Consider the following 104,131-nt stretch of genomic DNA (forward strand, 5'->3'; position numbering starts at 1 on the left):
CCTAGGGTCTGAAAGATGACATTGCATGGGCGGGAGGGAAGGAAGTGCATATGCATGAATGTGCCAGGGGAATGGTGAGTACCACAGAGTAATAGAAAGATGTGTGGAAGAATGATGAAGGAAGCAAGACAGAATTCTGTAGGCCTACGGGGTGGGAGTTGCGGGGAGGAAGGTTAGAGAAATGAAATGATATGACCAGAGCTTCTTGTGGTAAGTGGGAGGAGAGACTAGAAGATGACTGTTGAAGTGAAAAGTAGCGAAATATTAACAAGCCCAGTAGTGGCAGAGGGAAAGAAGAAAGAGTTGGTAACAGATCATAAGTAAAAGACAAAGGAGAGGGTGATGATTAGCAGTTGTTCCTGCTCTGTTATTTGTTATATAAATGTACCGTAATCATTCTACCTGCATTGGTTTATGAGCTATGTGAGTGCAGGGAGGGAAAGGTGTAGGGGAAGAGGAATCACCTTCCCATGTTGTTAATAACAATGCCCCCTATCTGCAGGGCACCACAGTGGACTAACGATAAAATAGCTGGCTGGCCAGGAAAAGTGGCAGTGAAAAAAGAGTGCTGCTGAGTGGCGGAATGATTTGTGTGGAGAATAGGTTTACAAGGGTGAAAGAACAGAAGAGGCAGATAAGCAAGCATTGCAATAGTCTAGGAAAGAAAGGGTGAGACCAAAACTTAATAGTAAAAATGAGGAGGCAAGTGCAAGCTGGAGAGGTCAAATCCACCAGACATTGCAAGCTACGTGAGTATAAGAGGACACACAGGAAATCTCCCCATTGCAATTCTGCTTCTGCATTACTGGATGCTTTCAAAAACACATCCCCATAGAGCTTTCTGCAATGATGGAAATATTTTATAGTTTGAGCTGTCCAACATAATAGACACTAGTTAACGTGTGGCTTATGAGCATTTCAAATGTGGCTAGTACGACTAAGGAAATGAATTTTGAATGTTTAAATTTTAGTTTCAATTAAACTTAAGTAGCCACAAATGGCTGATGTCTACCAAACTGGGTAACAGTATAAAATATTCTCTTTTACTGGTCAAATTCAATTACTTCATCTCAGTATTTGTCCTGCTTTAAGGTGCTGAAGCTTTTAAAACTTTTTTTCTACACCTCTCTTTTAATTCTCTTTATACAATCTGATCACTTACTTTCAGAATTTTCCACTAGCTTCTCTTGCTCTGTCCATAATTAAATATAGGCAATCCCTCAGATTTTGTGTTTGACTCTTTTCTGTTATTCTAGTCTCTTCCTGTCTGCCCTCCCCAGAGTTATAAAGAGATTTGTGAATCATTCCCTAATCTTTATCTTCAGCCCTGGCTTCTGTTAAAAGAAAAACTTTGGCCAAATTAAATTTAAAGGAGTTTAATTGAGCAATGAACTTTTGATTCGTAAATCAGGCAGCCCCCAGAATCACAGCAGATTTGGAGAGACTCCAGCACAGCCATGTGGTGGAACATTTATAGACAAAAAAAAAAGGAAATGATGTACAGAAATCAGAAGTGAGGTACAGAAACAGCTGTTATTGGTTACAGGTTGGCGTTTGCCTTATTTGAACACTGTTCAAACAGTTGGCTACATTTGATTGGCCAAAACTCAATGATTGGCACAGGTGTGGGCTATGGTCGGTTTAATTCTCCACTTGTTCACGATGTACAGAAAAACCTTTAGGCTGAACTTAAATATGTAAGGAGGCAGCTTTAGGCTAAACTTGATTAACACTTCCCTGTAGAAACCAGAGTGGTTTCTAAAGAATATGGGGGCATTGGAGTATGACCTGAAATCAAAACTACAAAACAGCATTTATTTTGTTGAGATTTACATGATAATTAATAAAACACCAAACAGAGATTACCTGTTAAGTGATTATTCATTTATCTTCTGCTGCTGAGTTACAAGCCTACATTTCCCATTACCTGCTGTCCATCCCTGTCTCAATATCTCTAGAAAAAGGTGAATACATATACAATTTTGTGTGCCATCCTTTGTATACAGACCCTTATCTTTTCTTGGAATATTGCATAGACCATTTCATCTAAGGAAGATGATTCCCCAAAAGATTTTCAGGTACACTGAGACCTTGTTTTATTTATTATGTAACCACAATGTCTTCCATAGTCTTGTAATACTAGAAATTTAATAAATGTTGAGCAGAAAAGGAATTTTTATTTGAAGATATAATTCATCTTCACCTGTGCCAAACACTTTACATGGTGATCTATAATAATTTTTCAAAAGTATGAAATGCTGACCTGTTTCCTTAGTAAAACCTTAGTCTCAACTTCATGAGAGGTGAGTCCTCTTTGTGACTAGTACTGGGGTCAGCAAGATTTTACTATAAAGGACCAGATAATAAATATTTTCAGCTTTGTGGCCAAATATTCTTTGTTTTTATTTTTTTATTTTTATTTTTTGAGATGGAGTCGCACTCTGTCGCCCAGGCTGGAGTGCAGTGGCACAATCTCAGCTCACTTCAACCTCTGCCCCCTGGATTCAAGCGATTGTCCTGCCTCAGCCTCCTGAGTAGATGGGATTACAGGCACGCGCCACCATGCCCAGCTAATTTTTCGTTTTTTGTTTTTTATTTTTTTATTTTTTTTGGGACGGAGTCTCGCTCTCTCTCCAGGCTGGAGTGCAGTGGCGCAATCTCGGCTCGCTGCAAGCTCCGTCTACCGGGTTCACACCATTCTCCTTCCTCGACCTCCAGAGTAGCTGGGACTACAGGCACACGCCACCACGCCCGGCTAATTTTTTGTATTTTTAATGGAGACAGGGTTTCACCATGTTGGCCAGACTGGTCTTGAACTCCTCACCTCAAGTGATCCACCCACCTTGGCCTTCCAAAGTGCTGGGATTACAGGCGTGAGCCACCGTAGCCAGCCTGTTTTTAACAATCCTTTAAAAAAAAGAACCTTTCTCAGCTCCCCAGCTTATGCTGGGAGGATTTGGCCAGTGGGCTATAGTTTTCCACCCTCTGGACCCTCCCTGAATTGAGAGCACCATCTCAAAGTAAAGGTAAGATCAGCCCATCAATTAAGACATTTATTATGAATTATAATAGACTATAAATGAAATATAAGTGAATTTAATCAGATTAACCAACACTGCATTTTAAAGCATTGAAAAATAAAGTTCCAGAAATTAAGGCTAAGAGTAACATATTGAAAGGGAATAACTTCCCTTGTCCCCCTCACAGGGCGTGCAGTGGGGGAGTGATTCGCTTCTTTGGTGCCCTGCCGCTCCAACCTCTAGGGGAGCGTGCAGACGGGCAGGCTGTGGGGCTCTGACCCCATGGCAGTGTCTAGGGGTGAATGTTCACACCTACTGAAGCCCCAGTGGGCGTGTGTTACAGGGTGTTCTTATAGCTTAGCTGGCCTTTAGTTGGCTTGTGTTAGTCAGCTCAATTAGACCCCCTTCCTTATCACGTGGACGGAGGGCTTTCTGTATCCCAGGGTTTCTTGCCTTGGTGTACCAGAAGAATCAGATCACACTGGGCTTGGAGAATGAGTGCAAGGTTTTATTGAGTGGAAGTAGCTCTCAACAGATGGGGGAGCCAGAGGGAGATGGTTTTCCCCTGGAGTTGGGCGCTCAGTGTCTCAGGCTCTCCTCCAACCGCCGTGGCCAAACTCTGCGTAGTTCTGCCCGTTGAAGGCCTGCCGACCTGCCTGTGTCTGCTGCCTGTGTCTGTTGTGCCTTTCCACCGGCATGCTCCCCTGGACGTCTTCTGGAAGTCCAGCTGCTTGTGTGTCTGCCTGCTGGGGTCTCGGGGTTTTTATAGACACAGGATGGCATGCCAGGGTGGTCTTGGGAAATGCAACATTTGGATGCGAAGGCAGGAGTGCATTTCCTGGGCACAGGCCTAGGGGTGGAGCCCTCGCCAGGGACCTGCCCTTCTCCTCCCAGCATTTCCCTGCCTCCCTTCCGTATTAATGTCATTTAGAATTGCTTTTAGTTGCCAGTAACAGAAAACTGGGCTGATTGCTTAAACAAATAGTTATCTTTCCTCAAATGACAAGCCAGCCAGACAAGGCAATCACTGGTACTGTTTCTGCTGCTGAAAAATGCTTTCTGTTCTTCTGCTCTGCCATCCTTGATGTATTGACTTGTTATCCTCATTCCTGATGTCTCCTGATTGCAAAGTAGCTGCTACAGCTCCAGACATCTTGTCCCCATACTGGCATCTCTAATTGGAAAAAAACAAACAAAAAAAATGTTTCTCAGTCTTTTCATCCAGGAAATACAGCTCCAATGGACTTCTCCCTTTTTTTTTTTTTTAAGCACACAGGAGTTTCATACTATAGTAGGCAGGATAATGGGCCCCCATAAACATTCACACTCTAATCCCTGGAATTTATGAATATATGGGTGTAGTTAGGTTTGCAGACTTTAAAATAGATTATCCTAGATTTGCCAAGGGCCCAGTCTAATCACACAATTCCTTAAAGGCAAAGCATTTACTCTAGCTATTCCAGCTAGAGAAGTCAGAGTGGTTCCAAGTGTGGATTCCAACACTAGACGGCTCTGAGATGTAAGGGTCTATGTGCAAGGACACAGAGCGAGGCCTCTAATGAGCTAGGGGCCATCCCATCTGATAACCAACAAGGAAATGAGGACTTCATCCTGCACACACAAGGAACTGCCTTCTGCCAACAACCTGAGTAAGTTTGGAAGCAGATCCTTCCAAGGGTATCTTGATAAGAGCCCAGCCAGTTGGCTTCTTGGGATTTTGTCTTTATGAAGTTCAGAGCAGAGAAGTCAACCGAACCAACCCAAACTTACAACCTACACAACTGTGAAATAATAAATTTGTGTTGCTGTGAACTGCTAAACTTGTGGTAATTTGTTACAGCAGCAGTAGAAAACCGCTACACATGCTTACCCCCATATCAAACAGTAGCTAATGGAAGTAGAATTACCTTGACTGCTATAAGGCCAATCATGATTCACTCTGTGGGGCTTGGATGAAGTGTGTCCTCCCTGAGATCAAGAGACCTTGACAGACTATGGGCAGGGAATGAGGGGAATAGGTTTCTATTAGCAAGAAAAAGGGGAGACATTCATTGGGTAGACCACTAACAGTGTGTTCCATAAGGGATGGAGCACTTATTTTTGGCCAGATTATCACATTACGAGCTCTCCCCAAACCTATGAGAAAAGGATGCTAAAAGAATGGCCACTCTTCAATTAGCCAGGCATGGTGGCATGCACCTATAGTCCTAGCTACTCAAGAGGCTAACATGGGAGGATCACTTGAGCCCAAGAATTCAAGGTGAAAGTGAGCTATGATTGCACCACTGAACTCCAGCCTGGGCGACAGAGTAATGAGCACTCTCATCAGCTAATAAAGCATGCAAAACTAGAATTCTTACAGCTATTGTATTCTACTTCAAGAGTCTTCAATCAGAAAAAAATTGAAAATGGCCCCAACAGTCCTTGAAAATTGTTACGTTTTTACTGTAGTTCCAAACTGTGATACTATTTAACTGTAGTTTCAAACTCAATTCCGATGGTTATGAGGTTTCTAACCTCCCCCTTCTCCCTACAGCCCCTTTCCCCACCATCTGTTTCTGGCTACTTTCTAGTTTTTCTTCCACTTGTCCCCTGTGGCAACTGTACTAGTTTTGCTTGTTTTTCTATTTATGGTTTTTTTTTTTTAAAAAAGTTCTATTTCTCAGTCTTTCCTCTCATTTACTCTTCTGCTACTTATTTTATCCCTCCTGGAAAAATGACAAATTTGTATCAAGTTTTCTTTCCAAACTTGTGTCTTCTCTGCTGCTTCCCCGGTTGCTGGCTTCTTGAAACTTCAGCAAGAATGCATTATGTAAAACCATTTGATGTTCACTGTGACATTTCAGGACTGAATACATTATTCATGCTATGGTGATAAAAATTCAATGAAAAGTTTACAGTTTTATAAGTCATATGGTGAAAGTATTCCCTGTACAGTCATTAGAGGCAAAAAGTAACCAAGAAAAAAAACAGAAGAGAATGAAAAGGGTCAGCCTTTAATTTATAATACAAAACATAAAACTCAGCTTAGAGAATTCATTTATTATTATTATTATTATTATTTTTTGGACATTTGCAAAGTATACGATTTTAGCTGTGACGCATTAACCTCCCCCAAATGGTCTATTTATTCTTGAGGCTAAAGGCCTGCTTACTTTGCAGAATAATTTTCTTTTCTACACAGATTTTTTAAATAGATGAGAATAAAGAACTAGCAGGCAATTCAGAGTGCAGGAAAATCTTTGGGGTGGCTAGAGGTGTGGGATTTGTGGATTTTAAAAGGTTATGACAATCTTTTAAAAATGTTTCCCTTAAATGTACAAGAAAAAAGTATATTTTAAGAATGTATAAACATTTCATTTAAAAATGTCTTGCCACATTGATGGCTTCATTCTATCATTAATTTCTCAAAGACCCAAAGATACTTGCCCAGAGAGGGCAAACTTCATTATTAACTATATCTGTGATCGCTTCTAATTTGGGGAGTAGACTTCCTGTCAGATCTGATTAGATGGTCTTAGCTGTTAGGTTGGGACTGAGATCTCATATAGGAGCATTAGTTTTGCTATTTTCTGTTGGTTATTTGTGCTTGAATTATTGTCTTTATTCATCTTCACTGTAGGGAATTCAGAGTTTTCTAACCCACTTGTCCATTTTGCAAAAAATAGTTTTTGGGTTATATAATCCAAAAATCCATTTACCAGGCACCACAAAAAATAATGTCTTGCTTAAATCAAAAGAGGGAGAATGCCAGAGGCAGCTCCCCTGCCTGTGAGCTGTCACTCCTCTCCTTTTCTAGAGCACCTCTCATAAAGTCTGTGACATGTAACATCAGACATTCACACCTAATGAAGCTTCCAGGATATTAAATGTCAATAGAGATTAATTTGTTTTAGATAAATATATAAATGGAATTTCTAGAATATTCTTCTAAATCCCACAAGCCATACACACTTCACTTTAGAGGCCACTGCATTAGGGCATGTTTCTCAAAGGCTGGTTCTTAGACTACTTGCATCAGAATCCCTGAAGTGCTTGATTAAGTGGTCTCCAACCCCACTAGACGTAATGAGTCAACTTAAAGCAAATATAAATTTTAATTCTCTGAACCCCACCCTCATGAATGGGACTAGTACACTTATAAAGGAGAGAAAGAAGTGTGTTTGTTCCTTCTGTCCTTCTGCCATGCAAAGATATAGCAAGAAGATGCCATCTGTGAGGAAGAGATCTTTACCAGATGTTTCTGCCCTGATCTTGGACTTCCCAGTCTCCAGAACTGTTTCAAATACATTTCTGTTGCTTAGACTAGGTAATTTATAAGGCACTTTGTTATAATAGCAGGAATGGACTAGGAAATGTATCATATTGAGAAAAGCTTTGAAAAAATTATTTGAAACAAAAAGTTTAGTGAAGTTGAATGTTTGACCAGGGAATACAGGTGGTCCATGATCTCATATTAACAAATGTTTTTCATGCCTGTCATCATTATTTGGGGCTTGTGAGTTTCTGACTTATTTCTTATGTTATCCCTCACATTACACATTCCTCCATAGTTTTAAATGGTCTTTCAGGCCAATGAATATAAATAAATATTATGAGGTGAGGTGGTTAGCAGTGACTTCACATTAATTGGTTTTAATCTAACCCAAGGAAATTGGGGTGGGGCGCGGTGAGGTGGTTAGACAAGCCTTGGCAAAGAATTCAGGAAACAAAAAATTAGGCACCAAATTGTTAAAGAAAAAATCTAGGACCCAAAGAAAATACAAATTCTTTTCAGTATATCAGGCACCTTTGACCAGGAGGTGGCAGCAGTGGAAGCAAGAACTTCTAGAAACAAAGTATCTTGAGGCAAATACCAACACTACTGAAACCACCTTTGCAAAATTATAACTGAAGAAATGATGACAGTGAAAGAAATCAGACCTAACCGTCTCTGTCTTGCTTCTAACCTTTAAGCCGTCCTTGTTCATTCCTGGGCACAGGCCAAACTAACTTTGAGAAGGAATTCAGTTCATGGTTTGACTCTGAAACAAAATTGGTAACAGCCCTTTCCCAAAAACACCCTCTTCTTGCCTGGGGACCAGTCTGCCTTTGCTGGACTAACTTAGTTACAAGATTGGAAATTACAGTTTAGGGGTCATACAATCTCTGGTTCCAAGAATCTGAATCTCCCCAAATTGCTCCTGGGGTTAACACCACTATTATAAAACCTAAGATCAGTGCTTCAGATATTTTGCAGACCATGCACTCAATGGATAAGCTGACACCATCCAGACTGGTAATCTGGCTCAACCAGTTCTGCCATCACACACAGGAGCAGAAGACAGCAAGAAAAACTCACTTCAGCCCCCTATGATTCTATCTCCACCTTGATCAATTAGCACTCCTCTCTTCCCAAGCCCTTACCCACCAAATTATCTTTAAAAACTCTGATCCCTGAATGCTCAGGGAGACTGATTTGAGTAGTAATAAAACTCTGGTCTCCGGCACAGCCGGCTCTGGTGAATTACTCTTTCTCCATTGCAATTCCCCCGTCTTGATAGATCAGCTCTGCTTAGGCAGAGGGAAAGGTGAACCCACTGGGCAGTTACACTGTCTCAAAAGCTCCTGAATCACCGAAGGTTTCTGGCTGATAAGGAGGCCTTTAGAGGGTGCCACTTCCCTGAAGTGATGCCAGGCTCCTCCCATTCAGCATCCAAAAGAGGAGTCCAAGTACTAAAATCAAAGGTTAGGAATTTTAAGTAGATGTTACTAAGCCATAGTAACAAAGAATCTCTCAAAAGTCAGCCCAGTTGATAACAAAAAAAAAAATCAACAAGAATTAACAGAGACACTGAACCACCATAATAACAATTGAAAGATGAACTAGGATTTAAGCCACAAGTCACAGAACAGAAAAAAAAACAAATCTGACTGGAAACCAAAGTTGTTGATACAATGGCTAGTGCCAGTGGTCTAGGCTGGGCTTCTGGTTCACCAGTTACTAAGGCAGTGGTGGGAAGCAGACCAGCAGGCCTCCTGGGAGGACGAAGGTTTGGGCTAGGAGGTGTTTGGACAATGGAAAACCATCAGGTATTTGGAGGGCAGTCCGCTTTCCTGGGCTATAGGAAGGTGTCTGTAAGAGTAGTTAAAATCTAATGGTATTGTTCGCAAATGTCTCCTTCCTTGCCAATTAGCTGTTTAAGTAAATGGTAATGAGGACTGAAACAGGGGTGTCAATTAGGCCCATGAATGATCTTCCCAGTATCTTCAAGAGGTGGGAAAGACTTCATCACCACAAGAGGGAGAGATACTGCAGTAAGAAGTTCACTACTAATACAATGCCTTACACTCTTGGTTGTGATTTTTTTTTTTTTTTTTTAAAGCATGCCTTGATCTCAAGACTATCTAGAACTGCCTGTAGTTCCTCTAGACAAATCTACACCAGGGATGGTGGTTGGAGCCCTAAGTACCTAGGAACAGTGAAAGTGGAAAAATGAGGTCAAACTGTATTCATGAAGAAAAAGCTGAGAACTTTGTTTGCTTTTCTAAACAAAAACACTTAGATTTCAGAGATCCATTTGCATTTCCTGAGGGGCAATGTGCTCCAGAAGCATTACTTCTATTAGCCATACTTTTGGGGTTTCATAAGCAGGGTTAACACCAAAATGTATTGGGTTGTCCATCTAGGCCAGAGTCCAGGATGAAGTGAGACTCAGTCATCCTTCTTTTAAGTTATGGGAGATGGTGGTCAGCATGAGATACACAGCAGTGCCTCAGGGCAGCCCTGCTAGGTCCAGACAGTCCTCTTTTATATCAGGATCCAAGCTCATACTCTCCTGTTTGGGTCAGGTTTGGAACAAATGCTTAGCAGAGATGGTCCTGAGGTAGAGGATGATAGGCAAGCAATACCAGAGTACTCCCGTTCTATTTTTTATACAAATGAGACAAGAAAGCCTCCAAGGAAGTCTGATATATGGCAATTCCTGAAGGATTTGGGTTCCAGACTTTGATCACCTAGAAGGCCCTAAAGCCATGGAATACATGATGAGAAAACCTTTTGCTCTCAAAACACTGAAGTAGGGACTGGTCTCCAAACTGAAAGCCATAGAAGTAACAGCCTTCAAAGGACATAGAAAAGCCACAGTCCATGGAAGTGACAGGCTTCAAAGGAAGGCCCAACTCTCAGGTGTACCAGGTTAGAGTTGTGCTATGCCAAACCAAATAAGAAATACTAAGAGAGGTGTGCACATTCAAGAAGCAAGTGCCTACAGGCAAATTTCCCATGCAGACCTGGAGACTGAAGTTCCAAAACTCCAATCAGTATATCGAAGAGATATCTGCACTCCCATGTTTGTTGCAGCACCATTTACAATAGCCAAGATTTGGAAGCAACCTAAGTGTCCATCAAGACATAAATGAACAAAGAAAATGTGGTACATATACACAATGGAGTACTATGCAGCCATAAAAAAGAATGAGATCCTGTCATTTGCAACAATATAGATGGAACTGGAGGTCATTATATTAAGTGAAATAAGTCAGGCACAGACAGACAAACATCACCTGTTCTCACTTATTTGTGGGAGCTAAAAATTAAAACAATTGAATTCATGGAGTTAGAGAGTAGAGGGAAGGGTAGTAGGGAGCAGGTGGTTAATGGGTACAAAAAATAGAAAGAATAAATAAGACCTAGTATTTGCTAGCACAACAGGGTGACTACAGTAAAAAAAAATTTTGTTTATTTTAAAATAAAAGAGTATATAATTGGATTGTTTGAAACATAAAGGATAAATGTTTGAGGTGATAGGTACCTTATTTACCATGATGTGATTATTTCTCATTTCATGCTTCTGTCAAAATATCCTATGTAACCCATAAATACATACACTTACTATGTACCCACAAAAATTAAAAATAAAAAAAAAAATTCTCCCACCTCAGCCTCCCAAGTAACTGGGACTATAGGTGGGCATCACCATGCCCAGCTAATCTTTTATTTTTTTGTAGAAACAAGGTCTCCCTGTGTTGCCCAGGCTGGCCTCAAACTCTACTCAAGAGATCCTCCCACCTCAGCCTTCCATAGTGCTGAGATTATAGTAATGAGTTCTGGCGCCCAGCTGGGCTCTTTTAACCATTTAACTTTTACGTTATTATTCAGTTTTCCCTAATTAGGCTAGAAATTCTTTTTTTTTTTTTTTGAGATGGAGTCTTGCTCTGTCGCCCAGGCTGGGGTGCAGTGGTGTGATCTCAGCTCACTGCAACCTCCGCCTCCCAGGTTCAAGCAATTCCTCTGCCTCAGTTTCCCAAGTAGCTGGGATTACAGGCACGTGCCACCACACCCAGCTAATTTTTGTATTTTTAGTAGAGACTGGGTTCCACCATATCGGTCAGGCTGGTCTCAAACTCCTGACCTCATCACCTGCCTGCCTCAGCCTCCCAAAGGGATGGGATTACAGGTGTGAGCCACTGCAGCCGGCTAGAAATTCTTTGAAAGCCACTGTTGACCTTTGTATCCTACGCTGTAGCATCCAGGACCCAGTGCTGCATGCAGGTGGTGCTCAATATGTATTTGTTGATTTATTCTGTGTGCTGGTTTAAAAGCAGAGTCATAGGACAGAGCACACTGCATGGAGTGTGAAGTCCTGTCACCTTCCCACATCTCAATTGCTTCTCTGTAAAATGGGGTAGCTGGATGAAACCATTGATTTTCAAACTGTGCTCCTTTGAGCCTTATTAGGGCTTCTTAGAGATGCCTCAGTAGCCACCAAGCACAGGGGAATGGGGCTCTGGTCTACCCCAAATTTATTGAGTGGATCTGCTTTTGTCAGTTTAACATTTTGGGGTTCACAGTAGAAAGTCATTTATAAGGATTCAGTTGCTAAAATTTTGTTTTTTGTTTTTTGTTTTTTGTTTTTTTGAGAGGAGTCTTGTGCTGTTGCCCAGGCTGGAGTACAGTGGCGTGATCTCAGCTCACTGCAAGCTCTGCCTCCTGGGTTCACGCCATTCTCCTGCCTCAGCCTCCGGAGTAGCTGGGACTACAGGCACCCACCACCACGCCCAGCTAATTTTTGTATTTTTAGTAGAGACAGGGTTTCACTGTGTTAGCCAGGATGGTCTTGATCTCCTGACCTCGTGATCCGCCTGCCTCGGCCTCCCAAAGTGCTGGGATTACAGGCGTGAGCCACCGTGCCTGGCCTAAAATTTTAAAATCTTACCTGAATTGATTATTTCAAAGGTCCCTTTGACTGTAAGTTTGATTTTGTTGTTTCATTGACATTTAAATGATAGTTGTCTTATCTGGTATTGGTCCATCCCATCTAAGAACTGTGCTTCCCAATACCCTCACCCTCCTCTGGGGACATCTCCCACTTTTGCATGGATGTTGTTTGTGTCTAACTGCATTCCTCTTTGGTGCTCCTAATCTTAGTCATCTCAAATGTGTAACCTCCTCCCTTCCCTCCAACCTTCATGTGAACTTAATTGGTGTCCTAATTGTTGGGAGAGCCACCTGGGACACCTCCCTTCCTTCACTCAGCTTGAATGCATTCCTGGTTCTTTCCGCATTTGCTCTCCAGTGCATTCTTACCTTGTGCTTCTTAGTATTTCTCTTTTGCCTGGCATAGTATTTGGCTCCCCCAACCCAAACTCCAGCCCTGGCCCATGATCACTAAAAAGGATTCCCATGAACACTAAAAAAATGTTGTGGGTGATGTCTATAGACTAACAGCCTAACTAATGGAGAAGAAAAAAGGACAAAAAAAGAAAAGATAAAAGGAGACAAGGAAGGCAAGAGGAATGAAGGAAGGTGTGTGTTTCTTGGCATGGGTGATATGCACTCTTCCTCACTCCTTCTCCAAAGTATATCCCAATTTCCGCTATGTGTGAGGCTGCTTATGACTAATAATCTAGTAAAGGACAAAAACAGAATAAAACTTGCACTCTCCATTCCTTCTCATCAAGTAGCAGCCAACTGGTATGATTTTGCGAGATCATATCACACGAATTTTAAGTGTGGGCTCTCAGTTAGATTGCCTGGAATCTTGCAGCCACTGTCATTGCTAGCTTTGTGACCTTGACCTTGTTATGCCTCAGGTTCTTCATCTGTAGGAAAAGCAGGGGCTAATAATATTTTAAGGTCATTATGAGGATGAAATTAGATAATATGGGTACAGTGTTCTGAGTAAGACCTGGCACAAAGTAAGGCACTATACATGTTGGCTGCTATTCTACAAAAAAAAAAAAAAAAAAAAAAAAAAAAGGTTTAAGTCTCTTCCTCCATCCTTGAGCACAACATCGTGTTCCCTTGCAAATGAACTGACCCAGTCCCGTTTGGCCTTACCATGCCTGTCACAGCCTAATAAATATTGATGGTAAAGGATGGCAAGCTTTGGGGCACTCGATGCTCTTGCTTCTCTCGTGGAGAGCCTATTAAATGCTCTGACTATTGTGCTAGTAATACACTAATTTCAGTTAGTCAAAGAAAGGAACTAACCACATCATAGTCTATTCACAACAGGCCTGTTTAGAAGATTCAGCCTGGGGCAACATATATGTTTTATCATTTTATTGCAAGAATATAATAAAATTGGAAACAAATGAACTTCAATTGCTGCTTTTACTTGGCTCGTCCGTTGTGTGGTTCTTAATCAACGATGTGCATTAGAATCACCTGGGGAAGTTTTCAAACATCATACAGGTATGGGCCCCATTCCCCAAGGATTCTGATTCACAAGGCCTAGGTGATGTTCTGGCATGTTTATTTGGAAAACATTTACCCAAGGGATTCTGAGACAGAACTCCTGTTCCAAGTATTTCTGGCCCCTTTCTTCCCATTCAGCAAAAACCAGCTTCAACTAGAATGTAAAGACCATCTACAGGTTTGACAGCATCCACATAATGAGGTGTGCTAGAAATCTTCTACCAAATTCTCCACTCACAGAAGAAAATATCTTTAGTTCATGTCACTAATATTCCATGGAATTATGAATTATGTTTCATTAAGATTGAGCTACTAGCCGCTCTTCAGTGAGTTTTTCTGCCATTTTTATGAGAACAACAACAATAACAAAAGCCTTTGCGGGTAATTTTGCAACTTCTCTCACTTGAAGCTGACTCTGCACGGGGATGTTGAGAGTGTGATGGCATTGCTGTTGCAATTTCTATTTTTCTCTTGGGTGTTTGTCCTCCTACTTTCTTATTTTAGGATACCTGTCTACTTTCACATATGAGAGACTCGAGTAACTCAGAACTTTGATTAGAGATAAGGGTGAAATAGAGAACAGGAAAAATATAATTGAATTCTATTTAACTAAAGCACAATTCTTATTTTCATAAAAGGATAGACATTATAAGAAAAAAAGGCAAATTTGTTCACCTACTGGTGCCTCCTGAGCCTCCAAATTTCTCCCCATTGTCACTGGCTGCTTCTCTGCCTTTAAAAATTATTGATAATTCTACTATCTACAGTAGTCCCCTTCTACACTGGCACTAAAGAAATACCAGGTAAAGTGATCTGCCAAGTAAAAGAGGGACTTTAAAAGGGGACTTTATTTCTCTGTACATTCAACACAATCTCTCATCTCCTATATTGCCAAGACCATAGAAAACAATAAAGTCAGAGGCTTGTGGGGGCCCCCTATGTCATTTTCATTGAGTTAATATGTATAGTGCTTAGGATAGTGCCTGGCACACAGAGCATGTATGTTAGTTGTTTTTATCCCTTTTTATTACCTTCAGTTAATTTTATTATTATATTTGGGCTACAACCAATTTTTAGGACCAGAACATGTGGATTCTCTCTAGATATGTGTCTATTTTTTTTTTTTTTTTTTTTTTTTTTTAGTCGGAGTCTGGCTCTGTCGCCCAGGCTGAAGTGCAGTGGCGCAATCTCGGCTCACTGCAAGCTCCGCCTCCTGGGTTCACGCCATTCTCTTGCCTCAGCCTCTCCGAGTAGCTGGGACTACAGGCGCCCGCCACCACGCGCGGCTAATTTTTTTGTATTTTTAGTAGAGACAGGGTTTCACAGTGGTCTCAATCTCCTGACCTCGTGATCCACCCGCCTCAGCCTCCCAAAGTGCTGGGGTTACAAGCATGAGCCACTGCGCCCTGCCTGATATGTGTCTTATTTATAGTAGGCACTCAAGAAATCTTATTGAATTGAAGTAAAGGAAGTTAATCCTGGTGAATTCTGGCCAGGCACACTGGCTCACGCCTGTAATCCCAGCACTTTGGGAGGCCGAGGCGGGAGGATCACGAGGTCAGGAGATCGAGATCATCCTGGCTGACATAGTGAAACCCCGTCTCTACTAAAAATACAAAAAATTAGCTGGGCGTGGTGGTGGGTGCCTGTAGTCCCAGCTACTCGGGAGGCTGAGGCAGGAGAATGGCATGAACCCGGGAGGCGGAGCTTGCAGTGAGCCGTGAGCCAAGATCGCGCCACTGCACTCCAGCCTGGGCGACAGAGCGAGACTCCATCTCAAAAAAAAAAAAAAAAAATCCTGGTGAATTCATAAATAACATTTTCGAGTTTCAGAGATGCTCCATAGAAGAAACGCCCTTTCGAGAGTAACAAAGGAAAGAACAGGTGCTCTAAGCACAGCTGTTATGTGGAATTCCAAGAGCTGAAAAGTCAAAACTTTCATGGGCACATCGCTCCAGGCTGCTCTATATTGTGACTGGTACACTTCAATACATGATGCCATGAAATGTAAAGCCACAGACTTTTATGTGACCTACATACCTGTACTGCGTGAGTAACAGGGCACTGTCATGATGTGTCACTGAGCTAAGAGTAGGCATACTCCTTGGTGGAATATTTTTATTGTGTGTAGGAAATTCTGGGACGTACTAAAGAAAAATGGATCATAAACACTCCTTCCAATGGGCTCCCGTCAGAAAGCTGTTCATATCTCTAGTCCACCATGTACTCCTTTGCATTGTTTATCTGCTTCCATCACTTTCTTCTACTACCAAGCTGTGAGCTTCTTGAAGGCAGTCTCCACATTATTTATCTTCGTATCTCCAGTGCTCACCAGAACCTAGCACACAGCACTCAACAAGTGCTAAATGAAGACAGGATGTCACAGTAATCTTCATCTTTTTCAGTTTCCATAGTAAATAAGCATGAGAAATGTCTCCATGTATATTTTGTATATTATATTTTACAAACCAAAAATTGAGATCTATCATCTGAAACACAATCTGACAATGAGAGAAAATATTTGAAATCTAGATGATCTCAGAAAATTCTGAACAGATGAATGCCCTATCCATGTGTGAGTTACATTATTCATTTATTCTTCCCTTTCTCTCTCCATCTATCCAGCCATTCACTCACCTATCTGTCCCTCATCATCCATCCATTCATCCATGACTTTATTAAAGGACACCACCAACTCACATTTTCAAAAATATGAAGGAAATTTGTTGCTTTAGACTTATGAAAATAACTGCAAAGTGGCAACATTACCTTTCTTTGCTTTAGTACAGAATTTGTTGCTAACAGCTCATATAATACAGGATTTTATTCAAATTTGTAAAAATATTTTGAAATTTTTTCAAAATGTAAACAAAAGGAAATTAACACATTTTATTACTTTTAAAAATCTTTCTCCCACAAGCTGGCAGATTCTAGAAAAAGAGGGTTGGCCACAGTGGCTCAGGCCTGTAATCCCAGCACTTTGGGAGGGCAAGGTGGGTGGATCATTTGAGGTCAGGAGTTCAAGACCAGCTTGGACAACATGGCAAAACCCCATCTCTACTAAAAACTGCAAAAATTAGCTAGGCATGGTGGTGCATGCCTGTAATCCCAGCTACTTGGGAGGCTGAGGCACAAGAATCGCTTGAACCCAGGAGGCAGAAGTTTCAGTGAGCCGAGATCGTACCATTGCACTCCAGCCTGGGTGACAAAGTGACAGAATTCTTCAGTTTTGAAATAAAAATAAACTTCTGTTCCATAGGCACAAATAAGCCTTAGTGTTTATGTTTATTGTGAGGTAAATAGTAGAAAGATTAAGTCAAATTGTACAATCCTCATGTGAGGTGTAAATGTGGAATTTTTCATTAGAAAATATTTTGGAATAAAACAACCTCACAAATTTGCCATACATACCAGAATAAGAAACTGGTTAAAATGTTGTAATGCCAAATAACTATTGTTAGAATGTATTAGTTGTGTCCTTTCAATAGTTTAATGTGACCAAGCCATCTGTTTGAAATGTAATTTTGCCTGAGATTTTGTCTCTAGTTTTTTAATTCTTCTAAACTAAATGTCCAGCAGAATTCTCTGAAATAACTAGGGCCTGATTCAAAGTTTTCACTATATCCACATTGTTTGCCAAGTACTTACTGTCTGTGGACAGGTTTACCATGACAAAGAACATAACATGCAAAAACAGACCATTATTTTAATGAAGATTGTATGTGAAATCAGAATTATTTAGGCTATCTGGATATCTATTCATGAAAATAAAGAACAGCTTTAAGATTTTTTATTACTGATTACTGACCCTCTTCTACACCCTCCCCTTTTTCCCCCAAGTGGATAGATATTTTTTTCTCAGTGATGATATTCACCCCTTTTTTTAGGGTGGAGATTTCTCCCCCCAGTGGATTAGAAAGAAGAAGCATGGCTATTTCTTTGCCATGCTGGCAACAGCCTTCTTAGCTGTATCCTCCAAGTCAATGCCGTAAGTAATGGGGAGTTAGTTAGATGCTATTGAGCATATTTTAAGGCTCTGGACATTGAATCCTTCAAACTTGACCACCAGAGGGGCCATGAGTTCTAGTTCTCCGAAGTGTTTGATGATGCCATTGGCAATGATAGCAGAATTCACTATCACACCTAAAACAATGTTGAGGGTGATTTCAAACTCAGGATCAGCAATGAGCAATTTAAATGTTGAGTACACCTGAGCTTCCTCTACGCTACTGCCGATATCTAAGAAGTTGGCTGGGCTTTGATCATTAAGGGTAATAATGTCTCAGAGAGCCATGTATAGCCCAGCATCACTTAGTAAGGATTCCCATCTAGTTTTAATTTAAGGTCATATCTGGTTACTTCATTTTCAATAGACACATTTTTAATTTGTTGGTCATGCCAAATACGTTTTTTGTGGGCATTCTGCATTGTCCTCAAGGTTTATCATGACATCAAAATAGACAACCTATCATTCCAGAGTTTCACCAAAGGGTTTCACTTCAAGCTAAGTAGCATATTTTTCAGGAAGCAGTAAAACCTGATTTTACTGCTGGTTAAGCCTGATTTTTGTAGACCTGTAGAAGCCTAAATTTTTTCCCATTTACTAAACTTGACTGTTCTCTATGCCCTCAAAATGTAAATTTCCTCCTTAAAAATAAATTCTGGTAAGAAGCTGCCACCTATGACTGTTAACGCCCCTCCTGGAGGTTGCCATCAGTAAAGGCCATTGCAGGATTAGCCCATTAAAACTTCCAAGTGGGAACATCACACCCAGTGCCAGTTACAAAATATTCTAACTTTTACCCTGTTTTGTGACATCGGTTTCTTGCTCTTAGGTACCTGCAGGATCAGCCATCTTTTAGATATTAATTCAACTCCCCTGGATTTCTCTGAAAGGAGTGGGGGCCTCAGCACCAGCATTCACAAAAGTTTTTGACCTGCACTGTCATAGGAGAATGACACTTTAAACAAAAACCAGGCACAGAGGAGTCTGACTAGGTAACTGAGATGAGAGAAGAAGGGACCTTTTTTCTTCATTTTATTGAGATAGGTCTCACTATGTTGCCCAAGCTGGTCTCAAATTCCTGGGCTTAAATGATACCCCCACCTCAGCCTTCCAAGTAACTGGGACTATAGGAACCAGCCACAATGCCCAGTGAGAAAGGGACTTCATACAGATTTAATTCTATATTGGAAACCAACCTTGAGAAAAGCCCACATTTTGTGGTGGGGGGGTGGGGGGGTGGGGGGGCAGGGGGGTGTATGCTTGTGTTCAGATATGAGTTCCTGAAAATCATAGTGTCTTATCCAGCTTTGTATCCCCAGTATCTAGTATAGTGCCTTATATATATAAGTGCTTAATAAATGGTTATTACATGAATTACAGTTTGGATGAGTCCTTGTGTCACCAGAAACCCTCTCGAGATCACATTTAGAGGACTGCCACAGCAGCATCTCTGAGAGTCTTAGTTTGTTTAGTTTAAAGCATTCTCTAACATGAGGATTAACACTCATATAATCTCAGTCACAATTTTATCACTATAGATATTAATGAACATGGTGAGTCCAGCTGCTGCTTTGGTTTTACGTCCAGAATACCATAAGCCTATAAAATCCATTCCATTGGAAAGCAGAGTGGCCTTACGTTAATTTCTAAACTTTACATAACAATTAGGCAAAATTAGACAAGACTTCATGCTTTTTAAGTCCAGAGATTTCCTTTCTAGTTCTATTATGAAGCCAATACATCGAAGAATACTTTCCTCCCACAGTGCTTAAGACAAGTGCTAGATTACAAATAAATAATATTTGGGCCATTACAAATAAATAAATAAATGGGCCATGACTTCCACCCCACCCACAAAATGATCCAGGCAGGATATTCCTACGTGCTTGTCCATTGCTCAATCTACCCTTTGCTAAAGGAAGACATTTCTAGGTGAGGACATTTACAGTCAAATAAATTCCAAATGATAATGTTCAGTAAGAGATCTTCTGAGCAAGGAAGTATATCCACCTCTCTGGAAAAGACTCAAATTCTGTGTCACTTGTAATGGGCCAGTGTGGAGTCTAAGCCGATGATAAAGCATCTCCTAGCTTTTCCCCTTCCTCTTCAGCTCTCCGGCTATAACTCTGGGGAGGCTGTAGAGGCACAACATTCTCCTCTCTGGATTCTTCACTCATGACCTGTAAATGCTACATCACATGATCTCAGTTTCTTCAAATACCCTCTTTGTTGACTGCATGTTGATCTGCTCAATAGGTATTTTTATCCCAAAATAATGCAGGACCCAGAAGTGGAGAAATCTGTGGACTTGTGGTGGAAGAGAAATTATAAAAAGAAAAACTGAGCCAAATCCTGGTGAAGCAATTCTAGGTTTAGCAGGAAAACCAATTAGAAAAGAACTATAGTCTAAGGAGGCACATCGAGTTAAGAACCTGCTTACATTCATTCATTCCTTTCACACTTTTCCTTGAGGATCTATTACATATTGGTCATCTGCTAAGTTCTGTAATACAAAGATGAATGAGACCCTCCACTTGAATTGCTCACATTAAACAGTGGCAAGATTGTCCCTAATTGCTATGGAATACATGTGTACAAATATGCTTTGAAGAAGTCAGTTCTAAGTGATACCAAGGCTGCCTCACACTTAGACAGTAAGAGAATTAGAGAGAAAAGCTTGTCATTCAACACTAGGTAGATTCAAACAGAAGATGTATGACAGAGAATAACTATTGACATAAATAGAGGCCAAAGATGGTGAAAAGGTGAGAGGTTGGGAGTGGTGTGCAAGATCCTGGAAGAGACTTTTGGGATGCAGGAGACCTGGGGGATCCAGGTTGATTCTGGACATTTTAGAAATGCCATTCCTAAAGGTTAAAGGATATAATTTGTTGTGGAGATTAAACTCTCTGGCCCTCCCCCACCATTTTCCATTCATCACATGGGATTGCAGCTACCTACCTACCTTGAGTGGTTTGAGTTTAGGAAAGTTTTAGCTGAGGGAATCAACTGAAAGGAGTAAAAGTCACTGGTTCAGCAACAAACTGGCAGAGATCCATGTCCATGTCATTTTTTGGCCTAGAGCCAATATTAATATTTTTATTGATGTTTTTTGGAAGGATGAGTCAAGACTCTATTGCGTAATTTGATGGATAACACAAAGACAAAAATTAACAGAATTACTAGACTTCTGTCCTTAGTGATTATTTACAGTTTAGGTGTTTATATTCTGTCTTTTTCAACTAGACTATAAGTTCCATGAGGGCAGGAACCTTGTCTTGTTTGTTCTTATTTTCCTAACATGTAGAATGGTGCCTGCACATAACAGTTGCTCAGTAAATAGTTTTACATTGCTTGAACCACAGTGATAGGCTGTGATGAATGCTGGGATAGCAGTATGCACTGGTGCTATGAGAGCACAGCATTCACTCTGCCTTGAGGTTCAGGGTAGGCTTCAGAGAGAAGGTGACATTTGAGCTTGAAGAGTGAGTAGCACTTCATGAAATAGAATGAGAGAGAATGATATTTCAGAAAGCGTGGAACACCATGAATAAAGCAATGTGTTATGAAAAAAATAGTATGTTTGGGGGATAACAAAAAGTTTATCTTTTGAACGCTGATACTTAAATAGTCAACAGTATGCATGGGAAGTAAATTTCCTTCCATACAGGCATACCTTACTTCATGCAATAGTTGTGAAACAAGGACCACAGAGACATGCAAGTAAATTACTTTTAAAAGACTATGGAGTGAAATTCTTTTGTCAGGTGGATTAATCTATCCCTAATGAATCTCTCCCGAGAAGCTTTTCCCTCCAAAGGTCTATCTTTTTCCAAGACGTTTATTCAGGGAGGTATCCTTCATATCTCCCTGAAAAGAAAGAAAAGTAAATAGTGGCTAATGCTTTTAACAATGATAAAAAAAATCAGAGAGGTCAAGGCTTTAAGGTCATTTAATGTGAAGAGGAAATAAGATAAATGTTCAGCATTTAAGGATTATCACTAACCCAACTTTTTATAAAGACGGAATAGTGGGGACGGAACCTTCAGAGACTTTTATTCAGGGAACATCCACTGCGGGGACAGGCAGATGCTTTGGTATCCGGGCTGCTGTGCGCCGCCAGCTGCCCAAGTAATCCTCACAACAGCCCACAGAGGTAGGCATTACCACCCTTTGTTTTACAGGTGAGGAAACAGAGGCGCAGGACGGCCAGGTAACCGGCTTGGAGTGATGAATGAAACTAAAATAAGCGCCGACCTCTAAGCTCATTTGGTCTTTCCCCGACCCCATGCGGCCTCATTAAAGAGACTTTTTGGATTAGCTGTGGAGAAAACGTTCTTCATCAAACATGAAATGCAATCCTGAAAGCACAGGTCTCTCTCTCTCTCTCTCTCTCTCTCTCTCTGTGTGTGTGTGTGTGTGTGTGTGTGTGTGTGTGTGTATGAAGTGGCTTCTGGGGCCCCAGGAAGCAATGTTCCCCCAAATAGCCCCAGACCAGGGTGTCTATAATTCATTCTGTTATAATTAACCCCGGGGTTACGGTATTGTTTCTAAAGCCCTTGTTGAAATGCAGATATGGACCTGGCAGGATTGACACGATCTCTCAATTACACCTAATTAAAGAGCTGGCTCTTTGACAATCTGACCCGACTGGGCTAGGAGTGGGAAAGGCGGGGGCTGCCGGTGGGGGTGAGGGGTAGGCTTCTGCAGGCCCGGGAAGGCAGGTGAGGGGTGGGGATCAGGATTGGGAGAGTCACTGGGTGCACGGTGAGATGGGGGAGGTTGGAGCTAAACTAAAACAAAGTTTGACTTCTGGACAATTATCCGGGGAACACACCTTGCCCGGGACTGTCTGGGAATCCCATTGACAGGTCATCTCAGGTTCACCATCTTCCTGTCGTGGGATCCTCCAGCGAGTCCACCCGGGAGCAATTAAACTGGGCCACACCAGCCACCTCCCACAGCAGCGGGGTCCGCAGATTTAACCCTTTCCCCCCAGACTCCGGCACTGGGGGCCGCGCTGCCTCCCCCAGCACCGCGCCCGCGCCCCCGGCTCCCGGACTGGGCATGCTCAGTAGCCGCCCGCTTCGTGCTCCCAGGGAAGCCTCTGCACGCCCTCCCCCGCTGCTCTCGGTCGCCTCCCCGCCGCCAGCCGCCCCGGGTGCATCCCGGCTTGCTCCGCTCCACGCGACCCAGATTCCTGCCCCGCCCCCGCCCCTTCCGCGCTCGCAGCCAGTGCGGCAGCCGCTGCCGCCCCTGTCCAGCTTCGGCGCCCGGGACCGAGCGCGTCGATCGCCGCCGCGGAGCGCGTAGCCGAAGCGCCTGGGGAAGGCAGAGATGAAGACCACGCCGCCGCGCGCCGGGAGCTGCTGAGCCTGCTGCCGCCAGAGTCCAGGTGATTGGAGACCCCAGAGGAGCCTAGGGACTAGGGGCGAATGCCCTTGGGGAGGAGAGAGGTGCGACGAGGACGCGAGACATCACGCGAGCTGCGCTGTGCCTGGGAGGCAGCAGAAATGCTAAGCATCGGGGGCAGAGAGGGAACGTGAATGAAAATGCACTCTACCTCGGTGCAGGGGCTCCAGGGTCACCCAGGACTGTGATTTCCCTTTCTATTCTGTCCTCCCAATTAACACCCGAGAGGCTGCAGGTCGGCGCGAGAGGCTGTTTGCATCTCGGCCCGGGCGTAGGTCGCCTAGCGACCTAACGCCGAGGGCTCGGGGAAGGGATCCCAGGCAAAGCCAAAATGGAAGGCGGGACAAGGGCGGCCTGGCTGGGGCGAGGGGCTGGTCTGGGTCCCTGGGAACCCCTTGCCTTGTGGGCTTCGGTCTCCAGGGAGGAGCAAGGCAGCCGGGCTGCGGGGCCGCCGGACTGTGGGGTCCTCCGCGCAGCGAGCTGGGAGGAGCGGTCGGCTGGGTTGTTGCGCTGCGCCTCCTCCAACTGCTGGGCAACTCCGCACTTCAATATTAGAGCATCTCTTTCCTGGGCAGGTAGAATTGGACAGCCGAGTGGGGAGTGACAGCTGACAGCTGACAGCTGACGGGACTGTTAAAAGCAGAGCAGTGGAGTGTGGTGGTGGGGTGAGCTGTTGTGGGTGCTTTTTTTTTTTTTTCCAAGTGTGGGTGCGGGCTGTTCTGACTCAGTGTTTCTCTCAACCTCTAAGCGGCGAGTCCGGTAACACAGCTTATGAATATTTCAGGAACGACCTCACGGGCTCACTTGCTTCAGATCAAGTTTAATGAATATGTTTGTCAGCCTTTCTGCTCTGCACAGTGCCCTGAGCTTTCCACATTTCATCCCTTTCCCCCACCAACTAGGAAAAAGACGCTGCTAACCGCCAGTGGGCCGTAGATTTGTACTATCAATTGAGTCTGTCATTTGGAGAGATCAGTTTTGGGCAGGCATCCAGGCATTGTTCTGCATCTCTGCAATGTATACGTGTTGTGCCCGTAGCTTGACAACCGTCCTTAACTGGTGCTGCCAATATGGTGGAAAGCAGGTAGTATGCTTGTATTGGGATAAATGTCTTAATTCATTAACCTATTATGACAACACGTAGTTACACCAGACTTAGTCATTCCCTCCCCCAAAAGTTTTCTCTGAGGTCAGTTTAGTTGGTATTTTGCCAAAGGCACACTCTTGTATCTACATTGGGAGGTATTTCTCTCATCTTAATCTTTTTCATAGGAAGAAGAAATAAATGTCTTCTCTGTAAGACATCACTGTCAAGAACACTGAAAGAAGAACCCATTAACGTAGGGAACGTTGAGGACTGGAACAGGCTGTAGGGCAGTTTTCCTATACTTTGGGTTATAACTTCCATTGCATCACCACCATTTACCAGTAAACCAGCACACACAGCAATCAGTACTCGAAATGGTCCTCTTTTGCAGAAAAAGCCTGCTTTTCTCCCAGCTTTGGTGAGATAGATACGTAATCTTCATAAGGACCTATAAGGAATTCCTCTGTGGAACAAAATTTTAAGCCTCCAGTACAAGATGCTGAAAGAAGCAACTCTTTAATCTTGCCAGGCCATACACAGTGAAGCTGAAGTGCTTCAATTTACAGATGTTTTAGATTTAGGGAAGGCTTTTCCAACAAAGACCTACTGCAGTTACATCACAGGCTCCACCTCCGCCTGCCAGGCTGCTTCTGCAAGCCTGTTAGTGAGGATACTATGTATTGCTATGCTTGATTAATGAAGAAAATAAATCTCCAAATCAAAGATTTATTTATTTCTCTTTTTGCATTCTGCTGATTTAATTGAAAATATGAAAATTTCAAAAATTAATACTTGCAGCCAGGACTTAACTGAGGCTCTATAACTCTATAAATGTTAGCTTTCCAAGAGATCATAAGTAAAATTACAGCATTCTTTGTAAAATCTTTGATAAACTGTATTATAAGAAAAATTCTATGAAATTGACAAAATAAGTGAAAATGTCATATAATAAATTAAGCAGCATTTCTTAAAGCATGTTACTGAGATGTTGAGAAAGAAACCCAGTTGCATTAACAGACATGAAATCTGGATGATTGAGAAGTTTGCGGAGCTTGCATACAAATCCCCAGGTGCCTTAAAGGAAGTGTTCTCCGAGTCCTCTGAGAATTTTTAACAAAGCACTGTTAGGGTTTCCAGATTTAGCAAATAAAAATGTGGGCTGCCCAGTTAAATTTGAATTTCAGATTAACAGTGAATTATTGTTTTTACCTATGTCCCATGTAATATTTGGTACGAACTTATACTACAAAATATTAGTAGTTGTTTATCCTAAATTCAGTTTTGACTGGGCAGCCTGTATTTTTCTGGCAACCCTAGTTACTGGAAATGTTTCATTCCTCCTTTTTGGGTCATTTACGGGTTGAAAAAATAAAGTGGAGCAGAAATCATATGCTGTTCTGCAGACAATCTGGGACAAGCTCAGTTCTGGTTCAAGCTTTTGAAAATAACTCATGCTTAGAAGTGAACAGTTTCACTTCAACACATATTGGTTGGGTATCTCTGCTTGCTAGGCTTAGTGGAAGGTGCCAAGGATGCAAAGATGACAAGGGGAAATGGGGCAGGGGGAGGGATCTGCATCATAAGTTCTGGGACTTGCTGTGCCAGTAGTGTGTGTTTATGGTGGTGGTGGAGGGGCGTGTCTACTGTAGGAGCCTAGGAGAGGCACTGAATTATGCTGGGCAGCTGTAGTCAGGGAGTGAGATGCCTAGCAGTTTTGACAGGGCTGGCCTTGAATAAGAGAGCGAGATCTTATCCTGGGCGAAAATTAGAAAAAAAAAATCTCTGTGTTAATAGTAGAGTGGTGCTGGAAGTTGAAGGATTTGATCTGATAGCCTCAGTGAGAGGACAGAGTGGCCTGCTGAGAATGAGGGAAGAGAGGGGGATTCTGAAAGAAAGATTTTAAATAGTTGCCAATGGGAATGGAAGAGAGAGCTGAAAAGGGACAAGTGCAGGAATTGGCAAATGGTACTTCGGTGAACGGACCTCAGTGCATTTAAAATAGCAATTGATCTGCTCTTGACTCATGCCCTAAGTGCTAGTTTACTATTCTGTTACCATCCTGGTCTCCTCAGGTAAAAAGTTGTCATCACACAATACTGGAATATATCATTTAAATGTTTTACTACATTTATATAAAAGTAGATAATTAAATATAATATTCGAGATGCCGATCAATAGTCAGTTGCTTCTTGGCACAAATTTCTGAAATAAGATAAGCAGATGTCTTGGTTTTAGCAAATCTGTTGCTTCAAGTAGGAAAAGAAATTAAATTGAGATCATTTCTGATTTGATCCAGCTATCTTTAAAAAACTAGATTCTGATGATGGAAAGAGTGTACATTTTACAGATATAGCACTACGTGAAAATGGCTATATGCTTGTAGTACCGCAGAGGGCCTAGTCAGAATGTTCCAAATGCAGTTAATTCCAAAAAACTAGCACACCACATACATGTGTGTCTTTGAAGACCCAGAAGCTACTTTCATTATTGAATAACATGGTAAATTTCCAGGGAAGTTGATGATCAAACCACTGCAGTCCATGTAGAGAACAGTTCCTCATTTCTTGAAGATTCCAATTTGCAAACTCCGGCAACTGATAATAGAATGTCGTTCTAGATTGCCCTTCTGTCAACAAATCTGTTTTTTTTTTTTTTTTTTGGACCCATCCTTCAGAAGAGCCTCATGTGTTTGAGTGTCCATATGTGTGGTTAAATTTCCACTTCAAATTTTATAATAAGGTCTTAAAATTATAAAAATTACCCTATACTAAAACTTAGAACTAAGTAGCTCATTAGGGTGTTTCTTCTCAAATGATTATCCTTTCAACAGAGCAGAAAACAGTTCTACTTCAGGTTTTTCTACTGTTCCTCTTTGCAATGTTTGCCAAACACATTCTGCCCTGTAATTCTGATGGTATATGAGAAAAAAAATATGACCAAGAATGTATTGATGTTGCTAAAATTTCAAGGCAATTAGACCATAGGTTTTGTTTTCAGCAAGGGTTCGCATGAACATGGCTTATTAAAGAAAGGCTTACTGCAGTAATCCTCAATGACAGTTTATGTGGAATATCACCCAGAGAGAACCTTAACTGAAATTGTGTGCCCAATTTACATTTTATATTCTAAGTCCTCAGTGGATACTCTGAATTTAAAGATTCTGAAGACAGTATGTTCTTTCCTCCTGGGAGCTTTTAACCTTCCAACTCACTTATGCTGACCATAAGCAAGTCATGTTTCATATCAGTTTCTATGCTGTAAAATGGAAGATATACACATTAAAAAAAATATTGTGCCAACCCTAATCTCAGTATCTATAAAATAAACTCTAAGTGTTGCTGTGGTTCCAAGGGATGAATAACTTTATTCTCAATGAAAGTAGATGATTTGTACAATGTCTGGGTACTCTATATGATATTTAAGATGCCATTAAAATAATTCACAATTTGATTTTTTTGCTTTTTTGGTGCGAAGCAAAATAATTGTGGCAAATGCCTAAGGAGAGCTCATTAAGCCTCTTTTAAAAATCAGTCTCATGCAAGCCAATAACTGCAGATTCAAAAGTCTTTACATAACTTTTAAATGTTTCCATTTTAATTATTGGGATTAGGACTTGGGTAATTAGAATGCTGGTTATAAGAGCTCATTTCAGCTGTTATAACTCTCCTTTCTATTTTTTTTTTTTTGTGTACAGGTAGTTGGTGAAAGGCTACCATATGTTTTGAAGTTTTCATTCATGATGAAACTAACAATTTATTTATCTCAGCTGTTTTTTGGCTTAACAGATATCATCAGTGACATCAGAAACTCTGTTCCCTAGATCTTTTTTACTTTACTAGTTGGCATTATAAATATTTAAAATGTGAGTCAATCTTTGGAATGAATTTACTGTACATTTCTTACTTTTTCCTTTAAAAGAATAGGAATATTCCGCTCTTCAGAATTTGGAAGACAGATTTTCTGAAGATTCCATATTCCATAAACACTGACATGTTAATTTCAGATTTCCTTTGCTTTATAATCCACTTAAATGGGCAAAAACTTAAATAATTGCTTTTAGTTGAGAAATTCAATTGTACATTCTTTTAAAATGGTAAACATTTATCAAAGCTATTTAAATTAAAATGCCTATTATGTACATCATTAGTCATAATTTTAAAAAGCCTTTATTAAAATACTTTACATAGAATTTTGACTTTCATATTCTGTCTCATGGATAATGTATATGTAGCCCAATATGTGAATCCAATATATTAAAATCAAGGCTTATGAAACAGATGGGTTGAGTTATAGTTTTTGCTTCACTAGAGAGTTTTATGCTATACCAAAAATTTCCTCTACTATTCCTTTAAACTGTAGATAACCTGGAGTATTTAAAATAGAGGCAGAATTATCAAATTTTTATATGTACACAATCCCTCTAGTACACATTTATCAACTAGAATATTGAGTAATCTTTATGGGCGAGAGGCAGAAATGAGGTCTGGAATGTAATGTTGTAGCTGGGTTGATCAGCTACATCCAAAGAATGTTCATAGGTATGGAAGCCAACATAGAAGCTGGTTTCTGTTGGTCTACCTTATAGCTCTTTATTTGACCATGACATTTCTACAATTTTATCAAGGACTCAGATGTACATAGATCATAATGGAAAGCTCAAAGCAATAGAGAATTTGGATGACAATCCGGATTAAATTTGAAATCTCTTAGCCCAGAGCAAGCACTGGAACTAAGATTATATTTTAAAAGGATGGATGTGAAGTTCATTTAGGTTGTAAAATCACTTGCTAAGGACATAGTGTAGAAGTCCTAGTTTACCAACGGTTTGGTTTTCAAAAAATAGTTTTAGTTCACTTGAGCATTAGCAAACAGTACAGAAGAAATTAATGCTATACTTTGGTTGGATTCACAGATAAATAGAGCCCAGATCTAAGAAGGTCAGAAACAAAAAATATAACATACTGTACTGAAAGTGATGCATTTTGGGCCACCTATCAGAGAGAGAGCATGCTTTTATTGGGTAGGACATTGATTCTGATGACCTTAAAAACATCTCCTAAATCTTATCCTGCAGTTTAAATTGAGCTCCCAGGCACTTATCCACGAATCTGCCAATGTCTAATTCAGCTTAGTAGCATGTATGTGATAGATAACTATTGTACATCATTTCTTTGACTTATAATGAATGTATGATCTTATTCTTTTCCATGTGTTAGTTATTCCCTAGGTAATTAATCAATCTAACTAAAAATAGGTGCATCTGCTCTGTAACTAGCACCAGGTTAAATTAAACAGCCTGTATCCAGGTATTCTTTAATTATCTAAGATCGTACTTGAAATTCTAGTTCAAAATGATGATATGTATTTTGAGTAGCCATAAAATAGGCTTGTGTCCAAGTCCTAAAAATAAAATTGCACAGCACACCTAATCAAATTAGACAACGATGGAAGATGAACATGTGTTTGTTCTGAGTGTACTCTACGCGTACTCTGTCATTACTCTGCATTGTGTTTTGACTTTTCAAAGTATTTGTTTATAGCATACAGTGGACAACTATCATTCTTTTTCAACAATGCCATCTGAATCTCTTTTCCATGTTGAGGGTTGTATTAGTGAAGGTTCTCCAGAAAAAAGGAGATATATTTATATTAAGAGACTTATTGTGAGGAATTGGCTTACTTGACTATGGAGGCTGAGAAGTCCTACGATCTGCTGTCTGCAAATTAGAGACCCAGGAAAGCTGGTGGTGTAATTCCAGTCCAAGGGCAAGAAAAGACTAATGCCCCAGCTTAGCAAGCAAGCAGGAGGCAAAAGCAGGTGAATTCTTCTTTCTTCTGCCTTTTTGTTCTATTCAGGCCCTCGATGGATTGACAATGCCCACCCACACTGGGAAGGGGAAATGACTTACTGAGGACACCAATTCAAATGCTTATCTCATTCAGAAACACCCTCATAGGTGCACCCAGAAATAATGTTTAATCTGGGCACTCTTTGACCAGTCAAGTAGACACAGAGAATTCACCATCACAGAGCCCACTCCCCACTCTAGGAGCTGAAAGTGCCAGATGCTTCCTTTCCCCAAACCTCCTTGCACCTGGGCCTGCGCCCATGATCCAAACTCTGCCCCAGTGGCAGATTTTCCAGTCGGCAGTGCCCCTTGACCAGTGCTGGAGCGTCAGTGGGGCCACTCCAGTCTGTGCCTGGTGGTGGCAGTAGAGGTGTCTTTACTGGGCCAGTTCTGTGTCAGCATTTCAAGTGTTATTTTTGGCTACATAGCCTCCATACCCAGTTCTCTAGCCCACCTGGAGATGTTGTGAGTTGCCTTCAGAACAAATTCCATTTCTGCCTAAGTTGGCAGAGCTAGATTGTGTTTCTTGCAGTGATAAACAGGGTGCAAGTCCATTTTTACGTGGGACCTATTGAGCACACAGCACTGAGAAAGGCACAAAAGGAAATGCTTTTTCATTCTCTGAGTATTTATGGAATAAGGCATCTTGCTTGGCATTGGCCAGAAGGAAAGACATACAAAGCTGGTATTTTCGAACTAGTGCTATGAGGACAAGTAGGAGGAGGTGGGGATACTACTGGCCAACTTAAAGGGAGCGTAGATGTAATTCCATGGCTATGCTAATTTTAAAAATTGATTTAGTACAGAGATGAAGTGTTGGGATAAGAAAGGATACTTTTCAGGAAAATAAATACTGCATTTCATCCATTCCAAGAGAAAAGTTTTTTCCTTCATTTTAACATTTATGAAATTAGGAAGCATTGTTAGAGTGTGCCATGTTTTAATTGTTACTTTTTTCTGCTCAACTCGTCTACCATATTTTACTGAATCTAAGACGTCATTGTCATATACTATTTTATACCTCTAAGGAAAAAGCCCAATAAATAATTATTTTAAAGATGCTTCTGCCAGGTACAGTGGCTCACACCTGTAATCCCTGCACTTTGGGAGGCTGAGGCAGGTGGATCACTTGAGGCCAGGAGTTCAAGACCTGCCTGGTCAACATGGTGAAACCTGATCTCTACTAAAAATATAAAAATTAGCCTGGTATGGTGGCATGTGCCTGTAATCCCAGCTACTCGGGAGGCTGAGGTGAGAGAATCACTTGAACCCAGGAGGCAGAGGTTGCAATGAGCCAAGATTGTGGCACTGCACTCCAGCCAGGGCGACAGAGCGAGACCTGTCTCCAAAAAAAGAAAAGAAAAGAAAAGAAAAAAAAAGAAAAAAAAAGACTATGTCCTAACAGCATACTGGGGCCTCTCCAGACTAGAGGATTCAAAGAGACCCTAAGAGAACTAAGTCAGTTATGGAAATGATATGGGTTAGATACCAAATTCCTTTTCATTGTTGTTTCATAGTCTTCCAAAGCTATTAAGGAGCAATAGATTTACCTCTAACTTTTGTTATAAACCAATTCAGGTGCTAATTATTATAGCCTTGCTTGGCTATAAAAAAATACCTAGCATACTTGTGATGATTCTCAATTATGTGGATGGCACCTTTTTTTGATACCTTATTTTTAAATTTTATATACATCCAGAAGTACATAGGATAGTGTGAATCCCAGTAATTAAAAATCATCAAATCATGACCAATGCTGTTTGATCTCTAACCCTACCCTCTATCCATCCATATTATTTTGAAGCAAATCCCAGATACCATATGATTTCATTTATAAATACTTCAGTATGTATCTCTAAAAGAAAATGACTTTTCAAAAATATACCCCTGGAAAAAAATCTATAACTTGTAGCATCTTTTTTTTAGTAAATAATTTTTTTAATTTAATTTAAGTTTTAAGCTACTTTTGTCTTTGAAGGTTTTTTAAAAAACAGTAACAACAACAAATTAGGTCCACTTCAATGTCCACTGATGTCTTTTTTATGAAATTTGTATGTTGCTAACACATCATTTCACAGTTCTGCAACAATATCTCTTCCGATTTTTCATCCTGCAGCTTTCTTTTGAATATACGCTGTAGCTGAGGATTTGTGTAAAAAATATTCTTGCCATTTCCAATGCGGTGTTCAGAAAAGCCATATCTGACTCTTAATTATTTTTGGTCCTAAACGAAGGATTCATAATACCGTATCAAATGATTTGGACATTCTGTTAGCTAATGAGCATACATCACGTTGAACCATATCAACATTTGTTTACTCAAGCTCTTCCACATTACTATTAAATATTTCCCACACATCTTCATCTAATGTCAAAACCAACACACACATCTGTAATGTGTGGCCTGATGGATACTGTCCTAGAATGGCTTAGGTTTTGGGAATTCCTCCACTTGTTGGAGGCAATGCTCTGGTTCCTCAAGCCTTAGTTTCTTCTTCTTCCTTTTTTTTTTTAAGTGTGGTTTAAGTCAAGGTTTAACGGCACTGGAACTCAAGACGTGACTGGTGCCTCCACATGGGCTGAAATCACAGCCCCATGGAATCTTCTTAAAATCTAAGTTTTTGTGTATATCAAAGGAACATTTACACATCATTTAAAACATTGTATTGCTACAAGACTTTTAATGGAAAAACTCATTCCCTAATCCATCTCTACTCTAGATTTGTCTTTCTCAGGAATACCATTTTAATTCTTTTAACTGTTTATACTGCTGTTTCTCAGTATATTAAAAGTATCAGATCTATTGATTTTCCACTACAGAAGTGAAAAATTTAACATTCATATCTAATCCCTCTCTCATACACATATGTTTCTCCTTTTTTAATTCTCCCCAAATCACTGTTTTTGATTTAATATTCAATGTTTATTTTGACAATGTAAATTTTATTTATAGCTTGTTATTTTTTTTGCACAACTTTTTGTTTTCTCAAGAATTAGTAATTCTAATTTTGTTTTTCTTATTTTCTATTAATGTCTATTAATCTTTTTTTTTCTTTTTTTGAGACAGAGTCTCACTCTGTCACGCAGGCTGGAGTGCAGTGGTGTGTTCTTGGCTTAGTGCAACCTCTGTCTCCTAAATTCAAGCAATTCTCCTGCCTCAGCCTCCTGAGTAGCTGGGATTACAGGCGTGCGCCACCATGCCTGGCTAATTTTTGTATTTTTAATATAGACGGGGTTTCGCCACATTGCCCAATCTAGTCTTGAACTCCTGGGCTGAAGCGATCCACCTGCCTCGGCCTCCCAAACTGCTGGGATTACAGATGTGAGCCATCAAGCCCAGCCTATTAATCTTATTTTCTATTAATTTTCTTATTATCTATTAATGCATATCCCAAATTTATCCCCAAACCAACAGAGTTGTGAATATTTTCTGTATACATTCATACATGCCAAAAAATCTGTCAGTTCCAGTTTTTATTTTGAAGACATCTTTCCTTAAGCTCTAATGCACTCTTAACTGGTTAGATTGTTGTTAAAGACCTTACATTCACATCATTCTAAGAAATCCTTTCACCTTTCTCCAGTATGGGATTTTCTGATTCCTGGGTCCAATGTCTTTCTCATTCTCCATCTTCATTTTGGTGGAATGCTTTCTTCGGAAGCCTCCAGAAAAGGCATACTTGAAAGATACATAGAAGGTCTTGTATGTCTGAAATTGTCTTCATTTTCTCCTCATGCTAAATATTTTGGCTAAGTGTAGAAATCTAGATTAGAAAGAATTTTTTCTTGGAATATTTCTTTTTGCTTCTGTGTTCCTGTTGACAAAATGAATGCTCCTGAAGACTTGGTGCTTTCTATGTGAACTGTTTGTTTTTGTTCCCCCTCTGGAAACTTGTTTTGTGAAGTTTCATCATAATATGCTTCGGTGAGGATCTTTTGTTATTCAAGGAGCTGGGTACCCTGTGGGTCTTTTTGATCTGGAGACTCATGTTCTTCAGCTCTTGGAGAGTTTCCTGTATTATTTCTTCGATAATTTCTTCACCAACATTCTTGCTTTTCTTTCTCTCTAGAATGTCTGTTACTTGGATGTTGAACCTTTTTCTCACCATTTTTCATCTTTCTGTTAAATTCTTCTGGCAGATTCCCTCAAATTTGATAGATATTTTCAACTTTGTCTTTCATTTCAGACACTTTTATAAAATTTCCAAGAACATTTTCTAATTATCTTAAAGTTCCCTTTTATTGATTCCTGTTCCTATTTAATGAGTATAATATTTTTCTTTTATCTGTGAAAATTATGATGTTTTAATAGTTTTCTTCTCTTTGCATTGTTTCTTTTTCTTTCAGATTCCCTTTTTTTCCTCTTTCTTTGCTTTGGGTCTCTGTAATTCATGTCAGAAACATCCCTTAATTGTCTGATAATCCTTGGCTATCTGTTCATATTTAAGATTGAGGCACTAAAATGCTCTCTGTGCATAGGTGGGGCTTGTTGACCATCTGTTTCACAGTAGCCCAGTTGGGGGCTAATGCTTCTTTGGGGGAGAGCTATATGTGTCTCTGGTTAGTTTCCTGAGAGATAACTCCTCTAATATCCTACCTGAGGAGTATTATGCTGCCTGCCTCTGTTCTGGGAGTTGAGCGGGAGAAGAAGGATGGCAGGGATCTCACATTTACCAAGTAGATTTTCATGCAACCTCCTTGTATTTAATATGTCAACTCAATCTCATTTTCCTCCATCACCAAGTTCAGAGCCTCTCTAGCTCAACCTCTTTACAAGTAAATTTCATCTCTGCTGATAGAATGGAGAGGGGTTATGCCTAATTTCAAAAGATGGAGAAAGAGACATAGGTCCTAACTACTCCTATGAAAACTTTCAACCAGGCTGAGCACAGTGGCTCACGCCTGTGATCCCAACACTTTGGGAGGCCAAGGTGGGCACATCACTTGGGCTCAGGAGTTCAAGACCAGCCTGGCCAACATGGCAAAACCACATCTCTACTAAAAATACAAAAAATAGCTGGGCGTAGTGACGCATACCTGCAGTCCCAGCTACTAGGGAGGCTGAGGTGGGAGGATCGCCTAAACCCAGGTGGTGGAGGTTGCAGTGAGCCAAGATCATGCCACTGCACTCCAGCCTGGGTGATAGAGCGAGACCCTGTATTTAAAAAACAAAACCACCACCACCAACAACAAAAAAACCTTTCAACCAAGCCTCTATTTTGGGCTTCTTACACTCCCACTTTTAGAGGAACTGGGCACCTTTAACTCCTGAACATGGCTGAGATTCTCACTCAGGAGTTTGAGACCAGCCTGGCCAACATGGCGAAAACCTGTCTCTACTAAAAATACAAAAATTAGCTGAGCATGGTAGCACATGCCTCGTGATCCCAGCTACTCGGGAGGCTGAGGCAGGAGAATCGCTTGAACCTGGGAGGCAGAGGCTGCAGTGAACCAAGATTGTACCACTGCACTCCAGCCTGGGTGACAAAGCTAGACCTTGTCTAGAAAAAAAAAAAAGGAATTTAAGATTTAAAAAAAAAACACAGTGTTAAATACATCAGCAATGATGATTGTGAGATAGCTGGAAAACCAGGAGAACATGAGATCACAGAAGCCACAAAAAGGGCCTTTTAAGAAGCAGCTTCGCATGTGTTAGAAGCTGAATGAGACAGGACAGGAAAATGGAGCTTGGAGTAGAGCATACAACTTGGAGTAGAGCCTTCAACCAAGCACGTACTTACTCACCCACCCTTTGTGTCGAGGTAAGGAGTGCTAATCACTCCAGAAATTGTTTATGATCCGAGCTGTCTTTGTGTTTTCTTTGTGTTAAAAGAAAGTTATCTTACAATGTATGTATGGATACATACACTGGAGGGATTGTGATAGGGCAAGGGAACCAGGGCTCAGAGACTGGAGTAAGAGCGTTGGGAGGCTCTCCAGTGAGGCTAAGAAGGATATGAGTTGCTCTATCAACAACATATAACATATTCTGGAATTACTTAACCTGGCTTAACCTGAATAAAAATGTCAGAGTCAGGAAATGAGAGTCCTATAGTGTGATTTGCTGCAGGTCATTAGTACTCATTGTCACCAACCGATAAATTCTTATGCAGAAGCATCACAGCCCAGAATCTGAAAGTAAGTAGGCTTCAGTCTTACTATGTTATATTGTTTCTAAGATACTTCCCCCTCCCCACATCACTAAAATTAGATGCATTGTAGTTTAATTAGCAGCATTTTGTTTTTCCTTAAGGGCACATAAAATAATGGTGAATTCTACCATTGATGGCACTGATGAAATACCATTGGAAAGAATAAAATAATATTCACTCAGCAAACATCTGTCAAGCCATGCATAATCATAGCTCTAAAGTGTGTTAAAAACTACTTTTTTGCTTTACCATATGAATTGTTGCAGACGCCCAGTCTAAATGGTCGAATTCCTTTAAGTGAATGCTATTACCTGTTCTGCACAGTCAGGGTTAGCATTGCCCTAAGAGCAGAGTACCCTGCTTGCCTCCAAGCTGCTGGAAATGCCCCAATTTGCTTGAACTTTCCTGTCAAATGTTTCTAGATAAATGCTTTCACTATGTTCTGATTGTATGAAAGCAAAAATTTTGCCAAAAGCATCAGATTATAGTGGCAAAATTATGTCCATTTAATTTTTATACAAACTTAAGTTTATTATTTTATCATGGTTTTATTGAGAAATTTAATTTTAAAACTAAAATATAACATTGAGAATTTACAAAATTCAGATGATTTTTGGGGCAAAACAGATATATATATGTATTTTGAAATCTCCTTATTCTTTTGTAGCTGAGAGATGAATTTTCTTTTTTTTTTTTTCTTTTTGAGACAGGATCTCCCTCCAGTGTCCCAGGCTAGAGTGCAGTGGCGCGATCTTGACCAGCTGCATCCTTGACATCCTGGGCTCAGGTGATTCTCCCACCTCAGCCTCCCTAGTAGCTGGGACTACAGGCACATGCCACCATGCCTGGCTAAGTTTTTGTACTTTTAGTAGAGATGGGTTTTCACCATGTTGCCCAGGCTGGTCTTGAATTCCTGACCTCAAGTGATCCGCCCACCTTGTCCTTCAAAAGTGCTGGGATTATGGGCATGAGCCAGGGCGCCCAGCCTTGAGAGATGAATTTCATCAATCCTGCATCCTCCCACTTTGCTGCCTCCATGAAAACGGTGCATAAGATGTAGGCAACCACAGTGAAATTCAGAAAGACACTGACTTTGAAACAGATCATAAATACATTTGCAGGCAGCCCTGAATTCTGTGGCTGGCATGGACCTCCCTTGCTATAAATCATAAAAATTAACTCTGGATGAGTGTTTTATTCATGAAGGGGAAAAAACCTTCTTTGTTGTCATTTTAATGAGTGTCAGCAGTGTTTTTCAGGCTAGTCACTGGGGGAGGAAAGGAAAATTCTGGAATGTGGCCTCAGGGAGATCTTTATGCACAAGCATTGTACCTCTAATATGAGATGCAGCATAGCCTGTGTGAAATGTAAATGGATAATTTGAAAGATTTTTCATTTGTACGTGATGGTAATTTTTCATGTCGCTTCTTTCTCTCCTCATGTGCATAGCTGTATAAAGTCAAAAATTGCATTTTATTAGTGCTTCAGATGCTCAAAAATAACCTTAGAAAATTTTATTTTTCTTTTCTTTCCTTCTCTTCCTTTCCTTGCCCATTCCTTCTCTTCTCTCTCATTTTGTTTCATGTAGTCTTACTGAATTATATCCTTTGAAATCCATGAGTCCCTCACCTGTCTAGGTCTTCCTTGCATAGGCCTAGTGCCTCTTAGGCTCTAACGACATATGAAGCAGGATGCAAACGTAGCCATTATCTCAATATGCTAATTCAAACCTAAGGGAATCTGATACTTGGCCCATCTGATTTCAGAAGACTGACCCCTTGTGTTTGTGGGTTGGCTCAGCGAGAGCCCAGCTCCTCACATGGCAGGTGGCTTACCATCTACTCATCTACAAACCATCTGTGCTCTTGCCTGATGTTCCCTCAGAGACGTGCTTCTGCTAGGAGGGCAGGCTTATTTTGGAGAACTTTTTCTGATTTCTTGAAAACCATTCACAGACATGCATATGTGCAGAACATAATAAAGAATTACTGGGAGCTGTGACAGGAATTAATTACATCTTAAAACTACATTGGCGGCAGGGCATGGTGGCTCATGCCTGTAATCCCAGCATTTTGGGAGGCCAAAGCGGGTGGATTGCTTGAGGTCAGGAGTTCAAGACCAGCCTGGCCAACATGGTGAAACCGCGTCTCTACTAAAAATACAAAAATTAGCCGGGCATGGTGGCATGCGCCTGTAATCCCAGCTACTTGGGAGGCTGAGGCAGGAAAATTGCTTGAACCCAGGAGGTGGAGATTGCACTGCTGCACTCCAGCCTGGGTGATAAAGCAAGACTCTGTCTCAAAAAAAAAAAAACCTACATTGGTTTCAGTTACCTGTTAGTTTTGGCCTTTTTCCACTTTTTCAGTTGCCTTTCTAACAAAGAGAGTAAATTTCAAGTGCCTCACCACAAAAAATGTGAAGTAATGAGATGATAGATATGTTAATTAGCTTGATTTAATCTCTCCACTTTCTATATATATATATACACATATGAATCATAGTGTGATACAATTATGATTTGTCAATTAAAAATCATATAAATACAGAATAGTGTCCTTTCTCCTCCATTTTACCTCACCCAGACATAGCCATCACTGAAGAAGGGGTGGAAAAAGAGAAGCCTGTATCTGTTTCTGTTTGATTCCAAAATCTCCACTTGACAGGCTGATTGAGGGATGTCACTATTTTGATTTCATCAGACTCTAGAAGGGCCGCATGTACATACTGTCAGACCATTCAAGAGAGAAACTAAAATTTTTCACATAAAGAGAATTTACTAGTAGTTTTTAATTGTCATTGAAACTTTCTCAATTACTTTTAGAAAAGCTTTAAAGTGACACAGTATAATAAAGAAATAGGGCAGGCCAGGTGCAGTGGCTGATGCCTATAATCCCAGCACTTTGGGAGGGTGAGGCAGGCAGATCACTTCAGCTCAGGAGTTCAAGACCAGCCTGGGCAACATTGTGAGACCCCTGTTTCTACAAAAAATACAAAAATTAGCCAGGCATGGTGGCATGCACTTGTAGTCCCAGCTACTTGGGAGCCTGGGGTGGGAAGATTGCTTGACCCTGGGGGATCCAGGCCGCAGTGAGCTGTGATTGTACCACTGCACTCCAGCCTGGGCGACAGAGTGAGACCCTGTCTCAAAAAAAAACAAAAACAAAAATAAACAAAAAAGATATAGGACAAATGGTATTGAACCAACCTAGCTACAGGCTTCCTTCTGATACCCAGATCAGCTTTGGATCAATCTTATTTTTAGGAGAGAAAACTACAAACATTATTATTTATGAGGCTATGGTTCTGCATGTCGTTGTTTTCTTTCTTCTTTCACCTGAAATGAGAATAGCCCAAGCTGAGGAAATTAATCAGTGGCAAATAATTTAGATATTACTGATCTTGAATGTATCATTGGCAAAGTCAAATTGTGTGTGAACTCCCGGCCCCCCCACAACCTTATTGTTAAATGGAATGTTTTTTGTTTGTTTTGTTTTGTTTTGTTTTTCATTACTGCCAAAAAAAAAAAAAAACTTTGCCTAAACTTTCTTTTTTTTAACTAAATCTAGGAGAGTGGAACATGGAACATGTTTTCATATTCTAGTTATTACTAATTACAGTAATTGTGTTTTGAGGGTGACCCTTGTGATTGATTTTTTTCTCCTACTGGTGTTATGGCATGAAAAGAAAACAAGAAGAAGCAATTAGGGAAACCTAAAGGACCAGGGAACTTCTTCTGCTTTCCGATGAATTCAAGAACTCATTCAAGTTAGTATGTATCTCCTAGGTGATTTGAAATATTTTACCAGCCACTAGATATATTTTATGTATCGTAAAAAAAAACATATTTTCACCTATAAAAGGAAAGGTGTGATATATTATAAAGACTAAAGCATGCAGAGGTAGACTGAAATGAAGAAAAAAGCTGAAGACTGGAGACCGAAATCGCCACATAAATTAGAGTGTAGAGTGGAAGCTTGAATTCATCGGATTTTCTAAACCCAGGGTTTAGAAAACCTTGATTTACATTTTGGGTGGAGGATATTTTTACTTTTAGTTATTTCAGAATTATACTGCCAACAGTTTTTATTGCCTTGGAAATGAAGCCTCAATAAAGAATAATATAAAACTCGTGTATTTTCGCTCTGTTGTATAATTTCTTCCCATAAAATTTTCTGGTTTAGAAACTTCTAGATCTGTAATACATTTGCTTCAGGAAAGGAAAGAGGTTAGTTTTCAGTGGCAGGGTAACTGTTTTTATTTGGGAGTCCTCCAGATGGCTCCCAGAGGAACACTGTTATTCAGATGTGTATGTACATCCTGGCTTTGATTATCCCCAGCTTTGCAGTTCAGTTTGAAATGAATACACTATGTATTCTCTTTATTCTCATGTCAATCCAGAAGTTTACCTTTGGTTTCCAGAGGAAGCACAGGAAAGTGATTAATAGCACTACCTTGGGAGCCAAGCTGAAAGGGTTTGAATCTCCGCCACATCCTAGCTGTGTGACCTTGGAAGGTTCCTTACCCTCTCTGTGTTTTGATTTCCTCAGCTGCAAAATGGAGATAATTGTTATTGCTCACTTCATAAGATGACAGTTAAGATTAAATGAGTTAATACGAGTAAAGCTTATAGCATATTGCCTGGCACATAATAAGCACTTTGTGAATATTAGCTATTATCATTAATTTTATAAAACTTTAAGCTAAGACTTAATTTTTAAAATTAAATTTTGTTTATAAATGTGCTTTCTACAACTTTTTATTAAACTGGGGTAATCTCAAATTAGGAAGATTATAAAAATGAAATAGTATTTACTTTGTAGATTACCTTTTATTTATGTATAAACATAAATTTATGTATGAGTCAAACATTTATGTATGAGTCCACCAGCCTTTTGGTTGTTACAAGGGATAAACTTAGAATGTGAAGAGCTACACAGAAAGTAGCTTTCTTTGTCTCATCTAGGGATTTCAAGATTTTAAAGAAAGGAGTTCCGTCCCTTCTAGTTGAGTCTCTAATTCATTCCCTGGGGTGCTTAATAGAGAGATCGACTTCTAAGAGTTAGGGTTACCCCGTAGCACTTTACAAAGAGCCTCAGGGGGCTTCTTGCTCAAAGGAAGTAAGGCTGGTTTCTTGATGCCAGGCGAGAGGATGAGTTTTCAGAAGTAGCAGACCACACTCATTACTGCCCCTTTTCTCTCAGCTGGAAAAGAAAAAAAAGACAAGAGGCAGATAACCTCATAGCTTAGCACTGAAGTATCAACTGATCTCTAGGGGCGTTTGATATGACAAGCACCATCATTTGATCCTTCCCTTTGGATGAGTTCAGGGCAATGTCCCTGTATACACTGAGAGAAATTACTACAAATCAGGGGAACAGGTTAGTAAACCCAGGATTACAATCATATTCTTTATTTTAGTTAAAAATAAATCTACAGATTTGTTTTCTTCCAGTTGGAAGATTTGCAGTTTGTTTTATTAGTACTATGATTGAATAATGCTGATAAAAAAGTACTTTTCTAAAAGAGTACAAGTTCATTTTGACAAGTATATATTAAGCAAGTAGTGTGTCAGGCATTGTACCCATCCATGGGTGTCCTAGAAAAGCATACAGTCCAGAGCAGAAAGAGACATGAAACAGATCATTTTGGAACAATATTAGCAATTTATTAGTAACACAGAGCAGGTAATTCTAATGTCCCCCTTGAAAAACACCTCTAGAGAGGACGTCTTTGGGAAGGTTCAGCACAGAGAGTGATTTTTATGTTCATCTTGATTTTTGTGAAGCAGGTGGCATTAAAGTTTATGTATGAACGAAAAGGGCGAATTTTTCTATATGTAACTAATAACCGAGTAAAGCTGAATTAAACAAATAAAATGTCAATATCTGGGCCAGGCCTGGTGGTAAAGTGATCACAGTACTTTGGGAGGCCAAGGTGGGCAGATCACTTGAGGCCAGGAGTTCGAGACCAGCCTGACTAACATGTCAAAACCCCATCTGTACTAAAACTACAAAAATTAGCTGTGTGTGGATGTATGCCTGTAATCCGAGCTACTCAGGAGGCTGAGACACAAGAATTGCTTGAACCCGGGAGGCGGAGGTTGTAGTGAGGCAAGATTGTGCCACTACACTCCAGCCTGAGTGACAAGGTGAGATCCTATCTAAAAAAAAAATGTAAATATCTGTATTTTTCAATTAATGAAACAGATATAAACCAGGCTTACATGTAACCATATTGAAGTCAATAGGCTGATGTGTAAAAATACAGGAGAAGTGTATCATGGCTGCCTCGTTAGAACGCAATGCAGATGAAGAGTGAACCTAAATTCTCCCGATCCTGAAAGGGTTCCCTATTCCATAAATGATGCTGGGATAGCATGCTAGCCATATGCAGAAGAATGGAATTGGAACCCAACCTATCACTATCTACAAAAATTAACTCAAGATGGATTAAAGATTTAAATGTAAAACCTCAAACTATAAGAATCCAAAAAAAAAAAAAAAAAAGAAAACCTAGGAACACCATTCTGGATATCAGCCTTGGGAAAGAATTTATGACTAAGTCTTCAAAAGCAATTGCAACAAAAAACAAAAATTGATATGTGGGACTTAATTAAACTAAAGAGCTTCTACACAGCAAAAGAAACTATCAACAGAGTAAACAGACAACTGACAGAATGGGAGAAAATGTTCACAAACTATACATCTGACAAGGGTCTAAAACCGGACTTAATTAAACTAAAGAACTTCTACATGGCAAAAGAAATTATTGACAAAGTAAACAGACAACAGACAGAATGGGAGAAAATAGTCACGAACTATACATCTGCAAGGATCTAAAACCAGAATCTATAAGGAACTTGAACAATTCGACATCCAAAAAACAAATCACCTCATTAAAAAGTGGGCAAGGCTGGGTGCGGTGGCTCATGCCTGTAATCCCAGCACTTTGGGAGGCCAAGGCAGGCGGATCACAAACTCAGGAGGTCGAGACCATCCTGGCTAACACGGTGAAACCTCATCTCTACTAAAAATATTAAAAAAAAAAATTAGCCGGTCGTGGTGGCAGGTGCCTGTAGTCCCAGCTACTCTGGAGGCTGAGGCAGGAGAATGGCGTGAACCTGGGAAGTGGAGCTTGCAGTGAGCCTAGATCAAGCCACTGCACTCCATCTTGGGTGACAGAGCGAGACTCCATCTCAAAAAAAAAAAAGTGGGCAAAAGACATGGACAGACACTTCTCAACAGAAGACATACAAGCAGCCAACAAACATGAAGAAAATGCAAATCAAAACTACAATGAGACACCATCTCACATTAGCAAGAATGGCTATTATTAAGAAGTCCAAAAACAGCAGATGCTGGCAAGGTTGGCAGAAAAGGGAATGTTATACACTGCTGGTGGGAACGTAAATTAGTTCAGCCACTATGGAAAGCAGTTTAGCAATATCTCAAAGACCTTAAAATGATCTACCATTTGACCCAGCAACCCCATTGTTGGGTATATATCCAAAAGAAAATAAATCATTCGACTAAAAAGATAAACGCATATGTTCATCATAGCATACGTTCACAATAATAAAGACATGAGATCAACTAAGGAGCCCATTAACAGTGAACTGGATAAAGAATATGTGTTATGTATATACCATAGAATACTACATAGCCATAAAATGGAATACAATCATGTCCTTTGAAGCAACATGGATGCAGCTGGATGCCATTATCCTAAGAAAATTAACACAGAAAACAAAGTACCAGATATTCTGACTTACAGGTGGAAGCTAAACATTGGGTACTTATGGACATAAAAATGGCAACAATAGACACTGGGGACTACTAGAGTTGGGAGGGAGGAGGGAAGCAAGGTTAAAAAACTAACTATTGGATACTATGCTCACTACCTGGGTGTCAGGATCGATTGTTCCTAAACCTCAGCATCATGCAACATATGCATATAACAAACCTGCAAACATACTCCCTGAATTTAAAATAAAAATTGAAATTATTTTGAAAAAATTCTCCCCATGCTTAGGTCCTGCCCAACCACTTGAGAAATGCTGGTTTGGCTATACCAGAGGCTTAGTAGAAAGAAATAGATGAGCTCAGTACCACTCATGGAAAAATAATTCAAAGGGCATTTCTTGTCAATAGTGGGCTCAGAATATCACACACACAACAATGATTTGCTAAACACAGATTGTCTAACAGTAAATAGAACATTAATAAATGGGTCTCCTTTAAAACAAAATTATTTGACTTTAAAAATGAACAGTAAGCAGCGCCTATGTGAAGTTAGCTAATCTGAGAAGGCCCACTTCTGGTTCCATGGATGATGGCAGTTGAGCAGATGCCAAAAAAGGATTGGTACAGCATCCTGGGGGCAGACCCATCTGCAAATATATCAGACCTAAAACAAAAATATCAAAAACTCATATTAATGTATGAGTACAGATGTACAAAGTACAGATGTACCAGCAGGAACAGTGGAGGAATGTGTACAGAAGTTTATCGAAATTGATCAAGCATGGAAAATACTAGGAAATGAAGAGACAAAAAGAGAGTATGACCTGCAGCGGTGTGAAGATGATCTAAGAAATGTAGGACCAGTAGATGCTCAAGTATATCTTGAAGAAATGTCTTGGAATGAAAATGATCACTCTTTTTATCTGAGTTGCAGATGTGGTAGAAAATACAGTGTTTCCAAGGATGAAGCAGAAGAAGTTAGCCTGATTTCTTGTGATACATGTTCACTAATTATAGAACTCCTTCATTGTAACTAAAATTGTTCACAACTTGAAATGCTTTAACTGTGGTATTGAGACACGATGAGGAGAAGCCGTTGAGCTTTGTCCACTCAAGGAAATGGATTCTTTGTCAGCCCTATTATTTGCAAAGAAAATATACAATTATCAAGCAGAGACCACCTCATTTTAATAGAGAATAAATATAATTATTTATTTGTTTTTATAATTTATATTTACAAATTGTCACAAAATTAGATTTGATTATATTTGGTGAATTCCCATCTGAGAACTTTATTATGTAATTTTTTTCCATGACACAAAATAAGAATTTTCTTAATATGAGCATGTCTCCTATTTTGAGTGGGTAACAGTATCATCATATTCCTTTATAGTTACTAAGTTTCTGGTCTAACAGATAACGTTTCTAGTTGCTAAAGTTATAGGGCTGTTATACACCTAGAATCTTTGTGAATAATGTGAGGCCAGTTCTCCCATAAGGAAGGCTGGTTATGGATATTCATAAGGTTATTTCAAAGTTAATAAAGACAAAGTGGCAACTGTAGAAAGTGTTGCCTCCAATCTTGGCCCTGTATTTCCAAAGCTTGTAAACACTGCCATCTTCAAATTTAAATGTAACTTAGGAAATGGAAGCTTTTAATTTTAATTTATTTTTTCTAAGACAGGGTCTCACTCTGTCGCGCCAGCTGGCGTGCAGTGGCATGATCTCGGGTCGCTGTGGCCTCCGTCTCCTGGGTTCAAGTGATTCTCCGGCCTCGGCCTCCTGAGTAGCTGGGATTACACGTGCCCACCACCATGCCCAGCTAATTTTTGTATTTTTGGTGGAGATGGGGTTCCACCGTGTTGGCCAGGCTGGTCTCGGGCTCCTGACCTCAGGTGATCCACCTGTCTTGACCTCCCAGGGTGCTGGGATTGCAGGTGTGAGCCACCGTGCCTGGCCTAAGTTTTGTTAATAGAGATGGGATTTCATCATGTTGGCCAGGCTGGTCTTGAACTCCTGGCCTCAAATGATCCGCCCGCCTCAACCTCCCAAAGTGCTGGGATTGCAGGCGTGAGCCACCATGCCCGGCCAGAAGCTTTTTTAAAAATAATGACTTGAAATTCGTGCATTATTTCCTCTTTTATTTTGGAGTGTTGATATGATATTGGGGCCGCGCATGGTGGCTCGCATCTGTAATCCCAGCACTTTGGGAGACTAAGGCAGGTGGATCACCTTTGGTCAGGGGTTCGGGACCACCCTGGCCAGTGTGGTGGGACCCTGTATCTACTAAAAATATTTTTTTAAAAAATTGGCCAGTCATGTTGGTGTGTGCCTGTGGTCCCAGCTACTTGGGAGGCTGAGGCACAAGAATCGCTTGAACCCAGGAGGCAGAGGTTGCAGTGGGCCGGGGTTGTGCCACTGCACTGCAGCCTGGGCTACAGAGCAGGACTCTGTCTCAAAACAAAAAAAAAAAAGATATAGTATTAATGCCTGTATTTATGAAGATGGAGCCATTGCACTGCTGCTATGATGAAATGAACTTTTATAAAGTATTATTGACTACAGCCAACTATAGATGGTATATGCCTTAAAGATGCATTTTTCTATGTATTTAATATTTTGTGTACAGTAAAAGTCAGAACTCATTTAAAGAACTTTAAGGGATCCTTTAGAAACGTTTTTACTTAATTTCAAATGAGTGGGCTGAGCATGTAGACTAACAGCTTTTTATCAAACCTGGCATTGTCAGGTTGAACTTATAAATACGAATAGTTACTACTCTGACTTGTAAATGTAGCTGCTAAAGTATGAGGCATATTTAAGATGAATAGATTAGTTTCCTTATACCTATAAGAACAAGAATTCAAAAGTGAGGTAGTCATCCAGGTTCCCCCTCCCAAAATATTTTTGTATCATAAAATTTAGATGACTTTTTTGGGTTACATTTTTATCCATATATTTTGAACTAACAGAACGTGTGTTGAATATTCTTTACATTTAACAATTAAAAACAACTAAAACTGAATAGCAAACAGTTTATTGGTAAGTACACGGTTTCAACAGGAGTAATAAATTCACATGAAAAGGAGACAATAAGTCAAAAGAATAAATGCTCACTAATCATCAGAAAATCTGTGGCCATTAGGGCTGGCACGTAAACATCCAAAATCACTCAGAGGCCAAATCTGTAAAATCAAAATGAGGTTGAAGACAATTAGTGAAAGTAATGTTATAGTGTCATCATATTCCCTTTTGCTATCCGTCCCTTTTCTCTGTGCCAGATAAACACTTTCTCCTTACTCATCAATCAAGAATAAAATTTTCTACATCAAAGTAAGACTTGAGAAAATAAACTTATGCGTATATATGCTTAAACTCCAAAAAAAAAGAACTGTAATTTTTTGTTTTCTATATGAAATATTTAGCAATTATTTAATGAATATCCCGTGAATAATGAGTTAAATAGCATTTGCACAGGCTTCTGCCACCCAAAGCCATTTTTGGTGTTTCCTCTTTGGGGGACAGATAATGAGATCTAATTGTTGTCTTTGTTTCCTGTTTGGGGGACAGACAATTAGAACTAATGGCTATTTTCCTTTTCTTCACTTTTCCCATTCAATCAGTAAGTCCAGTTGATTCTACCTTCTAAATATTTTTTACTTCTGTTCAATTATCTTCCTCCCCACAGTCATCATCCCAGTTCAGGTCACATCAACTTGCAAGAATTTCTTTTAACAGTCCCCTAAGTGATTCTTCACTTGACAAAATGATCTCTTACTTTAGAGGAGAACATAATAAGAATGACAAAATAACAATACTAATAGTAAATACTACTCACTGAATGTATATTAAATACCCGTAACTATGCTGAGTGCCTTGCACGCTTTGGTTCTTTTAATCCTTAGAACAATCCTACAAGCTAATTTAATTAATTACCCCATGCAATCCTAGAGAGGTCAAGCAACTTGTCTAAAGCTACCACTTGGCTAGTGGTAGATCCTAGACAAGAACCTTATCTCCAAAACTTGTGCTGTCAACCACCATGCACACTCCCTGCCATATTTGCCAAATTTTCTCTTAATAGTAAGGCTCTTTTACTATATTAAACTATGCTGCATTACTCAGCGCAATGTTGGACATATAAACATTCAAGAAGCTTTTACAAGGGATAAATTCAAGAACTATTATGTAAAGAACGGGGAGTTAAAGTATTATTTCTCTTATCTCACATCATTAGGAAATAAAATTTTTTTTAGGTAAACCAATTTTATAGCTAACTGAAATCAAACCACTTAAGGGTACAGACTTCTTAAAATTTTAGATAAAGTATTTCTAAAATGCAATCCATTCTTTACTACCTTAGTTGCATGAGAATTCTTTTTCAATTGTATCCTAATGACAAAGAGCTTTTGTTATGAACAAGTGTCATATATGCTACTTATTTAGTAATTCCATCTGAACTATGGTTTTAATTACCATCTACATGCTGAGGAAGCCCAAATCTTTGTTTCCAACCTATGTTGTCTTCCTGACCTTCAGATCCATGAATCTTTACCACTTGGTCCTGAAAACTAAAAATGTTCCAAAGACCTTTTGTACACCCAGATCCCCAAATATGCTTCTCCAAAATATCATATCTTAATGAATAATTCCTCTGTCTATCCAGTTGCTGGCCACAAACATGGGCATAATGTTCAACTTCCCCTTTTCCTTTACCAACCACCCCCCAATCAATCAACAAAGGTCCTGTTGAATCTACCTTCTAACTATCATATCTTTCACACCTCTGTCTGTCCATTGCCTTATCCTGCCATTAATATCTTTGCCTAGGTTATTGCAACACGTCTGTAGATGGTATCCTATACCTATAATTTTAGGTATAGGATTTATTCCTCATATTACAATTTATTCTTCATATTACAATCAGAGTATTTTGTTTGTTTTGTTTTGAGACGGAGTCTCTGTTGCCCAGGCTGGAGTGCAATGGTGCAATCTCGGCTCACTGCAACCTCCGCCTTCCGGGTTCAAGCAATTCTCCTGCTTCAGCCTCCTGAGTAGCTGGGGCTACAGGCGCACACCACTACACCTGGCTAATTTTTGTATTTTTAATAGAGACAGTGTTTCACTATGTTGGCCAGGATGGTCTCGATCTCCTGACCTCGTGATCCACCCGCCTTGGCCTCCCAGAGTGCTGGGATTACAGGTGTGAGCCACCATGCCCGGCCCAGAGTATATTTTTTAAACTAGAGATCTGATCATGCCATATCTCAGCTTGAAAACTTTCAGTAGTTCCTTATTGCTCTTGAGATAAGGTTCAAACTTCAACATTACTTACTAAGCCTGCTTGATCTAACCCTTACTTGCTTTTCCGTATCTTGCCATCACTATTTTTCCCATCCCTCTCAATGAGCACCACACTAAGTCATGTTGGAACTTTATCTCTTATATATATTGTGCATTCTTGTGCCTTTAGGGCTTTGCATGTGCTGTCTGGAGAACCCCCAACCCCTACATCTAGGCTAACCATCTCTCCTACTCACTGCCATAGCACCTATTTCCACTTGTAATACTGTATTTAAGTCCCTGTTTGTTTCTCTGTATCATCTTCTCCTCTCCTCCCCAAAGACTGTTGGATCTACAGGGTAGAGCCATGCCCGTTTTGTTTACCCTATAGTATTCCTAGTGCCTCACTATGTCTAGAGCATAGCAGGCATTAACATATTTTATAAACTTTTTATTTTAAAAACAGTTTTAGATTTACAGAAAAGCTACAAAGATAGTACTGAGGGTTCCCTTATACTTTCCCCTGTTGTCAGCATCTTTTTTTTTTTTTTTTTGAGACGTAGTCTCACTTTGTTGCCAGGCTGGAGTGCAGTGGTGCGATCTTGGCTCACTGCAACCTCTGCCTCCTGGGTTCAAGCGATTCTCCTGCCTCAGCCTCCCGAGTAGCTGGGATTACAGGCATACGCCGCCACGCCCAGATAATTTTGTATTTTTAGTAGAGACGGGGTTTCACCATGTTGGCCAGGATGGTCTCGGTCTCCTGACCTCGTGATCAGCCCACCTTGGCCTCCCAAAATGCTAGGATTACAGGCGTAAGCCACCACGCCCAGCCTGTTGTCAGCATCTTACATTAATATGATACATTTGTCACAACTAATGGACCAATACTGATACCTTATTATTAACTAAAGTCCTTGCTTCATTCAATTTTTCTTAGTTTTTACCTAATGTCCTTTTTCCTATTCCAGGATCCAATCAGGATAACACATTATGTGTAATAGTCATAGCTCCTTTGGCCTGCACCTCTTGGCTGTGACAGTTTCTCAGGCTTTCCTTGTTTTTTAAGCTTTTCAGAGTTTTGAGGGGTACTGATTGGATATTTTGTGGCATGCCCTTGAATTGGGGTTTGTCGAATGTTCTTCTCATGATTAGACTGGGGTTATAGGTTGTGGGGGTAAAGTGCCATTTTCATCATATCAGGTCAAGGTTACATCCTATCAACATGACTTATCACTGGTGATCTTAGCCTTGATCACCTGGCTGAGGCAGTGTTTGTCAGGTTTTTCCTTTTTTTTTTTTTTTGAGACAGAGTCTCGCTTTGTCGCCCAGGCTGGAGTGCAGTGGCACCATCTTGCCTCACTGCAACCTCCACCTCCCAGGTTCAAGCAATTCTCCTGCCTCAGCCTCCCAAGTAGCTGGGATTACAGGTGCCCACCACCACACCGGGCTAATTTTTGTATTTTTAGTAGAGATGGGGTTTCGCCATCTTGGCCAGGCTGGTCTCAAACTGCTGGCCTCAAGTGATCTGCCTGCCTCCACCTTCCAAAGTGCTGAGATTACAGGTGTGAGCCACTACACCCAGCCTTACTGTAGTTATTCTTTTTTCCCCTTTCCACACTGTACGCAGAAAGTCATATGTCCAGTTTATATTTAAGGGATAGGGAGGTTTTTGTTTGGTTTGCTTTTGAGACAGAGTCTCACTCTTTCACCCAGGCTGGAGTACAGTGGCACATTCTCGGGTCACTGTAACCTCCACCTCCTGGTTCAAGTGATTCTCCTGCCTCAGCCTCCCGACTAACTGGGACTACAGGCACACACTACCACACCTGGCTAATTTTTGTATTTTTAGTAGAGATGAGGTTTCTTCACGTTGACCAGGCTGGTCTTGAACTCCTGACCTCAAGTGATCTGCCCGCCTCAGTTTCCCAAAGTGCTGGGATTACAGGCATGAGCCAGGGCACCTGGCCTGCTCCACCTACTTGAGGGCAGAGTGGCTACATCAATTATTTGACCACTGGGAATTCTTTCAGGTGGCTGCTGTGTTTATTTCATACACGCCTATTTTGTTTACCTTGAGCACTTCTTGACTTTCTTGTGCTGCAATATGCTTCAGGTTCACCTTGCCCTGACCCAGCTTTAGAATCAACCATTTCCCCAAGGTCGCCTAGCTGCTTTTATTGTTGATTGTATTGGAAATTATGATCTGAGTGTTGGGTGGGAACTAACCAAATTAAATTAAAATTTAGATTCATTTAGAGAAACCACAAAAATACAAAGGATAATATATGCTCCCACCACTCAAAATGAATAAATGTTATTTTTCCTTTTATTTTGCCTCAGATATATTTTAAGAAATAAAATACACAAAGTTGAGATCATTTTTCTCCTTCCAATCCTAAACCCCACCTCTCTTCCCAAAAGCAACCACAGTCTTAAATTGGTGTATAGACAGTTTTTTCAAGCATGTATGGAATATTTACAGAAATAAACGTGTTAAATAAGAGACTGGCTTTTATTCGAGCTAAGTATGAGTTCCCACACTCTGGGCTGTTCTAGTTGGCAATGTGTCTCTGCCCGCAGCTCTTTTTCAAATGTATGTTCGTTTCCTTGCATTTCTGCTGCAGTGGATGTTCCATTTGTCTCTTTTCTCATGAGATAACTTCTCTCCACTTGCAGACACTCCCTCTTCTATAGTCTGTTTTATCCCCTCTCATCCTAACTTGCTGCTTTGCAGGCTGTTCCTAGTGTCCTCCTTATCAAAAGGAAGAAGGCTGATAACCTGATGTACACTTTGTGAAAGCAAATCATAAACCGAAAAGTGCCATGCAAATATCAAATCTCACTGCTCTGTTCACAGTGCCAAAAGACAATGGGGCCTGGGGCATCATTCATTTCTTTGTAGTATCTTGCTCTTTAAGTGATTCTTGAGCTTGAGCTCTTTAACAGTTATCTTTTATCTTAAAGTTAGTTGGTTCCAGTTATTTTTGAGTTGTACTTCTACAAATTTGGGGCCGCCAGATACTAGACTATTGGATATCTGGAAATCCAGATGGTTAATTTTATTGTTCCTCATTTTTATTTTTCTTATGAATACTATTCCTAAAGATATAGGAACAATACCCAAAATAAAGGAAAAGCTTAATATTGAAGAGATTGCTCATGAAATTCATAATTTCTTCAGCAAGTGATTTAAAATGAAAGGCTAATTATATTAATATAATTATAAAGTGAAAGTCTATAGCTGTAACCTCCGTCCATTGAACTGCATTGCTCTGTAGGCAGTTCTGTTGATAATGTTCTGGGTGGCTGGCATGTTACCTGCTTACCTCAGTAAGCAGAAATTTTTGGTTTGCAGCTTCCAGGCTTATTAGTAAATATACCTAATATCTAATTTTTTCCCACAGTTGACACTTACTTTGACAAAGGCAAATTTGGAAGCAATTACTTGAGGACAGTTCATATAGCATCTGGACAGTCAACACGGGCACCATGAAGCACTTCCTGAGGTATGTGTTTACGGTTCCCTGGCTGAGCCCTCTGCAGTGGAGAAACCTCCTCACTGGTTAGGGTAATATTACTAGTCATCGTTTGTGATCCTGTGACCAGGTCTCCTAAGATTCTGTGAAATAGCACTGCATTTTTGCTAAGAATAACTTGGCCACGAGATTCCTCTGCTAACTCTATATGCGTGTTGATGACAAGACAGAGCACTTGTAGATGGCGAGAGAGCGTGCGCACAAAAGCATGGGCACTTTAGACAGCCCTGGTGCCATGTGTCTCTGCACAGTGGTACACCGCTGGCCTGAAAGATTTAAGGAAATAGCTGTCAATGAATCACTTAATACAATTTGTGTAAAATCATTTTCTGGAAATAAGTGTCCTTTTAAATATCCTTTAATTTAGATTTTGGTTGGCTGGCCAATCCATACGGGCATTTTAAAATTTTGTAGGGGGTCAAACTATATGTTCTAAGCTTCCACTCTTCTTACCTCAGTGATGTCTCTGAAATTTGTATCAATTGTTGGTTCCCTGAAGATTGTGCTGGACAGAGTATGCCATAAATTGGTATGTTTGGGGTGATCTTTTTTAGTTTTGAAAAGCATTTGACTGGACCTAAAGTTATAATTATTTTCAAGAGTATTGACTGCCATTCAGTTGTCTATTAATGGAATTCCCAGATAAGTTTTGCATAATATTAAAATATGGCAAAATAAAGTTAGTCAGGTCCTGAATGTGAGAAAATACAACATACTTTCCAGAAGATCGGGCTTCTTTTCCTCAAGTGGTGACCTGCTTCTGTTACACGTTCTTGTCTTTCGCTCGGGCCTATTTTCTCTAAGCAAATTAATAGGCTTGCATCCTTTAAGAAATGATTTCATTCCTTCAGTGGCCATAATTGAAGATCCACTGCCCCCCACCCTGGTGGTTTTGGTTCCATTGTTGTTTCTGGAGCACCCAGATCAGTTTGTGTGGGATTCACTGGGTTTTGACGCAGCTACTGGTAGTTTACTGGATCTTCGAATTGTGAAAACCTCTCAGGAGGTGACTGTGAAACAATTTATAGGCATCAGTATTTGTTTTATTGTACAGAATACTGTTTATCTGTGTAAAAATATAGTATTTGAAAAATCATGAGGATATTTGCCAGCCAAGTATTTGACCTAATATGTTCTTGGTTGTCATGGTAATTAACGGATCTATCAATACATTCATGAAAATTTGGCATTTCTGCGCACCTCCTGGATGTAAACACAGTGTCTTTCATTTGCAGAATCATGTTAACAGAAAGCTTTAGTGTGAGATGAAGCTTAGAATTTAGGAGCTCCTTTGTAAAAGTGATGATGATGGTGGTAAGGTTCCCAAGTCTTGTACTACTCAATTTCTTCCTCAGTGTCTTATTTGTTTTAGAAAAACTTGAGCAGCCTCAAAACCAGTCATTTTAGGAAAAATAGTAGCCTTTGGTTCTGTTAGTTTTATTGTTAAACTGAATAGGTGCAACATGTTTAGTAAAGAGTACATTTTAAAATCAATTTGTATATGATGATTTAGAACTGGTACAGTGAAAATCTACCACTGTAATGTTGCATAGACTAGCACCAAGGGTCACAGAACCAACACATCCCTATTAGTTATGTGTTCCGATAAACATTTTTTTCATGTAACTTGGAGTGTATATTTTATAAATATTATATGGCATTGATTATTTATGTGAAACTAAAGCTAGGATAACAGATTGTACATTAAAACAGAAACTTGAGGATTTTCATTGACCATTGGTTTTGAAATAATAAAAGGAAACTTGATCATTTCCCTTCTTTAGTTGATTTATTTTCTGTAGTCCATTTCCACGGACGTTGGACGATTTTGGCAATCTTTTCATTTGAACCAAAGAGAAGGTTATGTAAGCAAAGCCTGAATGAATCAGGTGTTAATTCCTGAGCTCAGCAAATGTATTATGGAGAATGAGGAGCTGACTTTCACTGGGAAGAATCCAGCATTATTTAAAAGCCCACGCAGTGATTAATCTCTCAACTTGTGAGATGCTCTAGAATGAAATGCTCCATGCACAGTCCCAGAAGTAATTAGGTTAACCTTAGAGAAACCAGGTTGTTGGAAAAAATGGATTTTGATCCACATTTAAGATACACGATACCCAATTGCTACCATCAGATATATTAATGGTATAAATATTCAGAGCAAAAAGGAATAGAGAAAATATTCAATGTATGTCAAAAATTACATGAAATATAAGGAATAAATGCTATTTGATTAGTACACCTGGCCAAAATGTGTATTTTAAATTGAGGATAGAAATGGGATATTGGGTATGTATCCGCAAATCATCCAATCTGACTTTAGCCATGATGTGCATGAAAAGAAAACATGAGGCTGGGCGTGCTGGCTCACGCCCGTAATCCTAGCATTTTGGGAGGCCTAGGCGGGCCGATCACGAAGTCAAGAGATCGAGACCATCCTGGCCAACATGGTGAAACCATCTCTACTAAAAATACAGAAATTAACTGGGTGTGGTGGCACATGCCTGTAGTCCCAGCTACTCAGGAAGCTGAGGCAGGAGAATTGCTTGAACCAGGGAGGCAGAAGTTGCAGTGAGCTGAGATCACACCACTGCATTCCAGCCTGACAAAAGAGAGAGACTCTGTCTCAAAAACAAAAAAAAAAAAAAAAGAAAAGAAAAGGAAAACATGGGATAACATGGATAACAAAACATACCTACATGTGATCAGAAAAAGAAGGAACATTTTTTAAGTCCCAGCTAGAACAAAAGCTTAGGGTTTCATTTTTGTAATATATTTTACTAACTTTAATTCAGTTGATGTGTATAACAGAGAAGTCCAAAGACTTGTGCTGAAGATCATTTCCCTTGTTGGGATTTAGTTATTGAGGTTATATTTTTTAAAGTTATCAGAACATGATTAATTTTGGAAATTAATAAAGGAAAATTTTAAAGTCACCCATGTAAATCATTGCTTCCAACTGTTCCAGTCTCAGAATCTCAGTTTCTTGGCCCTGGATCTCACCTCATATTTTCCTTCCTCCAGCAGAAAAGAGGAAAGGAAAATATCTGCCAAGCTGAAACCTCTGTGGGAGGCACTGAGCAATACAACAGATTTATCCCATGCCCCAACTTTGAGGCAATCGAGGGAAAGAACTATTTTTCTAGTATGATTAGGTAAATAAAGGCTTAGAATTAGCAAAAATAACTACAAATTGGATTTTTAAGTCATTCATACTTGATTAATATCTTGGTCCACTAATTCATTTAGTGCACATTCATTGCTAATAATGCAAGTATTTATGCCACTTTCATTCTCTCTTCATAGCAAACGTAATTAAGTAAGACATAATATCCCATTTTACAAAGGAGGACAGGGAGGCTTAGTGAAGTTAAGTGACTTAAACAAAGGCACACAGATGTTTGAATGCAGGCCTGTTTGACTTCCAAACTGTTTCTCATGTTTGTATCACATTACCCCATTACTGTGAGCCCACTGTAAGGTATTGTGGGTGATTCAAAAATGAATGTGAGGGCCAGGCGTGGTGGCTCACGCCTGTAATCCTAGCACTTTGGGAGGCCAAGGCAGGTGGATCACCTGAGGTCAGGAGTTCAAGACCAGCCTGGCCAACAAGGTGAAACCCCGTCTGTACTAAAAATACAAAAATTGGTTCGTCATGGTGGTGGGCACCTGTAATCCTAGCTACTAGGAACGCTGAGGCAGGAGAATCGCTTGAACCCAGGAGGCGTAGGTTGCAGCGAGTCGAGATCATGCCACTGCACTCCAGCCTGAGCGACAAAAGCAAAACTCCATCTCAAAAATAAATGAGAGACATCTCTGTTCCAAAGTAACACACCACCTGGTAAGAGACGAGGTGTATGCATACAAAACTAAGATATATAAAGGAATGCGATCAGTGACAGGTTACAAACATTTTGTGAAGGAATATTCAGGAAACGCTTCATTGAGACAATGTTCAGAGAAAGGAAGGACTAGGATTTTAATATTTTAAAATAAGGATAGAAGATGTGGGATGCTGTAAACAAGGCCAAGAAGGCATGACTGGTGCCATAAGCACTAGTGGTCCAAGTTTGTTAGATGTAGACCCTGTTTGGGGCGAGTAGAAGACAAGTTGCAAAAATCAAGTCAGGAGCAGATCTTGGTCACCTTTGCAAGCACAGCATGAAGCAGCCCAGAGCACGGCAACATTTTCACCCCGACTTAAAGAGCACCTCAAAGAGGAAGGAGAATCGGATAAAAATAACTTTTCCCCTTCTAACACGTCTGGCCTTCTCTTGGAGCCAGAAATCTAGTCCAATCCCTTCACCTTACGTGTGAGAAAGCAGAAACCCAGAGAAGCAAAGTAACCTCTCCAAAGTCACAAAGTTCATAGAGGCAAATTTGGACTAGACTCCAAGTCTGACTTTCAGAGAAGTTAGTCAAACTTTTTATTCAGCATGACCCACTTTCCATTGCTTTTGAAGAGCAGAAGGTGCAGGAATGTGTAGTTGTTCCAGAATTTGATTAGCATTGCTTGAGGCATTGACTGAGCTTATGAGATATAGAAGCTAAGTCCTGAAAAAGGGAAAGTTTATGGCCTATGCATCCAAATACCTCTCTCACTGTAGACTGGTACTTTTAGCTGTAGCGTTCTCTTTTTTATGGTACATACATGTATGCACGTATATTTTTACATGTATGTGTGCATATATATGACACATACATATATATAAACACACACAAATATGCACATATATATACACACTTTTTTTGTTATACTTTAAGTTTTAGGGTACATGTGCACAACGTGCAGGTTTGTTACATACGTATACATGTGCCATGTTGGTGTGCTGCACCCATTAACTCGTCATTTAACATTAGGTATATCTCCTAATGCTGTCCCTCCCCGCTCCCCCCACCCCACAACAGTCCCCAGAGTGTGATGTTCCCCTTCCTGTGTCCATACACACATGTATTTTAAATTATTTTGCTCCCTGCATTAAAACAAACAAAAGCTGTGTCCACACTCTCACTGAAATATGTTAACCTGCATCTTTTTCTAGGCAATCTCTTGTAGGTGACCTTCCCAGAGCCTGCCCATTGCCCTCAAGCTGTTGTCCAAGATCCTCTGGGAGCTGGATCACGTACATCCCAGCTCTCCCGCCCCTTGGCTTCCCCTCAGCTTTTCAGGGCCAACTCTTTGGCCACTTCACTGTTTGTTAAGCTCTTCCCGCAGAGCATGAGCAATATAACCGAAAGCCATGGGCACTCAATAAATGTTAGTTTGAATTTCATTCATTTACTCATTGGAATTTTCACTTTTGTACTGAAGTGAGGAAAGCACGCTGATTTTCCAGGCTGTTCTGGCTGTCCCTGTGGGATGGTGGAGTTGGCTTTCCTGTCCAACCTGAGAGGAACGTACTGTCTCTCTCTCCTCTGCCTCTCCAACACCCTGGGTGTTTTTCTTTTATAGAATTGTCACACTGTTTTTCAACTTTCTGTTTTTACTGTCCTTTTCCTTGCTAGACTATAAGCTCCTTGTGGACAGGGAGGTCATATGGCTTGCTGCAAAAGTAAGTTCTTGACTCATGTTCACTTTTTCCACTGCCATATCTCCCACTCTCATTTCTTCTGTACTGCACGGTCAGTCTTATTTTGTATTTGGCTCTATGAAGGAATAAATAAATTGAAATACCTTTCAATTATCATTTTTCATTTTCCCCCCAACTTATTTCAAATCTCTTTCTTTCAGCTGCTCTAGGTCTTTAACAAAAATGAATTTGTTCACAATACTGAGCATGCCCTCTAACTAGGTTGTTTAAATTTTTTTTGAGTTATGTAGCAAATTTATAATAATAACAGGTCTATTTCTTATCCCCTATAGAATATTTTGAACCCTATAATGGATGATGGAGCATGAATAATACCTTTGATGACTTTCCTTTATTTATATATTTACTTAATTTGGGTTGCCTTAAAAATATTTTTATTTACCAGTAAAAGTTTATATTTGAGGTTGCATTTAAATACTTTTAAAATGTCAAAGTATAATGTGTTATAATGTGTTCATTGCTTCTCCTTATAAATAAGTCAATAAAAGTATTATCCAAAGAGTAAAACATAACCTGATTTTAAAAAATAAAATCTTGTAGCCAGGCACGGTGGCTCATGCCTGTAATCCCAGCACTTTGGGAGGCTGAGGTGGGCAGATTGCTCAAGCCCATGAGTTCAAGACCAGCTTGGGCAACACAGCAAGACCCCATCTTTATAGAAAATACAAAAATTAGCCGAGCATGGTGGCGTGTACCTGTAGTCCCAGCTACTGGGGAGGCTGAGGTAGGAGGACCACCTGAGCCCAGAGAGGTCGAGGCTGCTTCTGCTTAGGCAACAGAGTAAGACCGTGTCTTGACAAATAAATAAATAGAAATAAATCTTATAAAGTGTATTTAAGCATCAAAATTTTGGTTGAATAATGATGTTGTTAATAAATTAAGAGAAACCTGTACCTCCTTTTCTTTGAAAGGAAAGGGTTACACTATTAATACATTTATTTTAATTATTACACAATCAACTAGTGCTCTCTAAGCCCTCAGATAAAATTTCCCTGGAATATATTATAAAGAGTGCCCTTTGCCACAGCAGTATGATTTTGAATAACATTGATCCATGATAGATATGTAACCACGAATCCCCTTAATTTTTACTTTTCAGAAGTTAGTGTGATCTCTTCAGAAAAAGAATAATGGGAAAAAACCACAGGGCCCCACACGATCTGGGCATGGGATCTTGGAACCTCTCCCCTGCTCTATAGGAAGGAAATACTCTTGTTTTCCTAGAGACCCACGGATGGTTTCTTTGTGTGATTTCACATTTCCAGTTCATGTACCAAGTCCTCTGCAGCCTCTCTTCCTAGTAGAGAGCTCTTATAGGGATGGTCCCATTTACTAGGTAAAGTACCTATTGATAAGTTAATTCCCAACCGATTGTCAGTGCCCCTACTTAGGAACTTCAATGGAGCAACTAAATGAACTGCCAGGGACATTGAGCCTCTTGCTCTTCTTTATGGCATTTAGATGAAAAGTATTTCATTTGGGAAACTGTGGTTTGAACCAAGAAACTGTGATTATTTTTGTACATATCTTTCATCAACAATAGTGTACTTTTTATTTATTACAGGATTTCTTCAAGCAAGAATTAACTTTCATTAGCACATTCATTGAAACTGTTCAAAATAAGCCACTTTTCTCTTATTGTTCCAAAAGAAGACGTCAGAGTCACAAATTTAAGATGATGGAGTAATGTTGCATTACAGGTACCCACACCCCCTCACCCCACAGGCAAGGGGCTACATGGTTTTAGGTGTGTTTCCTGTTTTGAAGGCCCCATCCCTCCTGAATGGATTCCTCTAACAAAGCGCCACAAAACGGGAGGTTGCTTTTGTTTGGTAGCAGAGATATGATCCATTTCGAATAATTTACATTGAGTGGCTATTCTGGTTCAAACTAGAGAATGAATGTTAAATAATAAACGTGATCATAATTGCCTTATGGAAGAACACTGCTGTGAACTCAGCCATAAACATCACTCTGCAGCATATTAATAAAAGGCAGTAACAGAAAAGATTGGAAATGGAGCATGTGTAGTAGCTCTTGTTATTGAATCAGATTCTCCCAGTGTTTAAGCAAGGCATTCATCTTAGGAAGCTACAGTAACTCTTTTTGGAACACTATCAAAAAGCTGTGATTAAAAAACAGAAACAAACAAAAAAACTGCTGCCTATGAATGTAGTTATTAGAAAGAGGGGGTAGTGATCAGTATTTTCTCCATCTAGTCTTGAGGATTTAATTGTTGTTCCTACAAAATCTAACAGATTTTTTTTAGTAGTGAGTCAAGAATCTTCCCTCAAAATGAAGAAAACTAAGTCTAGTGTTATGAAGAAGAAAAGCGAATATTGCCCAGTTAAAACTAAGCTTATTGGTTTCCTGATTCAGCCTGGGAGAGAAAGGAGCAGAGCCATAAACCCCCTGAGCAGAGGGTTCAGAAGGTGAAGAGGGTGTGAAACAGGAGGTTGAGATTAGTGCTGGTGCAAGAGTCAGTAAGTGGGTTCTGTCTCACAGGTACACTTGAAATGCCTCCTCCCAAAGCATGCAGTCATGAAAAAAAAAAGGACATAAAACAAATGAAATTAAAAGGAGGAAAGGGTATAATGAATCCCCAAATCCTTAAACTCAAATAAGAAACAGATACACCTTTTCTTTCTCCCTTCCTTGTTCTCTTCCTTCCTCTCTCCCTCCTGTTCCTCCCTCCTATCCCTCCCTTCCCTCCTGTCCCCCCTTCCCCTTCCCCTTCCTTCCTTCCCTCCTTCTTTCTTTCCTTCCTTCCTTGCCTCCCTCCCTCCCTCCCTCCCTCCCTCCCTCCTTCCTTCCTTCCTTCCTTCCTTCCTTCCTTCCTTCCTTCCTTCCTTCTTTCCTTCCCTCCCTCCCTCCCTCCTTCCTTCCTTCTTTCCTTCTTTCTTTCTTTCCTAAACAACCACTGATTAGCTCAAGAGCATTTACAGATCTATTTCTTTATTGCTTCCTTTTAAGGGTAAACATGTCAAACCAATATAACATTCTCTCAAAATAGTAAATCATTTTTATTGTTCTGCTTTTGATCCTCAGCAGTTTTTTCCATAAACTTTGTGATTTAGGGACTTAAATAGGTCCAAATAATTTAAGAAGTGAGCTCCTGGCAGTATTTGATGGTGAACAGCCAGCCTGAGTTGCTCACATGGAGGTTTTGAAGAGTTGGTCCTTTTATAAGGAAGCAAGTTGTATATTGTTTCCAAAGTAAGGGATCACCCTGGTGTTTCCGTCTCTGACCATGACCTGCCTGGACCAGGTTTCTAACCTAAACACAAAATAAATTACACCTGTCAAAACATACTTTGATCTGATGATCTGGATTAAAAAAATACAGTAACTAGCATAGCAAGAAAGTGTGGTACCTAGCATAGCAAGCCGAGGTTTTAATTAAATATTTGTGGGCATGTTGGCCCATTAGAAAAATAAGGGGAGAAAATAGAATACATCTTGGATAATAAGTAGCATTATCGGGTCCTGTTGGCCTAGGAATTACGAAAGAACAAGCAGCGTATAGATACCATTTCATAATTCAAATGTGCCTAATTGAAATTGTTTGTGATTATGTGAGAGAGATGTGATTTACTTCACAGAGTGGTGAACCCTAAGAAATGATGCTTCATCCCTAACCCCTACTGTGGATTTCTCCTAGCTTTCATGTCTTTGACAGTATGAGCATCATCAAGGAAGTTTTTTTTTTTAAAGATACAAGCAAACAGAATGTGATGTCTTTTCTTCCTTTTGATGTAAGACTGTCTTGATGCAAAACAGTAACACAGCTATTTTTCTCATATACAAGGATGCCAGTGGGGGAAATTAGAGTTGGGCTGTAGGTAACTCTATATATGGACACTTCCTGCCACTTAAGATGACACTGCTAGGTCTCAAGCCTCCTCTTTGTGTAGACCTGATACAGAGGTCACAGGGAAAACTTTTTGTAGCTTAATTTAAGCTCTGTTTGATGCCTTGGAACCTAAATAGGAAGAATACAGAGACACTCCATGAACGATCATAAGGGTCCTCTTCTCTAGGAAGATTTAGTACAAACAGAACTAGATTATCACATAGTTCCACTTGTGCAAGAGTTCTGCCACACAGACTTAAAAGGTAGCTTCCTTTGAGGTGCAAGCCCACAGATGGGGTGGACTTCCCTGAAAATTGCACATAGAACAGATATTAGGGAAAGATTTTATCTTTGACTTAGTAATTAATAGTATATGTTAATATGTTAATGTGTATACATATATATCCCAGTAATTAATATCATTCCTATTTGGCTGGGGACCAGTTAACAAGATATTGCTCAATCTTTTTTTTTTTTTTTTTTTTGGCATAGCTATCCAGTAGTTAGAAAATGAAAAACATTTTCCAAGAGAGCTTTTTTGTTTTGTTTTGTTTTTTTGAGACAGAGTCTTGCTCTGTCGCCAGGCTGGAGTGCAGTGGTATGATCTCGGCTCACTGCAACCTCCGCCTCCTGGGTTCAAGCAATTCTCCTGCCTCAGCCTCCCAAGTAGCTGGGATTACAGGCATGTGCCACCACGCCCAGCTAATTTTTGTATTTTTAGTAGAGACGGGGTTTCACCATGTTGGCCAGGATGGCCTCGATCTCTTGACCTCGTGATCCACCCACCTCAGCCTCCCAAAGTGCTGGTATTACAGGAGTGAGCCACTGCGTCCAGCCCTGAGGTTTTATAAATCTTCTCACTTGTCTAATTAAAATATCCCACTAAATTTATTTTTAGGGTTACTGGGTTTTGTTGTTGTTGTTTTTTGGGGTGTTTTTTTTTTTTTTGGAAGCTGTTAAACAAAATCCTAACAGATCTTAGGATATATTTGACTAGAACAGCTGAATGTTAGGCTTTACAGTATAGTAAATCCATTTTTGTCTTTCCGCAGAATCTGGTTGACTTTGTACTGACTATACATGGAAATTTTATATGCACTTTTGTAGTGGCTTTTGGTGATCATTTTATACATCATAATTTTAGTCATAATTTTTCTTTTTTAAGTAAAATAATACATATTTATTACAAAAATGTACTTAATCAAAAAAGAAAATTAAAATTACTGATTATTTTATTACCAATTAATACCACTCTTAACATTTTTGTTGTGTATCCTGCTTTATACATTACTATTAAAATTTTTGTTTTATTTTTTAAAGGAAAAGTGGATTATCCCATACATATTTCTTTTTAACTTTTTTCTACTTGATAAACATGTCATGGATATTTTCATGTTATTAGATATTCTAGGACATAACCTTGTTGCCTGCAAAGTATTCCATTATGTTATCTCAGTGCAGCAGCTTGGTTGTTTTGTACAGTTTCTTTCCATTTCCTTTGCATTTATAAGATATAAACTCCATGCCTTTGTGCAAATCAGACTGTTCGAGTTTTTATTTTTAACACAAGGCTGTTGAAGCTATTGGAACCAGACCAATTTAAGGAAACGAACACGGTCAAGGTTTTGATTCTTTTTCAGGGATGGATCACATTGTAGAGGCTACTAGTTAACTACTCCAGTATATCTGAGTGACCATGCATCACCTTATTTTAGAACTGGAAGGAATTAGTGAACTTTTGAGAATAAAGAAAAATCTTTCCAAATGACACCAAAAGGGAGTAATATAAATAATTCTGCCTCCTGGGAATGTACAGTATAAAGAGAAAATAGGTTGACTATATAAGTTCCTGGATAATAAGTCCCTTTACCACTAAAGCTTGAGTCATTTTGAAATTCTGAACCATACCATGAAATAGTGGGCACTCACATTTTTTAAATTAAAAGTCATCATAAAAGATGGACTGACATGGGCCACAGATGTGTGAATAAGCACATGACTGGTGACAATATAGTTCATCATTTGTTGAGGTATTGCTGGAGTGAGGTAGGGTATAAAGTAAAGAAAACTTCCTTTAGCAAGAGCCAAGAACAAACTTCTCAAGAGGAGTTTTTGAAATATTTAAATCACGGAAGGTTGTCACCTCTAGGAAAATCAAAGGTCAATGGTGCTTGTTCAGTAAATTGATGAGGAGGATTTCTGACAAGGCCAGGGAATGTTAGGATAGGTCAGCAGAAAAGGCAGGTGGCCGCAACCAAGTCCTCAAGGAGGTCTGCAATGCCTAAGGGAAAGCAGAGGGAGAGAGGAAAGAACGGGAGCAAGGGAAGGAATCAAATAGTGGGTTTGGTAGAGGGTGAGGAGGACACTAGGGAGGGGCTGGAAATGGACAAGGGCAAGCTGAGAGGCTGTTCATGGAAGCAAAAGAGGAGAGCGTGTTCTTCCCCTGCGTCAAAGGGAGGGGTGACTCCTAAAACACAAGCAGTATTAAAAGATTCTGTTTTCAAGGTACTCATTTATTTCCAAGATGTTTTTAGGCAAAGGAGGGAAAAGAAAAGATTCTAATGCTTCATCCTCAGTTTGTTGGAATATCAGATTTACTAGAATAGAAAATTCTGGAGTTTCTTACAGTCATAGTAAGTGTAGCTACTGCAAATAAAGTAGCATGGGACTAGAAACATATGTTAAGTATAAGGTGATTTTTCTAACCGCTGATTTTCTCCTGGGCTTCTTTTCTTGCTGGTGGTGGCTGCTTTCTCTTCTCTTCCAGAGTTCTATTGGAAGGGTGCTGTCTTTTGTTTTTCACAGAATGTTGATCCAGGTATGCCTGTATTTTTACTGTAAATTTCTGTGGCGCTGCCTGAAATTTGTAATGAGGAAGCTAACTGGAAGATGTGAACTACAGCGGATCTGTTACAATACCAAACCGGGAGCTTCTAGAACCATGAAAATCGGTAAGCCTGACACAAAGAAGTAAGCAAAAGGTAGAGTTGGTACGATGGAGGATACGATGTTATCTTTCAGTGTCGTAATTCTAAACCATGTGTAAAGGATAATCTTTGAATGACTGTTTTTGTTACTGCTTTCACAGAAACATCACTGAGGGATTCTAAAAGTAAGGTAGGTAAAATTATTTTTCAGCAGCTTTTTTTTCACTTGGAGGCTTACCCCTATCATAAGAAGTAAAAATTCTAAGAAACCAAAATATACCATTGGCTAGGAAAACTACTGCCAACTGAGAAGAAATGAACATTTGCCCATTACAAACCCCGGTACTATTTACATGAGAACAGCCAGTGTGTGAATTTCTAGGCAGGTTTGTGAAGTACTTATTACTTCATTGTCAAATGAACCCTTTCTTATACCTCTTCCCAAATCATAAAATAAATATTCCTTGAACGTAGTAACAGTATTAACTCCCTACTATTTCCTCAATATCCAAATCATTTAACATTATACTTAAGATTTTTCAATAACATCAAAGAAGCCACTATGCTGGCTTTTGTAGCTTTTGTAGCATAGTGGATCATCCACATAAGAAAGAAAACCTGTTTTCTTTTTCAAGATTCTTGATAATTTTATTTTATTAATTTTGACATCCTGAAGACTGTCTCCCCCATGTGCCTCACTCTTTAGTCATAAACATAATGCCCATTAACAATAGGAACTATGTTGGGCGAGGAAATGAAAACACTACATTTCAATACAGGTAGCTTGAAACAGGAAAATGGTAAGAACAAAACCAAAAAAATTGTATGTGTTTTCCTGATTAAAGTAATCAGGAAAATTGCACTCCCCCCCCCATCATGAAAATGTCAAATTTATTAGAATTCAAGTACACTAAACCAATTTTTGCTTTTAACTTAAATCTTCATATAGAAGCCTAAGCGAATGCTTGCAGCCTCTATCCCAGTAGATACTGATTAAGCCTCTGGTGTTAATGAAAAGGAAAGTGATTGAAACATGTTTTCCAGCTGTTGCAGACGTCTGTGAGTGTTCACCCCGACGCTATTGAAAAAACTATAGAAGATATCATGGAACTGAAAAAAATTAATCCTGACGTAAATCCACAGTAAGAATATGTTTCTTATGTCAGAAATACAGAACACAAATCACATGGCCACAGATTTAGTGTTTCTCTGTCTCCTCTCTTTTTTTTTCTCCCTCTCTCCCTAAAATAATCATCTGCCATGTTTTGACTTTCAGATGAAGAATAAAGAAAAAAAGTACCTTTTTCATGTTTGTAAATGGCAGCAACTTTGTACTTCCTTTGTGGCTTATGCTTCTCAGATGCAGAGAATGTAACAAATGTGATGGGTGCCCCAATAGAGAAAGATGAGCCCATTCATCAACAATCAGTCTATCTGATGCCTATGTTTTACGCTAACAGTAAATGTTCAAATTGTAAATGTGCTTAAGCTGATTCTGTTCCATCTAGAATATTCCTTCACTTCCTTCATGAATATTACTTTATGACAGGCTGAGAATCTTGGAGACTGTTTCTACCTGCTTGTCAAGAAGACAGGCATGTGTGGGAAGGAGAAATGGTTTTTATATGAAGACTTTAGAACTTCATAATTTATTCCTCTCATCTTGGAAGTATTAAAATGCGTTTGGCAATGTTCGTGACATTTAAAATTAGCTGTATATTTTCCACTGGGTACAGCAATTTTTCAGTAAAATTTTTCACTAAGGCCACTGGGTAGAATAAATTCCAAATGCAGATATATTTAGAGAAGTTTTTAGGTTGGTAACAATCAAACTGTCTTTTAGATGTTCGTGTCTGAGAACTTCAGATGTTACCTTTGAGAAAGGCTTTTATTAATAATTACAGGAACTGTAGCTGAAGGGAATTTCAGAGCACACTTGCATAGGTCTATCTCTTGGAAGGATTTTAGATACTAGCTGTCCAGGGGCTCATCACAAAAACTCCATTTTCGCCTGGTCTCCATAGCGTTCTTCGGCAGCCACTTCAGTTCATTAGCTGCCTTTTGCCTATTCAGCTACCAAAGGTTGATTTACTTTTATAGTAAATGTCTTTTTGAAACCTTCTAACATATATTTTATTCCTCTGGGAAGGTGATAAGAAGGCAATTCATTATAAATAAGATTGAACGAAAAATTTAAGACTACAACTGGCAAGAGGTTTATATGGGTCCTGTAATCATGTTTAGAGATTGGATTAGATTTAATAGCAAATCTTTTCTATGAAAGTTATATAAGGTGCATTCAACAGCATTTCTTTGCCATCCATTCTCTTGTTCTCATTTTTTTAAAAGACCCTTTTAGTTTCAGGCTGAGGATCCCTAAACTGAAAATCCAAAATCTGAAACTTTTGGGCATTGACATCATGCCACAAATGGAAGATTCCATAGCTAACTTCATGTGGCAGACTGCATCTATTATTAAAAATGTTGTATAAAATTACCTTCAGCCTATGTGTATAAGGTGTATATGAAACACAAATGAATTTCATGTTTAGACTTGTGTCCCATCCCCAAGATATCTCATTATGTATATGCAAATATTCCAAAATCTGAAACACTTCTGGTCCCAAGCATGTCAGATAAGGGTTACTCAACCTGTAGTCTTTTTTTTTAATCTCCATGTGGATTCTAGTGTCTTTTTTACAGAGCAACACTGATAAGCTCTGATATAAAAAAATTAAGTACTTTTCTGAGAAAACAAAGAAATAGCTTAGAGATGGGGGAAACACTTTATAACTTACCAAACTGTTACTACTATTAACCTCACTTGTTTTAATTACATTTTTTTTAAGTGCTGCTTATGGTGGCACTAAAAATTACGACAGAGAAAACTTATTTATTTATTTTAATTTTTTTTTTTTTTTTTGAGACAAGAGTCTTGCTCTGTTGCCTAGGCTGGAGTGCAATGGCTCAGTCTAGGCTCACTGCAACCTCCGCCTCCCGGGTTCAAGCAATTCTCTTGCCTCAGCCTTCCAAGTAGCTGGGACTACAGGCACGTGCCACCACATCTGGCTAATTTTTGTATTTTTAGTAAAGATGGGGTTTTACCATGTTGGCCAGGCTAGTCTCAAACCCCTGACCTCATTATCCGCCCGCCTCTGCCTCCCAATGTGCTGAGATTACAGGCGTAAGACACCGCGCCCGGCCAGAGAAAATTTAATTGACTTTCCTTATTCCTGCTTCTTATATTCCTTCCATTCTCCTCTTTCCCTCAAAATTAACTCTCTTCTCCATCCTACACTGACTTTCTGGGTGACTAGTGCTATGGTGCCCTTTCCTAAATTTTAATATCTGACCTAGTTGTTTGGTGCTATGGTAACAAGTAATGATGAAAGCCATTCATTGAATATGACTTTATTAAAGTTCAGTATTCCTAGGCTGTCTGACTGTCCTGTACGTTTGGAGCAGGTACACAGTTCTAAGTTCTGTTGCCCTCAACTTGAGATTTAACATCTGTGCATGTCATTTACCCCTAAAAATAAAATATGATAATGTACAGTGATTATAATGACCACCACCACACCACCTCAAACATGCTCAAAGTCCGTGAGTGAACAAGACAAAAGACTAGATTGGAGAGTGTCATATGCAATTGCCAATATTCAGCCATTTTTGAGCCACAGAAAATACATGACTCTAAAGAATTTAGGAGGAAAAAATAAACGTGAAGTACTACTTTTAGACCTTTAGATTCTACCTTACTTTAGAGGCTGTAGAAAGGGAAAACAGCGTTCCAATCACAGAAAGTAATGATCCTCTGTGCGTTACAGCTGCCAGATTGTTTTCTGTTCTAGTGATATGCTTTAAGGGTGCTGTTATTCAAATAGTGTACATTCGGAGAAGACTGAGAATGATCGTAAAACATCTGAAAACCGGCTGGGCACGGTGGCTCATGCCTGTAATCCCAGCACTTTGGGAGGCAGAGGGAGGCAGATCACCTGAGGTCAGGAGTTCGAGACCAGCCTGGCCACACATGGCGAAACTCTGTCTCTATTAAAAAATATAAAAACTAGGTGCAGTGGTGGGCGCCTGTAATCTCAGCTACTCGGGAGGCTAGGGCAGGAGAATCACTAGAACTCAGGAGGCAGAGGTTGCAGTGAGCCAAGACTGTACCACTGCACTCCAGCCTGAGTGACAGAGCAAGACTCTGTCTCAAAACATAAAAAATAAAAATAAAATAACACATCTGAAAGCCATGTCCCATGAGAGGGAATTGAAGAAACAAGATTTCTCTTTTCCCTAGAGATTAGAAGACTCACTATCTTAAATAGTCATGGCAGGGAAAAGGTGGAAATAAATTTGCTCAGAGAACAGAATTTGAACCACTTTGTAATAAGCAAAGCAGATTTTGTTTCAGCATAAGAAAAAGTGTTCAGACAACTACAGCGGTGAGAATGTAATAGAACATCTTGTAAAGTTGTAACTACCCTCTTAGCACGGTCTCCCCTGAGGAGGACATTCCCAAGTGGAGGTGGTGTTGTTATTGTTATTTTGTTTCACTTTATTTTGTTTTGATTTTTTTTCCTTGAAGCCCTTAAGGACTTTTTCTGTTGTCCTCACCCTCGTTCTTTTCCACACATCTTTCTAAAGTAATTCTGATATGACCACCTAGGGAGGTGCTATATAATCCCTAAGAGCCCAGTATTACCTATAATTTCAAGTAACCCGCATAAAGAAATCCCTTGTGGGTTTTTGTTTTGTTTTGTTTTGATAGAGATAGGATCTTGCTTTGTTGCCCAGGCTGGTTTTGAACTCCTGGCTTCAAGCAATCCTCCCATCTTGGCCTCAGAAATCCCTTATTTTTAAGCCATACCATTGCAATTTAGCTTTAGAAAAAGTCAGACTTTGAGGCAAATTTTAGCCAGGTTCTACAGCTGTCCATGTGGAGATTTAATAAGAATTGTGCTTCTATTAAATAGATCATCTTTGAGCAATTTCCTGAATATTATATTAATATGAAAAGTTCTATCATGCATACATCACGTGAACAAATGCCAAAGTGAATGCCCTGTTCTTCCTTGTGCGTCTCTTCTGTTTTTGAACACCCTAGGCTGGGAATCTCTCTTCAGGCTTGCCTTCTGCAAATCGTTGGGTACAGAAACCTTATTGCAGATGTGGAAAAACTGCGTAGAGAGCCCTATGATTCTGATAATCCCCAACATGAAGAAATGCTTTTGAAGGTTAGTGCTTGAACACATTTCAGTTCTTCATCTAAGTCAGTTGACATTTGCCAGGCACCTGCTATGTGCTAGGCACTGCTCTGGACATCGGGGGTACAAAGATGGATCAGACACGGGCACCTAACTGGTTGGTAAGGTCAAGTTTTCTTGCTGGTTCAGGTGTTGGAAGTAAATTTTTCATCGGAAAATTCCTGTGAGAAGTTAAGTTCAAAGCCAATTTTCTTTCGTAATCTGAGAAAGCATCAGAGGTGATTTCTGTGGGCTCTCACATTTGGCTTAAGTTTAGATTGTTTAACAAGTGTTGAAAGCCAACAGGAGAAATAGCATTTGTCAAAGAGTGACTTGGGATTCCCATTTACGACTTTTAATACACATCAGAAGATAAAGTTGGTTTCTGCTTCAGCAATGGCCCTCTTGGGAAATTACCCAAGATCTTAATGCTGATTATTTATGCATTAACTTAGAGTGTATTAGAAGAGGTAAAGGTTTATATTTGGCACACTAGAACTTCTGGAGAAATAACGTGGAGTTATGAATACTCCTGGCTGTCAAAGCAAAACCTTAAAAATCTTACAGGATCTGATGGTATATTAAGAAACATCAGTAAAGCTTTCCCTCAAAACACTGAGTTTGGGGCTAAAGAAATTAAGACTCCACAATAATTAAGACTACCCTTTAGAACTACATACTTACCTGAAATGTTTTATAAATTCATTTCTGAAAATAGATGCTTCTTTAGAATTAGAGTGCTTTAGGGTAGCTCCTTGCCTTTTCCTAGAATTCAAAAAGGCAGTAACAAAATTGTAAGAAAACATTTGTTTAGCTGCCTTTATTTTATTGAAAAATGTCAACAGAAGACGTAATTTCAAAAATGTATCCTGTTGTGTTTTTGTGTGAAGGAGTGTATGTTTTTGTGTATGTAAGTACTTAAGCAGACTCATTTGTCTCTGTTAATTAGTGCTGGATCTGATGTGAATCATTAAAAATTAAAGATGCCTCATTCTTGGCAATAGTTTTTCTTCCTTTTCTCCCTGCTGAAGTTTAGCTAACCTGCTGAATTTTATCTCTCTATGTTGCCTTTTTTTTCCTGACCATTTTCTGATGGAGGTAGTTCAACAAAATTACCCAAACATAGGAAATAAGAGGTGACAGAGAAAAGAGGTGTTGTAATTAACAGATAGTCATAAGAGCCTGAACAATTTATTAGAATAGCTGAGGTTCCCTCAGAATGAGTGACATCCAGGTGCCTGCTAGGCACCATCTTTAGCTGATCCATTGTATGTGTGCTGGCACATAATAGGTTTTCAACAAATATGAGTGAATACACGAATTATTATAGTTCATTAGCTACATCTTGAGAACTTGTATATGACTTTTATCTGCGGTTATGATTAGATTATGTGTTATCATTTAAACTGTCAGCTATATGAGGTAGGCAAGGAAATGATGGCTGTCTTTATTTTACAGATGAGAAAACTATAAGCATTTTAGCTCAGGTTCTGATTCACACATCTAGTAAATTATAAAGTCAGGGCTGTTCATTGCTGCATTAGGCACTTTGGGGAAAGGCATCATTTCTGCCCTCAAGCAGCTTACAATCCAATTGGGGCATATTCTTCATCTTCAAAAATCACTATATCTGGCCAGGTGTGGTGGCTCATGCCTGTAATCCCAGCACTTTGGGAGGCTGAGGTGGGTGGATCACTTGAGGTCAGGAATTCGAGACCAGCCTGGCCAACATGGTGAAACCCTGTCTCTACTAAAAATACAAAAATTAGCCGGGCATAGTAGCAGATGCCTGTAATCCCAGGTACTCAGGAGGCTGAGGCAGGAGAATTGCTTGAATCCAGGAGGCAGAGGTTGCAATGAGCCTAGATCGCACCACTGCACTCCAGCCTGGGTGACAAAGCAAGACTCCATCTCAAAACAAACAAACGAACAAACAAAAAATCACTAAATCTTATCCATACAGCACCCTAAGGTATCTCTGAAATGTTTTCCTTGCCCCATGCCTTATTCTAGCCATCATCTCCAACTTGGGCTGTGACAGCCTTTTAATTATGCCAGTAACCATTAGATTCTTCTCTCGCATCATCTAAAATACTGTTGGAGGGATTTTTTTTTTCTCAAACACAGATATATTCATTGTCATTCCCTAGACTAGAAACTTCAGGCTATGTCCTATAGTAGAAAGCCCACGCATCTTAGCATGGCATTTTGGAGGCTTTCCAGTGTACTTCATGAAGCTACTGCTCCTGTATCCTCAACACATATAGCACATTTCTGCCATGCTTTGCCATTCACCGTGACCCAGAATAAGTTGTGCCATACCATATGTCCAGGAATTTGTTCATGCTGTTCACTCTGCTACCCATTATTCTCACTGCAGAAGCCAGCTCGTTTTTTAAATCCTTACTCACTGAATTTTGAAATCTTCACTAACTCCCCAAGCAAACTTAGGAGTGGGAATCTTTGTTCTCTTCTTCAGTTTGTTCAAGTTTCAAGTACGATAATAAAATCAGAAATAATAAAACATTAATGGAGTGTTTAGTATGTGCCAATTGTTACAGTGTTTTCTGGCATTATTTCATTTCATTATTACAGTAGCCTTGTGGTGATACACTGCTGTTATCTTCATTTTTCAGATGAGGAAACTGAAGCTGAGCAGTGAAGTGGCTATGTGAGCTCATATAGGGTGGTAGCTAAGGGCTCTGACCTACCACACTGCACTAGGTCTTGAGAGACAAACCACATCTTGTTTGCATTTGTCTTTCCAGGGCTGACCCATGGTTTGTGTTTCACTGCCTGAGCTTAAGCTTCTTCATTTTTAAAATGGGTAATAATACCCTCGTTACCTACTTCACAGAACTGTTTAGAGCAAAAGTCAGCAAACCAAGGCCTGCAAACCAAATTTGGTATACCACCCATTTTACGAGTAATATTTGCAGTACAGCCACATTCATTTATGTATGGCCTTTATGGCTGCTATGGCCGCTATCCTAGTTTAAAGGCAAAGTTAAGTAGTTACAACAGAGACCATACAGCTCATAAAGCCTAAAATATTTGTCAACTGGTCTTTTACAAAGTTTGTGCCCAGGCACAGTGGCTCACACCTGTAATCCCAGCACTCTGGGAAGCTGAGGCAGGAGGATCACTTGAGCCCAGGAGTTCAAGACCAGCCTGAGCAACATAGCAAGACCCCATCTCCACAAAAAAATTTTTAACAAATAGCTGGGCATGGTGAGGTGCACCTGTAGTACTAGTTACTTGGGAGGCTGAGGCAGGAGGATCATTTGTGCCCAGGAGGTCAAGGCTACAGTGAGCTATGGTTGTACCACTGTACTTAGCCTGGGCAACAGAGTGTGACCCTTCTAAATAATAATAATAATAATAATTAAATTAAGTTAAATGTAAAAACATGTTTGCTGACCCCTAGTTTCTAAGCACAGGTCATATATAGTATTGCCACACGTTTAAGTGCTTGGCTTTTTAAGCATAGGAGAGCATTATCAGTGTTACTAGAGTTCTAAAGTATTTTAAAAATCTAGATTTTATGATCATTTGAACATAGCCTGGGATGAAATTGAATAATATTACTGTCCATATGAATCACTTATATAGACATTTCTATTAAAAGTGTTCCAGCCAAATTAATAATGAAGACAAAATTCTAGGTGGATTCATGCACTTAATGACAAACATAAAGTCCAGAATAAAGACCCTCTCCTGATGGAAAGAGACAATCCCACGGTGACCTTGGTGAGAAGCTGCTTCTCCTTGAATGCTCTGGCTCGAGGGTAGATGAATCGCCTTCCCTTTCTGTCCTGCAGAGGGTTCGAGACCAGGCAGAAATGTTCAGATAAACTTGTGTAAAGCTTCAGTTCACAGCGAAGAGAGTTCAGCAGAGAGAGCAGGCTGTGATGGATAACAGTCTGAACTCAGAGTGCAGTCTCCACATCTGTTTCTTGTCTTCTGCTATAGGCATCACTTTTCCTAGCCCCTGGTCTCCTCCGCTTCGCAAGTGGCTTTGTAATAACTACTCCCAGTAGCACAGTCTTAGATGAGTGGATTCCTCAGAGTCCCCACCATAAGCCCACCACCGTTTCTCAGATCTGAAGTTGGCTTCCTAGTGCATGACCTCATCCTTTAGGAGTACCCCATCCCCTACTCATATTTTTTCAGGGAAGAGCTTACCTATTGGAAGAGAATCGAAATAGCTCAAGGTTATTTTATTTTATACATATTTATTTTGAGACAGGGTCTCACTCTGTCACGCAGGCTGGAGTGCAGTGGTGCAATCTTGGCTCACCGCAACCTCCACCTCCCGGGTTGAAGCAATTCTCCAGCCTCATCCTCCTGAATAGCTGGGATTACAGGCATGAGCCACAGCGCCTGGGTCAAGGTTTTTTTTACATAGGAAATATACAGATAATTGTACTTCATATAAGTATTTTGGCATAATGGGCTTTCATCTTCCAAAATAAGTTTGATGATTTTATTTGCTACGTATATTTATTAACCTACTGGTTTAGCCTCTCAATATTTAGCAAGTTTGTTTTAAAAATTACTATTCCCATTGGTTTATAATACCATTAATATAAATGCATAATTTCAAAGTCAACATTCCTTTCGCTGTGGACATAAGAATTCTTAAGGGGTACAATAATGACTGTGGCTGCTGGGCACTGTTCAAAGCCAAAAGGACTGGCAGGCTCGGAAAGGCATAAACTATTTATACATACCCTCCGTATACTACGAGCCCCACATTTTTGCTGTACATTCTTGTCTCATAATACAGTATAAATTATTCCCTAAGTCTGAAAAAAAATTAAGATGAATACATTTTCGTCTTAATCTCAAAATAACCTTTTTAATGAAAAAGAAGTTCCTCATGTTAAATTCGTTCAAAAGAAGGATTTAAATACTTTGGTCACAACATGTACAATTTTTTGACCCTGAGTGCCTCATTAAAATCAGTTTAGCAATAAAACCTCCTGTGCTTTATCAAAAACAGCATTCAATAGATTATAAAATTATTAAATCTGCATTTGAATCATTATTAGGACACTGAATTATAACAAAGTCCAATAAATGTATGACCATTCATCAACACCCTTAAAACCTGTGAATTATTGCAATTAATCTCATGTGTGCATGTAATTCAAACATAAACTTTGTGGAGAGGGGATATAAAATAAATACTACAATATTTCTTCAGTCCTATTTAATGCTGCCTAGATGGTTAGATAAAAAGGTTAATATTAGTAACAGGCACTTTGGAAAGCCGAGGCAGGTGGATCACCTGAGGCCAGGCATTTGAGACCAGCCTGGCCAACATGGTGAAACACCGTCTCTACTAAAAATACAAAAATCAGCCAGGCATGGTGGCGCACACCTGTAGTCCCAGCTACTCAGGAGGCTGAGGCACTAGAATCGCTTGAGCCTGGGAGGCAGAGGTTGCAGTGAACCGAGATCATGCCACTGCACTCCTACCTGGGTGACGGCGAAAGACTCTGTCTCAAAAAAGAAAAAAGAAAAAAATATATATATCTCTAACAGGAAGAATCAAACTAGTTTAATAACTTGTTTTCTAAATAGTTGCCACAATTTAGTAGAACCAAGATATGCCAGAGCCTATGCCAATATATTTTTCCTGCAGTGTAATGTAATTGCTAATATGAGGTATAATCTGTAAGCAATTAATACAAATATAAACAGGCATAAGCCACCACAAAATCACAGTCTGGTGAAAGCTTTTCGGCTAAACTAGTTGGAGAAGACAGTTAAGGGAAATGAGAAAGGGCGGACAGGGCAGGTTTCCAGTGGGAACATCATTTACATGCCTTATCATCATCCTCTTATATGTAACAGTCCGCTGGTGCAGGAAGGTAAATCCTGTCCAAGTATGCTAGCCTAAAATATACTTTATGTAGCATAGTGAGATTATTTAAGTATTACTAATGCTTCATTTGCACTTATATTTAGATTATACATAATTCTATTAAAAACTCACTTCCCAAAATGAGATAAAAGTGTTTCAGGTAAGATGGAACTATGTACTACACAATTTAGAATATCTAAACTCAGAGGTAAAATCAAAGGAAAACATTACTACCTTTTTAGTAAATGGATTGTATGAGCTTACTCTTTTTTTTAGACTCTTACTGTGTCACCCAGGCTGGAGTGCAGTGGTGCCATCTCAGCTCACTGCAACCTCCGCCTCCCAGGTCAAGCAATTCTCTGCCTCAGCCTCCCAAGTAGCTGGGATTACAGGCGCCTGCCACCACACCCAGCTAATTTTTGTTTTTTTTTTGTTTTTTTTGTTTTTTTTGAGACGGAGTCTCGCTCTGTCGCCCAGCCTGGAGTGCAGTGGCGCAATCTCGGCTCACTGCAAACTCCACCTCCCAGGTTCACACCATTCTCCTGCCTCAGCCTCTCCGAGTAGCTGGGACTACAGGCGCCCGCCACCACGCCCGGCTAATTTTTTGTATTTTTAGTAGAGACGGGGTTTCACCGTGGTCTCGATCTCCTGACCTCGTGATCCACCCACCTCGGCCTCCCAAAGTGCTGGGATTACAAGCGTGAGCCACCGCGCCCAGCCTAATTTTTGTATTTTTAATAGAGATGGGGTTTCACCATCTTAGCCAGGCTGGTCTTGAACTCCTGACCTCATGATCCACCCGCCTTGGCCTCCCAAAGTGCTGGGATTACAGGGGTGAGCCACCACACACGGCCCCTTACTCATTTTTTAATAAATGGGTTTGTCTGATGAGGATTGTAAACCAGTGATTGGTTAGCAGCAATTTTACCAAACTGTAAGTTATTTTATTAACAGACATTATAAACAGATAATACTAATCTTATTTTAAAATAATGAGTGCCACACTGGTGAATATACAGCTTATGAATAATTTTAATTATAAAAGGCAAACACAGCAGACAACTATACTAAACAAAGAAGGTAGAATATGGATACATGATTGATGGGTCTAAAATGATACATACCTTACATAATTAATGTTAATCATGTGATCGTTATATTTTTCTTTGTGATTCCCCTTCATGCTACTTTCTCCAGAAGCTGAATTCTGAACTTTCTTTTCGAATTGGTACAATCAGGTTATCCTTGGACATCAAATTTTCTTTTATCACAAACTTAGTGATACAAAATGACACAAAAATGTTTCGTTTTCATATTCATCCAATATCTGGAGTAACAAAAAGAAGCATGTGACCAGGCACAGTGGCTCACGCCTGTAATCCCAACAATTTGGGAGGCTGAGACCAGCAGATCACTTGAGGTCAGGAGTTCGAGACCAGCCTGGCCAAAATGGTGAAACCCCGTCCTGGCCAACATGGTGAAACCCCATCTCTACTAAAAACACAAAAATTAGTTGGGCATTGTGGCTGGCACCTGTAATCCCAGCTACTCAGGAGGCTGAGGAAGGAGAATTGCTTTAACCCGGGAGGCAGAAATTGCAGTGAGCTGAGATCACACCAGTGCACTCCAGCCTGGGTGACAGAATGAGACTCCATCTAGGGAAAAAAAAAAAAAAAAGCATGTGAAAATATTCTGGAAATCTTAAAGTATGCTGGTCCAAGTTTTGCTATAGATGATTCCTTTATACTAACCCTGCTGGGGAAATAGTTATTGCTTTTCAGAAGACACAGCACCATCAAGTCTGTGTCTAGTATAGTCTGTAGTAGAACGCTCTTGGAGTTTTATGAGCTGCACAAAGAAAAATCCATTGTTCAGTTGCTGTCATTTGAGTACAAGTATCTGGATGGCATTCAGTCTGAAGTTTGACAGCAAGTCCATTTAGCTCAAGGCAGAATTGCCTTAAATGTTCATACTTCCATATGCCTGCATCTTGGCTTCAGGTGGCTCAAGATTTTTGTCAGTATTGGAGCAATCTTGACTCTTATGTTCCGTTGCATATACTGCTGAACAGCTAGCATACTGTCCATTTCATCAAAAGAATCATCAGGCCAGGTGCCCAGCCTGGTCCACCTCAGCATTGCCATGCCCTCTGCCATGACCACATCTGAAGTGCCATCATCTGAAGATTAACAACTTAATTAAGAACACTTTTTAGCCATTTGTCTAGTCTTTCATGATCCATAAAATTATTAAAATAAAATTTCTTTTTAAAGCATTTTATTATTCAGGCCGGGCACGGTGGCTCATATCTGTAATCCTAGAACTTTGGGAGGCTGAGGCAGGTGGATCACTTGAGGTCAGGAGTTTGACACCAGCCTGGCCAACATGGCGAAACCGTCTCTACTAAAAAAGCAAAACAAAACAAGAAAAATGAAAATTAGCTGGGCGTGGTGGTGTACACCTCTAGTCCCAGCTACTTGGGAGGCTGAGGCACAAGAATCCCTTGTACCCAGGAAGCAGAGGTTGCAGTGAGCCGAGATCATGCCACTACACTCTAGCCTGGGCGACAGAGTGAGACCCTGTCTCCCAAGGAAAAAAAAAAAAAAGCATTTTATTATTCAAATATTTTACTAAGCATTTACTAAGTATCCCGTGCTATAAGCATTCACCTAATGAGTGAGGTTTATCACCCACCTATGGAAATGAAGCACCTGCTTTTCCCATCTTGCTGCACTCATTCCATGAAACAAGATATATATATATATATATATATATATATTTTTTTTTTTTTTTTTTTTTTTTTATACAGTCTCACTCTGTAGCCCAGGCTGGAGTGCTGGAGTGCAGTGGCACGATCTTGGCTCACTGCAAGCTCCGCCTCCTGGGTTCAAGCCATTCTCCTGCTTTGGCCTCCCGAGTAGCTGGGACTACAGGTGCACACCACCATGCCCGGCTAATTTATTTTCTTTTTTGTATTATTAGTAGAGATGGAGTTTCACCGTGTTAACCAGGATGGTCTCAATCTCCTGACCTTGTGATCCACCCGCCTCTACCTCCCAAAGTGTCGGGATCACAGGCGTGAGCCACCATGGCCAGCCCTCTAAAGGATTTTTTTAAATAAACCTTTCCCCAGTGATGATCACCTGGTCTCATTTAGTCTTTTCTGATGATCTCAAACAGTTTCTGGTTTTTGTTTTTTGTTTTTTTTTTGAGACGGAATTTTACTCTCGTGCCCAGGCTGGAGTGCAGTGGGGCTATCTCGACTCACTGCAAGCTCCGCCTCCCAGGTTCAAGCAATTCTCCTGCCTTAGCCTCCCAAGTAGGTGGGATTACAGGTGTGCACCACCATGCCTGGCTAATTTTTTGTATGTTTAGTAGGGATGGGGTTTCACCATGTTGGCCAGGCTGGTCTCGAACTCCTGACCTGAAGTTATCCACCCTCCTCGGCTTCCCAACGTGCTAGAATTACGTGAGCCACTGCGCCCGGCCAGTTTCTGTTTTGACGAATGCACAGCACTGGCATATTCTTATATGAATTCTTTAAAAAGAGATTTTGTATATTCATGCTTGATATTTTGCTTTCAAGCATGAGAGATCTACCTCCTATCTTTTTACCCTTTTTCTCTCGCCCTTTAGAGAAATCAAATTTACCTGTTGTGGCACTAACATAAAATATTGTATAATGTGAATAATAAGTAGTATTAGATTAATGTATAAAATAACATTAGTAAAATGAATAACAGCCTTTATTAGTATTTTCTGTCATTGAATATTATGTTTTACACTATGTCAGGTATGTGACAATTTGATTTAGCAAGGTATTTTGTGTATTACTGTTTCATTTAAGCTTTGTAATGTAAAATAAGCAATTTAGAAATTGAATTATTTCTGAAATAGTAGTTAAGTAAATTTTACATTTGTGTTTATACCCTGTCGGTAATGAAGATGTAAGTCTGAATAGTAAACTTGCTTACATGACCATCTCTATTAGAAAAAACTAAGAGTCTGAGCATTACGTATTTATACAAGTATGGGTCTCAGCATCTCTCTCAAGTAATGGTATCTGCTGAATCTATCTTTCTACAGAAAACTTGAAAAAATAGAACCAGCTTATTAAGCAGTAAAGAGTATAATGCTTAGAATTTACAATCGTCCAATAATATATTAATAAAATTGATTTTAATTGAAATTACTTTCAGTAACTCTTAAAGATAATAATACATTTTGAGGTTTATTCATGAACATTACTGATATTCCTTCCTCCAGCTACATGATAATGTGATAATGTTTACTCTCACTCCTGTTATAGGTGAGACCTAAAAAATGAAACTCGGCCAGGTGTGGTGGCTCATGCCTGTAATCCCAGCACTTTGGGAGGCTGAGGCAGGCGGATCACTTGAGGTCAGGAGTTTGAGACCAGCTGGCCAATGTGGTAAAACTCCGCCTCTACTAAAAATACAAAAATCAGTGAGGCATGGTGGTTCATGCCTGTAATCCCAGCTACTCCGGAGATGGAGGCGGGAGAATCACTTGAACCCAGGAGGCGGAGGTTGCAGTGAGCCGAAATCATGCACAGCACTCCAGCCTGGGCAACAGAGTGAATCTCAAAAAAAAAAAAAAAAAAAAGGCAAAAAGAAACTCATGTCAGTTCATTTTTTTTTTTTTTTTTTTTGGTTAATAATGCTGCTAAAAGTTTTGATATAACATTAAAGCATTTTCCGAGAATCTGAATATAGGTGGCCCTGAAATTTTTCCTCTTCTCTCTTTTCTTTATACTCTTAAATATTTTTGAGAGCACCAAAGAGCTTTTTTGTGGGAGATTATCTATCTAATCTATCTATCTATCTATCTATCTATCTATCTATCTATCTATCTACCTACCTACTATCTAATTTCCCATTCAAAATTAAAATAGACTTTAAACATTAAAATATATAAGTACTCGATCTATTGCCTTCAGAGCAAAGATATCACAACATATTATGCATCCTTTGGAAAATTCAACTGTGTACTCATGAGACAATGAGAGCGAAAAGGCAAATAACTTCTTTTATTATAAAATAGTTGTGTTTTGGTTTTGTTTTTATCTCTCAGACCCTCTGGAAAGGTCCTGGGAACCTCCAAGGAGGCTTCAGATCATACTTTGAGAAATGCTGTCATAAATAATTGAAAGATGATCACATCTTTAATTGTAATGTATTTTGCATACATTCAGCTTTGCAAAGCTCCTCCTAATAATGTAGTTTACAAAATCTGAACCAATAGGAAAGGGTGTATCAACAGAGTAATTCTTTTTTTTTTCCTACAGTTATGGAAATTCTTGAAGCCCAATACTCCACTGGAATCTCGGATTTCTAAGCAGTGGTGTGAAATTGGTTTCCAAGGTGATGACCCTAAAACAGATTTTCGAGGAATGGGACTTCTGGGACTGTACAATTTGCAGTAAGTAAAATGAAGGGCAGCTGAGTGTTCGAGTGATGTTTTGGTCTCCTCATACTGAAATGGCAAAAGTTGAGTAATTAGCTTCAAAAGGTACTTCCCATAAGACTCTAAGAAAACATTCAAGTCCCCTGAGAGGTCAGGTTCATAAAATGTTAAAAGTGTCTGCTACCTTCCTTGTATTTCAGCAAACTTCATGGATTTTTAAAGCAAATCTCAAATATATTTTAAAAATTGTTTTATTATTTAAAATTTTCACACATATGTAAAAACAGAGAAGATCGTAAAGAACACCCTGGTATTGATCATCCAGATTCAGTAATTGTTGACGTTTTCAAATATTCACAACTTTTTTTTTGGCAGAAGGGTGTTAATGAAAATTCTACACCATCATTTCACCCTTCATATTTTAATATGTAGTTCTAAAAAATATCAGTATTACCTCACATTAACCACAATGCCATTATCACACCAAACACAATTAACAATGATTCCTTGGTGTCATCTTTGTCCAGTCCATATTCAAATTTCCCAGTTCTCTCTAAAATACTTTTTACAGCTGGTTTGTCCTAGTGCACTTCCATGTAAGATCTACACATTGCACTTAGTTACTATGCCCTTTGGTCTTCTTAAATTAGATCAGTCTCTCTTGCTCTGTCCCTTCCTTTTGCCCCCTCCTCCATGTCATTACCTTCAAGATTTCAGAACAGTTGTCCTGTAATATGTCCCATGGTCTGGATTTGTCTGTTTGCACTTGTATCCGTCCTCTGTATTTCCTGAAAATTGGAGGTATGCAGACAGGCTTGAAGAGATTCAGGTTGACATCACAGTGGGAGGCCTTCAGTGTCCCTCCACTCTCAGCCCTGTGCTGCAACAAATCAGAGGGATCCCAGCCTGATGCCTCCAGTGTAAAGTCCACCATCAGCCTTTCTTCCTTCTATGATCTTTACTGAACCAATTAATTAATTGTATAAATAATGCTTTTCAATTTCTGTTATTTTTCCTATAATTGTTGGCTGGAATTTTTAAAGACCTGGTTTCCTTATAGAATATAGTTATTTGGTTTCTCTGAAATATAGGCAGGACAGATATTCAATTTTTGTATTTGCTTACCAATTCTCAGAGTCAGTAGTTGGTAGCCTGGTTCCCTTGTTAGTCATCATTTTTTTTTTTTTTTTTTGCTCTCTCTATTTTTAAAACACCATTTGTTAACTCCTGTGTTTTTATATGTTTATTGTAACTCAACTAATTGTACTTGTTATTTTTTTCATGCTTTAATTCAGTCATGTGTAGTCATTATTTTTTGAGTCAAAGGGTCCTTTCAAGTTGGTTCTTGTGTCCTTTGACACTACCCTATTAGGGCAGTGATGTATTTTTAAAAGAAGTTAATTAAGCCTTACTCAGTCATTTTGGTGGCATCTCATTTTTCCCCTAGATCTTTCCCTTTATTTTAAATTTAAGAAGTTTAGTAATCACCCATTCTTTTATGAAACATTTTAATGTAATATTAATGAATGGAAAGTAAACATTAATGACAAAGACAATGTCACAGATAAGTGGATAAAGTCTGAGCTTTCAAATAACTGGGACAATTGGCCTTCCATTGAGAAAAATAAATTAAATCACTACCTCACCTCAGTTCACAAGTTGAAAGTCCAAAACAAGTCTTTCCTACTTTTAGAAGAAAATCGATATCTGAGTAAGGAGAGATCTCTTAAAGACACGAGCAAAAAAACCATCAACTGGAAAAGAAGAATCAATAAATTTCACACATTAAAATTGAAAACTGCAGTAAGATAAGCCCCATAAACAAAGTAAAATGAGATAAGACTGACACTCACATAAATGATAAAGGATCTATGTTCAGTATATTATTCTCTATAAGGTTATTTGTCTTTTTTATTTGAAGACATTTTTAGACTCACTGAGCCAAAAAATATGAACAGATGAGACATAAAAGAGGAAACCCAGATAACTGACGAAAGTATGAAAAGAAACTCAGTCTCATTAACAACTATGAATGTGTGCATTACAATTGCTGACTTGGGTTTGAAATTTCCTGAGAGGAAATTCAAGAACTTCTTTTACCCTTTGGATTGATGCAGGAAATATACACACATCACATTAAATAATATGTGCTATTGTTTTATCATTGTCTCTATGAAGTACTTTTTAATGAATCGTTTTTGAGGGTGTGCAACTTTTTGTGTTTATTAGGAAACTTAACTACCTTTTCCTCTTAGAATAAAATGTTATTGTTTTTAACATATCTATACTCAGTAAGATATTTTCCATTCATCCAGAATTCAAATTCCCAGTGAATATTTGAAACATACCCTCTCTCATCTCCTCCAGTCTTTTCTTTCTTTCATCATGTCCCTTCACCAAGGCTTCTGCCTTCTGCCTCTAAACACCGAACTATTCGACCCCCTCTTCTATAACCCCTCTTCATAATAAAATCCTTGGTTCTCTGGGTAATGGCAAAGCTCTTAATTAAATTTTCAAAATCTACTGGATACATTCGTAAATCTATGTGGGTTTCACAGCTACACTACCATGTCATTACATTTGGAAAATTCTGTTGTGAAAAGCTGTTTGTTCCCTGGAGGAGCTGAAACAAGTGATAACCTTATGCCAGTATCCATCTCTGAATTCCAAATGACCTCGAATTGGATTAAAATGAATATATTCAGCAAGTAAGCAAGTATAGAATTACGGTTTTCTTTCCCTCCCGCTGCAGGTATTTCGCAGAAAGGGATGCCACAGCAGCTCAGCAGGTCCTGTCTGACTCTCTTCATCCGAAATGCAGGTAATTATTGAAAGTAACAGATGAATTAGGTTTTATGGGTTAGATCAAATGAACTTCATTCATCTCCTGCATGTATCTGTTGATGAGATTCTCAGGACAGTGAGGCTCAAAGCTTTTTCAAACAAGCCCTTGTAATAAATGCTGAGTTGGAAGGTTAAAACTTCGGGTACTCATTTCAAGATTTAGGATGTGAAGTGGCACCGTTCAGGTGAGATATGTATTTAAAGGACTGATAGAGTCACTAGTGTCCAGGAATACTGAGGAGGTGGGCGTGGAAGAAGGGCAGGGTCTGGGGGAAAGAGTCCGGAGACAAGAAAGATGACAGGGAACAGAAGGAAGAATGGAAGTTAAGAAGTCAGGGACCAGGTGAGAACATCCGGAATTACTAAGGCTTTTTCTTTCTTTCTTTCTTGTAAAATTCTAGATTCTAAATTGTTTGCATTTTCATTTACTTTTCTAATTTTTTTCTTTGATTACATGAAGGGATATCACTAAAGAAGAAATAAGGTATTTTTTCTTTGTTTTGTGTTTTATTGCTTTTATTTTGTCTTAGAATAAGTATGGGTAAGAATTTTTTTAAGGAACTCAATTTATTTGTTTCAAAAAGCCAATATTTTCAAACTTTTAATCGAATACAGTTAATTATAGCTGGGCTATGTTTTAACAAACTGAAAACCAGATGAGACTGAGCACTTGGAAAATGTCAAACAGTCTTTCTAGAGCCATGACAAAACCTGGTTGGAGAAACATTTTGAATACTCACCTAAAGGCTGAACACCTCACCACACCTGTTCTGACTCCATTTACCCCAGAGAGGGGCATTTTATTTGGGAATTTTGTTGCACAGAATAACTTTGCTCTTCTATTAATATATCTAATTTGATTATTATAAATGGTAGTTTTGTGTGTGTGTGTTAGTCACTCTTCTTAGAAGGAGTTCCATTATTTTGCAATCATAGTTTTATATTACTTTTTTCTCCTCAGCATGATGGTAGATTAGTTGTTAGTATTCATGTTTGCTAAGTAAATTCAAAATATTATCAAAACCGTCTCAAGATTCAGGGATAGGTTGAGTTGGGCTTTTTTTTCCCCCTCCACCTTACTATTTTACTCATTCTAGCTTCATTTGGCTAAGATTCATTAAGTCATATTACACTTCCCAAATTTACATTTGTAATATTTTATAAGATTAAAAATTCATTCTTTTAAGAAAAACACTACAGTCGTTTAGCTCTTTCTTGTTATATGGTTAAAAATCAAGTGATATTAATTTTTTTAACTACATCTTCTGAATTGCATATTTCTGTAATGTAGAGACTCTAAACTCCCTCTAGTTAAAATTGGCTGGGGAGTCTGTCCATGCTCTCAGGTGGCATTTCCTGGAGGAACATCAGTCAGAAGACACGAGTCCTCCGCAGTCCTTGGAAAGTGACAATAAGCTCGCAATATTTCCAATTAACCATTGGAGGGGGACTGACTTTTGTCTTTGAGTCATTCTTAAAGAAAAGCTTTATAGTTGTATCTCCTGTGTCAGCCATCCAAGGGAAAGTATTTGAGGTTTGGGGTGACTAACTCTTACTTAAAAAGAGACTAGCATTTGTGTGTGCATGCATATATGTGTAGTCATGTATAAAATTACCATACTTTATCCCTCAAACTACAATAAAATTGAATCAATAAAGTTCATGTATTAATTACTTCAAACTGATGGTAAATGCCATTGGATACAGATCAGAATGTTTCAAAACGCTACTGTCCTTCATTGATGTCTGATAAAAGTATATATGGATTGATTATATCAACGTAGGTTCTGTCAAGCCCTGAATATTTCAGGTGTTCAAGAGAGAAAGGTCAGTGTGTACTAAGGAAAGCTCTTTCCTGTCTATCCTTCAGCAAGCATGGCACATGACTGCTCTTGTAAACATCCATTGGTTGAGTATTAAAGTAACTTGAGGGATAAAAGTGGATTCAAGTTAAAGAAGAAAGTTTTGACTATTAGTTTGTGTGTGTGTTTGTTTTCTCCCAACAAGGGGAATGCCATCTGTGTGGGCCAGGATATCCTATAAGTATCAAATAAGTAGAGATCATTGGCCTTTTCTTACATTTCCAATGCAGATAGAGATATGATTTAATAAATATGGAGACACTGTGTATTTATAAAGCTATGCTGGAGAGAAAATAGGTGCTTATAAATTCTTATATATAAAATTTCTTAAATTGCACACATACCTTATTTTAGTTTGGATATGAATCTTTAAGGTAAAAAAATCTCCTGATCTCCTGATTCCTCTTCAGCTGTTTGGTTTGTTAGCCAGAAGTTACACTTTAAAAATAGGTGGCACATTTTAATATGAATTAAAAACAGTTATTTTGAATTATAGCCATTTATGGAATAGAAAGTACACATTGTTAAATATCAATTCTGTGTAATGTTTTTGTGGTTGTGTGTTGTGTGTATTATATGCATGTCTTGTAATAAAATATTTGCTGTGTGTTCTGGAGAACGCTCCTTTCTTCTAGTTAGATAGAGAGAAATTAAATATTCATAATAACTAGTTTTTATATTGTATTGAGTTCAAATGCAAACTACAGTTTATACAATTTACACAAATTTTATATATGAGTTTATAAGCACCCATTTTTCTCTTCAACAAAGCTTTATAAATAAACGGTGCCTCCTTATTTGTTAAATTACATCTCTATCTGCATTGGAAATATAAGAAAAGGCCATATGACCTTAGTGTAAAATACTGAATAAAGGTTACATAGTCACAGGGAAGAATGGAACATGAGTCCTGCCGCCTTCTGTTGGCTGTATGGTGGGGAGTGGGAGTGGGGCAGATGCACACAGAGTAATAGAATGTAGGGCACAGTGAGCCGAGATTGCACCACCACACACCAGCCTGGACGACAGAGCGAGGCCAAGAAAGAGAGAGAGAGAGAGAGAGAGAAAGCATTTTCAGAATGCTTCTATGATAGAAATCTTTTTTCAAACAGTCTTATTCAGAAGCTCAAATTATAAAAACAGATGAAAATGGAGCTGCTGTGGCTTACTGACTTAGCTTAGCCAGAAGAAATACCACCGCACTTATTGGGACAGAATTTTTAAAACCTGTAAATGCTCTCTCCCTCCCTCCCTCCTCTCTCTCTCCCTTGCTTCCCTTTTTTCTTCCTTCCTTGCTTCCCCTGCTCCCCGCCTCTCCTCCCTCTCCTCCTTTCCTTACCTTCCTTACTTCCCTCCCTCCTTCCTTTCTTCTTTTCTTTCTTTTACTAACTCAATAATTTACTTATCCATGAACATTTATTTGGCATCTACCATGTACCAGGCATCACAAATAATATAATAACATTATTTATAATATTATTATAGTATGGTGAATAGGATAAACACCACTGGGTAAAACCAAACAAAATGCAGTAGGGAATCATGAGAGTGAGGCAACATCTAGTTACCTCACTAAATGTTTCAGGAAGGAGGGGTTTGATCATTAATGATAGTGCAAAAGAATAGCTTAATGTTTGGCCTTTAGGGCTGTCTCCCATGGCTATACTAAAGTGGATAGGAGGTAAATAGCATGGCCTTAAATAATTCCATTTCTGACCTCCATATAAATTGTACTGTGGCTTAGCATTTGTTGGATAACTGAGCTACAGACATCTCTGCATATAGTTAACAGTTTTAACATAAGCATTAAAAGAGAACAAGTACCAATTAGAGGTTAAATCTGACTTACTTACTTATTCATTCATCCATTCAGCAAATTCAGCAAAGCAGAATGGGAGAAGAAAAGGATGGATAAGGCAATTGGGTGAGTATGGGATCTAACATGGAAAGATGGTCCATCTGAAACAGAACTAGAACTAGAGTATCATGAAAGACAAGGGTGAAACCCTACTTGTCCTAATAGAAGTATACAATCTGGTTAAAATGTTTAAAGTACCCTTTTATATGTTTGTGGATTTATCTGTATGGTTATATGATATTACTTTGCCTATGAACAACTGACAAGGTAGAAAGTTGTAAATCATAAGGAAATGATTTTCAGAAATCACTTAGAATTGTGTTTGGGGCCAGGCACGGTGGCTCACGCCTGTAATCCCAACACTTTGGGAGGCCAAGGCAGGCAGATCACGAGGTCAGGAGATCGAGACCATCCTGGCTAACATGGTGAAACCCCGTCTCTACTAAAAATACAAAAAATTAGCCGGGCGTGGTGGCGGGCGCCTGTAGTCCCAGCTACTCGGGAGGCTGAGGCAGAAGAATGGCGTGAACCTGGGAGGCAGAGCTTGCAGTGAGCCGAGATCACGCAACTGTACTCCAGCCTGGGCGACAGAGCGAGACTGTCTCAAAAAAAAAAAAAAAAAAGAAAAAAAAAAAATTGTGTTGGTAGTTTTCTTTTAAGGATTTTACCAAATATTGGGCAATTTGATAAAAATTTATTTTAGTTTTTTTATAATGCCCCATATTATCCAAAAATATTTCTGAACAGAGAATTTTTTTCTGTGCTGGATTTATATTAGCAGAGAGGATTTAAGAACTCAGGTTCCGTTAATTTTCGGTAAACATGTAAATAAGGAACTAGAAAATATACACTTGTTAAGATCCTTATTTACATTTTTCTCATCATAAAAGTAATATACAATTTATTACTGAAAAGTAAACAAAAAATCACCCCAATCTTATTACACTAGCATACTCATGTTAATATTTTGTGGCATCTTATTTTAGATTTTTTCTTGCACATCTGTGTGTATATAATAAAATGGCTTGCTCTATCCATAATGTTTTATATCCTGCTGAAATCGTCTTTAAGAAGATAGTTTTAATCAGGTGTAGTACATTATATGAGATTACCATAATTTATTTTGCTATCTGTCTTCTTTAGGATATTTGAATAGTTTCCATGTCGTTGCCATTATTTAAAATGCTGTAATGAATTATATCTATAAAGCTTTGTCCACTTCGGATTTTTTTTCTGTCATATATTTGGAAATGGAAAGGTCGAAGTATATGAACTACCAATTCTCTTGATACACGTTACTGAAATTTTCTGCTAAATTACCAAAGTCAAGGTTTTGATAGGGTGGGGATGGAAGGGTGACCTGCCACTCTGATAATTTAATAGTAAGTTAAATATCAGATTATCCATTATTGAAATGCCTTTTTTTTTTTTTTTTTTTTGTAAAGTGAAAGCACGTTTACTAAGAAAGCAAAAGAATAAAAGAAAAGAATGGCTACTCCATGGGTAGAGCGCCCCAAGGGCTGCTGGTTGGCTATTTTTATGGTTATTTCTTGATTATTTGCTGAACAAGGGGTAGAATATTCATGAGTTTTCTGGGAAAGGGGTGGGCAATTCCCAGAACTGAGGGTTCTTCCCCTTTTAGACCACAGATCTAACTTCCTGACATTACCATGGCATTTGTACACGGTCATGGCACTGGTAGGAGTGTCTTTTAGCATGCTAATTGGAAATGCTTATTTCTTATATGTGACACACAGTTGGTTTTGTGGTTTATACTTTATAGGTACTCATTTGCAATTGTGGGCATCAATATAACTGACCTGGCATATAATCTACTGGTCAGCGGAGCTCTAAAAACCCATTTCTACAATATCGCCCCAGAAGCTCCAACATTGTCTCACTTTCAGCAAACATTCTGTAAGTATCCTGTTGTATAATTATCAATATAGGTTTCTACGCTGGGCACGGTGGCTCACCCCTGTAATCCCAGCACTTTGGGAGGCCAAGGAGGGTGGATTGCCAGAGCTCAGGAGTTCAAGACCAGCTTGGCCAGCATGGTGAAACCCCATCTGTACTAAAAATAGAAAAATTAGCCAGCCATGGTGATGCGCACCTGTAATCCCATCTACTTGGGAGGCTGAGGCAGGATAATTACTTGAACCCGGGAGATGGAGGTTGCAATGAGCTGAGATCGTGCCACTGCACTCCAGCCCGGACAACAGAGTGAGACTCCATCTCAAAAAAAATTATATATATGTATATTATATATATTATATAATATATATTATATTATATATATATATATATAGAGAGAGAGAGAGAGAGAGAGAGAGAGAGAGAGATTTCTATAGAACACTCCAGACAAGGGTCGAAGCTGAGAGATCTTTGTGATTTGGCTGCTTTGGAGCCTTTGAACTTCCTCTATTGGTTCTGATTTTTTTTGTTTTCTCATTCAAAAATCTACACTTATATTTTCAGGCATGGTAAATTCTCTTTCCTGCTCTTGCATAATCTCCGGTGTATCCCCTTCTGGTCTGACTCAAAGACATCATGGGTGTTTCTCTCCCTCTGATCCTCATGGCATAGCACTTAAGAGTGCAGGTTCTGAAGACAGCCTGAGTTAATTTTCAGATCTATGTTTTAGCAGAAATGAAATCTCCAAGAAGGATTAGAAGATAAAGTCGAAACTCTCCTAGAAAGTAGAACAAAAAGGCATAGATGAAAAATACAAAATAAAAAAGGTTGTCAAATTAATGGATCATTCTATGAGGTCTTGTGTCTGAATAATAGAAGTGCCAGAAAAATAGTGGTGAAAACTAAGGAAGGGGAATCAAAGAAATAAATTAAGAAAAATTTTCAGAACTGAAGTATGAGTTTTCATACTTAAAGTAATAAGCACCTACATAATAGATTAATGTATACCCACACCAAGGTTCTAATCATTGTGAAATTTAATGATATTGGAAAGAGATGACCCCGAAAACTTCCAAAGCTGTCACAATGAATTGGAAATCAAGATGACACTGGACTTCTCAACAGCAACATTGTATGTATATTTTGAAGACAATATTCTAAAAAAATAGAATATTGTCTTCAGAAGTTAAGAGAGACTGGGCACTGCACATCATACCTGTAATCCCAGCAGTTTGGGAGGCTGAGGTGGGAGGATTGCTTGAGCCCAGGAGTTTGAGACCAGCCCAGGCAACATAACGAGACCCTGTCTCTACAAAAAATAAAACATTAGCCAGCTGTAGTCCCAGCCACTCAAGAGGCTGAGGTGAGAAGATCTCTTGAGCCTAAGGAGGTCAAGGCTGCTGTGAGCTATGATTGTGCCACTGCATTCCAGCCTGGGTGACAGAGCAAGACCCCATCTCAATCAATCAGTCAATCAAAGTTAAGAGAATATCTTTTAAAACTAAGAGAATATGATTTCCAGTTTAGAATTTTACACACAGTATAACTTACTACCTTACCAATCAAGTATGGGAGTAGAATAAAGACAGTTTCTTAATGCAAGGTCTTAAACTTTACTTCCCTATACCTTTATCAGGAAGCTTATTTCCACAAAGTAAGAGAATAATCCTAAAGGAATAAATGGGGTCTAGAAAATAGGAAATCTATCCCAGGAGAGCAGCGAAGGGAAAGCCCAAAATATCTGTGCAATTGGCTGCAAATAATAAATCTAGATTCTAGAAGGTCAGAAGGCTGTGGGAGAGACTCTTTGAAGAACATGAAATTGACAGAATATTACCATGTTTGAACACATTGAGAAGACATTGGCATATATAGGAGACAGTTTAGGCTTAAATTAAGGGGGAAGCCAGGCAAATAAACAAAAGAAGGCAGTTATTAATACAAAGGAAAGAAAAGGGTGAGAAAATAAGTGACTATGTGTCTGGGGTGAGTGAGCGGGAGCTAAATCTTTATCTTCTATAAAGAAAAAAATTTTTAATCAAGTAATGGAAAGCATGTTGATTAGAGCTATGAAGATCAATAACCAAAATAATCAGCTAAAAGAATTGAAATACTGCTTTAGGAAAGCAGGAATTAGGGCAGGAGACTGCTTTTTTTTGTTTTGGGGGGTTTTTTGGTTTTTTGTTTTTGTAACAAGACCTGTTAAACTATTTGATTCTGAACAGTGTGCATGTGTGACTTAGATAAAAATGAAAAGTAAATTATAAAACACATATACTTTACAACTTGTTAATGGAAAATGTAAGTCCCTTACATACATTATCACAGCTCCTGCTTTGATAATTGGATGATTATATTCACTCCTATAAAAATTCTGAGCATCTCCAGCAAATACGATTGAGATTTTACTATGGATTAGGTTCTATGCTGAGGAAGACAGGCATTTAAACAAATACTTAAAATGTAGTGGGTCCAGCATTATCTTCAGGGAAACAAAAAAGTCTTTAAAAAAATAAAATGTAGTGGGAAGAATTTAGTGATTGAGGAAGTAAAGGTACTGCTTCTAAAAATTGGAAAAGTTGCCGGCACAGTGGCTCACACCTGTAATCCCAGCACTTTGGGAGGCCAAGAAGGGCAGATCACTTGAGGTCAGGAGTTCAAGACCAGCCTGATCAAAAGGGTGAAACCATGTCTCTATGAAAAATACAAAAATTAGCCAGGTGTGATGGTGCACACCTGTAATCCCAGCTACTCGGGAGGCTGAGGCACGAGAATCTCTTGAAACCAGAAGGTGGAGGTTGTAGTGAGCCGAGATTGCGCCACTGCACTCCAGCCTGGGTGACAGGGTGAGACTGCATCTCATAAATAAATAAATATTGAAAAAGTCTGTGACTGCCTTAGCTCACTCAGCCTGGAAGTCAGGGAAGTTTCTCCAAAGCAAATGCCACTTTTGAAGAGACCCAAAAAATGAGTTGCAGGAAATAAGGCAATGGTGGCTGAGTGGTCCAGTGAAGGCCATAAAGCAAAAGAGTACGTGGATTTAAGAAATAGAGCATAGGGTTTGCCGGGTGGTGACTAGAGATGGCACTGGAAGCCTAAGAGCAGGTTGGAGGGCAGTCCTGAAGAGCTCTGTAAGCCACGTCAAAGAGCATCAACATCCAGATAAAGAAAGCCTCTTGCCGTGTTTCCCTGGCCCCTTATACTTGCCCTATTCTGTATTTACCATGCTCATTAGGGAAATCAGGGAAGTAGTTTTGAGGGAAGGTAGAGTGAGTTTAGTTTTAGGCATACTGAGGGTGAGCTGCTCTTGGGAAATCTGTATGGAGCTGCGGATTGGGCATTCTCATAAGGTAGGGCTCTGGAGTGCTGAAGGATTAGAAAGGCTCAAGCTACAGATTTGTGACTAATTAGCACCCGGGAGAATATCAGAGCCACACAGTGGGGGAGCACTCCCAGGAAAAAGTCAAAGTTAGAATCGTAAAGAATTGGCATTTAAGGGCAGGTTTCACTGCTGTATCCTCAGCATAAAACCTGGTACAGGGTAGAGGTGCTCAGTAACTAGTGGGTGGTTGGGTGGGTGGGTGGATGGATGGATGGATGGATGGATGGATGGATGGATGGATATATGGAAGGCTGAAATACTGGCTGATGTTTTTTGCAGGAGAAAGGAGAGTCTAGTTTCTGTGGGAAATTTTAGCATTAGGCTGGGCATGGTGGCTCACACCTGTAATCCCAGCACTTTGGGAGGCTTAGGCAGGACAATCACTTGAGCCCAGGAGTTTGAGACCAACCTGGGTAACATGGTGAAACCCCATCTCTACAAAAGAAAAAAAAATATTAGTCTTGGCCTGGATTGATACGCTTCCAAGAGAATCCTAGCCCAGATGAGCAAGTATGCAATAGGATTACATATTTCCGAAGGCCCTCATCAGGTTTTGGAAGCAGCAGCAATGCCCCCATGGATTGTGGTGTATGTAGGCAGAGAGACTCAGGCCTCTCTAAGGGAAACCAACTGTGCCCTAGATTCATTGTTCCTCAATCAGACATGATCAGTTCTGCACGTCTCCTCTGTAATATTCTTGCAATTACCTGTGTCCTTGCATATGTCTCTGCTCTCTACTAACCAAATGCAGTGAAGCAAAACCAAGACATTCAAGCAGCAATAAATATGCTGCAGGCTGGAGTCAGAGAGTCAAATTAGTATTCAAAACAAGTATTCCATCTAGGTAGAAGAATATAAGAATATAATAGCTCCATCCTTCTGACTTTACAGTATTATTCTGTGAACACTGAGCTGCCAAGGCACTATGTTACAAAAATTGCATTCAGTCTAAAGCTCCACTGAACACACAGCCCCATTGAAATGGAGTGAGGTTAGGTGTAATGAGCAGAAGGGAAAGTACAAAGGCCAGAAGAGGAAAAGGAAACTATTTTTTTCTTTGACCTCCAAAAGAAGGAACTATTCCGTAGGAATAAGAACCAGAGGAACAGAATGTACTGGAAAAGGCAGCCTATTGCCGTGGTGAAAAGTCAGCTGGTTTCAGGCCCTGGTTTCCAGCTTCCAGCTGTACCTATTATTGTAGACCATTCAAGGAACTCATCTAAGCCCAATATCTGCATCTGAAAGATGGAGATGTAATATCTGTGTTACCTACTCCACAAAGCTGTTGTAAGAATGCAATGAGATGGTGGGAAATAGCTTGGCCTCTGTTTTCTCCTCTTCTTTCCATGCCACTTTGTTAGCTTCCGTAGCGAACAAATCATCAGCTGCAATTATACTCCTGTTTGCCTCTCTCCAATAGACCCAGCATTAGGGAGCACAGGAAGTCTGCCTTTTTCTTCATCTGCAATACCTAGTACTGTGTCTGTTTCATATTTGTTCATCGGCAGATGAGTTAACTGACAGATCAGACCAAATGAATTTTTGAACACTGTAATTTATATAAGTGAGTGGAGTTTTATGATTATAATATGCACCTCGGAAGCCAGACCACCATTTCTGCATTTTGATTAAGATCATGTTACATGGTCTCTAATTATTTTCCTGATGGGATAGAGAAAGAGAGTCCCAGGGAATCAGTCTTCAATCTTCGGAGGAAGAATCCTGAGCGTGGTATCAGATTATGAGCCAGCCCCTCCTCTACCCTTACCCAAGCCCTTTAAACCTTTCAAGATGTTTTTCTATAATTGTGTGTAAGGTAGGAAAATGGGGAAACCAAATGAATCCACATTCTTCTGTAACTGTGCCACACTACATCACCTTTAGAGTGAGTTGCCAATATTCCTGCACATTGTAGAAAGGTGAACATTTATGTATATTGCAGAAAAATGAATTCTTCATTAAAAGATGATTTTTCATATTGCCTGTTTATCATTGTCAACAGGAGAAAAGATGCTGTCACTCATGAAATACTAATGAGATGCATTATCGATGATTTTAATTCGTAGTATTGGAAACCTGACTCTATGTACAAAATAGCTGTGTTTATTTGAGCTCAGAGACCAGTCAGGAAAATTTATGTATGTATTTTATATAGTAAGGAAAGAAGGAATTATAAATTATCATAGATTTATTTTAGAACCATAAAAATTATATTTAGAAGGAAGCCAAGGAAACTTTCTTTTTAAAAAGAGAATCTTCTTGACCAAAGTTCTCAACTTTAGTGACACAAGTTTCATCTTATTGAATTGCAAGTCTGGTTAAATCTGGGAGGATCTGCATTTTTAACAAGTACCCCAGATCATTCTTGGAATATTTTAGGAGTTTGCCCAGTGACTGAAATGGACAGGTGATTGAATTCTTTTGGTTGGTTGAATAAGATACTGAGATCAGAGGAAACAAGTTTCTGTTGATGTGCACATTTTTCCATACATAGCTAGTATGACAACCAGATGACAAACAGGCTCCAAATCATGGCATATGAGAAATGATGAGGAGAAGCAGGGAAAGAGAAAAGCTCAGGGCATAAAGCACACTTCAAACACTTGAGTTGGGGAAGGATTGAAGTTGTTCTGTGAAATACAGGGCAACAGATTTAGGCCCAGAATGAGGAAGAACCTTTATTTGTTTGTTTGTTTTTTAGAGACAGAGTCTCTCTCTCTCTTGCTCAGGCTGGAGTGCAGTGGCACCATCCTAGCTCACTGCAGCCTCAAACTCCTGGGCTTGAGTGATCCTCCCGCCTCAGCCTCCCAAGTAGCTGGGACTACAGGTGCAAGCCACCATAGCTATCTTATTCTAAAAAACTTTTCGTGGCCAGCCACGGTGGCTCATGCCTGTAATCCCAGCATTTTGGGAGGCCGAGGCGGGCAGATCACCTGAGGTTGGGAGTTCGAGACCAGCCTGACCAACATGGAGAAACCCTGTCTCTACTAAAAATACAAAATCAGCCAGGCGTGGTGGCGCATGCCTGTAATCCCAGCTACTCAGGAGGCTGAGGCAGAAGAGTCGCTTGAACCTGGGAGGCAGAGGTTGTGGTGAGCCAAGATCATGCCATTGCACTCTAGCCTAGGCAACAAGAGCAAAACTCTGTCTCAAAAAAAAAAAAAAAAAAAAAAACTTTTTGTAAGCCAGGCGTGGTGGCTCACACCTGTAATCCCAGCACTTTGGGTGGCCGAGGCAGGTGGATCACTTGGGGTTAGGAGTTCAAGACCAACCTGGCCAACATGGTGAAACCCCATCTCTACCAAAAATACAAAAATGAGCCAGGCATGGTGGCACACGCTTGAATTGCTTGAACCTGGGAGAATTGCTTGAACCTGGGAGGTGGAGGCTGCAGTGAGCTGAGATTCGCCACTGTGCTCCAGCCTGGGCAACAGAGCAAGACCCTATCTCAAAAAAAATTTTTTTTATAGAAACGGGGTCTTCCTGTGTTGCCCAGGCTGGCCTCAAACCCCTGGCCTCAAGTGATCCTCCTGCCTTGGCTTTCTAAAGTGTTGGGATTACAGATGTGAGCCACAGTGCCTGGCAAGAAACAAGCTTTTAAGAATCAGGTTCCTCATCCAAGGAACGAACAGTCAGTGTTGTCACCAGAGAAGTTCAAGCCTGACTGCTGCCTCTGGGAATCCAACCATCAGATGAAGAGAGACAGAGGAGATGGCTTCTGGGGTGACTGGTACTTCTGATTTGGGCCTTTTCTGATGTGTTCAGGTTCCCATGACAGTGATAGTGGGCCCCTGGCTTGTGTAACCTCAAGGCCAGTAGGGAGATGGTTGGTGTGTGCCCTCATCAGAAATGTTAAAAACAGTCAATTCTAGTTTGTGAAGGGCCCAAAGGCAGGCTAGTCCTAAAAGAAATGGCATAAGCCAGGCACAGTGGCATGTGCCTGTAGTCCCAGCTATTTGGGTGGCTGAGGCAGCAGGATCACATGAGGCCAGGAGTTCAAGGACAGCCCGAGCAACATCGCAAGATCTTTCCTCTAAAAAATTAATAAACTTAAAAAAAAAAAGAAATGGAACAGTCAACCCAACCCTCCTTCTCCTACGTTTACAGAGAGACCACATACTTAAACAAATATAAGCGTGCTTAACAATGTAATGAGACAAGTAACCAGAGGGAAGGGTCTGTGGAAGTGGACCAGCAGCCGGCCATGTGTGTTGGGGGCAGTGAAGGTCACTCCTAATTTTGTATTAAAATAAAATATGAGTAAAGATTTTTTAAAATGTATGAAATTATGTTGAGCATTTTTCCATACATAGCTAGTTACCAGAAAAAACAAAAAGTATTGATTTTTTTTGTACTATTAGAATTAAGTATGTTTATTCTAAATTCTCTTCTCATCCTCCCCTTCCCCATTTTCATTTATGCATGCAGGTGGAAAAGCAAGGATTCAAACCAGGTTTCTGGCTCCAGAATCCTGTCTTCTATTTTCTACCTCCTTCTAATGTTAAGACAAAGAAAATTTTGCATAATCTTTGTTTTTCTTTTGTCTTCTTTTTCTCTTTTTGAGACGGGTATCACTCCGTCACCAAGGCTGGAGTGCAGTGCATAATCACAGCTCACTGCGGCCTTGACCTCCTGAGCTCAGGTGATCCACCTCAGCCTCCCAAACAACTGGGACTACAGGCATGTGCCACCATGCCTGGCTGTTTTTCTTTTTTTGAAACTAGGATTACTTCCTTAAGTACTTTTCTTTCTACACATAGAGACACCTGAGCTTGTAGTAGTTTACTACCTATAAGTATCTAGTATTTAAAAAAAAAAAACACACTATGCATATTTCAATACTAAATGTGATAGATAAAAATAATTAAACAAATACGGTAGTGGGAGGGGGCATAATGGGGAACAAAGCACAATGAATAGGTTCTTATATCAAATACTTAACATTTATTCCCCAAATTGTTTCAATCCAGATCACTCATGGATAGCATTTTTGAGATACCAGAGGATTTGAATATGAAATTATTGCTTCAGAGCAAGGAAGTCTTATTAACAATTTCATGTGGTTTAATGACCAGTCTGTGTTGTTCAGGGTTGATTTACAATTTTTGTTGTCTCATAATAGAGTGTCAGAATGCGTTTGTTTGATTTGTCGGGGTAACTGAAAACTTTAGTTATATCAAATATCAAGAGAATAAAGGCTGAGTGGGGTGATTTTGAAAAGTTCGACCGTTTCATTAATTTAATTAGGAGGAGAAGGATGAAGTAGTCACTGTCAGCCTTTCAGAAAACGTTCCCAATGCGATTCATATTCAAGAGATGGCAGAACTGATTTTGTCTTCCTGCTTGGGAAGAGTGAGAATGATTCCAGGGCCAATTGCAAAAAGCTTGCAGATTGGTAGGCTTCAACTGCACTGATTTTAAAGAATAATCTTAAACAGTGGTATTTTCTAGATTTTGACGTCTTCTTTGAGCTCCATGGTTGCTGTGGCTTGGCTCAGCATCTCCCTCAGCATTCAGAATGATTTTGAATGTGATTAAGGTTTTTTTTTTCTCCTGCATTCTTATCATTGTATTGTCTCCAACAGGCTATTTGATGCATGAATTTCACAAGTTTTGGATCGAAGAGGACCCCATGGACATAATGGAATTTAATCGTGTGAGGGAGAAATTCCGCAAGAGGATCATCAAACAGCTGCAGAACCCAGACATGGCGCTGTGCCCACATTTTGCTGCCTCAGAAGGTTTAATCAACATGTAGTTGCCCACGCCGGTTTTAATGGATACCCTGGAACACTGCCTCATTGTCTTGTTAGATCTCTGCTTAGGTCGCAGCTCACGCGTTGAATGCACACAGTGATTGTATGCATGCCTTTTGGTACAGTGTTTTCATCTCTTGATCATAATTCCGAGATCCCCAGAGACCACTGTTTCTGGAGTATCTGTCATCCAGTGACTGCTCATATTGTGGCATTATGCAGTGTTACATCTTGCCTTGATACCCAGGTATGGAGAGAGTTTTCTATTTTTTTAGACATTTTTTCCTCTCCCTCATAATTCAGCATTAAAGAATTGTATTTCTCTAGCTGTATTTTGTATGTAAGAAGTTTAGCTGAATCTCATTCTGTGAAAGACTTTTAATTTATTGATATGTTTCATGACTACTGCTGCTAGCTTTTCAAGCCAGGTTCATGCTTGGACCTCATTCTGATAAAGTATAAGACTTTAAAATAATACAAAACAGGGCTGGGCGCAGTGGCTCACACCTGTAATCCCAGCACTTTGGGAAGCTGAGGCGGGCGGATCACAAGGTCAAGAGATCGAGACCATCCTGGCCAACATGGTGAAACCCCGCCTCTACTAAAAATTACAAAAATTAGCTGGGCGTGGTGGCAGGTGCCTGTAATCCCAGCTACTCAGCAGGCTGAGGCAGAAGAATCGCTTGAACCCGGGAGGTGGAGATTGCAGTGAGCCGAGATCATACCACTGCCCTCCAGCCTGGTGACAGAGCAAGACTCCATCTCAAAAATAAATAAATAAATAAATAAATAAATAAATAAATAAATAAATAAAATAATACAGACAGACACATGATAAGCCAAACTGTTCCTGCAAACATAGCTACACTTCATGAAAATGTCATGAGGCTCACAAGAAGTAACTTTAGGTAGGAGCTGTTTTTGTTTGAAGTACTGCAGAGTTATATTGTAACTTCCCTTCGCCCCAGTTGCAATTGTGTCATAGTCATCTGTATATCAAACTATTTTATTCCCATAACTTCACTGGCTTGGATGCCTAAGTGTATGATGCCTGAAGCCTCAGAAAAGAAATAAGCATATTTCAAAAGCTGCAAAAGGTTTTTCACTGCCTGCCTCTTGCAGAACTGGGTTACACCCTAGCACTGTTCTGATCCAAGCATACTTGCTTGAGGAACTAAGTGCTGACTAGTTTGGTTTCTATGTCAAGGGGCAATATTAAAAAACAATTTGCAAGAAAATGTGTTTCAAGAGAGCAACCTAAGCTAAGTCACTCTGCAATATTTCTTGAAAATAATGACCTTGTCTTGTATCAGTGGAAGAAGTAAATTGCTTAGAAAGGGAAAAGTCGAATTGTTCCAGAACTGCTAAAAATCATTTGAAAAACCGTGATTTAGTTTGGAATTATGACTGTAGTCTGTTGAATAGTATTTACCATGGCATTTCATACCCATGGTATTTTATACCTTCTGACTATCAATTTTAGTATTATTAGATGTTTGTGTAACCACTTGCTTATTTAAATGAATTTTGAGTACTGCCTAATTGTCAGTTACATGAATAAATTACATGTCATTCTACTGTAACGTATAGTGGATTTCATATTAATATTTTTGTGCTGGTACAGCTTCTGAATATGCAAATATGTGAGTGAATAGAATGTCAAAGACAGACAACCTGGAGCTGACTATAAATCACGCCATCATTCAGAGCCAGAGTCAGCAGGTTCATAACTTTCTAGGAAACCTGGCTTGGCTGTTGTTAGATAAAGCAGAAACATTAACTACCCGTTGTTTTCTTGTCCTTTCTCTCCCTTCTGGGACTGTGTCATCCTTTCCCTTTCAGCCACGTACCAGGTGGCAGCATTTTCATTGCCTTTCTTATGGCCCTGTGTCCCTTCTTAGAATGAGGAAGGGAAAGAGTTGATTAGCACATGGTGGATACCATGAGTAATGACAAGAATGTATATTCCTCTCCCGAGTAGGGGAGAACTTGTCAGCCTAGTTCCTCAGGCCTGCCTGAGGAGCCCTGAATCTCCACCGTAGCTGCAGCTGCTGTAGGTGAAGGTATTATTCCACGTGCAGGCCAGCCTTTGCCAGCCACATGTGCCCATTGTCTCTTTTTATCCATTGTGGTCCCATGTCACTGTCACGGCTTGACAGCATGTGGCACTTACACCAGCTTGCGTCTCTTCTGTTCAGATAGAGATAGTTGATGCCAACAAAGCTAAGAGTTTCCCCTCTCGGCTCCTAGGATGCTTTCTTTCTATTGTATTTGAACATGGCTGCACAATCTTAGGATGAACAAGCTGTGACAGCTCCTTTGAGCTCTGAGTATTATTAGATTTCTCATTCACGCCACTTTGTAGAAGATACATTCCACCCAGTCACACAAAGTGAGGTGAGAAAAAGAAGAGGAGAGGTTTCAAAAGCATCAACAACATGTGGAGTGTGTGTGTGTGTGTGTGTGTGGTGTTTGTTTCCCTTGAATATTTTTAGCTTATACTTTTCCATTGAATAAGGGTTGACCACATAAAATGTAAATTGTGCGGCAAGCCTCTTCAAGTCTTCCAAAGCACTACTTGCTATGATAAAAACACATTCCTGTTTGCACTACAGAAAGAAAACCTTTTGAAGCACTGTTTCTGAAACTTGACTCTGACCTTCCTTCTCACAGTTCTTGTTATTGTACTGTGCTGAAAAAAATTTTGCCTGGTAACCCACCATCTTTTCCATATTTGAAAAGAGGCTTAAATATATGCCAATCCCAAAAAACAGGGTGACCTTACAATATATCTTCCAAAACAGAACACTGTTGAGAGAGAAAGAGGATGTTAATAGTTTCTTTAGAACAACAGAATAAACTGGGACAGTTTAAGAAAATCGAGATGTTAGGTGGCCAAGAGAGACCAAGAGACAGATGTAAGGATTGTCCACCCACAACTTAATTAGGCAAATATAGCCCAATTTCTTTACTTTCAAGCCTCTGGCAGGAGAAGTACATCATAGAGATAGAGACATTTTGATATCCAGGATACTATCAAAAATCTTCGAGACCCAGCACAGGCATGGGCTTGGTTTGAGCTGAGAAATTCAGCTGCATAGATGGGGCCTAAGTTGGCAATGGGGAAATAAAACCCAGCAATCAAACTCCATGGCAACAAATTATCTTGATCTGTAAACATACGGTGCCAGATCCAAATTGAAGGGGAGTGAGGAGGGGACCAGAGTTGGTGGAATATGAGGATAGGAGATGGGAGAGGATGGAGAGAAGAGGAAGGGGGCAGAGAAAAAGGAAAAGATCAGCTGGGCCCATAGCCACTGAGCCTTCTGACCCAGACTCTATTAAAGCAATGCCTCTAACTCTTCAGGGAGCTCAACAGTGGCAGCTGATCTAATCTAGAGAAAAAATGGCAGAAAAGCAGGACCAAGTATAACATCAAGTCCTAGAAGATGAAAGAGATTCTGCTACAGATTCCATTTCAAGAGCTCACATTTAGCAGGTTTTTATGCCATGTGCCAGGACGGTGCTAGTCCTTACCTTGCATTATTTCATTTCCTTAACAACACACAGGATCGGATGGGTTTTTGTCTGCCTGCACACTTGTTTTTCTAGACAAACAGGCTTAGATAATTTAATACATTGCCAAAGGTCTCGAGAGAGAGAAGTATTAGGTTGGTGCACAAGTAATTGCGATTTCGCCATTGAAAGTAATGGCAAAAACTGCAGTTGCTTTTGCACCAGCCTGATAAATGGCATAGCTAGACTTGAACCCAAGGACTTAACCCCAGACATTCAGTCATTATGCTGCTGTCTACCTAACTGGAATCCTCTACTATCCCAGGGAACTGGTGAATTTTAAACACACACAAATGCACACACACACTCCACTCCCAAGTGATAGGAGATGTGTTCATAAATATTTCTCGCTCAGATGTCTGTAGGGTGAATTCAAACGCTGCCATACTGTCCCTCAGGACTGCCCACAGTTTTGGTCAGATTTTTTTCTCCTTGATACTCAAAGAACAATTCTAGGACGGTAAGCTCTTTCTCCCGATCCCTGTCTCCCCCAGGAGAGGAGGGCTGCAAACCTCCTTCCTGCTCCCTTGCAGGGGAAACCTCAGCAAGGTGAGTTTGCAGGACTTGTGTGATGGCAAGCTCAGGCCGGAAGCTACACGGCATTTATCTCTGTGGAAGGAGAAACACGAGGGCTTTGGGCATGTGTGTGCTTCATAAATAAAACATTCCTTTTGCAGCTGAGGTTCTTGTGTCTCATTGACCTGACATAGCCTTCAGAATGCTGCCACTCATAGACACTAACAGGAATTATGTTGTCCACTAACATCTCTGGGATGCTTCATGGAAACCCCACAGAGATGGTTAGGACAGGGTCAGGACATGGTTACAAAGATCAAACTCTTGACTAATTTTTTTTTTTTTTAATCATAGCACTGTACGATGCTTTGGGAAAGACCATAGAAGATGAGTTTATGGGCCGGGTGTGGTGACTCATGCCTGTAATCCCAATACTTTGGGAGGCCGAGGCAGATGGATCATGAGGTCAGGAGTTCGAGACCATCCTTGCCAACATGGTGAAAACCCGTCTCTACTAAAAATACAAAAATCAGCCGGGCATGGTGACGGGCACCTGTAGTCCCAGCTACTCGGGAGGGTGAGGCAGGAGAATCGCTTGAAACCGGGAGGCAGAGGTTGCAGTGAGCCGAGATTGTACCACTGTACTCCAGCCTAGGCAACAAGAGCAAAACTCCGTCTCAAAAAAAAAAAAAAAAAAAAGAGTTTATGGCCACTAGAAAAGAGTGGCAAAGAGAAAAGA

At 39.7% G+C, this 104,131-nt stretch overlaps 1 protein-coding gene and 2 pseudogenes across 2 annotated transcripts; 2 read left to right on the forward strand and 1 right to left on the reverse strand.

Annotated features, from left to right (window-relative positions):
* The first annotated feature begins 22,838 nt into the window (after positions 1-22,838).
* Positions 22,839-100,883, forward strand: ELMOD1 (ELMO domain containing 1). Of its 2 annotated transcripts, XM_055272981.2 has the most exons (12): positions 22,991-23,102; positions 52,637-52,738; positions 65,018-65,163; positions 65,301-65,329; positions 66,184-66,281; positions 70,247-70,376; positions 81,566-81,699; positions 84,437-84,505; positions 84,989-85,012; positions 88,264-88,314; positions 90,032-90,165; positions 99,130-100,883. In XM_055272981.2, the coding sequence occupies exons 2-12, from the start codon at positions 52,722-52,724 to the stop codon at positions 99,300-99,302; spliced, it is 1,005 nt and encodes a 334-aa protein (XP_055128956.1). In that variant the 5' UTR covers positions 22,991-23,102; positions 52,637-52,721; the 3' UTR covers positions 99,303-100,883. The 2 variants fall into 2 exon arrangements, with proteins under 2 accessions (XP_055128957.1, XP_055128956.1); XM_055272982.2 differs by lacking the exon at positions 84,989-85,012 and having other exon boundaries at positions 22,839-23,102.
* On the forward strand, positions 41,022-45,165 carry LOC129479600 (dnaJ homolog subfamily C member 24-like; annotated as a pseudogene).
* Positions 77,042-78,971, reverse strand: LOC129478253 (MOB-like protein phocein; annotated as a pseudogene).
* Positions 100,884-104,131: the final 3,248 nt, after the last annotated feature.

This window comes from Symphalangus syndactylus, chromosome 3 (assembly GCF_028878055.3).
Source record: "Symphalangus syndactylus isolate Jambi chromosome 3, NHGRI_mSymSyn1-v2.1_pri, whole genome shotgun sequence".
NCBI classification, from domain to species: domain Eukaryota; kingdom Metazoa; phylum Chordata; class Mammalia; order Primates; family Hylobatidae; genus Symphalangus; species Symphalangus syndactylus.

What these genes read in the sequence shown, in the direction of transcription:
- ELMOD1 (XM_055272981.2), top strand. An exon ending in ATCACTAAAGAAGAAATAAG is followed by an intron (nt 85,013 to 88,263) that starts GTATTTTTTCTT and finishes TCATCCATTCAG; the next exon opens with CAAATTCAGCAAAGCAGAAT. An exon ending in TCACTTTCAGCAAACATTCT is followed by an intron (nt 90,166 to 99,129) that starts GTAAGTATCCTG and finishes TGTCTCCAACAG; the next exon opens with GCTATTTGATGCATGAATTT.